Source organism: Marmota monax, unplaced genomic scaffold, assembly GCF_021218885.2.
Source record: "Marmota monax isolate L192 unplaced genomic scaffold, Marmota_monax_Labrador192_F-V1.1 WCK01_AAM20220418_F8-fsc00070, whole genome shotgun sequence".
NCBI lineage: Eukaryota > Metazoa > Chordata > Mammalia > Rodentia > Sciuridae > Marmota > Marmota monax.
Genome location: NW_026692116.1, coordinates 8,909,694 through 9,053,872, shown reverse-complemented (window position 1 = coordinate 9,053,872; position 144,179 = coordinate 8,909,694). Strand labels below are relative to the sequence as shown.

Genomic DNA, 144,179 nt, shown 5'->3' with positions numbered 1-144,179 from the left:
GAAAAGGGCAAGTTTTCAGGAGACTAATACAGATGGCTTTGTCTGTTGAAGTGAATCTCAATAATATTCATAGAAACTTACAAAACTTTTAAGAAATCTCTTTTGGTGCAAGTATTGTCATCATAGATTGAAAGGGTCTCAGATGGCACAAAATGAGAGAAAAGTGTGTCCTCCAAACTTTTACAAGTGGGAAACAGGCTGTCAAGTTTTGTCAACTGAAACCACAAACCTGCTCTTGTAAAAAATGAAGAACTCCATGGATAGAACCCCAAGATACTGAGAGCAATTCCCAGATAGTAGGGTCATCCCTAATCAAAGAAGGACAAAGTGTGTTCCACTGGATTTCAGAACTGCATAGAACCAGTGAATCTCATGCATCTAACACATACCTTATTTTTATGAACATGTCTGCTTCCTGTTCAAGAATTACATGTTGTTGGAGAGGAGCTGGTGGACAGATTTGTCTCTTTTTGTTCATGTCCTTAGACTGGGAGGAGCTGTACTGGAAGAGCGGTACTGAGGAACTGCACGTGAGAAGCCTGAGCCTGATCTAAATGATGAAATCTTGGACTTGGAGCTGATGATGTAAGGGCTTGAGACTTTGGAAGTCTTGGGGCAGGGTTGGATGTATTTTGCAATTGGAAGCAACATTACCAGAGGGTGGACTAGGGCAGATGGTATTTGTAAAGATGGCATCATCTATATCTCTTGCCCTAAGGTCTTACAAGGTGATCTTCACTCCTGTCAATGAGCGACAGTGTCTACCCCTCCTTGTGAATACAGGCTGGGCTTTGGAACCTCCGCCATACACCGAGTACTGTGGAAGTGACACTATGTGACTTCCAATTCTGGATGACAAAAATCTTCATAAAGAAAGAATGTGTGAAGAAAAGTGGAAATATCTTCATGAGTCATAGAGAAATGGAAAGCAGAGAATGCGTCTGGCAGTAGTTCTCCAAACTTGTTAAAGAAAACAGACATGAAATCCAACAAACACATGACTTACTCATTGGAGAAGTGGAGCCATTTGTGGAGCAGGAAAGATTCACAGGGATTCACTAGGAATCAGTAAAACCATTCCTCAAAGCTTTTTATTTCTCTTTCTTTGCTGCTGTGTCCATGAAGGAACATCCTAATTGCCAATTCAATAATCTCCCCTGTCATTGAATTGATTTTGGTGAAAAGATACCTGAATGACTAGAAATGCAAATCCCTGTGTTATTTAGTAAAGTAGCAATTGGGGTACTAAAACTTAGTTAATATGCTTTAGTCTTTTGGACCTATGAATTATACTTGTGTCATTATATTACTTAACCTTCAAAGGTGAGAAAGACACTTCAATGAGAAATAAAATTGGGAGGCCCAATTGAGGCTTTCTGATTTCCTTTTCATTTTCTCATCTGAGCACCATTTACTATCTATATACTCCGTGACCTGGTTTGTAGTATTTACAGAACAGCCTCAGTTAAGATGACTGGCAGGGGTTGATACTAGCCAATTAAAAGGCAACTATGATATTAGAGTTTTAAATAATGCCTCAAATATTTTCTCCAAAGGCCTGTTCAATAAAAACAATCACTTAAGTGTATAAAATATATTTTTTTTGGTCTGAACACATTCATCACCAAAAAACCTGTCACAAATTTATCATTCCAGCGTCCTTTTGGTTGGACATTTCCCACAGCCTTTGGCAAGTGAAAGTTGCCTTTGAACATCTGCTATGAAAAAAGAAGAATGAGACCCATATGGTCTAAAACCCCATGAGAAAAATTAAGATTTAGAGAACAGCACTCAGATCAAATGAATATATCCCTGTAATTTTTCTTTTATCTTTTTGTGAACCTACTCTCTCCTCTTTGCTTCATCTATCCTCTTAGACATTGGCAAAGCCAAACATTAGCAAATAGCAATTACATATCTTCAGAGAGAAAGATGGAGGGCTAGAGGGGCCTGACATGATTCCCTCCACAACAAAGGTTCAAAACATGAAAAAATAAGGGCCATGACTTACACAGGAGTGTTTAAGGGAAAGTGCCAGAGTACAATGGGGACACAGCAGAATCTTCTTGGAGCACGGAGACCCAGGATGGACTTACAAGAAGGAGAAGGACATTTGAGAGAAGAAAACCATGAGTTTGATCTATTGAGAAATGAGGGGTACATCTCAACATTGCCCCTGTCCCACCCTGTGCTTCCCAGTGCCTAGCACGCATTCACCAAGAGATCTCCTTTCTCATGAGGAACATGGGAATACCCTTGTGCTTCATAATCTGCCTGATAAACTTCTGCAGCTTAGTGTGACATTACTATCCTTCTAAAAGGAGATAATCTTAAACATATTTTGTGGGAAGCACTCATTTATAAGGTTAATACCTGTTTTTTTTTTCCTCATCTTCCAAGGTGAAACAACATAAGTGTTAATATTTAAAGAATTACTGATTATATTTTAAAACTCTTTTAAAGTGCTACAAAATCTATGAAGAAGTCATAATACCACTCTGTATGTTGGAAGATAAAAATGATTTCTTTTTTTATATAATCATAGTGCCCACTATAAAATCTCTTATCAGATTACTTATAATATTTCATTACTGTTTATTAATTCCTGGTGATACTTTGCAGCTTGAAAGGTCCTTGAAGGTATAGGCCATGTCTCATTGTCCTGTGTTTCAATGGCCTGCAATACAGTTAACATCATTAATATTTTATAGAGAAATGTAAATTGAAAGGACTAAGAACAAGAACATAGAGAGTAGAAAAGTAATTCCTTTATTCTGTACCCTATATCCTGTATTCTGACAACATAGAAGAAGAGTTGACTTAGAATTGCATCAGCCTTGGGTGAATACAAAAGACTAATAATACTTTATAAAAATAGCCATCAGGAATACTACATGATTTCCAGGGTCAGTCAGAATTATGTTTACTCCGAGTTAGTTCATTTTCAACCTCTAGTACTCTACACCTTCCAAAATGGGAATTTTCAATGGGTGTCTGATTTCAGGTAAAAATCATATGGTAAAAAATTCACTCATTTAGTAAATGATAATTGAGCATCTACGTGTATGAAACACTGTAATTGATATAGAACACAGATATAGAAGTTGATATAGAACACAGCAAATGAATCCCTGTCTCCTCATATTCTCGGGTGCAAAAATAATTGTTGCTTAGTGAGCACACTGAAAAAGTAAGGAAAGAACAAGTATCTCATGCTCCCTGTCCACTTAGCTCCAATAACTCCTCTGTAGAGAACTGGCACAATTAGCAAGATGGGTCACCTGTGTAAGAAGTTTGGAATAGTCAGACAAGAGTAAGACTTATGTATTTATAATCTAAGGTGTTGAAATTTCAGTTTATTTGAAAAAAAAACTGTTTACTATCTTTGAAGTGATAAAAATTACTCTTCAGCTTTCAAATAATATAAAACACAAATATTTTTGAAAGCCTTACAATGTATTACAAATCATGCTATGTTTTCTCATCAAATATGGTTTGTGAGCATTATATATAAGCAAAAAGCCCCAGATTATGATACACTACTAGAAAAGAATGTTCCGTAATTCACAAAAGTCTGTGAAGCCAAGTCTGTACTCAGGAAACTACAAAGTACTTACAGGTCAAGCCTCCATTTTCTACCTTCAGTGTTCCAGGGAATTTTCTTCTGAATGGTGAAGGACTGGCAATATCCTATTTAGCATCCTTAAGGCACACAGAAACAAACTCAAAAAAAAAGATTAAGATATCATTGTAAAAATCTGATATTTCAAAGAGTATTATGGTAGTCTTCCATGTATATTTGTGAGAGCATGGTACTGGGGATTGAACCCATGGATTCACACAAGCCAGGCAAGAAATTTACCACTGAGCCACACTCCTAGTCCTTGCCACGGGTATTTTAATGATTACTGTTGATTACTAACTCCGAGTTAGTTCATTTTCAACCTGTAGTACTCCACACTTTGACTTACTACTCTAAGGGCCTTCCTTTAGAACTCAGTCTCAGATCTTAAGCAGCAAAGAAAACAATCTCCTTCCATTGTTTATAAGGAGTGTCTTCTGCCACAGTCCGGCTGCAGCAAAATAACCGGGGGTGACGAACAACTTGTGTAGATTGATACAGCAGGAGTGGAAGCCATTTACTGCAGGACAGGAGCAGTATTTATACATTCCACACAGCTTATCTAATTAGCATAAACTAGATACATCAGTCAACCAATAAGGAATCTCCACACTTAATGGCTCGCTGGTGTTACTCCACAAACCACTCCCTCTGGCATTTTGCCAGGCACCATCCAGACTTGTTTACAGACTCTAACATTTCTCTGGCAAAATGCCAGGAGCCATCCTGACTTGTTTACAGACTCTAACATTTCCCCCTTTTGTTTAATTTAAATAACGACTATAGTGGTTTTTACACAAACACCATAAATAATCTGCTACAAGCAGAAGGGGAGGAAACAAAATGCCATAATACCAAGCCAATTGATGGCTCCATGCAAGAAGCCCTTGGAAAAATTATACCAGCAATGACACCATTTGTAAAGATATCGAGTTACAATTTGTTGTAGATTACAGTTTGTTGTCTCAGTCCAGGTAAAGCAGTGTCTCAATAGATTAACTCACAGTCCAGGTAAATCACAGTCCAGGTAAGTTCTGCAGGCAGCTAGCTTAAATCACAGTCCAGGTAAGTTCTGCAAGCAGCTAGCTTAAATCACAGTCCAGGTAAGTTCTGCAGGCAGCTAGCTTGATCCGAAGTTTCAGCCGTTTCTCAGCAACACTGGAAATTCTTCCACCTTGGTCTTTACCGGCACTGGGACGAAGGCAGGAACTCCGGATGGCTAAAGAAAATCCTGTAGCATTCTACTAAGAAAACAACCTTCTGAACAATTTAGTACATTATCTCAAGGTTTTTTACATTTGAAATAAGCATTAATAGTGCTATTACTCATTAGCCACTTACCCCGGAGTGTCCTGGGGCTCCCGGTACGGGCCACCATCTGCCACAGTCCGGCTGCAGCAAAATAACCGGGGGGGGGGGGGGGGGGGGTGATGAACAACTTGTGTAGATTGATACAGCAGGAGTGGAAGCCATTTATTGCAGGACAGGAGCAGTATTTATACATTCCACACAGCTTATCTAATTAGCATAAACTAGATACATCAGTCAACCAATAAGGAATCTCCACACTTAATGGCTCGCTGATGTTACTCCACAAACCACTCCCTCTGGCATTTTGCCAGGCACCATCCAGACTTGTTTACAGATGCTAACATTTCTCTGGCAAAATGCCAGAAGCCATCCTGACTTGTTTACAGACTCTAACAGTCTTTATAGACACATTTGGGGTTCCTGTCAAGCCTACTTCATCTTCTCAACCCCTTTCCCCCTTTATCATGAGTTGCCCTTAAAAAGGAACTCGGGCCCCAATCCTCCTTTCATCTGATCCATGTAGGGAATTTCAGTTTCTCTGCTCCCCACTCTATCTCAACCTGCCCTGGTAATCTTAAATTGGAGTACAGAAGTTCTAGTAATATTTGTAGATGATCGAAGCAGAGAACACATGTAATCTGGAGCCCACAGGGAAGATGGGGAACAGCCATGATAATTTTTCTCCAAGAAAAGAAAGGGAGTAAGGAAGTTGGGGGTTGGGGGGTGTGGTGGGAAAAGCCATGCAGAGATGGGAAAGGGAAACTCTGGGTACAGAAAGCAGAGCAGTGCAGAAATGCTGGGGTCCCTGGCCTTTCCTATTGTATTTCAGTATTTTGTGAGCTCTCATCACACCTTTTGCCTGTCTGCTTTGTGGAAAACTCCTTTTTTCTTGTGGTACATCTCCTTTTACTTAATGTTGCTTAGGCATATCAGGTCTCTTACAACCAAATGGTCTCTGATAAGGGCAGGATAAAAAAAAAATATGTGTTAAACACACAGTTCTGAGACTCATAAGAAATAAAGAACTATTGAAATTTTATTAACTATTTTCCTTCTTAATATTATCATAATATGGTTTTGTTTTCCTTCTGTTAGCTCATCTTTAAAACTAAAGTGGTAGAATTCTATTGCCTTTTTGTCTATTTTAATCATTTATTGGTACTACCTATCAAGAAAGGCATGTCCTTCAGGAAAGGGATGGTTTAAATGACCATGCTTTCTTTAAGAATAAGTATGTGAATATATAAATAAGAATACAAACCCATTACATATAAACACACACTTTCTTCTACTTTAGATCACGGCCAGAGTGCCCATGTAAGGGACTCTTGAGTATGACAATATAAAAAAAAATTATTCATACAGAAACACTTAAAAAGTTACTCATGGCTCTCTCTTTTGTTAAGCAGAACTTCACTTAGCCAGCAAAGAAAAATTTTCTGTTTAAAGAATAGAATTTCATAAAAATTTTAGTGGGTATCCAGAGAAGATGAGGCTATCATTTCTTTTTAAATTTCTTTTACTTATTTTTAAAATAGACCATAATTGTACACATTTATTGGTACAGTGTGATGTTTCCATATATGTATGTATGTATATATACATTATATATATATATATATATATATATATATATATATGAGTAATGATCAAATCAGAGTAATTAGCATATCCATCATGTCAAACATTTATCATTTCTTTGTGATGAGACCATTCAAAATCCTTTCTTCTATTTTGAAATACAGAACACATTGTTGATAACTTTCATCACCCTGCTGTACAATAACCATCAAAACTTATTCCTTCTACCTTATTGTAATTTTGTATCCACTGACCACCCTCCTATCATGCTTTATCCCTACTATCTTTCCCAGCCTCCAATAACCACTAAACTTTACTTCTAAGGAAATTGTTCCTTTCGATTCCATGTATGAGTGAGGCTGTCAAGTATATGTCCTTTTTCTTTCACTTATTTTATTTAATTAAACATTCCCTATCTATCCATGCTGTTGCAAATGACGATTTCATTTTATGGCTAAATACTATTCCATTGTATATACTAAATTTAAAAAATCTATTCCTCCATGGTACACTCTTAAGTTGATTCCATTTCTTGTCTATTCTATTATGAACAGGACTATGATGAACACAAGAGTGCACATGTTTCTTCAGCATATTGATTTTACTTTCTTTTCATATACCCACTTGTGGGATTGTTGGATCATATGAAAGTTGTATTTTTAATTTTTTAGGAACCTCTATGCTGTTTTCCATAATGGCTGTACTAATTTACATTTCTAATACCTACAGTATATAAGGTCTCCCTTTCTCTACGTCTTCCCCAGCCTTTGCCATGTTTTGTCCTTTTGGTAATGGTCATTCTAACTCAGGTCAGGTGATGTATCTCACACTCTACATCATGAGTCCAAAAGGTAGAGCACATACATTCCAAAAATAAGGTAAACAGATCCTGACTGGGACTTAAAAGAATACTGTAGGGGCAGAAGCATACGATGCTTCAGAGCTACTGCTAAACACTGGACAATCTTGATCTTGAATGCAGATCCTAGATGTTAGGATGTTTAAGGTCAGCACTCAGGACACTTTTTAGTTCATCAAATGTGTCCAGTACAGTCTGTTAGTAAGAGAGACTTAAATATTCTCTTCTATTTCCCTGAACATGCTAAACATGACATTAAAACTTCAGATTCTGATCCCTCTGTCATTTCAGTCTTGGACCAGTTTTCTGGGCTAAAACTTCTGCTACCTCTGAGTTACGGTGGTTTGTTTCCTTGTATTTAGAGAAGCTTTGCTGTGACAATACTTTGAGGCTTTCCTCCACAGAGAAAATTTATGTCTATCTCTGCAAGGTGTCTGGGGCATACCAACCAGACTTGGAGTCATTCTTTGCATTAGTGTATGGGGGTTAAAAAGGAACCCAGACTCTGAATCCAGGTTGTATTAAGAATTTTCAAGGGAATTTTTTTTCTGCCTCTTTTCTGATGCACCCAGATACCAAGTTCACTCCTGCCTTCAGATCTGGGAACCAGTCCTTTCCTTTGCTCTATATCTTCCTCTGTGATTCACCTTATCCTAGCTCAAATGTCGCCTCCTTAGAGAGGCAATTGTTCATCACCTGTTTGAATTTAGTTCTTCACTTGTCCCTCGATGAGTCCATAGCAGCCCACAATGTAAGCATTCATATCACATTTGTTTAATTAATTATACTGAATAAATAAAATTTTTGTCTGATCAGATCCCTCAAAAACAGAAGAAAAGATTTTTTTGCCAAATTTTAAAAACATGCTAAAGATGATGAATTAACATTTATAAAAACAATAAACCTTGTGGAATATACTGTTGCTAACATTTCTACTTAATTTTTTCTTTGTTTGCTATCCAGGATTAACTGTCAAAACCTGTGTTACTGGATATCTTAAGTAGTCTGTTTCTTAAACAGTTTAAGAAAAATTACAAAGGCAGCTTATCTAACTTCACAAGAGAATACCTTGAATCCCCTGCCAGGGAGTCACCAAGACGTACGGGTAAGATGAACTAGACAATAACTGCATGAACACTTAAATGACTATTTCAAAAATATCAGTCCAACAATCATTCATTTTTAAAAAATTGCTTTCTAATACCTCTTTCGTTGTATTTAAGAAAACTAAGCTACTTAGCCACCTGTATTGATATAATAAAGTATTGCCTTAATTTTGGACTCTTCTTTTCCTCACTTGTAGTTTACATGAATGAACAAATATAAAAGTAACTTAAAGGTTGTGTTACATTGTCCTGTACAAAGTATCATTGAAAACTCTTTTTTACCCTTCCCTTTATAGAAAAACATTAACACCTTCTTAGTAGTTTTTGTTTTCTTCACTTTTTGGTTTTCTTTGCAATTTTTTAAAATCAGAAAACACTTTGGCAGGTATCCTAAGGGGTTTAAAGTTTCGTGAGGGAATGTCCTGGATTCATGAAGCAACACTATCACATGTATTTTTCAATTTCAACTCTAACTGCTGATTTCAGGCAGCTGTCAACTGGCTGTGCTCCAACTGGTTGTCACCTGCTGGGAAAATCCTCAGCAGAGATCTTTCAAAGGTGGCAAGGAATGTTTTGTTTTAATTTTTACTTCAAATTTCACTTCAGTGTGGCAGAAGTCAAACTACGAGAGAAGCCAACTACAAAAGGAATTCTATGTAGAAGCCAGAATTGAATGGCAGTGAACCTTCAATGTACAGTAGTTGATTGAGAGCTCCCTTTACACAAATGGCCCAGGCTTCTTCCTGCTTGGCCCTGGAACATCAGTCCTTGCTCTTTTCCATCCACAATGGTCCATACATTTCCTTCTTAGCCTGTCAGACAGTGCCCTCGTGCTTGACTTCTTCAGAATCTAATTAATGCCTTTAGCTATTATTGGTTGTTTTCTATCCATAGTGAAAATATCAAAACATCCGTGATGAGTACAAGGGATATTAATTGACATCCCCATACTTAGTTGCTGCTAGGTTTGGAGGTGCAATCTCATGGGAAGGGAAATAAGAATGAGCAAAGGATATAGAGTCTAACCAGAGAGGAAAGAGAAAATGTCAGTCTAGGTGAAATTGCGGGCTCCTCTCTGATGAGAGAGATTCTAAGTTTTGGGGTGAAGTGACAATTTGACTTATGAATCCCTCTGCCCCAGCACCCTGCTTCCTCCAGCAGCCAGGTTTATTACCGAGGGCCACCTTATACTATTCACTCTGCTTTATTTGAATAAGTTTATTTTAAAATACATTATAAATTAGATATTTTTAATCACCATTACAAGAATAAGAAAACTAATGCTGAAAGATCTTCCCAAAATATAGCATATAGTTGGTCTTCAAATTCAGGGTTTTTTTTTTTTTTTCCTAAAAACCTAAGCTTTTGAAAACAAGAGAATGGAGATCGTATATTCTGAACCAATAGTCTATAATCTTAAAGTGACTGAGGTAGACTTATCAGAATCAAGGTTGCCTGTAGGCAGAGTGTGAGTTTCAATGGAAATGGGAAGACGCAATTATACTATGACAAAAAAAAAAACAAAACTCCTATAATTAGTGGTTTCTGAAATTTTGAAAATAAAACATAATTGAAAGCACAGCTTTTTAAACTAGATAAAGCATGACACTAATTAATAGCAAGGCTACCAAGCATTTATTGAGTGCCACTGTGTACCATATACTATTTGAAACACTGATATGAGTGATCGCTAATTTACAATCTTAGCAACAGCTACATGATAAAGGTATTATTGTTTTATCCACTGAAAGATCATAAAACTTGGTATAATAAGGTTAAATAAACTTACCAAGGTCACAGAGTTTCTAAGTGTCAGAACCAGAACACTAACCCAGGACCAAATGATGCTAGACTATGTGCTTCTAACAACTGGGCTAAAGTACTTCTAGAAGGGGAACCAAGGACCAACACCTGAGAGATCATTATGTAACTCAGCTGGGAGCCACACTTTAAAGAAGATGATTCCAGACACAAACCGAGCACCCAAAAATCAGACACTTCTGCTACTGCTGCCACTGTTACTACTATAAGTATATGTGTATATATGTTTGTATGTATGTAAGTATGTATATAATACATAAAATAATTAATGTTAATGTTGTACCAGACATTAAGCTAACTTCTTTACTTAGATTACCCAGATTATTTTCTTTTTCTTATTCACAACAAATCTAAGGGACAAGTACTAATATTACCCTTACTTCAAAGCTGATGCAACGGACCAAGAAATTCAGTATTTTGTCAGTAGCAATTAGACTCTGGGAGTCATACATTCTTAACCAGTGCACTCTATGTGCAGTCATATCTATACAGGCTAAAAGCTTTAATTCCATCTTTCATGATATTAACTCCTTAGTGCCCTAGTGCTTAAAATCTTGTGCTCTTACTTCTGGACCAGAGTCTTGGGGGAAGTTGAACAGAGGATGGAGTAGCCTCCGGCTCCTCCTAGTGGCTAGAGTTTCCTTTAACATTTACTGGAGATTTTTGAATGCTAGGAATTTTTGCAAACCAGAAAACATCAGCTTGTGGTTTGTCCAAAGGCCTGGCAGGCATTAAACACCTGCAATCGAGCCTGTCCTGCGCCTCGGAGGCCTCATTAAATGTCTGACATCTGGTATACACCAGGGTACTTTAGCAACTGGGGAAGAGCTTCATGCAGATTAAAATGATAAAATTACCCCCAAATTAGTTTGGCAGATGTGGAACAGAGACACCAGGAGTTTCGTTTTTCATTTTCTTCCTCACATTCCTCTACAATAAATACCAATGCTTGTTGTACCAGCTAATTACACAGTTCTCCAGCACAAAGGACACTCCATTTTCCTTTCATTTCTGACACACAGCATTTAGATACATCCCCTCTAATGACCTGCTTCCTCCTCTTTTAAGAACAGAGTGCTACAGCTATGCAGCTAGTAATTCAACACAAAAAAGCTATCCCATCTCCCAACTCTTATACTTTTTAGGGTTAATTTTTGAGGCATACCTTAATTATAGAAATTTACAGTCTTTTTTTAAAAAAAACAGCTATTTTCAGGTCTGTTTGTAAGACCACAATCTGAAACATCAGTCACAAACAACTTGAACTGATTGCATCCTCTCTGGAACGGAACATCCAGCAGCAGAACATCCATTTGTAGCTGGGCCATCTGCCCTGTAATTTAGGATGCATTACAGTCCTGCTCCTGACTTCCTGGTATAGAACAGTTGAGATCCCCTCCATGAGATACTAGACTATGTGCCACTGGAATTGTAACTCACTTGTTGGGTAACATTACCGGAGCAAATTTAGTGAGGAATTAAAACACCACAAATGTAGATGATATGGCAACATATATCCCAAAGTAGTGTTTGTAAAGTCTGTAATGATTGCCTTGCTGTCTCTCAGCTCCACTTTGAAAATCCTCTTCATGAAATCCATTCAAAGCTTAGCAAAAGAAGCATATTACTGTTGAATGAAAACAAAAATAATTATGTAGAGTAGTTCTGTATGGTGCACTTAAAATCTATAGAAACCAACCCTTCCAAATCACAAGAAAATTTTAAGTATGAGCTCCTTCTTGTGCCTTTATTTGCCAGGATGGATGATATAATGTTGAAAAAAACAAGAAATCAATGTGAAGATCAAGTGGGTCAATGATGAGAACAGTGTGGCCTGAAAGATTCAATGCCTGTTGTCTGATTAAAGTAAGTAACTCAAAAAATGAGAATATTGCTATCAGGAGCAAAACTTCATTTTTACCCCCTTCCTAATCCATGTTTTATGAAAGCAAAATCAGCAAGTGTTTCCATAGACTGATACTTTTCTACTATGTAACCATATCTTGCTAATGTACCTTTATGTGTGGTTTTTTTCCTTCAAAATTACAATAATTAAACAGACCTAAAGCATTCCTCAAAAACCAAGTAATATAATATCAGACTCACAAATAATTGCAGAGAACCTACCATGCTAAGTACTGTTTTGTTAAGTACTGTTTTGTGAAGACATGCATAGTGATATAGAAGATCTGGCCCCAAGTGCCTGCCCATTACTGTCTATTTTCAGGAAAATCACTCCTTTAAAATTCAGTACTTTTGCCTTCCCTTAGCTGACAGCCTCACAAAAATCATAGGGCCCACAGGCATCAAGATTTAGAATCAATTGTTGAAGCAGGACGGTGTGACCAAGAAGAGGCAGATAAAAGAGACCAACCCTGTACTAATACTCAGGAGCACGTTGTGCATGCACAAACATCCCAGCTTTCATGAGATCACCTGAAAAACCTCCCACTCAGAATATTCAGGAAATTTTTTCTTTTTCTCTAGCTTCCTCTTTTGAAAATTGTTTGAAGACTCTAGCTCCACCATCTAAATGCTTGTTGTTTTTTCCCAAACACAGAACCTGTGAATGAGCTGATTCCAAGTCAATAAAGACATACATAATTTATAAGGAGATTTTTAAAAAATCATGCTTTTGCAAACACAGTTGTTAAGGTTACAGAAAGTAATAAAAATGCAGAGAACATCTTGCAATAGAGACAGGCTTTGGGAACCCCCTACTGGTTTAGCCAGAGGAAAACGACCCCACTGGTTCACTTTAGCAACAGCTGTGGGATCCAGATTAAAAATTCCTCCCAAGACAACATAAATATGAGCTTGAAATATTCACCTCTCCTTCAAATACAAATTTGCTGGTGCATTGCTATCTCAACATTTTTATAAACCGAAACACCCCACCCCAAGAGCAGAGCAAGTGGGATAGCAAAATTTCAGAAAATAAAGTGTATGATGCTCAGAAGGCACAAGAGAGAAGACTTCCCTTTGGAATCTCAAAACCATTTGGCAGATGGTAGCAATACCAAATACAAGAGTTAAAATAAAAGTCTATTATTATTTTATGTTACTGCATCTCAAAAGGAAAACATATTTGTTGTTGGATTAATAGTTTCCATTGGGGAGCCATCTCTGATAAAATGCAAAAATATTATTACATAACTTAGAAGAATATCATTTGTGTTTATTTATAAACAGCACTAAAAATTTCCTTCAGACTATACTGTATAAAAGTCAAACTCACAGTGACTTAAAAATGCCTAATGTCGATGGACAGCAAAATTCTGAACCACTGACCTCACCTGAGACTTGTGATAAATGTGAAGTATGAGTTTAAAAATAGTATCAATTTTTTATTTTAATTTCAGTTCAATAGTATTGGGTACAATCCATATCCCTGATATTTCACTTAGTGCCTGAAATACAAAAATGAAAAATGCACACCCTGCCCCCGGGGAGACCAGTCTAAAGCGGAGATGTGAACGTGCAATTACTCAAAGCATCATTTGTCATGACAGACGAATATTTTTAGGTTTTCCCACTACCAAGAAAGAGCAAAAGGAAGGGAGGAAATATCTGATACGAGATCTTAGAAATTCGTTTTGAAAGTACAAAAACAAAATCCTGAGACTAGTCAAATTTAATTGAATTTGAGTAAAAAAGTTTTTGCAATTAGCATTCTAAGCTGAAGATGGTTCTATATACCCCTAGGAGCTGTGAATTGTATTTATAACCAGAAAAAAAAAAGAAGAAGAAGACAAACAGGAAAGGATGTATATATATTATCTTATTGGTGCAGTTGAATTTGCTTTATTTGGGCATAAATTAGCAATCTTCATAGTGGGATGGGCTGACGGCTCAGCTGCTCTAACTCTCTGAGGTTCAATTGCTTGGTTGCCACAATATAAACTTAAGGTCATGGGGTGGCTATCAAACTCGGTCATAGTTCACTATTTATGGAGGCCTCTTTGAGACAAATTTCATCACTCAACTACAAAGTCCACTTTAAGGTAGATTTGTTTTAGTTTACAATTCCCCCCCTTTTGGTCATCTTCTCAATTCTTGAGATCCAGCAAAAGTATGGGTAGTGATTCTGCCTTCTGTAACCATAGCAATAAATCAGCTTGGCTCCAGTAAATTTACAATTCCACAATGTCACACTTATTAGATGACTGTTAATTTTTATGCTTTTGTTCCAAACCTTCACAAGACTGTTTAATGTATAAAGGTGGCTGTATACAGGTTGCATAAACTTTGAGTACAACACACTACCTTGTCAAGAGAAGAAAAAGATAGAAATACATTTTTTTTAAACAGAAGACTCCAAGGGCAAATGAATCAAAATTAAACAACTCAATGCTTAGGCAGTAGAGGCAGTTCAATTGTATCTAAACACCAAAGACTTCTTTTGGAGTGTGATGGTAATCAGGGACCCTGAAAGTGCTGCAAAATGGTCTGACATAGAGAGGAATTCAGTTTCACAATTAGTCTGGTGACATGAGTCATGGTGAGTTAGAGAGTTAAGACAAATTACACTGAAAGATATATAAATATTAGAAATGCTTGGAACAGCCAGGCTTGCCCTCCAACATTCAGGATGTCTACAAACCAGCTAAGGGGTGTTCCCTGATCACATCAGGTGTTCCTTTCCCAAGTTTCTTTAATATGCTTGGTGGAAGTGTCTAGAGAAAGAGTAGTGTTAGCCAATTTTAAATTAAACTCTCTGTAGTATGATAATCAGAGGAAAGATAAGTGCAGGATTCAGTCATATTCAGCAACCGACACAGAGCTTCTTCTTGGACTAAGAGATCAAACCTCCATGAATCTCCATTAAGTGTTTTTGTTGGACATGAATGCTCCTATCCACTTGTGGAGAGTGGGCTCTACCCATCTTTAGTCCTGAATGTAAAAAGTTTTCCAATTTATTGACTTTACATTTTATACAATTGGCACTCCATTGCCAAAGGTGAGCACCCTGAAACCCACTGGTATTCTTCTTCAATGGAATTCAATTTGTCCTCATCTATTTGAAGATCAATACTAAATTTGATTATTGATTATTTTTCCATCTGGTCAGTGAAAGTACCTTGAAAGGTACAAATGAGCAAAGCCAAATGACAAGACATAAACCATCAAAGATACAGAACAGAATAAGTAAATTCTTCATGAACCTAATAGATGTTTTCAGGGGATGGAAAGATCATCTAGCAAGGTTTGAGCAAGGGTCAGTTACACCTATTTGCCCATAAATCATCACAACTACTGAACAAAATACATTGGGAAATTTCCTCTTAGCTGGTTACGGTCCCTTTATTGATGTTATAAGGCTACATAACCACATATTGTGGCAAGGACCCCTACTGGATTTAATCCAGTGACTTTATATAAGCAGTCATTCAAACTTTCATAGAAAATCTGGGTATGATATGAATATGAGTTACCTAGAAGCACCATGTATCTTATGCAGGTATCTTCCTGACAGATTTTCTATTCCTAGTAGCAATTAGGTTACCAATTAAAAGGTCAAGCCATTTGACAAAAGTAAAGAACATATATTGGAGAAATGACAACCTTTTAAATAAATGGTGCTGGGAAACTGATTATCTATATGTCGAAGAATGAGACTAGACTCTCAAGTTTAAAACTGCACAAAAATCAACTCAAAATGGAAAGTCATAGGAATTAGACCAGAAATTATGTATCTCCTAGTTGAAAACTTAGGACCAACACTCTAACATAAAGGCACAGGCAATGACTTTCTCAATCACACCCCTAAAGCTCAGGAAATAATGACAAGAGTTAATAAGTGGATGGCATAAAATTTTAAAAGTTTCTGTACAGCAGAGGAAACAATTAAGAACCCACAGAATGGAAGAAAATCTTTAATAGCCACTCTTCTGACAAAGGATTACTATCCAGTATATATAAAGAACCAAAAAAAAAACACTAATAAAAACCTGACCCAATTAATAAATGGACAAAAAACCTAAACAGACACTTCTTAAAAGAAGAAATACAAATGACTAAAAAGCATGTGAAAAACTTTAGCATCATTTGCCTTTAGGGAACAGCAAATCAAAACTACATGGAGATGTCATCTCACTTCAGCCAGACTGGCAGACATCAAGAATAGAAATAATAAATGCTGGAGAGGATGCAGAGAAAAAGAAATGCTTTCACACTGTTGGTGGGATTATAAATGAGTGCAAACATTATGGAAATCAGTATAGAAGTTCCTCAAAAGACTAGGAACAGAACCACCATATGACCCCTCTTTGGTATTTATCCAAAAGAATTAAAGTCATTATAGTATACTAATACAAGCATACCCATGTTTATAGCAGCACAATTCACAATAGCCAAACTACAGAACCAGCCCAAGTGTCCATCAGGAGATGAATGTATAAAAAAATTGCAGTATATATACAAAATGTAGTTTTATTTAGTCATAAAAGAAAACTGAAATTATAACATTTGAAGGAAAATTGATGGAACTTGAGAGATTATTTTAGGAAAAATAAGTCACACTCAGAATGTCGAGAGTCATAAATTTTCTCTCATATGTGAAAGCTAGTGAGGAAAAAGAAAAGAAAGGTAGGTATATCTCATGAAAATCAAAGGGAAATCAGTAGAGGAAATGAACCACGGAGTGGAAGAAGGCGAGGGAGAGAGAAGTGTTGGTAGTGATGTTGACAAATTATGTTATACGGTGACATGTATGAACATGTAAAAACCAATCCCATCATCATGAGCAACTATAATGCACCAATAAAAATATGGGGGTGGGGGGGAAGGTCAAATATCACTTCTAGAGAGTATGGGCAAGAAAATCGTGATGATGTTTAACACATCAATGATAAATTTCTACTTTGGGTTTTGGGAGAATAGGTTCCTGATATTTGGGGTATCATCCCATAGACCCAATTATTATTATGGCTTCTTACTAGAGTATCAACATAAGCTTTTACTAAAGTCATCTACCAATTATGGTTCCATGGATTCTTCTGTGTAGAAAGGGAAAGGATTAGTATGGCAGGAAATGGAAGAAAAAAGAGAAAAGATACATCCTTTAGGACAATGGAGAGTCGTTGATCCAAGATGTTGAGAAAGCTGACCACATCTTACAATGCCACCTACTTCTGAGGAAGAATTTCCCTTCTTAGCTTTAACTGAAATTTTCCAACAGGCATAGTTTCAGTATTCAAAGGGGCCCTCTTAAGTTGTGAGGTGTGGACAAAAGGTTCAAGATCCTGAAGCTATGCTGCTGTATGGGTGGTGAGAAGAATTTGGTAGAATAATTTTCAGTGCAATTCAAGGACCATCTTTCTCTAATATTATTTCCAAAAAGATCCAGACTCCAGGTTCTAGATATGAGAGGTCTGTTTGCCATCAGTTAGTAATTTAAGAAGAGCTTCATTTACCTGCTGTAAATCCTTCTGTCATAATGCATTAAAGTCTTATATTTTCCCAGTAAAACAAATTCCTCCATCACTAGAAATTTCTCTGGATATTCTCATAAAGAGAAAATATTTTCTAGTAACTTCCCAGGTACTGTCACATAGTATCAGCTTTTCTATAGGAAAAGTTCTATCTAAACACAAAACATACATACTAATATAAGAACATACTGATCCTCCATTGAAAGACGTCCACCTGTAAACATGCAAGTGGTCCATCAGATAGTAGACATACACCATCTGAAATTGTCCTTGTCTTCCCAGGACTGTGACTTGAATAGATCAAACATTGATTATAAATCAATGTTGTTGGGTTTGTGTTTTTTTTTTTTTTGTAATTTTAGAACAGTCACTCTACCAATATTTTCTAATAATTTGAATTTATTATTTGTTCCATAATGAATGTGAAATGTAAGACTTATAACAATGGAAGCTTTCAAGAGTGGGGGAAAACCAGATGGCTTTTCAAGCCTTCTGTGAGTCTTTGCTTACGATAGAATTTACATCCCTTCTGATACCAATTTTGCTTTTTTGAATTAGGTGGCACATTTCACCGACTATTAAATAGATCCTCACAGGAAGTTGGCTTGGTCCCATCTGTGGAATCCATTCAAAATGCATGTTCTTACTATTTCAGCACTGGCTGACTTGGCATAGAAGTTTGCCAATGCATCCCCCTTGATATTCAGGTTCAATTTTACCAGCATGGATTCAATAAAAGCAATGTCTAATGGGAACAGGATAGCAGAAAGGAGCTAATCTCTTTGATGTTTATTTTTAATAGAAATTTTACTAGATGTGAGAAACACTTTCTTCTTCAACATGCAAAAATAATGAATATCTCCAAAAGTGTATCTGCTATCTGTGTAAATATTTACTGATTGTCCTTTAGCTATATGACAAGCTCAGGTGAGAGCAAAAAGCTCTACAGGTTGAGCTGACTTAAATTCAGGAAGAGTTTCTTTCTCTATTAACTCAATTTGGGTTGTAACAGCATACCCTGCTTGAAATTCTCCTGATGAGTTATGGGGCATAAGATCAATCACAAAAACTATTAATTCAGAATTATCCAATGCAGTATCCCAATAATCAATATGAAAGGTCACTAAATCTGATGTACAATCCTTGCATAATTGTGGTCTTCACTATCATCCAGGAAAAATAGTAAAGTAGCAGGGTTAAGTTGTATTTTAGATAAAGATTGGAAAAAAAACTAGAATTTCATGATATTATTTTACTTCTTGAAAGATGCTGAGTTTGGCTGGACTTTAACAGAATTTTCAAATGTGGAATTTGCAAGAAATTTTCCCTAACCCTAATTCAGATGAGATTTCTTAATCTGGCTGCTCCCACTACTGCCTTTAAACAGTTAGGATATAACTTTGTTAGTGAATCTAACTGCACACCTTAATATGCATTGGGCCTATGTTCTCCCTCGGGTTCTTGGATAAGAACTCCTAGTGCCTGATTTTTATACTTATACATAAATATAGTGAATAGTATAATTTGAAGTCCTAGAACAAGAGACTTCATCCAGATAAAGGCTAAGACTGCCTCTCCAATGGAACCATCATTTGACCCAGCTATCCCTCTCCATGGTCTATACCAAAAGGACTTAAAAGCAGCATACTACAGGGACACAGTCACATCAATGTTTATAGCAGCACAATTTACAATAGCTAAACTGTGGAACCAACCTAGATGCCCTTCAGTAGATGAATGGATAAAAAATGTAGCATTTATACACAGTGGAATTTTACTCAGCAATAAAAGAGAATAAAATCATGGCATTTGCAGATAAATGAATGGAGCTGGAGAACATACTGCTAAGTGAAGTTAGCCAATTCCAAAAAACCAAATGCCGAATGTTTTCTCTGATATAAGGAGGCTGATTCATAGTGGGGTAGGGAGGGGGAGCATGGGAGGAATAGACAAACTCTAGATAGGGCAAAGGGGTGGGAGAGGAAGGGAGGGGGAATAGGATTAGAAAGGGTGGTGGAATGTGATGGACAACATTATCCAAAGTACATATATGAAGACATGAATTGGTGTTAATATATTTTGTATACAACCAGAGATATGAAAAATGGTGCTCTATATGTGTAATATGAATTGTTTTTTAATTGATTTTTTAAATAAATGACAGCAGAATGCATTACAATTCTTATTACACGTATACAGCACAATTTTTTATATCTCTTTTTGTATATAAAATATGTTGACACCAATTCATGTCTTCATACATGTACTTTGGATAATGTTGTCTATCACATTCCACCATCCTTGCTAATCCCCTGCCCCTCCCTTTCCCTCCCACCCCTCTGCCCTATCTAGAATTCATCTATTCTTCCCATGCTCCCCCTCCCTACCCCACTGAGTCAGCCTCCTTACATCAGAGAAAACATTCGGCATTTGGTTTTGGGGGATTGGCTAACTTCACTTAGCAGTATCTTCTCCAATGCCATCCATTTACCTGCAAATGCCATGATTTTATTCTCTTTTATTGCTGAATAAAATTGAATTGTGTATATATGCCACATTTTTTTTATCCATTCATCCACCGAAGGCCATCTAGGTTGGTTCCACAGTTTAATTATTGTGAATTATTCTGCCATAAACACTGATGTGGCTGTGTCCCTGAAGTATGCTATTTTAAGTCTTTTGGGTATAGAGCAAGAAGAGGGATAGCCAGGTCAAATGGTGGTTCCATTCCCAGATTTCCAAGGAATCCCCATACTACTTTCCATATTGCCTGCTGACAATATGATTCTATACCTAGAAGACCCAAAAAGCTCCACCAGAAAACTTCTAGAATTAGTAAATGAATTCAGCAGAGTAGCAAGATATAAAATCAATACCAATAAATCAAAGGCATTTCTGTATATCAATGACAAATCCTCTGAGAAGGAAATGAGGAAAACTATCCCATTTACAATAATCTCAAAAAAAAAAAAAAAGATACCTGGGAATCAACAAAAGAAAATTACAGAACCTTAAAAAAAGAAATCAAAGAAGACCCTAGAAGATGGAAAGATCTACCTTGCTCTTGGATAGGCAGAACTAATATTATCAAAATGACCATACTACCAAAAGCACTACACAGATTTAATGCAATTCTGATCAAAATCCCAATGGCATTCCTCATAGAAATAGAAGAAACAATCATGAAATTCATCTGTAATATGAATTGTAATGCATTCTGTATGTATATATACACACACACACACACACACACACACACACACACACACACACACACACAGAATATATACATATAGCCTTCCCAAGGAAAAGGCGCTGGCACAGCATTCTTAATGAACTCATATGATGGTTGACCACAAGAAAGTCTCTCAACTGACAATTGCAGGCTGGGAAAGATTTCAAATAGCTTTTATTTTATTCTCTCAAATAAAAGAGAAATTCCTTCAATAGATCATGTCCTAAATAGTGGACCTCTTTCCTTAAAAACTAATGCTCTTCCATTGAAACCTTATGACCTTACTGTGCAAGTTGGTATTAAGAGGCAAACATAAATTGAGCCAGTTTCAGAGCACTATTTAGTTGGGAGAGTATAGAACAGATCATCTACATGCTAAATACAGGTAGGATTCTTAGGGGACTACGGGGTTGCTACTTCTGAAGCAATACCCAGGAGATATTAATAAGGGTTTTCAGTAGATCCTTGCAACATTACTGTCCATGTGTACTGTTGATATTTCCAGGAAAGGCATACAAATACTGGTATCACTTCTCAAGTGGAATACTAAAAAAGGCTATTTTGAATCAGTGGGTGCATTGGACAATAAAGTATTTGGATTTAGAGCCATAGGAAACCTCATTATCACAATTTTATTGTTTATAGATCATTAATAAATAAAGGCAGTAGCCCTCATATTTTTGATTTCTTAACTGGTGATATTGAAGTGTTAACACAGTCTGGTGTATGGAATTGTCAGTCATTGTTTAAGTAAGATTTCTATAACCAGCGGGGGTCCTTGAATTGCTTAAGATTTCAATGGATATTGGTAATTTAGGTAAAGATTTAGAAAGATCTTATTTGGAATTTTATGGGCTCCACAATTTTAGTTTTTTTCTATGTCAGTAGAAGCAGCAGCCCACAAACATTAGGGTATATTGAAAAGATCAATGATATCACAGGTCTGAGCATTAACCATATCAATTTCTGCTTACAGGGAACACAACAGTTCTGGTCCAGGGGATTGAGAAAACTCTAAAGTCATTTCTTCCTCTGAAGACAACTTTATATGTCCCTTTAGTTTGAAAAATCTCATTCTAGCAGACTCATTGGTATAATATCACACTTTAAAAAGACACGCTATTTTGAAAATGGCCCTGATGTAAACTGGACATGTTCAGATAAGGGATTCAGAATTCCCACTACAGACATGATGTTTTACTCCAAGGAGTTTGCTGATTTATTAAAATGGGGTTTATGATAGATAGGGTGGCTATCGTATATCTACCAGGATAGTGCAGGATTCCCCACTTATCCTATCTTCTCTTGTCCCCATTTTATTCAAGGGTATTATGGGGAACATTTTACTGAAAACTCCCTCAAAGTCCCATCAATGGTAATTATATTCTTGTGGGCCCCCTCTAGTGAGAAAAGTCTAGGCCCAAAGAAAAACATTTATTTGCAGACAGTCATAAAAGCAGACAGTTTCTCCTCCAGTGTCTTAATTGTTTGCAACAAAGGCAGGCAACTGGAGGTATAGAATTTCTTCTCTCGTTCCTTTCATTTGTGGATTAAAATAAGGACAGGAAAGTTCTTTTGGTCTTCTGAGTCCCTGTGATTGTTGTAGTTAGAGAAACATAAGCATGTTAGCCTTTGGGGCGTCCCCTCCATCGCATTTTGAGTCCTCTCAAGATACTCAGTGAAAGCCACCAATTCAACCATTTCTGTAATCTGCCATACCAGTTTATGTTTTTTAATTAGACTGGTAAGTTCAGGACAAAATCCATTTACAAATAAAGCAGTTAATGTCATTTCAGTCCCCACAGGAAATATCCCTTGATATATTTCAGGCCCCAAATGCTTCACAGTGTAAGTGAGTTCTGTAATCTGAAACTGGTTCATTCTTCTTCTGCCTGCAAGACTAAATAATAGACCTATCAATCTTCTGTGGAGAACCTTAGGGATTGAATTTAAAAGGCTTTCAGCAATTTTCCTATCTCCCCTCAGTCCTTCCCTTAAAGAAACTTTGGAAAATGTCTTTACTATCCTCCTTAGGTTCCTACCATTCTGCTTCTGCCACCCATTTTTAAGCTTCACTGAGTTCCAATATCATGGGCATCAATAGGTAGAGATCAGGGAAATCCAGATCCTATGAATATTCTAAGTTACTCAGTGAGATTTTGAGGATTTTTGTTTGGATTTGGAAATTATTTTATGATGTCTCTAAGCTCTGTCTTAGACTACGTAAAAATGGATATGGCAAACGAGGTTGGACGGTCACATCTTACTTTATGAAGCATTGAACTTCCTCTTTTTCATCATTGTCAAGTGAATATGCAATTGGACAAATGTTAGTGGACTTAGAGTATTTAGTTCAAGATGGATAGAGAGAGGAAACAGTTGGGGTTAGTTCAAAATACAGTGCTCTTTCATCATGCTCTTAGTTTGTTGCTTAAGCTTTGTTTTGGCTTTTAAAGAGATTATGTTTTGAGGTGCTGAAGATCAAACCCATGACCTGATGCAGTCTAGGAAAGCGATATACCACTAAGCCACATCTCCAGCCCTAAGGTGACAATTTTTGATTCATTTCATCTTTTAGATACTTCCACATATATTTAAAAAACACATGCCACTGTTTTTGCAGGGGTTTTGATCCATGTATTTCTAATATGCCTCATAAATAAGTAGTAATTTCCAAATTAAAACTTCTCCATTGTGGTCATTGGTTTTTCAGCTGTTTCTCATTGGGTTGACCCATTTTCCCAAAAATGTGCATGTTCTGAGCTCAAAATTTTGATGGCATTGACCCTAACTGGTGTCTCAGATGGAGTTCTAGACTCCTTGGATTGTGATAACTACTTTATCAAGAATTTAAAACAGTGAGATGTTGACCAAATTATGTTGTTATATCCTTTGCAACTACAAATATGTGATAATGAATCCCACTATTATATGTAATTACAATGCACCAATAAAAAATATGGAAGAAAAAGAGATTTAAAAGGGGCCTGTCAATGTAGCTTAGTGGTTGAGTGTTTGCTCAGCCTGCCAGAGGCCCTGGGTTTGACTACCAGCACCACAAAACAAAAACAAAAACAAAACAATACAAAAAATACCTGAAAATCAAAAATATCTACCCAAGGTCCTTAACAGTATTCAATACAATGAATTATCAAATTTAATTTGACTCTGAATCTAGTTCAGATTCTGTCTAATCCAATTAGATACCTAAAACTCTTAACTGACTCCAATTTAGTAAAGTATGAAAAAAAAAAAGAAAAGAAGGAAAATAATAGTTCTTTAAATAAACTCAGAGAGCTTAGAACACAAAGCAAGTGGAGCACAGACTCAAGGTACCTTGAGCCTAGTGATCCCAGCTACTGTAAGGGATCACTAGGCTCAAGGTACCTTAGTAGATATCTTCATGATCACTTACTTGTCTTGGGGTTGCTGTAAATTCTCCTTCAGATCCTACTAACTACACTGATCATTGGTGATTGGCTGCCAGGATAAGGTGAAGGTTATTGTTGTTGGTAGACACCAAAAGCAAGTTAAATTTAACAAAGTTTATCTGAGCAAGAAAAAAATCTAGAACTGGCTGGCATTCTGAACAAAACACTATTCCGAATGCACCCAAGAGCAATGTACTGAGCAGTATTTGTAACCAACAAACAAAATGAAAGGAAATGACATACAGAGATCATCTGATTTGTGCAATTCAGTGTTTACCTTACTGGGGCCAAATCTGGAAATATTCATCATGGAATTGGTAAAGGGTTTGTCGGCTATGATTGATTGGCTGAAGCTCAGTTGCTTGGTTGCAATGTGCTTGCCCATCAAGCTAGGGTGCAGTTCACTACATACAGAAGCTACATGGAATAAATGTGACTGCTCAAATATGGAGGCCACTTTTAGGCAAAATTGATTTCATTTCAACATTAGGGATCATTTTGAGCAATGACCATAAAGACTACAACTCCAACAAAAATTCTGTATCCAGTAAGAACTTCTAGGTGATATACAAGGGACTTTAACCTATTATTTCTTTGTGACATTTTTATAACCATAGATAAACGAATCATCTTCCCGTGTAATAATGCTTAGCATTGTACTGAAAATTCACATAAACATAAACCATTTTATGTTACCTTTACAACAGTTCTATGAGAAAAGTAAAGAAAAGAAAGCTGAAGCATCAGTATATCTCACATTTGGCTATTATGTGTTAGAGCTTTGAAGTCCATCTGTTGGTTTTGGACACACAATGCTAAAAAAAAATCCAAGCTCATGTCAATTCCTAATAGGAAAGAGTACCACAATTGCTTGACAATGTTTGTGATGGCAAAAAGGAAAGGAAGTGGCCGCATGAGTGTCTTCTATTTTCTGACCTTTCCTAATCTAATTCACAGATCCTTTTAAAAGACTAATGATCCCAGGGTGCAGTGGTGCATGCCTGGAATCCCAGAGGCTCAAGAAGCTGAAGCAGGAAAATCATGAGTTCAAAGCCAGCTTCAGCAAAAGCGAGGTACTAAGCAACTCAGTGAGACCCTGTCTCTAATAAAAATACAAAATTGGGCTAGGGATGTGGCTCAGTCGTTGAGTGCACCTAAGTTCAATTCCTGGTGTCCCCATCCCCACACACACAAAAAAAGACTAATGACATCAGTGACCTTGTAGCACTTTCATGCTACATTCTGAATACTGAGTCATTAAGCATTCTTACTTCTCTCCATCTAGATAAGCATTTACTCCTGTTCAGCAGTGTAAGTTCCAGAATTTCCCAATTGCATCATGCCCTTGTCTAAATAATCATACATTATTTCACTAGGTCCATAGGGGTACCCTAATTCTATGAGATTTTTTTTAAGTATATGATCCTTTAAGCATTTTTAAACCAACAGTGCAAATACTTTTTCTTTATTTTTTGTTGATATCAATACATTATTACCAAAAATGTATTTTAATTCGCCTCTGACAACTCTTCTGCTCCCTCTTTTATCTTTTTTTTTTTTCAGAATTCTTACTTTTACAATTTTGGAAGATATTTTCAACAGCACATTGTTACTATAAAATAGTTTTAAATAAAATCTGGTTCTTTAGAAGAAAAATTTTCTATATACTTTAAGAATAAAAAGTACTGATGCCATTTTTTATTTTTCGATATCTTATTTTCTTTTAAATATACTATGTGGACATTTTCTTTGTATATTGATAGTAAGGAAGTCAAATTGTCAACTTGGTTTCACCCGAATAAACCCCCAAAAATCAGAAAAGTGGACATTTCTACCCAATCCATACCAACACATGGTTATTATTTAGCATATGAACATATGGTACAAGTTAAACTGATGTGGATCACTCTTCAGAAACCATTAACCTAGAACCTGGAAGATGCCTACAGGCAAACACAAACAACATTTCTTTCCACCTCTTCTCTCTGCTATTGGGCGAATATTCTCCATAGATTCAGGCATTAAATTCTTGGTTCTCAGCTCATGGCCCTATTAGGAGGTAGTATAACATTTTATAGGTGGGGCCAAGTGGGAAGTCTTAGGTCACAGGGACATGCCCTTGGAAAGGAATACACTAGTCTAATTTTTGTCACTGTGACAAAAATATCTGACAAGAACAATTTAGAAGGCTGGGGATGTTGCCCAGTAGTAGAGCACTTGCCTGGCATGTGTGATGCCCTGGGTTCAATCCCTAGCACTGGAAAGAAAGAAAGGAGGGAGGGAGGGAGGGAGGGAAGGAGAAGACTTAGGGGACAAAAAGTTTATTTTGGACTCCCAGTTTCAGAGGTTCAGTCCATGGTGGGGGGACCCTGTTGCTCTGAGACTGAGATGAGGCAGAACATGGAAGAAAGCTGCTCAGCTCATGGTAGTCAGAAAGCAGACAGACAGCAAGGCCTGAGGAACAAAATAGAAACCCCCAAGGCAGGCTCCCAGGAACCTACTTCCTCTATCTATGGCTCACCTACCTAGTTAACCACACGGTTATTACATTCAAATTATTAACCCATTAAATATATGTTAATCCATTGATCAGGTTACAGCTTTCATAATCTAATCATTTCACTCTGAATGTTCCTGTATTAACACAGGGGCTTTTGAAGGACACTCATATTCAAACCATAACAGGGGATCTTGGGACTCCAGCTCCTTCTGTCTCTTTGCTTCCAAGCACCATAATGTGAACAGTTTCATATGCCACGCCCCCGCAACTCCCCATCCCATGATGTGCTGCCTCACCACAGAACCTCTAAAACTTTAAGCCAAAATAAACCTTTCTTTTTCAAAAGTTGATTACCTCAGGTATTTTATCATACTGATGGAAAGTTAATATACTCCCAACATGATTGTCAATATTTTTAAAATACTATTTAAACCTTTCAAACTAAATTTAAACTATTCACCCTGAACTACTGTGGTCATTTCTCTCTCCTTTGAAGCCTCTGTAGAACTCAAGGTGTATATTTACATATCTATTTTTCTATTATACAGTATCTAGCACAGTAACTGCTCAGTATAACAATGAATACTTGAATTAGAAAGAGGAATTTTCAAGTTATAGATATGCTTAAGTACATTTCCTATTTGGAGAAACTTATCCAAGGTATTGCAATTATTTATGACTGAACTATTTAAAACCATGTAAATGTTTAACAACAGGAAACTAGTAAATATTTATGCTATGCCTAAAAACTTAAATTTATGATGGACATAAAAGACAATATTTAATAAAGAAAATTCTTTAACATCAAGTGAAAAAACAAGATACACAATTTAATATGATAATATTAAATCAAAATTCATAGAAAAATATAGGTAAATTATGTCAAGGGTTAGTTGTGTGAATGTTAGATTGATTTTGGCATTTTGAAATGTTTCTATAAGAAATGTTATTTGCTTTTTTTATGAGAAAACAATTATTTCCACAAAAGTTTTAAAACTTAAACTTAGAAATAATTTCTTCAGTGGACAGCATGACTTAAATGACACCAGTACGGAAGTATGAGTTCCACAATGAAATGTTTATGTAGGAGTCATTAATAAAAGTGAGTTTTTCTTCTAAGAGCTATATGAGCTGAGACCAAAAAGAGCCACAAATCTTGTTATTGGTAACACAGCAACCTCAACAGAAACACTGCATTAAAGAAGCTTTCCAAAATTACTAAAATATTTATGTACAGAGATGGTCTGTCATTTGTATCATTGGATAAAATAATAGTAGAATTCAAAGAAAATACACATTTCTTAAAAATTTGCCACTGTGAAACTTCATAGTTCATCTCCAAGAGAACATACTTTCCAAGTTAAGGTGTAAACAGAAATGGAGAGGGATACAAATTTCCATGCATTCCTAAGTGTATTTATTATCTAAAGTGACTTACTGATATAAAATAAACATACAATAAGCTACATATTTAAAATTACATATGTATATAGCTATGAAATCAATACTACAACCAAGGTAGTGAACATATTTATCACCCCCAGGCTTTTTGGTACCATTTTATAAATCCTCCTGCTTGCCTCTTGCAACTCCACCTACCTTTCTAACCACAAATTAGTTTATCACTATATATGTGTCTAACCTGTCACTATGGATTGGTTTGCATTTTCTACAATTTTACTGCTCTCTATTTTTACTTGATTCATTGACCCAGTATAATTATTGGGAGATTAATACATGCTGTAAAATACATTGATAATATACTCACTTTAGTTGTCAAGCAATATTCCATTATAAATATATACAATAATTTGATTATTCATTCACCTGTTGATAGATATTTGGATTATTTAGAGATTTTAGCTACTAAAAAATAAAAATTTTCATAATATTCTGTACAAATAATTATAAAGACAGAGGCTTTCTTTTTTCTTGAGTATGATAATATAGTAGATGGCCTAAGAGTAGAAAAGATAGACTACATGGTAGGACTAACATTTTAAGACACTGTCAACCAAAGTGATTGTACTACTTGATATTCTCACTAGCCATATATGAGGGCTGTAGTTCTTCCACATTCTTGCTGGCACTTGCAATACACAATCTTTTACATTTTAACATTCAAATGGGTAGATGGTAATATCCTGTTGTGCTTTTAATTTGTATTTCTTTTTAAATTTGTTTGGCATATTTAAAGATTTATCTATCTATCTATCTATCTATCTATCTATCTATCTATCTATTTATGGTATTGGGGATCGAACCCAGGGCACATTACCACTGAGCTACATCCCCAGTTCATTTTGATTTTTATTTTGAAATAAAGTCTTGCTGAGGCCTCAAATTTGCAATCTTTCTGCCTCAGCCTCCTAAATCCCTAGGATTATAGGCCTGTGCCACCACACCTGGCTTAATTTGCATTTCTTAATGCCTGAATGAAGGTGCTTATTATTTCATTTGCTTATTTTCCACTGGAGTATTTTTGTGTGTAAATTGTCTATTTAAATCTTTTGCTCACTTTCAATGAACACATTATTTTCTTTTATTGAGTTGTGGGGAAGAGATGATAGATGAAGTTCTTCATAATATAAATGATTAAATTTTTTTCTCTTTATTAGGGGTTTTAACAACAGGATTATGATGAACTATCATGTAGTTGTCTTCATGTTTCTTGTGCTTGAGGTTCATTGAGCTTCTTGGATCTGTAGATTTGCAGTTTTTGTCATATATGGAATTTTTTAAGCCTTTCTTTCATTATTTTTCCCTGTATCTATCCATCTGTTTTTGGCACTTAAGTTACAAGTATAATAGGCCACATGAAATTGTCCCTTATCTCAAATGCCCATTCATTTTTTTGTAAATCCTCCTTTATTTCTGTGTTTCATCTAGATATCTTCTATTTCCATGTTCACAAATTGACTGAACTTTACAGCTGCGATGTGTATTCTTCATGAATCCCATCCACTGTCTTGTTTACCTCACACATTTCAGTTTTTCTTCTGAAATTGTCTTTTTTATGTATTTCATGTCTAAACTGAATTTATGAACATATAGAATAGTGATATATCTACTTAAATCTTTTTTTTTTTTTGGTACTGGGGACTGAACTCAGGGGCTCTTAAACACTAAGCCACATCCCAGCACATTTTATGTTTTATTTAGAGACAGGGTCTTGCTAAGTTGCTCAGTGCCTAAGTTGCTAAGGCTGGCTTTGAACTCATAATCCTTCTGCCTCAGCCTCCTGAGCTGCTGAGATTACAGGCATGCACCATGATGACCAGCTATTTAAAGTTTCTATTTGCTAATTCTAACATCTCTGTCAGTTTTGACTTTCAATTGAGTCACATTTTTTTTCTAAAGTTTTGTGTGTTTGATAATTTTTTATTCTAAGTCTAGACATTCTGAACTTTATTTTGGTGCGAGGAGTTCTGAATATCTTTGGATTCTCATATATATTCTGGAGCTTTGTTCTTGGTATAGTAGTTCTGCCTTTCCCAAGAGGAATGTGCTCCAAGGTCTTCAGTGGATTCCTGGAACCATGTAGTTATAGACCCTGCAAATACAATGTTTTTTTTTTTTTTCTGTAAATCCATAACTATGAAAAAGTTTAATGTATCAATTAAGCACAGTAACCAGTTAAGAACAATAATTAGTAATAAAATAGAACAATTATAATGATCTGATAAAAGTTTTGTGCAAGTCTCTTTCCTCCAAATAGCTTAGCATGCTCTACTTGCCCTTCCCCTTTTTGTGATAATGTGGAATGACACAGTGTCTATGGGAAGAGATAAACTGAGGCCAATGATGCAGGCATTGGGTTACAGGGTAGGCTACTACCTTAGGATCATAGGAACACAAGCAATGGGATTCTGTAGACAGTCAATCTGGTACCCATTCAGCTACTAAATGATTAAGGGGCAAGTGTATAAGTTGGACATTCTTAGTGGGACTGAGCAAGATGCTTCATGATATCATCACCCTGCTCAGTATGGCATACAATTTAACATTATGAGTTGTTTATTTCAGGAATTTTTCATTTAATATTTTAAAATCATGATTGACCATGGATAACAGAAACTAGAGAAATAAAGGCATAGATTAGGGTAGACTACTGTACAGTATTCATTTACTTGGATCCTGTTTGATCTTACTTTCAAGATTTCTCAAGCAAGGCAGAAAAGATGATTCAAATTGATGATTTCCTACTGTTGATGAAGACATTCAGTGTGCTTTACCAGATATTCTATGAATTATGAGGCTTCCCAGTTTGGCTGGTAAGAAGATGTTTAGCCAAGAACCAGCACCTTTAATCTACTTAGGTAGTTATTTTCATCACCTTTTATAGTTTTCCTACACACATACACCTAACAAAATTCTGTTAAAGACATGAGGGGCTTGTGGGGCAGATCTCTGGAGTTCCCTTTCTGGGTTCTTCTCCAGCACACTGTACTACAAACCCTCAGCTCTGTCACTCCAACTCAGAAAGTTGAGCAGGCTCTGCCTGGTTTCTGTGTCTACACGCTGTTGCCTGGAAAATCTCTCAAGGAAGTGAGATGGGCAAACCACAGGGCTCACATCACTTTTACCCAGGGACCATGGTCCTACATAGTAGGATGCCAGTATCTTGATAACTCTTATTTCATATACTTTGTCCATAGGGTTATTTTTCTGGTTGGGGTGGTAATGCTGTTCCTTGTGACTTGTCTTGGTTGGGAGTGGATATTCCTAAATGTATTCATTTTCATTCTGATTGACACTGGAAAGCTTTAGGATTCTGAATGATGAATAAAATATTCCCACAGCAACTATTATGTCTATATAATCATGGAGACTCAAATGTTCCTTTGTAAAAACACTTCATATAAAAACAAATCAAAACAACAACAGAAGATGGCATAAATCAGAATTGTTTTTGTTATTTTTCAGAGGGATTTGTCTTGAGTACATAGTCCTCACTTTATCTTTCTAAAAAGGTATTTTTTTAAATTAACATTTTTAGACCATTCTTGAGTATCTGTCTTTGTTAAAGTGCCACATATGAGTTTTTATTTTCGTTGCCTTCCTAAAGCTTTTCTTAATAAAGATAAATCCAGAAATTACTCATTTTATCTTTCTTTGTTCAAAATGCAAGGTCTTTCCATTTAAACTAATTTTAAAGGAATATGTAGATTAAAGCGCAATCAAATAATAGAAAAGTTTAATAAAGAAAACATAGTTTTTATATGGATAAAACACATACCAATTTATAGAACTTCAAATCAATCACCGAGACTATACCAGTAGGCAAAATTAAGCTATTTGGCCTGAATGGACTGATGATTTCAAACTCCCTGGAAATTCAATTAAATCAGTTGTATCATTATAAATTTCTAACCTTGCAGGTTACTGAATGGTTCCCTACATCAATATAAATGGTTGAGCTGGCTGTGTATGGAGCCATAATAAAAATCTGGCAATAGTAATGTCAGGTTGGATGTTATAAGCTCTGCAGAGCAGTGAGAAAACATTGGTGAATCTTTATTTTCCTGTAACATTTTTTATCAAAGTACTTTGAAATTATAGTGACAATAAAGCTTCTTAGATTTAAGATATCTATATTGTTTGAGGAAAGATAGCTGCACTTGCAAATTGGTCAGATCATGTGTTCTATGCATAATGGTAAACAAGAAAGGAAATCACAACTAGACCTCAGAATTACCCCTTCTGCATTATAACTCAAACATTCATATTAGATAAATAAGAAACACACAAGAAACTAATCTAATAGTTATCCAGTGACCACTCTAATCTGAAATAGAAATATCAACTGGTATTCAATAAATAGATCAGTATATTCATGCCAGATTTACAAAGTATACATTGGCACTTGTTGTCTTTGATATATCAGTACACATTGCAGTACCAACATACCTGCTTAAATCTTAAAACAATGGAGGGTTTTGCCTAGAATATTATTCTGGGGTATCAAGAGACCTAGAAAAAGCTTAACTTAGAAGAACAGAACTATTTCCTCAAAGTCATGAGATTTAAAGAAACATTGACAGTTGCACATTCATTATTTTAGTTTCTTTCCTAACTATTTTTGCAAAGAAAGAAACAATGCAGGGTGGACTGAACATTAGAAAGGAAATATCAGGGTATAAATAGCAGGACAACATATGGGTGAGTGCAAAATACAAATGCAATAGCTATACACCTATGTAAGTTTAGTTAGAAAATATGTTAACAGTCAGTTGCTACATTCCCTAATTTTGCAAATACTGTAGGAAGAGGGTCAGAATAAAACACAATCCAAGCTGGTCTGTTAGTAGTTCTGAGAGTCCTACCTGACAGTTCACCACATCTGTTGACACTGATAGTTCCTTCTCTCTGCAGCTCTCCAGGTTCAACAGTGGGAGACACCAGCTGTTACTGGCAGCAAGCCATGCCTCCTCCTGTCTCCACATAGAAGGGCTGAAACTCTTGCCCTTTTCCAAGGGACTTGCTGGGAATGTTCCACTGCTCCCCACTACTGTGGCTCAACTATTACAGGGAAATGCAAAATGACTTACACTTCTTATAAACAAACAAAATTTCCTTGCATACTTCAATCAGGAGAGGTAACTCAGGGTAGTGCTTAAGAACAAAAACTAAGGTATGATCACATTGGTTTTATGTGAAATCAGACAAACTATTTCACTTCTCCAGACCTTACTTTCCTTCTCTGAGAACATGTAACAATTGTGCCTGTCTCATGGTACCCAGTGAGGACTAATCACAGGTAAGTGCTTGACAGTATCTGTTAAAAAAATAGTAACCATTGTTACTATAAAATAAAATAGGATTACCTGTCCACTATGCTTCTTTTCCCAGAACTGCTGTTTGGTAGCCTGTTATTTTACTCTAAATTCTCAGTGGGGGAAATGATATTTTTATAACTTACAGATTTATTAAGGCAACGATGGAAGAATTGTCACACAGCGTGAAGTATGGTAAACATGTCATATTGCAATCAAGACTACATTGTTAGCAAGTTATGGGCTTCTTAAAGGATCGTGGATTTGAAAAATATAGTATCAGTGGAGCTTTAATGCCAGTGTGGTGACGATGACAATGGCCCATAACTATCTGAACCTGGGTGATACGGCTTCTCCCAAAAACTCAGGACAGCAGTTGAATGGGTGATAATAAAGTGATAAGAGGGAAAAGTTTTGAGAATCACTGGATCAATTCAATGTCAAATGTCTCTTTGCCTCTGTACCTAGAGCCAGAGGCAATGTATGCTGGCATAGCATATAAATAAATTATTTCCTTATTTATTTTTAAATATCTTTGGTGAATGGATTATTAAATAGATGAATGAAGGTGAAGAAGATGGAAACAAATTTATTCTTCCCCATAAGACTTGTTTGGACATGCTGCAAAATGCATGGCTCTCAGCCTTCAGAAAGAGCGCTCCCTGTGCAGTGTGCCTCTCTTCTACTGCTGTGCTACATGTGACACAAAATACAATTAGCCTTTCAGTTGGGCTTTGCATTTTTCTGATCTTCTAACAACTGGGTGTCAGATATCTCAATGTATAACCACCCACTCACAACAAGATTATACATTAGACTCTTTGTTATCTAGTTTTATGAAAGATTTCTGAATGCTAAAAGGAATAAATTAACTCTGCCAAATCTGTAAAAAAAAAAAAAGTTTCTGTCTCTCTGATTGTTAATATTGTCTTTATTATGCAATCATCTCCACCAAGGACAAAACCATTTACATTATCCAAAAAGAAGAACACTCCAAGTTATATAACATACTTTTGATTCCTGGAGCTTTATAGTCACCCTTGCTCTAGATTTAATATAATCATGCCCAAAAGCAAGCTGTAAAATAACCCTTCCTGAATGTAGTGTATTTGCAAACCAGAACTGTAAAAGCAAATATAACCATTTTCTTTAAATTTTTCAGATTTTAATGATCTGACACCTAAGTTTTCCTCTAAGTACTATTTTAGTGCTCACATTCCTGTTCCCATGCTTCGTACAAGTGTGTTGGCTGGTGACGGCTTGTGAACAGATATGTCCCTCTTTCCACCATTAACTGCCATCGATGAGAATGTCTGGCACAGATACATACTCAAAAGACACTTGCCTATTATTGAATAAAATAGTACATAAATCAGAAACTGTGAAATGTGGAGACTAATGTATATCTTAAATAAAAATAATAGCCATGATTTTTGGAGTAGTCTCAACGTGACAGGCTGCTTCAATATATATCTTCCCAAAGTCAAAAATATGTGATAGCATGTTTTTATGATCACTTTGAGGATAAGAGACTTTCAAAGCGTCTTTTAATTCTAAATCTCCAATTTAAAAATAATTCTGCTTAATATAATTTGTGTAGAAAAGCAGAGGCTGCATCAGATGATGTGTTACCTGCCACCAGTCTTAAGTCCCCAGCCTGCCCCCTGTGTGGTGCTGCATACAAATTGTCTTTCTCATTACTCCTGAAAATATCAATTGCAAGTTTGGGCTCAGAGCATTTGTGTTAATGATCAGTTCTTCTCCTGGGATGTTCCTTTCCCTGTACCTACAAGGTATTCTTCCTTACTCTATCAGATCTCTACTCATATACCCATCTTACCAACGAGATAGTTGTGTGTCAGACAGCTACCCCAAAGTCTTGGATGATGTTCATTCTTGCAAACATCTTTTCCTTGATGTCCTATAACTTAACACTATGACAAAAAATAATAATATTTAAATACTATGATATTATATTTTAAATTATACTTATCAAATAATAATTCTCATTACTAAGTATAGCAGAACATTAATATTAAAATATTAACTTTTTTTACATTTACCTGAATGTAGTCACATTATTAAAATATATCGTAAAAACTAGAAGGGGACTGTTAGTCACTTAGTTTTTCTAGATATACATCACAATGAAAAGTATATTTGGGCTCTTCTTTTCTTTTCCTACATTCATACTTCTATTTTTTTCTTTTTGTCATACTGCACTTATTTGAACTTGCAATTCACTGTTAAAATGTAGGGTGTGTCTTTATTTTTTTAAAATTTAAATATTATGGTATTTTATTTGTTAAAAAATAAATAAATAAATACTATGATATAAAACCATTGTCTTATGATACATGATATGAAGTTTACAGGGAAGAAAAATATTATATATTATCATATTTATCATATATTATACAAAATTGATTATAGACATATGTGTGTGTGTGTGTGTGTGTGTGTATTCACACAAATCCACACAGACATATTAACAAAATAATGAAGAAATACTCATGGCAATTTGTGAGCTGACCATGTGGTTGTAGTTAATATTTATTATTACCTTCTTCTACCTATTCTGTGTTCCTTTTGCTTCAGGTAGCCTTTGCAGCTGGTTGTGGTCCTCTTGTTGGTAGGGTGGCCCAAACCTTCATTCCTGAAGTTTCTAGGCCATTAATGGTCCTTCTTGGATTAGTTGTAGTTTTCCATTGCTCTTAATCACAGCGATGATAATAGTGAAAGGGAACTTCTAAATTCCAGACATTCCCTTCCTTATGTACCTATGGAGCAGCTGCCCCCTTTCCTCTTGGTAGTCAGGATCAATTGCACTGGTCAGCATAGTAGTACCCTTGGTTCCCTACTGATTTAGAGTCATGAGAAGCTGAAAGTGGATGGATATCAGTCTTAACATCTGGTTCAACTAAACCATTGTTATGTGTCCTCATGGAAGCATTTTCCTATCTGGAACTAAGACTTCTAGGCAGTGGAGAATAAGATCACAGGGACAGAAGTGAAAATTCTGCTGATTTCTCACTAGGAGTGCCATTCCCATTTCTATCGCTTGACTCCTGGGCCAATGAATCCTAGATATGAGAAACAGCACTTTGTACTGGACCCTAATTCAGAGAATATATAGTCTTCTGGAGAACCTTGACCTAGCCCTGCAAGGCACTGCCACTTAGATGGTGCTGTAGCTTGAGTCTTCCATTTCACTCTCTGTCAAACCAGTTGCTTGAGATTAGAAGAGAACAGGCAACCATGTGAAAATGCAGTGAAAGGTAGTTATCCTAGAGGCCATGCTGAGGGGCCTTGAATAATGCAAACCTGCTGACACCCAATCTTGGACTTCCAGCCCCCAGAATTGTATATTCTATAATGGCATCCATAGTAAAATAAGAAATTATTTTTATAGAAAAGAAAAAATAATGACTCAAAAAACCCTACATGTCAGAGAAGTTCTGGACAAGTTCACACAGATAATATATGACTGACTTGAATCCAGGTGTTAACTCCAGAGTCCTCCATTCTGAACCATAACATAACACAGCACCTGGTTATCCTATCTGCATAACTAGATACTAAGTATTTTTTTCTAGTTTTTGATAAACAATCAATAACAAATTTATTGATCAATCTACTCAGAGATTGTTCAACAAATTAACATCTTAGAGGTACTAGGCCTTTGAGATAATTTTAGTTCTGTATTTAAAAAAGGAAGAATGATATGGAGCAATCATTTCTTAAATGACAAAAAAAAAAAAAAAACATGAGATCAACTTTGAGAAAATTTTTATGAGAAAATTCTGAGAACTTCCAGTTACATAGCAGCCCAAACTGTTCTGTGTGCTGAGGTTCACCTGCTGGTCACTAAAACAAAAAGCAAGCATAGAATCTGAAAGTGGTGCTAAACAAGTTCAGTACAGTGGGGTTCAGAGTTCTCACCTTAAGTCAGGGAAACTTCACACTTTGGTCCCTCTGAGAAAAGGATTCTATTCAGAAGATTCAACAAATGTATCCTTGGAAAATTCTTCAGTATAGGAATCACAGGGACTGCAATTTACTTGAAATGGACAGAGAGCAGCTAAATAAGAAGAAAAGCATCTTTATTCAGAATGTGAGATATAAAACACAATAAATATAGAATGGAAAGGAGGGAACATTTATATAAGAAAAAAATAATATTTTTCCTGAAGTATTACATATATATTATATTAATACTATAAATAAGGCTAAAGTTGTGGCTCACTGGTAAAGGGCTTTCCTGGCATATGTGAGGCCCTGGGTTCTATCCTCAGCACTGCACATAAATAAATAAATAAATAAATAAATAAATGATCCTTTGACAATTAAAAAATTAAAAAATACTATTATATATATATATATATATATATATATATATATATATATAAATGTGTGTGTGTGTGTGTGTGTGTATATATATATATATATATATATATATATATATCTTTGAATATTTGAAGACTTTCAAACTTTTTATTGTTTCTCTCTCCTCATTTTATATATGAAGATCAAGGTGATAAGTCAAAACTGTTTCTAAAATTATAAAAATATTAACCACTTAAAAAAAACCCAAGCTTCATATTTACTGTCAAGCTCATTGTCCTTAACTTCTAAATATTTTGTTTTGCTTGGATGAGTATTTTTGCACTGAACTTGTGCTAAGGGTCAAGGGCCAAAGGTGCCCACGCATGATGCCTCCTGTGTACACCAAAGAACTGTCATGCAAGCACTGTGGGTCAGTCACTTACTTGAGGTAACTAAAGATAGTGGCATTTGATGTGGGCACAATACCTGTGGTAGAGGCAGCAAGATGCTGTATGTTAGAAAGGAAGCTACCAAAATAATTCATTTAAAATCATCATGGCTAAGCATATAAGAGGGGAAGACAGGGGAAAATAGCTCTAATTCAGACTCTGTTTTAAATATCTGAGACCAGGAGCCATTGCATAATTTGTGGAGCTCAGTACAAAATGAAAACATGAGGCCCTTTGTTGGAAAATAATTAGAATTTCCAAGATGGCAACAGTAGAGCATTAAACCAAGCACATCCCCCATCCCCCCGCTTTTTTGTATTAGAAATTAAACCCAGGGACACTTACCCCTGAACCACATCCCCATCCCTTTTTATTTTTTTATTTTGAGACAGGGTCCCACTAAGTTGCTTACAGCCTGGCTAATTTGCTGAGGCTAGCCTTGAACTTGCCATCCTCCTGCCTCAGCCTCCTGAGCCAATGGGCTTACAGGCATGTGCCACCACACTCAGCTACATTGGGCCCTTTTAGGAGTAGTGTCTTATATGACCACACAGTTTGCATGCTGGGAAGACTATCCAAAGACCCTAGCAAACAATTTCTTGAAAATTAAGGGACTCAGCTATAAGCTAAATTTATCTCCATGATTCCATAGAGAATTTTGAACTCTGAGTCATGACTTTAATACCTTATCTTTCTCTCAGATGAAAAAGATTATAATGTTCACTTGTTATAGCAGCATTTTATCATTTTTTTTCCTCCTAAAGGTAAATGACTCACCAAAATATCTTCCAGTATTTATAACATCCTTGCCTTAGAGGAGAAAAATACTAACTTCCTAAATGAGATTCTTGACGATCTCGATCACATAGTTTCAAAGGAACATTTGACTAATAGAACCTGATAGAGAGAAAGGATCTGCAGAACACTTTTTGTGGAAAGATAATAAAATGCAGCTATTACATATTTTCAGTCTTAAAGTTTAGAATTGAATAATTACAGTTCTTTGGTTGCATTTTCTATTATATCATTTTACAGCTCACCCAAGGATGCCAATTATGCCATCAAGCCATCTTGAGTTCTTTATGCTTTGGTGATATAATTAAACAACAACAACAAAATTCTCTCCAAAAAAGTATTGATTTTAGTACAATTCTCTCTTTCTTGACATGTCGGAATCTGAATTCCCTAAGGTGGAATGCATTGCAACAGGACAAAATGTACAAAAGCTATAGAGGCATGATGGCACACAGCTGTAACCCAGTGGCTCTAGAGGGTTAGGCAAGAGGATCTTAAGTTCAAGTACAGTGAGACCTTGTCTCAAAAAATAAAAAAGGGCTTGGGATGTATATCAGTGATAAAGCACCCCTGGGTTCAACCCCCAGTACCAGAAAGAGAAAACACAGGAAAAGAGGGCGGGGAGGGAGGGGGGGAGGGAGAAACAGGAGAGAACACTAAAAGAAAGCATGAGTATAAGATAGAAAATAAAGGGGGAAGAGGAAGAGGAAGAAAGAAAGAAAATAATACTTACTGTGACGTTCCTCTAAGTAATATTCATATTTATATTAAGAAACACAGAAGCAACATTAAGTGACTGCAATGACAATTTAAATGAAACAAAAAAACCTTTAAGCCCTTCAAGAGGAGTCCTTGGAAAAGCACAAAACCTGGGCTCTGGCAAAAGATGCCACACAAGGCTTAGTCCTTGGGTTTGGTGTCTACTGCAGCTGACTCACAGTGGTGAGAAGTGGAATTTTATGCCATCTATCACAATTATAGATAGACTGCAGATATTGCTAGTTATCTAGCTCATACCTAGACTTCACTTTTCCTTAGTAAAAGAGATTTGATATTATTTGTTGGAAGCTGTGTGTACAAATATTTAATTCTCCAGTCTGCCTTGAAGATAAGTGTAGTATATGAACAGTCATTGAGTTGTGGTAAATTCTGGTCATTGAATTACAAACAAAACAATTTATTATGATAAGTTTCCTAATTGTCAAGCTCAGTAGGTCCACTTTTTATATGTTCTCTCTGAAGTAATTCACTTTACTTTATTTTCCATTTACCCTGAAACTCTTTATGTTTACAAGATGAAATTTTTATATTTTCCCCTTCAAACTTTAACCTCTCCTTCAAAATATTTCCTGTTGTTCATTTAGTGAAGATCTTATTGACCTCTAATCTGGGCTACAGCAATAAATTCTTAATTAATTTCCCAGACTCTGCTTCAAATGTAGCTTTTCAGTTTGTTCTACACTGAATATTTTCATATTTTCTCTAATAGCTTTGCACTAGCACAGTTCGAGACTGTGAATATGAGGCTGAATATTAGAAAGTAATTATTATTCCAGTGATGGTATTATTCCCTAGATAATTTCAGTAAGCAAACTTCAGGAACAATGGGTCATGCTGCAATAAATAAACCTAGCTATTATATGCCACGGGAGGATGAGGGAAGAGTGCCTCTTCAAGTAGGAAAATGCATCAGAATTGGGTGACACTAGGTGAGCCTTAAAGGATGAGCAGGAGTTTAAAAGTCAGGAGGGAAGAACTCATCAATACAAGGCAAAACAAGCAAAATGACAGAAGAATGAAAATGTGCCAAGTGTCTGAAGAATGTCGCGTTCCATGTGATTGGAATTTAGAGTGGACAAAGAGAGAAGCATATGTGACAGCCATCTTTGAACAAGCCTGGGAGTCAAGAGAAATATCTCCAAGAAGTACTCTGGTTTGGGTAGTCTTTTTGGTGATCAATTTCAAGATACTAAATTCCTAAATACATTCTTTTCTAAAAGGGAATATCTTTGCTTTCTAGGAGCCATGGCCTAATTTCCTTCTCACCTTCCTTTTCTTTCTTTGAAAAAAAGGTAGCTGGAATTCAGCTACAGCTAAAATTGCTTAGAGGTGCAAATGTACTAGCCACTAACTAAAAATACTATTGAAATGTTCTGCAAATACATCATGTGTGTATGTATAATTACAGTCTGCTGTATTCTTAACACTTAAAATTATTCAAAATAATTTTATTTAATTTTTATTGAATGATCTCATCTATCTCTGGATGATTACCAAAAAATGCATGGCTCTAATGACTGTGTGTCAGTAGAACAAAATAGACCTATTGCAAGAAATATTAAAGGTCTTTATTTTATCCCAATGACACACAGCACCTCTGTCTCCTATCTTCACACCTGTAAAGCCTAAAGCCTTCCCTAGCTCCTCTCCTCCTTATTACTCACAGATATCCTGATCTATTTGCCAACACATGTGCCCCTCTTCCCATCTATCACCTACCTCTCCACATAACTACGTATCTTAAAACTCAGGGATGAGATGATTCTTCCAAAAGCTCAGATTTCATGTTTATTTAAATTTAAAAATAATGTCTGATTTACAACAAGGTCTGGTCTTGCCAATTAGATTATATGGTAGACATTTTCTACCAATTGAATGAGCTGTCTCCTTCTATTTTTAAGAATAGGAAGGCTCTCTAAATACATTTTTCTCAAAAACTCCAAAGTTTTGACCAAAATATATTTAAAATATGAAGATTAAAGTACTGTATCAGAACTTGTTGTAATGGCAAAATTCATTAAAATTAGCAATGCATACATGTTCCTACATCTTTCTAACATGTTAAGCTTCTATGTGAAAGAATAGAAAAATTGGTAATTGTGGTTGAAGTTTTGATGAAATCTACTTTCTGAACTTTCTGGAAACTGAGAAGAGAGGACAGACTGACATGCCCCAGGCAGCAGCTAGGCCTACAGCTTAGCTCCCTTTCAAAGAGGAAACACTAGTATGGCAACATGTAAATCAATGGATGTGTAACTGATATGATTCTGCAATCTGTATACGGGGTAAAAATGGGAGTTCATAACCCACTTGAATCAAAGTGTGAAATATGATATATCAAGAACTATGTAATGTTTTGAACAACCAACAATAAAAAATTAAAAAAAAAAAAAGAGGAAACATGTGGTGTGAAGCATGGTCAGTGGGCACCTGCAGCTGCCTGCTGTGCAGACCCACCCATCACAATGTCCTTACAGATGTCATTTCCTCAGGCTGCTCAGAGCTGAGCTGGTGGAGCTACTAGACCTGGGCCATCTTTGCCCACCTGGGATTCTTATAACAGAAAATGCTTATCCTGGACTCCCTTCTGACCCAAGATCTTCTAAGAACTATGCTGTCTTCCACAGTCCTTCAAACCCAGTGTTGTCTCTTTGTGCCTCTCTCTCCTAGCTTCACACCTGTACTGCAGCCTGAAGCCTTCCCCAGATCCTCTCCTCTTTATTACTCACAGGAATCCTATACAAATCTTTGATGTTTCTAATTTTGTCTTGGAGTGTGCATCCTTATCTAAGACACTAATACTAGAGCATCAAATCCTTCTCTGATTTTGTGCTTTCAACAAAATTGAAAAATAACCTAATGAAATTTTCCAGTGCTAAATGATAAAAAAAGATAATAAATCCAGGAGTGGACTAAATGGAATGCGTAATCTCATTCAGCTTGCTTGGGACTGGCTTAGAAGCTTGGGTCTGAGCCAACTGCTGTGTGACAAAGAATCACAAGAATTGGTTCAAGGTGTGGGTAGATTTTAATTTGGAGACAAGGCACACAAGGAGAATTTTGCTAGGTATTGTAGGAGACAGACCTACTCTTGAAGCATAGAGAATCATTGGAGGAGACAATTTTTTGCTTTCTCTGATAATGTGTATACAGATATGAAACCTAGAGCTACGAGCTTATTCCTTACAGTCAGGAAAGAAAGCAGAGAAAAGCAAGCCAAGAAGCAAAATGCTGGCAGCAGCCACTACAGAGAGACAGGAGGTAGAGCACCCAGATGAAGCTAATCTTGAAATCACCCTACCTGTGGACTTCCTGGCTAAATGAGGAGGAAGCATTTCCTCCATCTTTAAACCTTTCCAAATGCATCTCACTTTGACAGTGTTAGCTTCTCTTTCCTGTGCTAACATTGGAACCTGTCCAGCATCCAACTGGGACCAGTTCTCCCCCACAGGACTGGATCTTGCCCCCCATCTCTCAGCTGCTCTCCTGGAACAGGCATGCAGTTATTTCTCTGAGCTTCAGGCATTGCCTGTGCTTGGATCTTTCCTTTTGCCACTTTTTCTGTGGAAAGGGACCAGTTTGGATACAAGCATCAGCCTGAATCAAGGCCAACTTGATTGTTGGACTTTCTGTTTTTAAGTTCACTTCCCCAGCTACATGCCGGTCTCTAGCCTCCACACCTCCCTATCAACCAATGCTTTTGATTCTCAGTGGATGGTGAAGATTTCAGACATTATGACTAAGGCAAATATTAAAATAATCAACTTTTAAACTTATTCTGCTAGTTAATTACAAATAAGTGCATGCAGATGAACACATTTGCATACATGTAATTGTACACATGTACATGGTATATGTACATAAATGCTAGCAATAGAGCTGAAGCAGGGGTCTCCTGGGCTCACAATCATGAGATGTTCTCAAATTTGAAACTTAAGGGCTAAGAAAGGTTCCAGGAGATGGGCCAGTGAGGTGATTGGAAGACTCCATTATTTTTAATTAATATGAAATTTAAATGTTTTAGTGACAGTAGGGCTGCACTAGTAGAAACCTTTATGACAGCTTAAGAGTTCTGCTAGCACTCATTCATTCTTCAGCCCTCTCCCTGCTCTTCTGCTGTTCCTAGCTTGCTTATTTCCTCCCAAGTTTCTGCCCTTCTCACTTATTATTAAGGAAGTAATAAAACCATAGTACTTGGGTCCTTTGTAAGTTTATACTATCCTCAGCTAAGTTCTGGTAATTTTGCAACATTCCTTTAAAAAAAAAATTCCAGTTAGTTTAAGCAACTCATCTTGGGGCCCGTCTCTCACCTTCACAATGCTCCAGACACTCTGGATTTCTTCTATTTCCTTCTACACATCAAACTTTTTCTTACCTCAGGGCTTTTGAATATGCTGTTTTTCTCAGCCCTAATCTTTGCCCTTTTGCTTGTTTTGTTGGTTATTATTTTCCAGGTCTTCAGTAATCCTTCCCTGTCTACTCAATTTAAAAAGTTGTTCCAGCCTGGTGTGCTGGCACATTCCTGTAATCCCAGCAACTTGGGAGGCTGAAGCAGGAGAATGGCAAGTTTGAGGCCAGCCTCAGCAACTTAATGAGACCCTAAGCAAATTATCAAGACCCTGTCTCAAAATAAAAAATAAAAAGGGATGAAGATATGGCTCAGTGGTAAAGCATTCCTGGGTTACATCCCCAGTACCAAAATCATCATCATCATCATCACCATCACAATACAGATGTCCATGTTATTCTCTCACTAATGATACTTCCTCTGGATTATGTCATGGCACTTGCCATACATTATTTGTAATTATGCACTGTTATGAACTATGTCACCTTTCAACATAGGCATAGTAAGTCCTAACCCACGAAAACTCAGGATGTGAACTTATTTCAATGTTAGCCATTTAGAGATAACCAAGTTCAAATGAGGTCATTAAGGTGGGCCTTAATCCAATATGACTAGGATCCTTGTTAAAAAGGGAAATTAGACACAGAGACACCTGCAGAGGGAAGAAAATTTGAAGACACACAGGGAGAGAAGGCAAGGAACACCGAGGATTGTCAGCCAACAACAGAAGCTAGAAGAGGCAGGGAGAGGTTCTCTCCTAGAGCCACTGAGGCAGACAGAGCCCTGCAGGCACTTTGATTTCATGCTTCTAGCCTCAAACTGTAAGGCAGTAGGTTTCTGTTGTTTTAAGCCACTCAAAGTTTGGTCCTTTTAAAAGGCAGCCTTAGGAGCTAATAAATGAGATTTATTATTACTTATTGCATGTCTGTTTCCTCATTAGACTGTTGATTATATAAGGGTGGGGTACGTCTGTTTTATTTATCATTATTGTTTACAACAGCACAGATGATGCTTTCTGACACTTATTAGTAGTGGAATATCTGTAGAACTAATGAATTATTGAATGAGTGGGTGCATGGGTGATGATATTTTAATGTGAACTGCTTCAAGACATTTGGAATATTAGATTGTTCAAATAAATAATAATTTAATTTTAAAGTCAATAATAATATGATTTCGAGTAAGGAGAATATTTTTGATGCACATTTTTCAAATGCCTATTTAACTATCTTTGATTAGTTATTAAATCGAATGTTCTGGGATGATCCCCCTTAAAATGAGAAAGCATTGTTCTTCTGATCTCACCAAAAGAGTTCATTGTCATATTTTAGAATAAAAACCACAAACAATCTCTTCAATCTCTATGACTTACATTAAGAGAAACATAAACAGGAACTGTGGAAGTTCAAATTTTCTCTTTTGAACATATTTAATTATACTCTTAAATAATTATACAAGTGAAAGTCAACAAACAGATAAGTAGCTGCCTTGTTTTAAAGGATCTTTTCATTCCTTAATAACCTTATGAGCATGGACATAAATGCATTTTCAAACCTGAGGGAATTTTGGTACCTGAAAAGAGGAGAGGGAAATAAGCAAGAGTATGCATGCTTCCTGCTCCATGGATTTATAACTCATGTATCTCTAGAAATTACTATATACATTCATATACCACCATGCACACATTCTGCTATGCCATGTGAATAAATATGAGCTTCAATATGTGCTGTATATCTATGCACCTCACAAACAAGTATCACATTCTCAATTTTGCCTCAGGATTCAACTCATGGAGGGATTGGAAGATTCAAGTATTTAGTAGGTAACAAAGGGAAGTTGGTGCAAATCTTAAAACTTTTTTTTTTCCTTAGTAAAGTAAGTAGTCAAAGTCAGCTGTGTGTAATTTATTCTTATACTTCCCAATAATGTGGATCTGGCAGAATAATTTCCCTTTTTCACAGATGGGGGAATTGGGGCCTAGAATAGTTAACTCAAGAGCTCAGAATTTAATTCTAATGCTAAAATGCCTGTTTTTTTTTTCTTTTTAACAGTATGTTCGGAATTTAATTCTAGCTCTATCAACTCTCCAAGTTTATCCAAGGCCATTATTAGACACACACGAACATTATTTCTACATTTATAGGCTACATACCAGAATGGTTTACCAGAGAGACCACTTCCAGAAAGACTTTATCTCTCTCTGCACGTAGGCTACCCAAGGCCCAGGGTACTGTCACTCTGCACATGATTACAAATGGAAGGACTTGGAAAAATTTTTCTTGATCAGTTTATTACCAAAGAGTTTATCAGTAGCTAACAGTTGCGTGTTTCCTATTTTCCCACTCTGGAAGAATCCTATGCTACATGGTAGATCTTTTATGAGAACAATTAGATCCTCTTATGTTCCTGTATTTTTATGGGTAGCCTGTACTGTTAATATATACAGACATTTTCACACATATTTTATGCAATAATCCTATTAATTAAGTACTATTAGTTGCCTTTTTTAAAATAGGACTGGTGAAAGAAAATTAAATGATTTTCCTAGAGTCACAGAACTAAAGTGAAAGAGCCAAAACACAAACCAAAATGTGACTCTACCACTCAAGTAAACAGGATTTTATCTCTGTCATTTACTACATTCTCATGGGGTCTACCATCTCAATAATGAATCACATTGCTAATTGACAAGTCAGCTTTGGAGTGGAAGCATTGGCATTCCCTGGAAGCTTTTTGGAAATGCAGAACCTCAGACCCTACCCAGACCTACTGAATCAGTCTGCGTGTTAGCAAGATGCTCATGTGATACAGGTGCATGCTGAAGACTCAGAAGTGGGGGTACAGGCAAGAGACTGTACTACTTGTTGGAAAGAGAGCTCCATTACCCTTGACACATTATTTCCTAATTTCGTGAGCTTAGGCAAAATAACTTTTGTTAAGTTTTAGTTTCCTTAGAAATGACAGAGATAATTGTGCCTCTGTTTCTGTGTTGCTAGAAATTTGAAGTGAGAACATGCAAGAAAAAAACAACCAGCAGGAATGGCACATCAAAAGGACTCAGTAATTGAGAAATATGATTGCAGAAATTAAGTGCTATCTAGAAATATTGTGAATTTATGTATCTGAGCAGCTTAGAATATCTGACAAGGACTAATCTCTCTTTTAAAAATAATCTTTTTTGGTGATAAGACTTAAACTACAAATCAAAATAATCCTTTTACCTATATTCTTTAGCCTCTTCTCACCCTTCATTCAGAGGTTAGAGGCACTGATAGCCTCATGAGGGAGACTGTACAGTAGGCAGGAAGACAAAGCCCTGAGTTTGACAAGCTAAAGCCCTCAGGGGCTTAATGCAGAAAAATAGACTTAGAGAAATAGAATCAGATTGATGAAGCAGAGTGGTGAAGAGTTCAGATTCTGAACTTTGGAATTTCACAACAAGTCTAGTTCCTAAAGAAATATGGGGAGACAAATGATGATGTATTGATTAGTGTTCTTTAGAGAAACAGAGGACTAGGGGAGAGAGAAAGGGGTTTATTGTGAGGAACAGGTTCATAGGATCATGGAGGCTGACACATCCCATGATCTGCAATCAGCAAATTCAAGACCTAGGAGAGCCAATGGGGTAGGTCCAGTCTAATGGCTAACAGGCTTGAGACCCAAGAACAGCTGATGACTTGAGTTCAAAATCAGGAAAGAAGACAAAGTCCCAGCTCAGAGGGAGACAAGAAGGCAGGATTTGCTCTTATCCTTTTGAATTTATTCAGCATTCAACTAACTAGATAAAACTCACTCAAATTAGGGAAGGCCAACTGTTTTACTCCGTACATGAATTTAAATGTTAAATTCATCTCAAAACACCATTATGAAAACACCCATAATATCTCACCAAACTTCTGGGCACCCTGTAGCCTAATCACATCTACCCATGAAATTAACCATCATAAATGGTTTTCTTTTTGTTTTGCCAGGTAAGAACATGGTAAGTATCATTATACCACAAAAGAAGCATATTAACTTTAAAATAGATTTAAAAACAACTTGAATTTGGCTATACGAAAACTATAGCACATTGTCCTTAACTATCTATTATACTGTGGATAAAAGAAAACTCTGAGGATGAAACAAGTCAGAAAATTGTGGTTTGAAGATGACTGAAATAGATGTCAGAGAGCCTGCTATGAGAGCTATATACTGAGAGGCCTCTGCTGCAAAGGAGGGAAGATGTGAGCCAGACCTGGCTTTGGGGGTGATGTGAGAGAGTGTGTGAAAGCAATAATGAAACAGAAAGGGCAACCATGGTGAGCCCCTGTGCTCCTGTGAGCTTTTCTTATATGGTAAAGGTTGACTGAAATAAGATGAGGGTCTGGCTCTCAAACACCATGATCTAAGAATGTTCACACTAAGCATATCTGTGAGATGACAGAGCAGAGCAAATCTTTAAGAGCTTTAGCCTCAAGTGCCTGGTAAACAAGAGTAACGTGGACAGAAAATTTGGAAGTTGTACCAGTGTGGCCCTTGTCTTTATAGTTGTAAGAATTCTACGATGCCCCTTTTATTTTGAGAAGAGAAAGAAATGTTTAGTCCTATTTAAAAATAGAATAAAATAAAATAAAATGCTAAGTCCATTGCAAAATACCTGTACATAAGGAAATGAATAGATACAATGTTACTGCTTTAGCTGTGAGAGGTTTTTATACACTAATATTTGTGAAAATTTTGTCTGAGATATTATGAAAAATTAGCTGCTTATAAAACAACAATAATAATATAACTCTATCCCAGATTGCCAGAATTAAGAGGTGTGCTGCTAGAGGGAGTCAAAACCTAAGATGGTAGAGGAGTCCAGCAACGGACTGATTAATTACAAGATCAATTTCAGGTGCATAGTACTTAAATTGAAGACATTTAAATGCCATTTTCAGGAACTAACCTGGCTTAAGAGACCTAGAAAAGGAATGTCCACATAATAGATGAATTTCATTATTCTTAACTTTCAAATCTTCCTGCATTAGTGCAATGAACTTGATCTTTAGTAATATTTGGTGTGTCAGTCCCTCATTACTTCATTTATGATAAGATAATCTGTAGTTGAACATATTTGTAAAAGAAAGGGTCACTGCTGATAGGCAGAATCACAGCCTTTGGGACAGGAGTCCCCTGTCTTTCTCCTTTGCTAGCAAAGCAATAAAATCTCTTTTCCCTTTCTCTCAAATATAAATAAATAAATAAAAGGATCACATCTTTGTTATTCAATGCATTCCACATATCAGAGTGTTTGGATGGAATCTCAATTCAGTATTTCAGCACAGGAATACATTTTATATATTGCACTACACATTCAATCAAACCTAAAGGTATTTTTAATACAGATGAGTGCACTAACAACTAATTTCACAGTCCTGTGATATTTCTTAGCCAACAAAATTATGATTGACTTTCTATGCAATTATATGTGCTGGACTGATTATTTACACTTATAATCTCTAATACATGTCCTTTGAAGAGTTATTTTTACATTAGTCCTTGCTTATTGAAGAATTTTAGGCATAAGAATAGTATTAATTATATAACTGTATAGTGATAATAATACTCAATGGATAAAATGCATATTCATTTAAAATTATAGTTGTGAACATGTAAGGTATTACTTTCTCTTGCCTGGGTAAAGCAGTCCTTTCTGTTTGAACAGTAATATCTAACAGGTGATCTGAATTAAGGCTGCCGTCTTTCTTTGGCCATAACCTCCCTGCCTGCTATAATCTGGAAGAACTAACTGTAACTCTTATCCACAAAGATTGACTTGGGACAGAAATGAGGGGTAAGGATGAATGGGGGCTTGATTGTATATAAAGTCAGTTTTTCCTAGATTTTCAACTGAATTGAATCTGAAAGAGACAATTTCTTTCCCTTTCTGTAGCAAGGAAGGACATAAAGCTGGCACTTGTGAGCCAGGAGCTACTAATGCACATTAACCCAATATTTTTCATCCTTAGCAGTATTAACATTTCAGTCAGATAATTCTTTATTATCAGGGGCTGCCATGTGCATCATGGGACATTTAATAGTATCTCTGGCTTTGATCTACTAGATACCAATAGTACCCTACTTCTCCTAGTATGACAACCCAAGATACTTCTAGCCCCTGCTAAATATCCTTTGGGGATCAAAATGACACCAGTTGAATCACAGATCTAGCTTCATGGAAAGAAAGGAAGAGAAGGAATGGAGGCAACCTATTCAAGAGAAATAGGAAACAGAGAGAAGGAGGACCAGCTGTGCCCAAATATTTCTGCTTCATTTTTGTTATATAAGCTGATCCACTGCCTTTTTTCTTATGTAATTTGATTTGTTCATTTATCAAGTGCAATAACCACCCACAAAGTTAACCCACAAAGTTAACATGAAATCATTCTATCCAATCAATATCACAATGAGAATTTTGAAGCAAAATTCAAAAAAAGACAGATGGGGAAACTGGGCCTATGAGCAGTAGGGAAAAAAAGTTCGATCAATCGGGCTTGATCAAAGCATAGATCTGACTGTGAGTTTCGAAAAATTACAAAAGAACTACTTATAGCAGAACAGATGAAGGAATTAACAAAATTAATTATGAAATAGATGCTCAACAGCATAAGTTGAAACCCAGAGAGATATAAAATTATCCTGGAAGTAATCTTAGAATGAGGCATAGGAAGGAGGCAAAAAAAATTAAAAAATAAAAAAAGAGGCCCAGATTTTGTGTTTTTGTGTCTTCTTGAGAGCATACAAATATCAAGAAATGATATCCTGTTCAAAGTGTGTGTCTGTTTGTGTTTTTCTACTTCTTGAGAAATGGGGCAAATAATAACTTCTGCTGAATCGACTGCCAGAAATTTTTTTTAAAAAGAGATGGGCTGGGGATGTGGCTCAAGCTGTAGCGTGCTCGCCTGGCATGCATGTGGCCCGGGTTTGATCCTTAGCACCACATAACAGACAAAGATGTTGTGTCCGCCGAAAACTAAAAAATAAATATTAAAAAATTCTCTCTCTCTCTCTCTCTCTCTCTCTCTCTCTCCCTTAAAAAAAAAGAGAGAGAGAAAGAAAATTTTAAGTTTGAACAGGAACTTCGGCATCTGTGAACCAGTTGAGTTAAGTCAGATGCCCAGGCTAGGCCTGTAGCTCCATGGTTCACAGAAGGCATGCTCTCTGGTGAAGTCTTCCATGCAAGCACAATCTCACTTCCCAGAGACATAGAAAATGTTTCTTTCTCTCTTGGATTTCAAGTCAAACAACTAAGAAATTAATCATCAAAGCTCTGGTTTGAAAATCAGTTAAGGTAATAATGTTGTTATTTACCCTCCAGGTAACTGGAATTAAAGGAGGCAGTAGAATCCTTAGGAAGAACAGAAATGCGTGGCCCCAAACAGTTACACAAGTACTCATCTTTTCACAGCCAATAACTGTCAAAATGTACTAAGTACATGGTGTCCAAATATCAGCTACTGGAATGTCCCTTTTAACATCATTGAATTCGTCTTTTTTTTTTTTTTTTTTTTGGTAAGGCTATACACTTGTAGAAAAAGTAACTGAACAGCAAGATGCTTGTGTTTGAGGAAGTATTTATTTACTCAAATGTTGAATGAAAAGTACATGTAAACATTAGGGTGGACTTTTAAGTAAAAGTCTTTTAAGTAAAAAGCTGTTTATGATGAGGTATTCAGTAACCACACTTACAGATTACTAACAACCACACACAATACACATCAGAACAAGTTCAGGAAAGCTATGCCAGGAATTCCACTAGTAAGTAGCAGGACAGAGAGACAAGACCTGTAGACATGGAACTCAGTGTGAAAACTCTTAAGACAATGTCTCTCAACAAACAAAGGCATACCACAGGTAAGGAATGAAACTGGCACCTTTCCTCATACCATATACAAAAGTTAACACAAAATGGACCAAACCTATAAATCTAAGAGTTAAAACTCAGGAGGAAACATAGGAGTATATCTGTGTAACTATAGGCTTGGCAATGGATTCTCAGACGTGACTCGAAAAGTAGAAGCAACAAAACAAAAAATAGTTACATTGGATTTCATCAAAATTAAAAGCTCCTTTAGATTAAAGGGTATAATCAAGAAAATGAAAAAAAAAATCACACTCTGATAGGGATTTGAATCTAGAATATATAAAGAAGACTTACAACTCAACAGTAAAAGACAACCTAATTTTCAAAGTGGAAAAATATATGAATGGACATTTTTTCCAAAGAATATTTACATATGGCAAATAAACACATGAAAAATATATTATGAAAATGCAAATCAAAACAATAATGAGGTACCACTTCATACCATTAGGATGGCTACAGTCAAAAGAAATCAGATATTAACAAGTATCAGTGATGTTGTGAAGAAACTGAAATTCTCATACACTGCTGGGGGCATGGGGGATGTAAAACGGTGCAGCCAATTTGGAAAACAGTCTGGTAGCTTCTGAAATGGTTACATTTAGATATGACATGACCCAGAAATTTCACTTGCAGGTATAAGAAAATTCACACCCACAAAGTTAACATGAAATCACTCTATACAATCAATATAACAGAATCTAAGCCTTAAGAGTAAGTGGTTCTTTTCCACCACTCTGAACCACAAGCACCTACAACAACACCTTGCAAAGGGGAGACACTTAATAAATGAATAGGAGAATAAGCCCTGTCTACCTTAAAAAGTCAAGGCTAGATATGAGTTGTGAAGAGTATGTAAAATATGGCAAAAGAAATAGAATATATTTACAGGTAGGAATAAGACTGTATCAAGATTTCTAACTGAGACCTCAAATAATAATTGAAATTTACTTTTTGAAAACTAATCTTTTAAGTGTAGGAAAAAAACTGGTTAACTTGTAACAAATCAATTCTTTTAAGAGCTATTATTAATTTTTCATGTTAAGTAATTTTTGATATTTACTTCAAATTCTTAATATAAAAGTAAATAGTATTTGAGAGAAAATTATAATTAAAATGAATGCACAGCATACCTGTTAACATAGCTGAATTCATATTAGAATATGTTTCAGAGTCTTGAGCTATCCATTGAAAAAGAACACACCACAGCCATTCATTTCATATTAAACCTTTTATTAAAACTCAGTCTTTACAACATATTTAAAATGAAACATTCCACATCAAACATTTAAGAAAAAAATCTCTATATGCAATTATTGGCACATAAATTTAAGAACATAATTAAAATTAAGCTAAATCTATCTATGTAGATATACAGATGTATCTATATATCTATATAGATAGATTTCTCTATATATACATCCAAATTCATGTCAATGACCTGGAATACCTGAGTTTTCAAATCGGTTTTCCAGATAGTGTGAAACATTTTCATCCACTTTATACAGGGCACAGCCAATCCTTACAGAATAACTTTGGTTGATAGATGCGGTCTCCCAAACACCAAACAGAAGTTCTTATGGGATTAAAGTTTATCTTCAGAGTCTTCTTCCAAGTGGAGGTCAGTCTGTGATGTAAGGAATGACTCCCACGTAGCAAGGCACTGAATAACGGAAACACAGATGAGGAGACCAACAGAAGTTCACTTTCAGAGTGCAAAGAATTTATAAACCCTGCCTCATCTGTCCCTACAGCAATCTTCTCTACTCCTCTCTCCCATCAGCCTACCAGAATCTATGTCATTTCCCACATATTTTCAATCTTAACCGGGATGCTATTGCTAAACCAGAGGAAAACATATTAGATTTAAAAGATAAGCATGGGTTACTTTGTTTAAATAATGCACTGCTACCCCATTGTCAAGAGAGAAAACAGAGCTCAAAGTTACAGATGAAAAGATGAACCCACTTGGAAGTGAGGAGGCATTAGGCAGGTGAACAGAACAGAAAGGATGCATGAATGCCCTGTGCAGGCAAATCCCACCACATCACGGAAGAACTTAGGAAAGCTGATTAACTTTTATTATCATTTCTTTAACTATAAATCAGATTAAAAACAGTACTTACTGATAAGGCAATTGTGAAAACTAAATTATATAATCTGTATAAATCTCTTTGCAGAATGCCAAGCACAAAGAGTTCAAAACGTTAGCAAATATATTATAATATTCTTATTATAATATAAATTATATTATGATGATCTGCTGGGACTGGGTGGTAAGATTTGGTCATTAATATGCTTGGCTATCTTACTACTAAAATAATTAAACAAGAGTTATGCCTAATATACCAACAGAATGAATTCATATTAGAATATGAATTAAGCCAAAATAAGGCAGAAATTGGAAAATGGGAACAATGAACAGATGGGACCCCCCAAAAAAAGTGTGTGTGTGTGTGTGTGTGTGTAAATGCACACACATAACAGCAAGATAAAAGACTCAAACATAATCATATCAATAATCAATCAATTAAATCAACCAGATACCCAATAAAAGATACACATGGTCTACTGAATGAAAAAATACCCACATTAATTTTGTTTAAATTGCTAACATTTTAAATAAAAGGACACAAATAGATTAAAATTAAAAGGATGAAAAATATATATCATGTAACACATGTCAAAAGAAAAGCTAGAATGGCTATATTAATGTCAGAAAAGTAGATTTTAGAGCAAAGATAATTATCAAAGGTAAAAATGATAATTTCACAATGATAAAGGGGCTAATTTATCTAGAGGACACAATTCAAATGTTTACACACAAAATGAGAAAGTTTGAAAATCTGTGAAACAAAATTGACAGAAATACAAGGAGAAAGGCAAATAATTATTATTGATTTTCATACCCGTCTTATGTTTGATAGAATATGCTGAGGAAAAAAGCAATAAAATAGATTTCAATCACATTTTCAATCAAGTTGACTTAACTGGTATCAATAGAACAAAAACAGAACACACATTTTTCTTTAATGTACACATACAACATTTAGCAAGATAGTCCATATTCTGAATCATATTAGGAATCTCAATGAATTTAAAAAGATTCAAGCAGTATGAATTATGTTCTTTGAATATAATGGATTTAAATTAGAAATTGGTAATAACTATATGAAAAACACCAAATATTTAAAATCCAAGTGGGACAATTATAAATAATCCCGTGTCAACATATCAAAAATTGTAATAGTTCAAAAAGGTAGTACATATAGAAACAGCACTAGTCACCTACATTAGAAAAGAAGAAAGGTCTTAAACTAATGACTCTGATTTCTACTTTGAAAATTCAAAACACACACCAAAAAAACCCCAAATCAAAACAACAACAGAAAACCCCAGAAAAGATCAGTGGAAATCAATGAAGGATAAAAGAAAAATATTAGAGAAAAAAATAAAGAAACTAAATATTGGATGTTTTGAGAAGATTAATATAATTGATAAATTTTTAGCCATACTGATCATAAAAATAGGTGGTATGAATTATCAATGGTGAGGAATGAAAGGCATAATGTCAGCTCAGATTCTACTGAGGGAAAAAAGGAAATATTGTGAAGAACTTCATGTCCACACTTTTGAAAACATAGATGAAATGGACCCATTGCTCAATAGATACAGACTACCATACTCATTCCATAAGATACAGATAGCCCACATGAATTTAGATTTGCAGTAAATATCTTTCCACAAAGACAACTTCAGGCTCAGAACTCTTCTTTGGTGAATTCTATAACTCCCTTAAGGAAGAAAGCATACTAATCCTACACAAACTCTTCCAGAAAACCAAAATATAGGAGAGCTTTTCAACTGGAACAAAACCAAAGCCATTACAAGAAAAGAAAATGAGCAACCAACTTTATTCATAATCATAGATGCAAAAAAATCCCAAGATTTTAGCAAATCAAATCCCTCAATCTGTCTAAAGAATTACACATCACAACCAAATGGGTGCTTTCCTCAAAATATAAGGTTGGACTAATCATCAACTACCAACCAATATAATTGACTATATTAAATTCGATATCATCTCAGCATAGGCAGGAAAAACATTTCCAAATTCCAATATCTATTCCTGATTTTTTTTAAAAGTTTCTCAACAAATTAGAAATAGAAATTCCATATGCTGAGGAAGAACATCTATAAAATTCCTACAGTTAATATTAGGTGCAGACATGCAATAAATATTAACCGTTGTTAGTATTTTATTTATTTTCAATGCCAAGAAAAAAAAGAAATTAAAACCTCAGCTTTACAAATAAAAATCTCCTTTACCAAACTTCCAGTATAAAGTATGAAGTAAATGCAAAGATACCAAACTAACTTTTAAAAAATCTATCTAGGACTGGGGATGTGGCTCAAGTGGTAACACACTCGCCTGGCATGTGCGGGGCACTGGGTTCGATCCTCAGCACCACATAAAAATAAAATAAAGATGTTGTGTCCACCGAAAACTGAAAAAAAAATATTAAAAAAAATTATCTCTCTCTCTCTAAACAAAAAAATCTATCTAGAAGCTTACAAAACAAAGAAAACTATTAAATGGGTTGACAGGGATGATAGACAGCAGAGTCATAATTCCCATCTGGGGAACCCCTTCACCTTCTTTCTGATGCAGCTTTCTGGTCTCTCTGCAAATGCACACATGATCTAGCAGCTAGTAACCCTGCAAGGCAGCCTAAAGCAATCACTGCTCAGAAGATCTCATATCTTTTCGATAACTGTCAAACATTTAAACAAACTTATAAATGTCCCTGAAGTAAAATTCAAAATAAATTCTGAGACCTCTGTTCTCTTTAGGATTCCTGTCAAATAAGCAATCCAAATTTCACCAAAGATGGCACTACTCATCAAGGGAACATACTTCCATCATCATCAGATTCTGGCTCAACTATGTTAACTTCATTAGCCATCCAACTCTACTAGTGTTGTGAATGAGCATTTTCATTTCTAAAGTAAGTACTGAAAAGGATAGTGATACCTCGTAAAAGAGACAAAGTTGGTACTGAACTATTATTCCCTTACCATATTCCATACTAGAGTTAGAAAGATTTATGTATTTTGAAATACTAAATGGATAGAACCACTAATATGTAATAACAACAGAAATAACATTACAACTACCTTATATTGATATGAATACTTGGTCAAGCATTATAACGGTTAATTTACATACTACTTTCTTAAATATGATAATAACTATTATGAATCTTATTTTACAGATAAGAAAGCCAAGGCTCAAATGGGTGAAGTAGTACAATTATGATGTTAAGTACAAATATATAGGATAGTCAATGTTTATTGTCACCAAATGGGAAGTAACCGATTGCCTGAATTATCATTGGGATACACTTACAAAGTCACTGGCAAGCAAGACAAGATCTCTCTCTCTTTTACATAGTGGAAAAAGAACAATTTTGGAAGAGGAGGTAAGAAAATGTTTGACTACAGAGGCAATAGGCTGATCAAATTTTAGGAAAGAGTATATACAAAGGTTGTGTATATTGATTCTCTATACATTTTTTAGAAATTATTTCTTTCTTGAAGACAACTACGTTAACACATAGCAGGTTATGTGGCAGGTGCTCAGTAAATGAAATCATATGACAACAGAGAAGGAATGTATTGAATGACTGATGCTTAAATGCTGGTCATCACAAAAACTGTATTCTACCTGAACACTAATGAACTGACATCCTGATTTCTATTGGTCTCTAAACTTATTAATGATAAGTTTTGCCAAACAAGCCTGATCTACACTCAGGATGCTGACCGAAGAAGATCTGGGCCTGCAAAATGAGGATCTGACCCTGAACTATGTCACTCCTGATGTTACTAGATCAAGATTTTGGAATCTTAGAAGATTTTTTACTAAATAAAAAATTGTATTTTTCAACTGCCCCTTCCAACCAATGTTCAATAATCAGCTGAGTTACCTGGTATATTTCTTGCACATGTGTAAAGTTTATACACATCTTTTAGAAACAACAAACAGTGAATTCTAAACTCTCTTTATTCTGTCTTCTTATGCTCAGTTCAGTGAGTACCTATTACTGTGCTTGCCTTTGTGATCATTGAAGGATTTAAATAATCATTAAATCAACAACAACAAAAAATCTTGAAACTGAGTGTAAGACTAGCCTTCATTTCCAAGTTACAGTTTTTAAAGAGTTGTTTCTAATAATGTGGCTTTGCCTTTATTCCCATTTTAAAATCATTACAATCTATGAGGCTAGTTAACATCAGTCAAAATCAGAGTGACAAGTGAAAATATCCAGCATTGGTGCTAGCCTGACCTTTACTAGTTTACCAGTCAGCTCATTCTAGTTGAGATTCTCATATTGTTATAGGAAAAATTAACAAAAGGCGCTCCACTTTCATTTGAATAAAGTGTTCTCATTTTCCATTCATATTATTCCATTTGATGTAACAATGCTCTGATGAAATCAGGTCATCCCAATTTTAGTTAAGAAAACTCATTCTAGAGTACAGTATTATGCTCACCCCATACACCCCTACCCACCTTTCCCCATATAAAACCATGGGGAATGCTCCTCCTCAGTTCCAGGTAAAGATAGTGGCTAAACATGCCATGCATGCTGCTATCCAGGATGTAGGAAGACTAAAAACAAGTTTATTTCAAATGCCCCTTAAGTGAAAATCCAGTGCTTATTTTTCCCAGATGGCTCCAGTAGTCAAAGGTTAATGTTGAAACTTCTCTGGAAGGAGAGAATCCAAAGAGAACCAGCAGGCCAGAAGGGCTAGGGACACACATCCTTGGGAAGCAAAACCTTAAGCTCCTATACATGTTTAAAACCATCTCAAACACAAAGATGGAACACTTAGAAAATGAACCTTTAATTCCAAGACAAACTTAGTTTTGAAAACAAATCTCTTCATTTCAGCAGAGGTACTGATGACTTTTCACCATAAGAAGGGGTAAAAGTCTCTTCAGTTTTTATAAGCAGGTAGTGGTCCCACAAAATGATTGAATTTTCTTAAGAATAAACAGTGACATTAACGTTGTTACTCTAGATACAATACAACTTCCCATGGGAGTGTCCACATATAAGAATTAATACTGATATTATCTTCTCAGGCTCATGGGGTATGAGGACGTTCTATCCCATAGTGTGACTGTAGGCAAATCTCTATATTTCTAGGCCTATTTGCCTACTCGCAGAAAAGGGGTTTAGACTATGTGTGTCCATTAAGTTTCTTCCCAGAACTAAACTTAAAAGTTTCCAGAGCTTACCTGTGGTCAACAGGAAGGCAACAAATGAGATCCCATACAATGTATTAATAGGCTTCTATAGGATTAGTGCTACGGTTTGGATCTGAAATGTCCCCAAAGGCTCATGCTCTGAAAGCATGGTCCTCAATCCAACTAGGTTCAGAGATAGGGCTTTTGGACAATGGTTAGACTCTAACCTCATCAGTGGACTGATCCCTTTGATAGATTATTCCATTGATAGCTGAATAAACTACTAGGACTGATATAGAGGAAGTAGGTCAGGAGAGGCATGCATTGGAGGGTTTATCTTCCCTGGCCCCTTCATTATTTCTCTGTGCCCTATGTGCCATGAGCTGAGAAATCTTCTTCTGCCAGGCCCCTCCACCATGATATTCCTGCCTTTGAGCCAGCCAACCATAGTCCCTCTAAGTTAGGATTTTAATCACAGAAACAAAAAGCTGAATAACATACATAGTTTGACTCAGTATGGAATGTGGCAAGCATTAAGTTGTACCTCCCCTTTATAACTATTTGTAAAATAATTATCATTATAAATAGTTTCTAAAGATAAGTATGATAAATATGATAAATATTCTCAATCACCATTATAGCTTTATTACTATACTAACCTACATTTACTGAATGCTTATTATGTACAAGATACTGAGTGAGAAATGCTTTTCATTCATTCATTTAGCAACTTTAAAACCTATTTTATATATTGGCAATTACAGGCTCACATAAAATTAGTGGCTTGAGATGTATGCTAGCTGAAACTCCTGGAAAGATATTAATAAACAAGAAAGTTTAAAAACAACTTACATTTTATGACTCACTGGGAATATTAAACTTTGCTTCTAAAACTTTTCTTTCATCTTCACATATCCCATTGCACACACATATGTACAAGTATATTTTAATACCCAATAAATCTATGATGAGGTAGGTACTTCTAAGTTCACTTTATAGAAGAGGATACTGAGGATAACTAAAGAAGATGAAATAGAATCACTGAAAGGTCACTGTGCTCAAAGTCACAAGTTATGCCCATCCAAAACCCATGCTCTTAGCCACCATAGGCAAATGCCACAGGTAAAGCTCACCTCTTCATGGAAATAGCTACTGGAAAACTTAGTTCCATCCAAATTATCACATAAGTCAAAATTAGTAAAGTATGACCTATGTACGACTTCATTAATAAAATAACTAGAAATTTGCCTAAAATAATAACAATGATACTTATCATTGTAAAATGATAAAAAGCCAAACCTTACTATATATTTCCATTAAAACCATTTTAAGTCAAAAGTTGCTGTGTTTCTATTTTTCTCCACTAATTTAGAGAGTACCATGATAATTGCATCATTCTCAACAAACTAACAATATGAAATATAATTCAGTGTCCCTAAGTATTTTAATGTTGATTTAAATGAACTTGGGAACAGATGATATCACCTACATTTAAGGGAACAGTGAAGTTCTAATTCATAATTATTTTTACAATAGGTCACTATCATTGCAAAGTTATTTAGTACAAATAAAAATTATAGATCATATAATAAGGGTAATAGATGTATAACATCTTAATAATACCTTTTATCACCTAAACCTAAGATGTGAAATACTAGTGAAAACTTTCAGGAGCCGCATATTTTGAAATTCTGAACTATAATAAGCCTGGAAAAAAAGCAAAGATGATTCTGATAGAGAAAAGAAATTTCTATTATTTGCAATAGCTCAAATTATCCACTGAATTTCATTTTTGGAAAAGCCTAAATTCAACTTCTAAGAATCATTTGCCAATTTATAATTTTAGAAGTATCTGTAACCTTAAAATCATAATTTGCATATTTTCCTAAAATTACTTTTATACATCTCTCAGGAATGTGAGTGATAAGTTTGCATTTGAAGACACTACAATAATACTCAAAATGACGGCAACAGAGATTGCAGAGGACTCATTAGCTACAAACGCCATCTTGTGGTCCATTTATTTATTATTCTGTAGTATTGCTCTGAAGATGTCTACCCTAATAGAAAGATCCCTAGATGTAATTTATTCCATTTCCTCTCATTTTTACACATGGGATACATTTGTGCTCCAAAAGATCTAAAATATGGAAAATTTTATAGGAGGGATTCATATAAAAGCCTAAATTTGAATTCATATCTTTTCAACTCATGCTTTCTATATATCCTAGCATCACTAATTTTGACTTAAAACAAGTCAGTTGCATGAAATTTGTCCTGTTAAATAATGAATACTTCAAGTATCGGGTGTACATGTTTTTATTTAACCATTCACTGAAATACAACAAACTGTAAGAGAGCACATTTATCTTTAGATTACTGGTAAATTTATCAAGGTACAACTCTGGTGTTGAAGCACATTATTTTAAAGCATTATGTGTTCTAATTTCAGTCTCCTAAAGATTTGTGAAGGGTGTGTATATGAATGGGGCAAGGTGAGGGATAAAGAAAAAAGTGTCAAAACCTTTGTCAGATTCAAATGGGCAGAGAAGACATGGTTAAGATATATGATTAGCTAGTGGCATCATGATACACAACTCCAGTATTTTTCACTAGTAAATTCACTCTCATTATCAAGGTGTTGTATCATGCATTGCATCATGAACATGTGTGTTAAACCATTTCTTTTTCTAATCCCCTTCCATTCAAATCTCTGATTAATTTAACTTCACAAAACATGCATTTAGTCCAAAGGATGGGTCACTGCTATGGTGTAAATGTGCATTTCACACCTAAGCTTAATTTCATTTGTGCAGATAACTGAGATATAATTATATTATAGAATATAGGGGAGTGGTAAGAATATTTTAATAGAAGTTTTTAAGAAAGTAGAAACTTAACAAAACAAAAATCTTCCAGATTTATATGCAACGTAATAAAAGAGTTCCACAGGTAGGTAGAGCTGTAGCTATGACTTTTGGATATCTAATTAAGAACAGAAATCATCATCTAATCTTAATTGCAGATGCCTTTGAGTTCAGATTATAATTCTTGCTTCTTCACTTATCCAAAATTCCTAGTAACAATCTGTCAAACTGAAAAGGCAGTTTTGTGTTCTCTGAGGTGGCTAGTCTCCAAAGATACCTCCTCCCCACCAACAGTCAGCCAGTAACAGATGACCACAAGAGCCTATTATGAGCAGTCCAAAAACGTTTAAAATAAAAAATCATCCATTGATGATTCTGGATACACGGTCAATGGTGAAGTCTCTCCTCAGTAAGAATATAAAATTTCAAAGTTCTAAGGCCGTATGAGGCTATTTCATCTCTCATTCTGGTGGTCTGCTCATTTTTATCATAAACTTCTAGATTCTATTTGAAATAAGACTGGCTTGCTTGATAATAAAATGATGTCTATAATACAAGATGGTAAAAAGGAGGACAAGACGATTACGGTTGATTTCTTTAGAAGAAACACAAGGAGAAAGTGCCTAGCTATCAGTGGATTGCTATTTAATGGCATTAAGATGATGAAAAGTGGATATTTCCCTGTTGATGAAGGCAACAATACCTGAATGAAATGGGTGGTCCATAGAGAAATAGTGTGACACAGCCTGAATCTCCTAACGCAGGCATTCAGGCTTCTAGTAAGTGCCTCCAACGGAGAAGACTAACTAATATGAGTTCAAGGAGGTAACAGATTGGAAAACTTGTAAGCCTCTGAGCCTCTCAAGCAGGTATGTTTGCTTTGCAGGAAACCTAACCCACACATGATTGGGCTCTGAGATTCCAGGATGTATAACGTAGTTATCAAACGTTCTTCATACAAAGATACTGACTGTTCTTTTGTGAAGGAGTGTTTTTAGCATCATCAGGAAATTTCTGTTGCCGGGTCCAAGGGTTTAAGTTAAGCTTTTGTAACTGTTAGGTAAAATAAAAAGCACCCTGATATGGATTGAAAAATCCATGTCCTAGATAATTCTGGACTATCCCAACTCTAGTTAACCTTGGTTGTATAAGGAAAGGAAGTTTAACGAAGGTATCCCTTTAAACAGATTTAACCTAAGAGAGCCAATATAAAAAAATAATGATTTAATACAGGCTATCTATTATGCCACTTTTCCAAAATATTTAAAGAAAACCTAGATACTACCTGTCATTCCTTTGGCTCAAAACTAAACAACTCTATCTGGATATAACCTTTGCCACTTCCATCCTCTCTCTCCAAGACAGGCTGCTCACAAAGAGTTGAGTATTATCAGGTGATTGTGTACAGCACGCATCACAAATTACAGAGGAAGTCAGCTACTCTGGAAACAGGTGTCATTGTTCCAGTATTCCCACCATTCTGCAGCCATATTTAGTATTAACTTAGGAGAGAAACTTGGCCTGCTACGTGGAGGCCTGTCAAGCTTCCCTCCAGGAGTCAGTGTAGAATGAAGGGCTTCAACTGGGGCTCTGTAAGCACTGCTTTCCAGACAGTAAAGGAAGGATTATTATACAACCCACTGAAAAAAATAAATAAACAATATACCCAGCCTTCTCTTTTTGTGGAAATGTATAGTTTTTGTTTTATCTCTTCAAACATACTAGGTTTTACTTACCTCTTTTTTGTGTGTTTGCTGAACCCTATCAATACATACTTGCATTCCTCTTTATGGAGAAAGAAGGAGTGGAATAGACATGAGGCAACTCCGTTTGCTCAGTTTCCATAAGGGACTCGTTTTATTAATTTTGTTACAGTTATTATAGACGTTTTTTGCTTCCAAAGGGTTACTCACAACCACTCTGATTTGACTCTGGTACTGTTGGGAAGTTTTCCACTATTTCCCTCCAAACCTCACTTCCTCCTGAACTGCCCTCCCTGACACTTCCTGTTCTTTTCCGTATTCATCTGAGACTGCACCCCCTCTTTCATCTTCACAGTCACAGTCCATGGTCCACGGGTGTAATCAGAGCTCATTCTTTATCTGCCTCACTCTTCACTTTTCAGAACTGCTCACTCCTCTTAAGTCATGTTCTCTTTTAAAGTCGATGACTTTGAAAGTATAACTAGCTTTTCTATAATTTTTAAAGCCACTTTACTAAATTCTAGGGAATATGACTGAGAATGGCCAAGGTTTCTTTCCATTGCTTTCCCTCTTAGATTTTGGAAAACAAAACAAAAGGGACTTTCTCCCTAGGTTAATGGCATGGCAAGGTAACAGTTCTACTTTGATAGTTAGAATTAACTAACAAATTAACTAGACTAGAGGCTGATCTGCTAATCACCCCTTTCAAAAAGTTAATTTTCTGATTTCCTACATCCAAAAGATTGACATTTCTGACAAAATCTAAATGCTACCCATCAGAATCTTCCTTAGGTAACAATTTTATAATTATTATTGATATAGATTAACCTCATATAATCAAAATGTTTCTTTTCTAGTAAATGTTCACAAAACCCCCAAAATGTTTAAAATATGTAGGATGACAATGAATTTAAAACAAACTACCTCTTCACTAAAATTTACTATTTTACCAAAATAATACAGAATAAATTTTGAAATAAATACAACTATACTTGAAGAAACTTTTGGATACTCAATGCCCATCCACTACTTAGTTGAAGGACTGCAATGAGATATACTTTTTAAAAATTTCTGTAATTTTAAATGACCCATCAATAACTGGACTTGGATTTTAGAGAAGTATTAGTCCATTTTTCTTCTAGAGAATATACTTCACTGTAATTGATTTTCTGCCTCCTAGATGTCCATGTAAATATTTTTGCCATCCACTAAGGACAAATCCATTATAATTCAAGCAAATAAATTCAAATATTTTTCCATTAAAATAGTTAACACATTATAAATTGTATTATTCAAGTGAAAATATATATTATTCTTTCCTAATAAACTTTAACCTACTATAGGCAAGATAGAAGCTTGAATTTGGATACTCCATAGTGCTTTGATGATAATCAAATCTTAAATAAAGAATTTTGCATGAAGTAAATTACATTTTTAAATAAGACTGGTAACATTTGAAATGTAATACCCATTGATGGAGTTATTTCTTGAAATTCTTGCCAAGCATGCCAAGCAAGTTTTTAAAAAGCTAATATTAATAGTTATATGTAATCTTTTTTTTTTGAGATGGGGGTCTTACTATGTTGCTCAGGCTGGTCTTGGACTTGTGGCTCAAATGATCCTCCTGCCTCAGCCTCCTGAGTATCTGGGACTACAGGCCCCGTCATCACACCTAGCTTACTAGTATTACTTACAACGTCTCACTATTTGTAATTACCTAAGCAAATGAAAATATAGTAAGACAATGTATCATGTGAAGATTGTAACCATGTGAAAAAAGTATGCAAAAAGATTAGAAAACATGAAAGTCAAAATAATCTATTCACTTTAATCATCATGACAGAAAATTAATGTGTTTATATCAACATATAAACACATTTAGAAATGACCATGCAGAAAAGTTTAAATTAATATTTAATTTCAAATAGTAATTTTTGTAGTTATATTTAAATACCACTCTCCAAGAGATAGGCTTATAAGCATTTAGTATTTCTTCTTTATTCATTAGTATACCTACTTAATTTTTGCTGTTGTTATTTGTTTTGGTGAGCATGTATGAATTTTATGACCAGAAAAATAGGCTATAAAACAAGGACTCCCACATATTTACTAATAATTTAAAATAAGCTATGTAAAGGACTAAGCTATTATCCTTCATTAAATTCACTTAGGTACAAACTGCTTGATTTGTCAAAAATTATCACTAAAATGTTTATATTACTTGAAAATTGGGTGAGATGGGGTGAGGCTGGGGCTTAGAAAGTTAAGTGAGATGCTGTGTGTGATACACAGGGCAGGGATAATCATACTAGCTACTTAGAAATGGTAAATTAGCAGACATGTGTTAAGAATCTGAGCCAGGTGTAGCAGCAGCCTCTTCTAAATTCCAAATATTCAAGAGGCTCAGGGAGGAGGAGTATAAGCTCAAGTCCAACTGTGGCAACTAAGCAAGACTGTGTCTCAAAAATAAAAAATAAAAACAGGCTGGGGAATACCTTAGTGGTAGAGCACCCTTGGGTTTAATTCCCAGCACTATTAAAACAAACAAAAAAAATCTTCCATGTGTTAAAGAAGTGCTGGATCATAGTTCCCTTTACCACAACTTTGAGCTACCTCTGTGAATTCCTTACTCTTTATTAATATCAAGCTGTCCTTGAAGCGTCAGAGATGAAGAAAACAAAAACATTAAGATAGTTGAGAAGCCTTAAACAAGAATGTAAAAGAGATCAGAGCTATTCGTTATCTCCTTAATAGCAAAGGTGATGCCACTGGATTGATAGATAGTTTCCTGTTTTTTTGGACCAATCTCGCTAAACCCAGCAGTAGTCTAGAGCAATTCCTAATCAGCTGCACTTTCTTGCTGAAATCCCAAATAACCATTCAACATCCATTTGTAAGAGGACACAGGATAGTTTAGAAAATTCCATGACATTAAAGTTGAGCTTTCATAAGAACACACTCTTCTAATTCATTTTATCTGCTAAGGATCACATCCTCTGAAACCTTCTTCATTTTTAGCATAATCACACCTACAGCAACAACAAATTCTCTTTTGTACCCATGGGGGAACAATTAAAAATATCCTTGTACTTTATCCAATGTGTCTTATTTTATTGTTTCACTATTCCTTTCACATTAGCAGGAAATCATTTTCTTTGGCTATCTGGGTGCCGTTGTACAATCAAATGTCACACAATGTTCCAATCAATGATAGACCTCATAGAATCGTGGCTCCACAGAATTATAGTGTCTAGTGATATCACAGTCATCTAAGTTGGTGTAAGTACACTCTATGATGTTTGCATAGCTATGAAATTACCTAAGGACATATTTCTCAGAATGACTCCCTACTCCTAAATGCCCCATGGCCATACATTGAAATTACTCACCCTGTTGAATTGGATTTTGGGTTTCACTGTGTTGTTATTCTTGTTTTTCTACACTCTCAATAAATTCATTCTTAATTATTAGTCATATAGAATAGAATGAGAATAACACTTGACCTATTCAAAGTTTAGTCCAAGACACCACTTCTGTATTTGCAGTCAATTATCTACTAATAAATCCATATGTTTAAGTACAACATTTCAATACGACAATAATTGGAATTTCATATAGATCCTTGCCTCATAGTTGTAAATCTGATTTTCATTTTTCCCTTGATATAGAAATTTTAAGTTGTAAACAAGCTGTGATCATTTTACTTCACACAAGTAAATCCCAAGGCAAATGCTTACGCCCCACTTATCTATCATACTAAAAGCAGACCCCTTTGGGGACTTATCTAAGTAAATATAGATGAAAAAGGAAGTACTTCCATTAGAATATGACTAAATTAAGCAAGGAATAGCATGATGTGAAACATTTCACTTCCCTGCATATCTGACACATTCTGAAGTTAATAGATAACAGCAGATTGTCACTGTTTAGGCCTCATATTCTTTCTGCTAATTAAGAATCATCGATTATTTAAGGACTCCAACTTCCCTTACTATGCATTAGTGGATGGATGTGCCAAACATGTTAAAATTTTTTCACTCATGAAAAAAAACCAACAATAAATAACTGAAGAAGTAGGGATCTTTTGAAGTTACACTAAATAAAATCAGTGATACCTCCAAATTTATATATCCAAGATGCTATGCAGTTGATAAATTTTTAGTTACATTCGGAAGTATAATTCACTTGGGGAAATGTTAAGAACTGTAAACTGCTATAAAGAATAAAATTTGCAACATGACACAGTGATGCTAAGTTAATTGTTTCTAAGAAAACAGTGTTTTATATAAACTGAATTTAATCTATGAGAATGACAAAATGCATACTTATATAAGAAGTATAGTCAAAACCCAAACATTTTAGTCAGAGTTTGATGAATCTGAACATTTAAAAAAAAAAAAAAGGTCCAAATTTGAAAATTCTGGCAGACATTATCATTTAAAGAAAAATACATTGTTTTTATATATCATGCAATTTTTCAACCTTAATATACTTATATTTTATAATAATAATCATGTATAATATATTGCATACTCTAATTTTGAAGACTTTTTAAAATAAATTATCTTGCTGATTGTCATTTAATTTGGAAATATAAGTATATGCAGGTTTTACCATAAAAGAGAGGTAGTTACTACTGAGGATTTAAACAGGTGATAACAAAACCCTATGTTGATAAAAAGGGAAATATTTTTAAATCACTCAAAAATCAGAGATTTATGGGAATTCCTTTAGATACTTAAATTTAATGCAGAATACAAAACTAAAAAAAAAGATTGAAAATTAACTTTCCAATTCTACCCACGAAAAAAAAATCCCTTGACACTGTTCACTAACATCTTGTGCACTACCATGAAACCCCAGGTCAGCTCACATCTCTGCCTGGGATGCTGCAGCAGCCTCCTTCAAACAGGCTCAGCACAGCCAGTGTTGCTCCACCCTGATTCACATACAACCAGAGTGATCCCTGGACAAGGCAAGTCCTGCCTCCTGGAAACTCTTTAATGGTTCCCATTTCCCTTAGAATGAATGACAAAAGACTAAAAATTCATGATGCCATCTTCAGCCTAATCTTTCAATTGAACACTACATTTCCTTCCTCCAGAAATAAGCCTCAGTTACATGAACGTAAGTCTCTCACACTTCTGTGCTTTGGTCTGTATTTCTTTTCCGCTCTGCAGTGCTCTTTCACACATCTCTCTGTCTTGCAACCTGTTACTCATCATTTGGGTATCAGTTTAAACATTCTGCGAGGCAACTTCCTTATTCCTTTTACATTAGGTGAGATGCCTCTGCAATGACTTTCTACACTGAAATTTATACTACTGTAACATGATCTCTTTTTTTCATTAACTCTTTCCATATTTGACTACAACTACATGAGAAACAATTGCAATTGTGTTTGCCTTGTATATTCCAGGTGCCCACCCAGGTGGGCAGGAGGGGATAGGAAGTACCCAGTTAACTCTTCTTGTTGATATGAAAATATCAGTTAATCTTTCAAAATTAACATTTCAATTTAAACTACCCTCTACTGACAATCATTCCAGACTAAAATATGATTTCCTTAATTTATCAATTTCATGTATTTATTAATTTACCAAGAAATAAGGTTAAAGACATATATTTAAAATAAGAATATTTAAAGATGAATGTTTAGAATATTCTGGATAGAGAAAAGCAACAATATTATAAAATTCATTTGAGAAAGACATTTGAGAAATAGTTATATAATGAAAATAATTGTTTGAAAATAAAAATGATAAGAATTTTAAAATGATGACTTAAGAATTTAAAAGAATTTAAATTGGTTATTTCAACACAGGATAGTAGAGAGTAGAAGAGAATATAATGCTTTAAAAACAAAGTAGCATGGAAAAAAAAAAAAACAAAATAAAACAGTATGAAGTATCACCACTTACCTAGGCTCTTTTCTGAACCCCCTCAACCCCTCAAAAACTGTTTCTTTTTCACTAATAGAATAGTACACTCCTTTGTGGTTGAGTTTTGAGCAGCTATCTAAGCTGGAGATAGCAGGGATATAGGGTTAAAGGTATAGGCCCTGAATCAATTTTCTGCTTATCCAACCTCTGTCCTTTTCCTTCTGCACTTTACAATACAGGAAAGAGAAAGAGAAAGGGAGGAGAATGAGACAGGTGAATCACCAGGAAGCATTACCAAATATTTTCAAAGATTTCAAATCCTTCCAATGTAAGAAACCAAGGGAAAAAATACACAAAACAAAATGGTAACTAACAACTCCACTGGAACTGAGTTGCCAAAGGAGTTTTTCAATGGGACAACCGGTTCTTAAAATTGATTCTTTCAACATAGGATAGTAGTGAGTGAAAGAGAATATAACGCTTTAAAAACAAAGCAGCATGGAAAAAAAAAGCAGTATGAAGTAGCACCACTTACCTGTTCATAATAGTGGATATTCTCCTCAGCCATATCTGTAAATGCTGACTTGATATCATTTTGCATATTTAGTTTCCATCTTTCCCAATCTGCTTTCAGGGCATTATTAGCACATTCTACTTTATCTTCAAGTTTTCCAATCTCTTCTGTAAGCTGAAGTAAGCCACAAAGAGAGAGAAATTGATCTATGTAGTCTTGCTATGAGGTGAATTCATCGAATTTAAGTAGAACATGATATCAAAACAGCTTGAGAATAACATTTTAAAAAGCTACCAGTATTTATCACATGTACTAGTTAAAGTAAAAAGAACATTGAATTTGGTCAGGGCCATTGAACAGAGTTCTAAGGTCTGCCACCAAGTAGCACTTAACCTTGGTAAATCTTTCAACCCTGGGCTTCAGTTTCACTATTCACGAAAAGAAGGAAATTGAACAACAATTATCTCAAAATTCTTTTATACTAACACTCTCATTAGGGTGACAATAATTATTATTATTGTGACAATAATTATTTGTTAAAAGATGTAGTTTCATTCATTTATCTTCCCAGTCTTCAACTGCTTTTAAGAAAGCTCAATTAACTGACATGTTATAGCATTCACATAGATTATGTTGTCCAGCCTGAAGGCCCAGGGATTAACTTGAACAGTTTTACTCAGATAACTGGAAACAGAGACAGGTTTATATCTCAAGATGCTAGACCCCAAATCTAAGGTCCATTAGGAACGTTTAGGGTGGTATTACACCCCTCCCTATCTTACCCACCAAACTAAGCATGCAGTCCACTGACTTATTCTTTATATGTGGCAGACTAATATATTTTACACTTATATATTTTATTCATATTGTTTATATATATATGTGTATATATATATATATATGTGTGTGTGTGCGTGTGTGTGTGTGTGTGTGTGTGTGTGAATGTGACTGTGTATATATGTATAGCTTCCTGACTGAACCAAGCATTCATCTAGGACCTGGAAAATGGAAAATGTCTGAAGATAATAGACAAAAATTCCTGCTTTAGTAGAGCTTATACTTTGCTGGGGAGAGAGAATCTATAAGCAATATAAAATATTAACTATCAGCCAGTAATAAAAGCTAAAGAGATAAATGAAACAAAAAAAGTTGATAGAAAATGTTATAATGCTCAAACTTCAGATAAGGTGACCAAAGAAAACCAAAATAAGAAATCATCATTTGAATAAATTTCTAAGGAGACATGTGAGTGAACCATGGCATTCTAAATGGGAAAAAGATCCTGGCAGAGGAATCAAGAAGGCAGTTGACCTCAAGTGGAAGCATGACTGGCTCTTCTAGAACAAGGCGACCAGCACAGCTTCAGCACAGTTAGAAGGAACAGGGGAGACTCAAGATGGGTCAGACAGGTGGTGGGTGATTGGATCACAATGAGCCGTGTAGTCTGTGGGACAGCTCTGGGTTTTACTGCATGAGATCCAAAGCCATGGAGATTTAAGAAGAAATGACTTCTTCCCTCCTAAGTTTTAAATGGGATATTATGCATCACCACCATTTCATAACTGTGTATATTTGTAATAGGTCCCTGAGTAAGAAGAATTTCTATTTCAAACATGTTACAATGTGAAAATATCTTAGAATCAATAAAATGTGTTGTTTCTGAGATATATATATAGTACGGGAAATCTATTTCAATGGTAACATTGAGTTTCATTGGGGGGGAGTATGTGTGTGTGAGAGAGAGTTTTAAATTTCTTGTTCTGTTGTTTTGGAGGGAGAACCATATCAATGAGGCCATTTAGTACTTTATGGGTATGTGTATTCTTTGGGGCAATGATTTTGCTAACTCTTAGAGAACCTGTCTAACGGGATATTAATTGAATAACTAATAATGACAGGCTGTAGGTGCTAAGGGATAAGCTAAAAGTAAAATTGTTAAAGGTCAAACTCATTTAACATCTATGTCCAATAGACAAAGCTTCAGGGCTGTTAGAAGCCTCACTTCTCTGAGTTGTTAGATGGGGTTTTATCATCCAAATATTAAGTAGTAACTCAATGTTTCTCCTCCTCCACCTAGGGTCAAAAAGCACACATAGCAGTTGTAACCACACTGTTATTCTCTAGTTAGGCTTTGTGGTCTAAAGTTGCAATCTATTGGAATGAGATTGCTGAAAGAGGTGGCCCCCCAGGAATTGGCTTTAGGAAACACAGCATCAGAATCATATATTTTCTCTTCCTCCCTTTCCTATTGAAGCTTATAATAGGGTTACTGTAATAACAGATTTATAGCAAAGGGTTTTCCCTTGTCAATCTGTAAATCCCCTTCATTGAAGACTCCAGGTCAGGTTGGTGATGGTTTCTTCACTCCCTAGAGAAAAGGTTTTGTAAGACTCACTCTCACCTCCAGAGAGGACTGAGATGAAGAGGACTGGCTATGGGTTAGGTCAACATCAGCTTAAGTCCTGCTTCTTTCATAAGCTATGTGACATTGGATAAGACTCCCTGTCGAAGCAGTAGTTTATTCGTCTAGAAAATATAAAAATGATAATACTCGCTTCATAGGGATTTTTAAGAAAACTGCACAAAATTAAAAAAAAAAAAAAAACACTGTTTCACATCCTGCCTGACAATTTGCCTACTATATGCTCTCTATGCCCATCACCATTATCATCATCAGTATTAGCTAGCAAAACTGACACTGATCCTCTCTCTTTTGGTATTTTGGTCTCTGGCAACATGTCATTCTCCTGCCAGACCTGGGTCTAACTTGATTTCCATTGCTATTTCTTTCTTTATTATTTCAACTGGGAAGGGAGAAACAAGACAGGAATTTCCTCACACTGAATAATCTTCCATAATTTCAAATTGGAAAAACACTAATTGATAATGACCATGATCATGTTATTCAAAGAATGATCTGGACAACATCTTGCCTAACAATTTATAAATGCATAATATAATTAGATGTCTTTCTCTTCGATTTACTTCAATTTTAGCCATTTCTTTGATGCACGGATTATGTATTCTGACTCCACTACCTGTCCAGGTTCTGAAAGAGCACACCAAAAGTTAACCAAAGTGGGAGAATAAGATGTATTAAGATACCTTCCAGGACAAAGGAGCCCCTCTCTTGCTCCAGTGCCTCCTCCAACACCACAAAGCAGGGTTCAATAGTTCTAACCATGGGAAATCCAATTCATAGATTCTACTGAAAAATGGCATGGGGAAAGTTGGGATAAGGAGGATTTAAAGTTTGCATAATTCTTTTCACAGATGCTGGCGGCAATTGGGCCCTCTGTTGGAAAAACTGAAGAAGCAAGCAATGCTTTTTGTCCACAAAATGTCGCAATACCAGAATTAAGTAACAATAAAAGATTGTAAGATAATAAAAAAGGGTTTATGTTTAACAACAAGGCTAATGGGTAATTTCTAGCTACAGTTACTCAATTAAATGAAAGTCATTAATACTAAGAACTCAAACAAAACAATATCATTCTCCAATATTCCATATCAATAGAAGGGGAATAGAAGTAATAAGAATGGGGTAAAAATGGGAGCTCATAACCCACTTGAATCAAAGTGTGAAATATGATATATCAAGAACTATGTAATGTTTTGAACAACCAACAATAAAAAATTTAAAAAAAAAGAATAATTTATTGCATTTCTGCCACGGGTCATTTTTTTAAGCTATATATTTATATTATTTAATCTAATTTGCATAAGCATGTTGTAAATTGGATATTATCATCTTCCTATTATAAGCCGGGAAACTGGGAGAAAGAACTAATGGAGATTACAGTTGTTTGTGGCATTTCAGCAATTCAAATCAAGGTCTGCCAAATATATGTTCCATCTATAACCATTGGATCGGACCAGGAACAGAGCTGGCTTGCCTGTGATTTTCAAGGTTGAACTAATTCAGCTCCTATCTCAATGAGTTTGTAATCTATTAAAATAAAGACATGCAAAAGTAAAGCAAAAACCAAAAGCTATAATAAAAAGTAAATATTCATGCAGGAAAAAATAAAGATACAGAATGGAAAATTAATTCTAAATTCTGATTATGGAATATTTTGACTGTTAATTCACATGGCAGTGACTGGGACAAAGAAATACCTGGGTGCAAGAATGGTATGAACACAACCAGAGAGGTGATATGCTATAGTATGGGATAAAAGAGCAGAGAGAGCTTAGTTTAAAGTCTGGAGTGGGCAAGGAAAAACCTGAGAAATCCAAGTGGAAAGGTAGATTGAAGATTGACCACTAGAGGGTGGAAATGATATGGAGCATGAAATGGATTCTGCAGGAAATGTAAGCCACTGAGGGTTTCGACCAAGACAGAATCAGATAGATTCCTTAGACAGAGGTGTGTAGGGTGGTTAAAGGAGGGGGGAAGTGTGGAAGGAAGGAAACCTTTTAGATTAAATTGGCACCAAGAAGATAACCAGGAACACCAATCAGGATCTGATTTGTTCCCACTCACTCAACTCACCCTGCAGCATTTGCTCAGCATCCATCTAAGAGGCTCTGTTAAAAACTAAAATAGAGGGTGAAGAAATGGATTTTGCCCTTATGAACTCCTGCAGACATGGAGAAATATAAATGCAACAGGATAAAGAACATGCAAGGTATTTCATGCAAATCAAAGGACAGGTGTAAATGCACAGAGGCATGTTTACTTTTGAGTTTCCAAAGAGTTGCAGGTGGCTCATTAGGATTGGTAGTACTCAGAGAATGAAAAGGGGGAACAGTGAACGATGAAGACAGACAGGCAGGTGACTGTCAGGTCCTAGAGGAGTTTTTCCTGCAGTCATTTGGATTTAGAAGATGATAAATGGAGCCCTGAAGGAGTTTAAGAAAAGGGACTGGGGGCAGTAACAACAATCAGATTCCTGATACCAGATGAGATAAAATGCTGGGAGGCAGAATCAGGAGAGTCTGGTGCCTGGCTAGCTGTGGGTACTGGGAGAAAGGACTGTGTTGCTGATAAGGTGAACTGGAGAACAGGTGGGGTAGGAGTTGAAAGCCTGAAGACAACAGCAGTAAAACAAGCACTTCTTGTCCCAAATTGTCCTGTCTTGCCTGCTGAGACTCGGTGTTATACAAACATTAAAACCCATTCAGTTACATATGACATCAAACTTCAATTCTGGGATAACTGCAGGAGCCAGGGTTACATTTATACTTTGAAACTTCCAAAATGATTTTGCTATACTGATTTAGGTGCTTTGGACAAGTTGGAAGTGAGACAGATCTACCAATTGACATACCAATTACACCCAAGAAAAACTGAATATTTTTAATTACAAAGTAGAGCTATATGTCTAAGGAAGAGAAATAAAACTTTAAGGAAATCTCAGCACAGCTGATGTGCAAAGCTGAAGATCCTTTTTGGGAGGGACTTTTCCACATTATCAAGGTGCTATAGTTTGCATCTCAGATGTCCCCCAAAGGCCTATGTCAAAGGCTTGGTTTCTGGCCTGTTGCACTACTGGTATGTGGTGGAACCCTTAGAAGGTGGGGTCTAGTGGAAGGTGGTTATGTTGTTGGGGTGTGCTCTTGAAACAGATACTGGTGTCCCTGCTCCTCCTCTCTTTCATTTTGCTTCCTGGTTGCTACAAGGTAAACTGGCCCCTCCATCATGCCATAATGTACTATGCTGTTTTAGGGCCAAAGCAACAGGGCAAAGTGACCATGGACTGAAACCTCTAAAACTGTGAGTCAAAATGTTTGATCCCCTCAGGTATTTGGTCATAGTGACAGAAAACTAATATGTAATGTTTTTAACTTGATACATTAGTGCATAAATTGCTTTGGAATTTTTTCCAGAATTAAGAATAAAACAAAACAAACAAACAACTACAAAATGATTCTATAAAATTAATGATCCACTTCAGTAAAATACACACAGATACAAGCCTGGTCTATTTGTTACTTGTGACTTTTTTTAATTGAATCACTCATTTTGAAGTGCTAAGTTTTAGGAGTTATGTGAAAACTATAAAATATTTTACAAGTTCTAAGTAATTTGAATGTCATTCACATTCAAATAGTAGCTTTAAGTATGATGCACCTATAGTAGAATCAAGTCATAAAAAGAAATGTAAACAAATTCAAGAAAGTTGATATGTATCATGATTGGATTCTAGGAAATCTGATCTGAAATGTAACTGAAAATTTTTCTACTAAAAGCTCAAAGAAAAAAAGGCAGCTTAGAGAATTTAGAAGCAGCACCTGCTTATCAAGAAAACCAATTTAGGATTACTGTATCCTGAAAAGATAATAGACTTTATTTCCTTAGTTAGTGAATGTTTATTCCTGTCTACAGTGGGCAAGGCATATGGCAGACCAAAGACAGACAACCTAATAAACATATAGTTTCTTCATGCACTTGGGGCTAAATTAGTGTTGTTACAAAACAAAACAAACAAAACAGGATTCTTAAACTTTGGAGTTCACCTTTATTCTAGAAAAAAAGGTGAGATTAAACTTTTATTGTTGTTGTTGCTGTTTAAACTATTGTTCCTGAAAGAAGAACATGATCAAACTTTGGTAAGCTTGTAACATATGTCACTAAAAACCCCTATTATTGAATAAGAGAAAAACTAAGTGAGAACAAAATTTGTTGAAGCCCCCAAAAGTAAAAAGTCTTAGAGAAAGAAATTAAAGGAAATAATGAAGCAAACAAATGAAATAATAACAACAACAACAAAAACACCCCAAATAAATCTACTATATTAAATTTTAAACGTAATATTAATATTTAGTTACTATATTTCATTATTTTCCATCCATGGAAAGTGCACTCCAAGAAGTGGGGTGTCAAACAGAAGAACAAAAGATCCACAAGCTTTGTTTTATATCCCATCAACTGGAGGTGTCCCAGGCCATCAGAAGGGGGTCCATTCCTGCTTGTCAGATTGGACTTGTTTTGTTTCTTTGATTATGTTCAAGGAGAATCATCCTGTAACTAAAAAGCCCAAGAGCAGATGCACAGGTCCCATAAATACCAGATACAACTCAGAATCCTGGCCTTCATATTGTCAATGTCTGTAGGTCACATGGGGAAATTAATGTGGGTGAATCCAAGCAGATCATTCACTATTACTAGAAAATGAAAGCTACCTTCTGGTTGCATGGCCTTGTGGGAACATTTTCATCACTGTAAGCCATTGTGCTATTTTAAACCGTATTTAATTTTGAAGCACATATGGCTGCTAATAACACCATAGGTGCACACAATCTCTCAAGCCCATTCAGTCACACTGCAGTTTTCTTCCTTACAAACCCTCAACACTGGCTTGAGATGAAACCGATCCAAAACTCTGCAGGATTCTGATAATTTTCATAAATAGCTTATAGAAATTTTAATTTTCTGTTACTTTTATAACTTTAAATTTGCCAGAACATATTTTCACATAAATCCAACCATCAGAAATAGATCCCATATTAGAGAAGAGTTACATAAATATAAGCAAATGATTAATTTATTGGCTTTTTAACCAAATTAACTCAAATACGAAAAGTAAAAAAAATATTTTTCCCGGCAGAGTATATAAGAACAGTCTCTACCAATTTATAAAAAGGTTAAGGGGATAAAACACTTTAGAATCTTTTAAGAGAATTTTTTTTCCTGACAAAATGTTATCTTTGAAATTATATCACAAATATCTATTTATTTATATTTAAAATTTACAGACGTGAATTGTATTATCACAAGATTAAGGTAGCAAATACAGTATAGAAAAAAGACTTTTAAAATTGTTTAAAACCATGTGCTCCAAAAATACAAATCGCTGAAAATGGTTTATAACAAATTTTGGAGACAAATGTTGTAAAATTGAATTACTTGTATACTCATAACTGAAGAAGAGATAAATCCAATGTAGACAGTGTGCATATATTTGATTTAACATTACACACTTGAAATAACTAGAATTTTCTTCATGGAGGTTAAAATGTCCTTAAAACAATTAAGTAAGTCTTCTGTTCTTAAAACTTTTAAATTTGACCTTTTTGCTGCCATTTCTAAGCAGTGTTTCCATTTAGAGGCAAGGAATTCCACATTTATCAATAAAAATAACACTTATTTTAATTCACTAAGCTATCTTTCAGGTGGACCTGGAGAGATTATTTGGATTTTCTAGCAGAATGTACAACTATTTTATAATTTAGAAGAGCTCTGGATTTAGCAAGGAAAGAGAGGGATGAGCTTTTGGAGGGACATGTCCAAAAAAAAAAAAAAAAAAAAAAAACGAGGAAACATCTACCCAGTTAGATGAATGATATTGCCTTTGTTATCAAGAAAACAAACTGCCCTGATCAACTTTACATTCTTGCTTGAAGGCTTTTTGATCATCCTAATATCTTTGTTTTCTCTGTCTCTAACACCTCAAAGACAGCTTGATAGTAATAGTAATAAGGAGTAGGGAATTCATAAGAGATGTCTGGAGGTTATGGCGAAGGGTAGAGTTAGCTCAGGGAGCTATGATCCAGCACGTTTGTAGCACACAGCAGATTCTTAACATATGCCTGCTAAGTTACCGTTTCTGAGAAACTATTATGATCAGTCCTGCCCTGTGAGTCACATATGGTATCTCACTCAACTGTCTCTGTAACTCTTTCCCCTCAATCCAGCTGGCCCAACTTTCAGTAACACAAAAGTAAGATCTGGCATGAGATACAGGTCCCTCCCTGTAACTACACTTCCACTGTAGGCTAGTTCTCAACAATGTTTTTCTTCTTCCAAATTGTTTGGCAAGCTCAATCTCAGGATTATTTTCCATATGAAACTTTTAATTTTACTTATTCATGCTCTATCACAATCTATTCTCCAACCAAAATGTAGACTTCTATTACCTTCAATAAGGAAGAAAAAATATATTTCATGAAAAATATTAATTTGGTTAATTAATCTATTTTGAAGTGCCTATTGTGAGCCAGGCCTTGACCCAGGCATATGACTAAGGGCACAGGGATAAACAGAGAAGGGAAGACTCTTCCACTGGGAGCTTATAGGCTGGCAGGGTCTTAGGATCCACATTGCTTTGAGAGTTTTCCCTTATTTCACATGAGGATTAGAGTGGTTCCAGGTGGTTATGAGAGGATATTGTTAGGATATCAGAAATGTCCTGACAGAATCTGCCCTTTCATTCACTTATTCTGTTGTGGAACCCCTAAAGAGGACCTGCATAAGAAGGGAACAACAGTCACAGTGAACACAATATACTACCTTATTAAAAGCTCAGAAAGCTCCCTTAAAGCCCCAATATGCCTGAGGATGTTGGTAGCTTAGCTGGATAATACTGTAGGCCCAAAAATCTAAGTAAGGATAGTCCATAAGTCCCTTCTACAAATCAGTTCCAGATATAAAGAACTGAATAGCCATTTCACCTTAATAAATCATTCCTCTCTAATCCAAGAAGCATTAATATCATGCAAATTACAAATGATAAAGCCCTCAGACAAAATATGCAAATGAACACTTTTCCTGATTCAGCAAGTTATTTTATATTTCTTAGTAACTAAAAATTCCTGTCTAGCAAAGTTGGAAAAATAGAAGCAAGGACCCTCCATACTTCCAAACATATCTGTCAGCCTTTAGCTTTTCTTGTTTACCACAGCTCAGTTTTTAGAAAACATATTAATTCATCCAACAACTATCTGTTGAATACTTACTATATGCCAAGTACCATGCTAGGCACAGTGCCCCTGTGTGAAGTGTTTTCTTTCCTTTCTCGTTCAATTTCTGAAACACTTCCTTCATAGAGACATATCTTTACTTAACATCAAAAAGTCCTCCCAATGCCGAGAGCTTCACAAATGAGACCAATATGGAAGGCTTCAACGTGCGTTTCTCAAATTGGGATTCCTATTCCCACATCAATACTCAGCGATGGCTCAGAGGATCAGCAAATCCATGAATAAACATGGCATAATCTTGTCAATATTTTACAGAGAGAGAGAAAAATACTTTTAAATTAACATGTTCGAGAGTAGTCGTACTCACATAAAACTTTAAAAGATCTTAAAGATATTTTAAACTTGAATTATTGGGTCTAACATTTATCACGTGCATGTATTCCAACTTCCCCATACTCTAGAAAATAAACTCTTTCAGAAAAAAAGTTTGAACTACATACCACATTAAAATATGTATTAGGGCCAGGTGAGGTGGTACACACCTGTAATCCCAGCATCTTGGGAGACTAAGACAGGAGGATCCCAAGTTCAAAACCAGCCTCAGCAAAATCAAGGCGCTAAGCAACTCAGTGAGATCCTGTCTCCAAATAAAATACAAAATATGGCTGGGTACCCCAGCCCCTGAAAAAAAAATGTGTTAGGAGTAAATTTGCCTGACTGCTAAACTACATATATAATAAATAATTAACATACTTTGGCATGGTAAGTCTAGAGGCATCAACTGCCATGATTACTGTTATGGTTTAGGTATGAGTTGTCCTATGTGAGAAAATGCAACAAAGTTTAGAGGTGAAATGATTGGGTTATGGGAGCCTTAACCTAATCAGAACATTAATTCCCTGACAGGGTAGAAACTTTAGGCAAGTAGGACATGGCTAGAGGAGGTGGCTCCCTGGGCCGTGCCTTCTGGGTATACATTTTGTCCTTGTTAGTCTCTCTCTCTCTCTCTCTCTCTCTCTCTCTCTCTCTCTCTCTCTCTCTCTCTCTCTCTCTCTCTCCTAGGGCCATGTTCCCAGATGCTTTCCTCCTCAACACTCTTCCACCATGATCTCCTGCCTCACCTTAAGCTATGAACTGAGACCTCTGAAATAGTGAGCCCCCAAATAAACTTTTCCTCCTCTTAAAATTGTTCTTGTCAGGTATTTTTGGTGACAGCAGCAAAAAAAAGCTGATTAAAATAAGTACCAATGGTTTTGTCAAGGTACCAAATATAAAAAGTATGGATACAGAAAGAAGTTTCTCTATAGTTTATTTCTCTAGGAACAGTTGCCAGGTGACAGAGGAAAATGTCCAATCAAATTTTTTTTTCAATCCCTGTGATCTGTCACTACTAAAAAGCAATCTAGGGGGAATTTAACCTATCACTCTTAGAATCACCTTTGCTGAATATTCAATCATCAATCCTGCATCCTTTATTCCTGATATTAAAATCTAGAACCAGTAGCAAATAAAAAAAACCTTTATCCTAACCTTAGGAGATCTTTATTCCCAAGTACATTTATAAGGGCTTATGGCAGCACAATTAATATTTAGGATTTCTCCAATGTTATTACTGATTCCCTAATGTATAAACAGTTTGAGAGCTATTCCTAATGTAGAGTCATGAGCTATCTCTTCATTAACAATAATGACAATCTCACACAAATTAATCTACAGTATAGATATTCATGAGACCAGAATAACCTTAATATAAATATTGGCATTTCTGGTACAAAAAAAAACAGTAATTAAAATCATTTATTCAAACATGTAAATTCAAAATTCCTAGGGAAAAAAAAGTGATCAAGCCAAATCCAGCAGTGACCAGTTTGGGTGTCACCCAGGCATCAAAGTATGGCTAAAATGGGAAATTCATTTAGGTTAAATCAGCACAATAAGAGAATAACAGAGAAAATAAAAATTACCTGGGTAAGTGCCAAAAGGCACTCAATAAAATTAAATACCCACTTATGTAAATCAACCTCTAGTCAAGTAAGAGTGATAAGAAATATCCTACCCTGACTAAAATACTGTGTGTGTGTGTGCGCGCGCGTGTGTGTATGTGTGTGTGTATATATATACACACATACTAAAACACACATCATTACTAATGGAAAGAATATTGAAAGCATTTACTCTAGAATTAGGAGTAATACAAGGATTTTCCATACTGGTAACATTGTCACCTCTTCTTTCACTAGCTTAACGACAAATGAAAAAAAAAATCACAAAGGTATAATTATTGAATAAATTAGACAAATTATTCATGTGCACTCACATTAGGATTGTCTACAGATAAAACCAGACTCTATAAACAAAGTATTAAAATTTAAAATAATTTAGATCCCAGACTTGATGGCACATCCTGTAATACTAGCTACTCAGAAGGCTGGGGCAGGAGGATCTCAAGTTCAAGGCAAACCTAGGTAATTTTCAAAATAAAGCAAAAAGGCTTGGAGATAAAGCTTGGTGGCAGAATTCTTGCCTAGCATGTATAAGGCCCTGAGTTCAATCTCCAGTACAAAAATGATAACAATAATTATCATGTATATAATTACATATAATGGTATATGTAATATATAATTATTATTATTATTTAGAAAGTTGCCAAATATAAGATAAATAAGAAAAAGTCAGTTACATTTCTATAATTTAACCAAAAAAAAGTTAGGCAATAAAATGTATTCACATATAAAATTTATAGTAAATACAAATCAAAAAGTAAGTTACTTAAAAATAAATAAAACAAGATATAGAAGATCTTATAGGGAAAAAATTAAATCTTCACTGAGAGATATTAAAGGGCATTTAATGGGGAAATATTTAAGCAATTATTCTACTTTAAATCTATTTTACTTATTTTTTAATTTTTTTTTTTTTGGATTGTAGATGGGCACAATACCTTTATTTTATTTTTATGTGGTGCTGAGGATCTAACCCAGTGCCTTCCACATGCGAGGGGAGAACTCTACCACTGAGCTACAACCCCAGCCCTTTAAATCAATTTTAAATTGAGACATTGCGGTATATATACACAATGGAGTTTCACTCAGCCATAAAGACAAATGAAATTATTGCATTTGCTGGTAAATTAATGAAAATAAAAAAAACATCATGCTAAGAAAAATAAGCCACACTCAGAAAATCAAGGGTCAAATGTTTTTTTCTCATATATGGAAGCTACAGCAAAATAAAGAAAAAGAAAAGGGAGGATTTAAGATCATAAAGATATAGGGAATATCCATAGAGTAGAAGATCTACTCTCTGAAGGGAGAAAGGAGGGATGCGAAAGGGGAGTAATTGAGGAATAAATTGAAAAAAATCATTCTATGTGCATATATAAATATGCCACACAGAATTTCACCTGTATATATAAGTAGAAAGAATCAATCAAAAATTTAAAAAAAAATAGATGAATGTAAGAAAGACTAGTAAAGTAGAGGAAGGAAAATGGGGGGAAGGAGGAGAGAAGGGAAATATGAACTAAAATCGAATTCCAAGCATGTATGATTTTGTTGGGATGAACCCAAGTGCTATATAACAAGAATGCTCTGATTAAAAAATAAATCTTCTTGCTAGTTCTCTTTTGTTTGTTATTTATTTATTTTAGAGACACAGATATTTAATTAGGAAATCAGATATTGATTCATGGGAGAATGTAGTCTATCTGGAGAGAGAGATGTCGTTTGGAGTAAAGTAAGAAATACACACTCAAAGGAATACAGGTCGTATGCAGAGGGACACACAGCAACATTTGTTATGGGTGTTCATATTTATAGAGGTACAGTAGTCAGGGGCAGGAGGAGAGGTGAAGCCAGGGCTGAGTAACAGTTTCATACAGTTTTTCCAGCACTTGAAGACTGCCTTCAAGTTACTTTTTGCAGGCAAGGGCATGCGTGAAGGGTGTGGGCCAAGGACTCTTTCTTTTATTCAGCTTAAATAAGAGTCCTCAGATAACCCTACCGAGAACAACATTTATCCTACAAAATGAGTTTTTCCCTTTTTTGTTGGTTATATCCTATCTCAGTCCATTGTTTATTTCCTTAACATTCATTACAAATAGCAATTACTTTGTTTTATACTTTCCCGTTGGAAGGTAAGCTCTGCCATGAGGGACCACATGCCTATCTTTTCAACACTATCTCCAGTGTTTATGGGGATTTGATAAATACTTGTAGGCTGAACAAACAATATTAGGAAAATAAAATGTTACTGATGAATATAGACTTGTTCTACTAGTTTTTCAAGAATTATTTCTTTACATTTGTAAATACCACAAAACAATTTAACTGTGCAGATAGGTACCTACCCATAAAGGTATATACCAGCAAAATTTATGAGAAAAATAGTACAACTTGAGGATGATAGTTATTCTTACTTAAAATTATCATTATTGTTTTCCTTTTTTAATGGCTTCTCTATTATTTCCTTTTATGGAAAAAAACCCTTTAACCATTCAATCTATTTATTCAAATGCTAAAAAATTCTCTTCACAATCAGAAAAGCTAGGAAATTATCATTTTGAAAAGTTCTTGAAAATAACATACCTAAATAAAAAGATTTAGATTGCCATTCCATCAGAAGACTATAGAAAATTCAAAAATTCAATTTTAATCTGACAGCTACCTCTTCTTAACAAGCATTAATTAAATTGCAGGGGAGAGATAAGAGGGCTCTTAACAATAAAATTGTATTATTTTCTGATTCGTGAGAGAGGTAAGATGTGTCTGAGGAAATCAGATGCTTGATTATACAATGCTGTTCAGGCATACATGTGATTACTAAATAGTACCTTCTTTATATGCTTTATAATACACACTTTTCTCAAAAAGTGGAAACCTCTCTCCCTGAAACCCATTGCCAATTTTGTTATCCAAATGTAACTTGTTCAGTAAAACACAAAAGCAATTGCTAAAAATGACACATTGAGTCATAAAACACCCACAAATGTAGTTGACGCATCACCTTTCAAGCCAGCCCCTTCAACAGCATTAACATTTCACAAATGATAATTATGATTTCTTGTTATACTGAAGGCACAGAAAGCCAGTTATTTAAATGGTAGCATTCTAGGAAATGAAGAGCTCTCCTTTGAATCTTCTGCACAAGTGAAGCACACTAAGTATACATTGGAATAAAGAGGATCCATTTCTTTCTGGGTGCTTCTAGGAGTCCCATTAATTAAAAAAAAAAAAAAAAAAAAAACTTTTATAAAAAATGATGTGGCTCCTCAAAAATAAAACAATAAGAACCACAAAATTCAAGGTCTTTTACGCCTTTTGACATGATAATTTTCTGTATTTCTTTCTGAAGAACATACTTTAGTCATAAAAAAGTAATGTGCTATTTTAAGTTATAATTATATGTCATATTATCATTAGGTTTCCTGCGGTCATATATTATTCTGGAGCCAAAATCTAAAACTTATTTATTACCAAGGCCTTTAAGTCATACTTTTTGTTTTTTGTGTTTTTTTTTTTTTTTTGCAGTACTGAAAACTGAACCCAGAAGCACTTTACCACTCAGCTATATCCTCAATTATTCTTCTTGTTTAATTTTGAGACAGAGTCTTCCTAAGTTGCCCAGCCTGGCCTTGAACAAGCAAAAGTCTCCTGCTTCAGCCTACTTAGTAGCTGAAATTAAGGCTTGTGTCACCATACCTGGCTCAGGCCATACAATTTTATGTCATGAAATATGTTTATTTCACTCACTACAAAACCAAATAATATCTCACATATTAGTATATTTAATTTTCAATATACCCCTATAAGGTAAATATTATTTTCCCAGTTTTTTGACAATGCGTATTGAGATTGAAGTGACTTATTTGGAAACTTCTGCCTACAGTCCAGGTTCTCTAATTTGTGATACAAACCCCAACCTACTACAAAACTCTCAAATAGAACAGAAGAACTTCAGGGTATGCCTAAGATAGCCAACAGTGCTGCCTAAAGAAAATTCCATTTATATTGAACTCTTATTCAGATATTTTAGTACCTACTTATATGCATAATTTGTAATACAGATAAAATACATGAATATACTAGTTTAAGTAAAATAAGTATTATAATAAGTATTTACTTATAACAATTATAATAATTTAATATGTATAATAATTTAGTAAGTAGTATAAGTAAGTCATTTACAAAGAGAAAAATGTTTATATATTGGGAGATAGGCTTAAAAGTATTTAGGTGATACATATATGCTATAGTTTCGATAAGATTCCCCCAAAGGCCACTGTGTTAAAGGATGGTTCCCAGCCCACAGCACTATCGGAAGGTGGTAGTGGATGTCAGGCCTAGTGGGAGATACTACATCACTGGGACAGGCCCTAGAAGGGAATTGTGAACTGCTGCTCTTTCCTCTCTTTATTTGCTTCCAGTCACCATGAGGTGAGCGGCTTGCTCTGTCACATCCTTCTACCATAATGTAATGCCTTATGGCAGACCTCAAAGCAACTGGGCTAACCAACCATGGACTGAAACCTTCAAAACTGAGCCAAAATAATCCTTTCAGGTATTTCATCACAGTGACAATTAGCTGACACAATATGAGATCAAAAAAGTCTAGTGACTACCATGTTACCTTTGCAATAGTACATTATACTTTTAATCAGGTAAATCTTCCTGTTGTTTCTTTCATTTATTTTCTATTTGAATCCCTACCAGAGCTAAAACTTCCACAAGAAACAACCTCTCCTCTTTGGTTCAATCAACCAAACTATCATACAGCAAAAACAGCTCTTTCACTTGCAGCAGTACAGTTCTAGAAAGTTGACATCACAGGCATGCAATAGCACCTGTGCTCTAGTACATGAGTTTGTAGCTGTCCCTTTACCTAAGTTGCTTTTATTTTATTTATTGCTTTTATTCATTTTCATAGAAAATTTCTAATATTATTGAGTACTATTGCAATTACTTCATCCTGAAAAAAAACAGTATTTTGGAAGAAATAAGCAAACTCAATAGTGTTTTCATATATATATATATATATATATATATATATATATATATATATTTCTACTGGTGGAATTAGATGTGATTTTTTTTATAAGAAACAAACAGTAATTATTTATGAAAATTACTTTATAATCAAAGGTTTTATTAGCTTTATAAATATTTCAATGTTTACTTCTAAAAGCACTGTAAACAGACAAAGAAGAAGAGCAATGAGCAGGGGTAGACAAATCTTCCTGCCTGTATAAACATATTCTAAAACCTCAACAGTATGGTCCTGGAGCATTTCCCAACAGTCAGAAGAAGGGAACATATGGAAAGTCTTAAAATAGGTATGTATGAAAAAACAAAAGTCGTGTATATTTAAAAGGTAGCATCAAAAATCACTATGGAAAATGTCATTATTCAATGACTAGGTTTGGCAAACACCTTTAAATATATATTATAGTTAAATTGAAGCCTCATATTTATAGCTAGAATTAACTCCCAATAAGTCAAATTTTCAAATATGAAAAAGGAAGCCCAAAAAGTTAATATAAGAAATCATGAAACAATTCTTCTCTCACATGAAGTAGAAAGAAGACTTCTATCTACTTGCTAACTCGGTCTTAAAACAAAATCCTTAAGATGAATCTGACTTTATAAAATTTAGGAATCTGCATAGCAAAAATCAGTATAAAAAATTAAAATATGAGTGACAAAGAAAATCTAATTTCCCTAAGAAGAAGCCCTTGAAATCAAAGAAAGAGCAAGAATTAGTAGGATTTCATGATCAAAAAAACAATCACAAAATGAGAAATGCAAGTTTTACTTAGGCATAAAAAACAATGCTTATGCTACTCTTTATAAGGGACACACAAATGAAACCTACAATGGAATAACATTTTTCACTTTTTGGATGGTAACAAATCTACAGTTGGATAACACTGACAAGGGTGGGGGCTGAGGGTGCAGAAATAGGCAAGCACTGGAGAATGTAAATAGCTCTGCCTTTGGAGAACAATTTGGTAGTAACAACAGTTAATTATTTTAGCCCTTTCCATGTGCCAAGCACTATTCCAGGCACCTCATATGGGTTAACATTCAAGCTAGGTAATATTATTTCTATTTCACAAATAAAGAAATCCAGTAATTGAGAAGTTAGTTAACTTGCCCAAGATCATACATCTAGTAAAAGTGCTACTGCAATTAAATGTATCCTTGGACTCAAAAATTTCATTTCCAGGCATTTATTTTTTCAGACCTACTGGTACACGTTTGCATTTATAATTTATGTACAAGATTGGTTCTTTGCTGAAGCATTGTTTATAAAAGAAAAGATCAGAAATAACAAATATTTACTAGCAGGGGTCAGGATAAATAAATTCTAGAACATCCACATAATTAAATATCATGTAGACTATAAAAGGCCAATAAATAGGATGAACTCCAAGATATGTTATCATATTTAAAAAACCACATGCAAAAATTATTTTAGCATATTACCACATGCATAGGACAAAAGAATCAGAAAGTGCATTTATACTTGCTTTATATCTGCAAAGAAGCCTGGAAGGCTGACAGAAGTGACTAACAATGTGCTTGAGGCATGAGCAGAGCAGGCTATGGAGGTGGGAAGGAAATAACACCAGCTTAATTTTTTTTTTAATTTAAGAATTCTCAACCATGTGACTATATTACCTATTCAAATAAATTGTTCTGCTTTTTTTAAAACCCACAAATAATACCGATTAGTTATGTTAGAGAGCAAGAGAAAATATCTCATGGGACAAATGAAATGCTGAAGTTCCTAATATTGTGTAAATGAGTAGTGGTAGCTAGGGGTAAACCTCTAGGGACACATTATACCTGGATTCAAAAAAGGAGGTACAGAAACAAAGACTCTGAGTTCCTTTTTTCCTGACTGTTGAAATGCATATGTATAATTTCCTCTTCTAATATAAGAAAATGTTAGATGACCCCAAAGAAGTGTTGAGAATACACATGAATTGAAAAAGATGATATTTCTACACTAATATATTTAATGTATGTTAAATAGTGATGCATTCATATGCGTAATCTTAAATATGTATAAATAAGCTAATAAAAATACTACAACTAAAAATCGGAGGTTGGATAAAGCTTTCACCTTTTGACATAGAATCGTCTATGGAAAATGTATCAGGGAAGCCTTGTATTTATACTTTTATGTATGATAGGTGATTATCACACCTATCACCTTTCTTGTCATCTATATTATGCATATGCCCCTTTCATTCCCTCATTTACAAAATACTCATAATATGTACAAGATTTTTCTGTTGCAAGAATCTGCCACAGGTTTTTTTACTGTTGAAATTTTATTAAGTGCATCTCCTTGATGTCTCTTGTCTACTTGCTAACTAATTTTAGATTAAAAGCTTCTAGAACAGAATCTGGGTTAGTTTGTATATTTTGAAAATATCTCTTACCCTTTCCCCAGACACACTGTTTATGAGAACCACTGATACATCAAGAGAAAAATACTGGGTCTCCTAAACTCATTTCCAACCCTCTTTTTGATTGAGATAAAGAAGGCGGGTCAATTTCATCTAATAAATATAGTCACCCTATCTTATCCAAGAGTCCTGTGTCTATGAGTTCAACCAATGAAGGACTGAAAATACTTAAGAAAAAAAAATGGGATCCATATTAAATATGTACAGACATTTCTTTGCCACTACTTCCTAAGCAATATAGTATAACCACTATTCACATAACATTTACATTATATTAGAAATTTTAGAGATGATTTAAAATACATGGGAGGAGACTTTAGGTTATTAGAAAATGCTATGCTGTTTTATATAATGAACCTGAGCATCTGCAAATTTTGGTATCTGCAGGGTCCTTGAACCAATCCCCATGGACACTAAGGACAATTATTAAAAATGCCATTGTGTTTTGAGAGAATATATGAGGTAACCAATAATGCTCTCCAACAAGAATGGCAAGCAGACTTTATCAAATATGCAAATGCTAATAAATCAGCATCAGTCATCTGAAGAATGTGGATAAATATTTTTGAGGATTTTTCTGGGCTGTTATAAAATGCCATGATGGATCAGTGGTTTCTGCTATGGGTAAAAGGGCAGCAGGCTATTCAAAGGAGTTGAGGTGGACTGTAATTTTCAAATACAGTTAACCGCACAATTTTTGGAGCCCTGCTTTAGTAATTCCTACAAGTGCAATGCTGAGCCAGTAACTATTTCTCTGTGCCTCAAGTATCACATTTATAAAATAAAAATAATAGTGCTTATACTCCATTATATTTTATAAGATGTAAATGACCCAATACATTTAGATTCAAATTTTTCTTGCCACATAATAATTATTTAGAAATGTTAGCTATTATTATTCGTTTTAGCATGATTTGTTGACCTATTTAGAATACAGCTCTTATGATAATTTCTTGAGGGAGTACTTTGGACCAGTTTTGTCCTGAGTGCTACCCAATTCATAAACCTTTTCCTACTCAATTAAACTATTTAATTTAAAGTAATAATAATTCCTTGAAAGAAGAAAAACAGGATTTCCACTTTCTGAGGTCATTATAACTCTATATGTTCCAAAGTATTTTCAAGTTGTAATTTCCAATTGATTATGAATTCCAGGTTTTTCTCTTTTGGGGGATTGGAAGGACAAAAGAAGAAAGCATCAAATACTTAAAATTTTCTTTTTTGTTTTGATTTTAGTAGGAGGTAATTATCACTTGTCTTCAATTCTTCTGGTCCCTCTACTTCAAACCACCCATCAAAGGAAAAGAATGTATTTACAAGTGATCAGGGAAAAGAAGGTTAAGGTATAGTTCTAGGTTTGCTATTTAACTAGCTATATAACCAGGCAATGCACTTAATGTTTCTTCTGAAAATCTCTACTACCACCCACTAAGTTTGAGCCAGTATCACGTCCTTCCCATTGCATTGGTCTCTGAACTCGACTTTCTGTTTCTCATGCAAGAAACTCACTGAGCATTTGAAAACAAGTATCAGCTCTTCCTTTTCCCTTTCTGAACAACTTGGTCCGAACACAATTCAGGGGTGCAGAGCAAGGCTGGTGTCCATGCTAGTGAAGAAGGAAGACAAAGTTGTAATGGCCTAAAGCAGGAAGCAAAGCAATGATAACGGAGGCAGTACCTACAGAAAGGGCCCCGGGAGGGAACAGGGAGCAACAGCTCAAGCCAGGTGAGGAGGGCACTTCATGGGGGAGGCAGCGACACCTTACTAGAGTAGTAAGGTGGAGGCTCTCAGTTCAGGGTGAAAAAGCCCAAGTAGAATGAAGAGTGTCTTTACTTAGGAAAGGAGACGACACAGGACACATTCTAGGGGAATGATGAGATAAGCAGATACATAAAGGAAAACGGAACCCTACTTCTCAATCAGGAAGGGAACTACAAACGGAAAAGAAATCTAGAGTGAATCCTAATAACTGGATTAAAACAGAAAGCGTTGGTTCAAACTCCCTTTTTAAAAATACACCCAGTCCCCTGTATCCATGGAGTTCTATGACCTTGAATTCAACCAAGCACAGATCAAAAATATTTGTAAAGGAAAACTGTATCTGTCATGAATATGTACAGACATTTTTATTGTCGTTGACATTTTTATTGTGATTATTCCTCAAACAATACAGTGTAACAACTAGTTACATATTATTTATATTGTATTAGGTATTATAAGTAATCTAGAGATGATTCTAATGATACAGGAGGATGTCTATAGCTTATATTAAAATATTATGCCATTTTATAGTAGGAACTTGAGCATTTGCAGATTTGGGTAACCAAGGAGGATCCTGGAACCAATGCCCTCAAGACACAAGGGATAAGTGTGCATAAACAGAAAAAACAAACATAGATATAACAATAGGGAAACAATGACTACATGTACAGATATTTCCTGGCTCTGTGTACTCAGGTCTTGGATAGTGATATCTCAATAGCAATGAACACGTCTAATGCCAAGATATTATATTCTAAATGTAATGTTTTCACTGAAAGGAACCAAGGCTCATTAGAGAATGGTTGATCTCAAGGCTAATGCAAGTAAAATACGAGAGCCCACAATATTTAATTGCATCAGAAGCAAAGAAGGTTTTAAAATGCTGAAACATGTCAAAGGTCCTAGAAGCCAAAATAAAGATGGTCCCACCACGCACACTGGGGGGCAATTCATGTATGCAGATAATTAATGATAATAACGAACTAAACTCTACTTACTGAATGAAATAAGAAAGAACAAATATACACAAACACACAAATAAATTGGAAGCTTAAAAGTATATGGAATAGTTGCCTGGTCTCGAAGTTCCCCACAGAAACTTTGCTAACAACAAAAGAAAGGAATGATTTTATGACAGAGAAGTTTGGCAGACATCACCTTGATCAGTGATCAAAGAGCACCATCAAAGAGACACCATCATTCCTGGGGCAATTAAACACCATGGTCTATCTTAACAGGAATCAATGAAAAGATTCAAGCATTGCTTAACAGATACCCCAGTCAAAGATTGACAATTTAAATCTAATCACGAGGAAATATCAAACAAATTAAAACTGGTGGCACTGTAGAAAATACTCCGCCTCTAATCTTCAAAGTTGTAATGTTCATGAAAATCAAGGAAAGACAAAGGAACTGGTCTAGACTGAAGTGGACATCTAACTAAAAGCAGTCGAGAACATTATAGAATCCTGGCAAAAGCTGATTGGAATCTGAGTATTAGATTTAGAAATAGATTGATGGTAACTTTCTGATGTTGATGACTGTATTATGGTTACAGAGAAGAATGTCCTTGTTCATGGAGAAATGCACACTATTCGGGAGTCACAAGCATAAGGTTTAAAACCATCCCCAGTGATTCAAGGAAAAAAAAAATCTTTGAGCTGTACTTGAAGTCTGTCACTTCAAGAAGAAATTTAAAAGCATATAACATCAAATCGTAACTTTCCCTATTTAAAACTGCTCAGGCACTTTCCACTGCAACCAGCACCAAACCAAAGACTTACATGTCCTTCCCCTGCTTAACCCCTCTGTCTATATTCTAGCCTCACAGGACATAACCAGGCTCCTGGAACAGGTGGTGCTCATTCTTGTTTCTCTCATGGATCCTTCATCTTTTCCAGAACTGCTCCAGAATCTGCATCAGCTGCCCCTTATGGTCACTGGCTCTCCTTTCAATGTCACCACCTACAGAGGCTTCTCTGATCACTTTAGCTAAAGTTCTCCTCCCCTCCTGGTACTCTCCATCACCTTATCCTGTCTTATCTTCTTTGTAGCACTAGTCACTATCTAAAATTATATTTTTTTAATATTTTTTTCTGCCCATTTTCAGTCTCTTCCCACTGGACTGTGAGCTCTGTAGTGACAGGGGTTTAATCAGTCATGCTCACTGTGACTTCCCTCCACCCAGTGCTTGGACATTAAAGGAACCAACAACTATCCATTGATTGACTTGCTAGACTTTAATTTCTCATCTATAAAAATAGGCCTAAGTTACTATCTACCTCATATTACTGGAGGGTAATAGGCAGATGATCAGCACACTCCTGGCAAGAGTTAAAGGATGTTAAATGTGGTCACAGAAGGAAAGCACTAGTTTGAGCCTAGAATTACTTTGAAAGTTGAATGGTAATATGATTGACGCATTTTCCTCCTACTAAATTGACTCCCCAATTGGCAAAGACTCAATAGAGAGAGACAGCTGAGACTTCAAGGCCGAGAAATCTACAATGAATCAAAATGTACTTAATGTAGTGATATTGCACTATGCTAGCAAAAAAACTAAATAAGACTACTGGTTCTATTTTTCACAGAATTACAATTTTTTTAAAATTTTTCAATACTATTTAAACTGTTCATATTTTAAAATTATATTTTAGGTTGCCATTATGTATTGTCTAATATTTTACATTTTCATACATGAACATACTAAAATTATCAGTAACACAAGTTCTAGATTGAAAAACATCTTCGAAAAACTTTCTTCAAGCATTATTCCCACAAGTTCATGGACTAAGTATAACTAATGTCTGATTAAGGTCACAAGTTAAATAAAAGTGAATCAAAGGGCTAGGGATATGGCTCAAGTGGTAATGCGCTCGCCTGGCATGTGTGGGGCGCTGGGTTCGATCCTCAGCACCACATAAAAAATAAAATAAAGATGTTGTGTCCACCGAAAACTGAAAAATAAATATTAAAAAAATTCTCTCTCTCCCTCTTTTCTTTAAAAAAAAAAAGAAAAAGAAAAGCGAATCAGTGCCCTCTCTTCAAGTTTCTCGCTTCCAATGTGTTCTTGCTCTAAACATAATCAAATATTTATTGAGTGCCCAGGCAGGGCCCAGTGTGAAAAAGATATGTAAGACACACCCTCAGGACACGTTTCTTACTAACAAAATGTTTGAATTACAAAGAAATTGAATCTGTTTTGATTTCTACATAGGACAGCTGTTGAAACTAATATTAATGGGGGGCAAACCCCACAAAGCAAACCATAAATCCAAAGGACACAAGAAGTAGCATTTCTTGAAATCCAGAGAAAGAATGATTGGAATTCTAAACTACTCCTTTTACTTATCTCTGTGTTTCTTGTTCTTTTACAGTGAAGACAATAAAGAAAAAATAATAATGTACCTAGGGAAAGACACAGAGCTTACAATCTTTCTTGGAATATTATCTACAACAATGTTACAATGCCTCTTTCCACATTCATTGCTCCTCTTCTCTCTTCTTCCATGCTTTCCAACCATAACACACAGGTTATATTCAAGACCGTAAGGTGATGTGGTCTTTTTCTTAATGCATACCTTAATCAGCAGAACCTTCTCTAAGCAGACTGCATGAGTTAAATTGTGAAAGGAGTACAATCACCCTCAAATATCTGCTCACTAGTTTTCTGGGTAACAGTTGCAGGAGCCATTCAGCCCCCGGGTCTATGTTCACAACAGACGAGTCATGTTTGTGGATTCCAAAAGAAATAACCAAAATTTCATTTTATTTTTTGTCACAAATATGCATAAAAATGAGTTAGTCTTTTGAGATAATTTGGAATACTATTACCTCTAATTCTTACTTATTGTTTCTGACTTGTTCCATATTAGATTTAGGATGACTTCCAAAATTGTACTCTCCTGGTTTAAAAACAATTAATAGGAAAGGACATGAGTACAAAGAGAAAATAGGGGTAGAGAAAGCCAGTGGTATGAAGACCACAAAGGATACAGCTGACAGGCAGATTTGAACCAGAATGGATATGAGGAGTGGCTACACAGTGGGATTGGATTGGGTGTCAAACCTAGATATGAACAAGGTGAGAACCCAACGCACTACTCAGGAGAGAGGAACTCTCTTGCTGGTGTTGAGACGTAAACAAGACCTTCCTCATGAGTCCTCATAATGGAAAAGTATGAAGCATTCAGTGCTGCTGATGCTTTTCATAAATGGATTTATGGTTCTCCTTAAAATGTCCTTCATTGTATATCAATGATACAATACCATGCATAATCCAGCTTAAATAATTTCACAGGAGCCCAAAACACAATGTTTTGATAGTCTGTATAAATTCAGATACATTACGGATCTATTCAATGGCCTAGAGACAGGAGAGGAGTAAGCTGGATGGACACCATTCAGCTCAAGGAAATTGCTCCCTCCCTTCTTTTCTCCTCCTCTCCCTTCTGCCCTCCTTTCCTTCTTTTCCTTCTTCACTCCCTCTTACCCTGTCTTGTTTTCCTTTTCCTAAAACAATATGAAGTTCTAAAACAGAAGACTTCAGCTACCACTTTCCAAATTTTGATCTGGAAGAAGAAAATGCATAACATAAACTCCAAAGAAAGTTCCTCTAAGATTGGTTAAAAATTACTTGTGACCTAACTCTGGTGAAACACACTGGGCTGAGAGTTTGAATATGCTGGTTTAACAACACTCTAGAAAGATATTACCCACCTCTTTTATAGCTGAGGAAACTAAAGTAGACTTTAACTTGCCCAAAACTACAAAGGTAGTATTGAACTTTCTGACTCATACTGCTATGGTTGAAGTCATGCAAAATCCTGTAATTGGAATTAAGACCTCACATTAAATACCTTTTTCGAGGACTGCTCTACTTGGAAATGCCCTAGCAGAAAAAAACAACAGACAAATAGAAAAATCCAAAATACTGAAATTCCAGCTAGAGATTCCTGGCTCAACAGATTCTTGCTTATTGGGTAGACAGGGCTTTTTCACTATTTTATCAAGCACTTATTAACTTTTTTAAAAATTAAATTTTTAAAAATTTATATGACTAGGAACACATGGATTATCCCCATCATACAAGTCCTGAAGGCCTGAATGACAGGCTACTGAGAGAAGGTACAGATGGGGGAAAATTCTAGCACTCCCTGGTACTTTCCCCTGGGGAAATAAGGCTGCTAAATCTTCTGGATTACAGAATCACTCATCCACCCAGCCTACATTCCCATCCAGCTGTGTGCATGTGGATCCAACATACTAGTACACTTTGGGGGCGGGGGGATTTGTTTTTTGTTTTGTTTTAAATTCAGAATCTATCATCCACTCCCCTTCTTACTTTCTGAAGGTAAAGTTGTTTGTTGTTTGTTTGTTTGTTTTTAGGTATCTGAAACTTGGGGTGTATTATAGCTAACCTCACTCAATTCTAATGGTCACATTACCACTCCAAGGACTGACTTGATCATGACTTTTCATAATCCTGACCCGAGACCTGAAAAAAAGTTTTCTGCCTGCTCCCTAGGTTAACCTGATGAAAGAAAATAGACAAGAAAAAAGCCTCCTCTCCTTCCAGAGGAAATGTCATATTCTTCACTGCCATGTGAGCATATGTATGTTTACATGTATACATGGCCATGTATGTGTGTGAGACACATACACATGCATATAGATAAAAAGAGAAGAAAACAGACCATATGAGAAAATGAGGCATATAGAAAAACATAACTTCATAAAAAGGTCAGGGAAGAGAACTGAGCCAGCAAATATCTAAGAGGAGATAACCTATACTTCCTACCATGGTAAAGCTTCCTATATCAATATTATCCTTTTTAAAACTTCCTAGACTTAGAAAGAAAGCAATCTTGTTCTGCACAGCATTTAGTATACTACCAAGATCATTTGAAAATTAATAACCACCATTTGTGGCTGAGAGTAAAACACTGATTCAAAAATAGCAAATCACACAGAGAGAGCAAGGACCAGCCTGAATAAATTTGGTATCTGCTTGCATCTACTGAATGTGGCTATATGCAAATCCACATTATAATGATCTTATGAAAATGCATTTTTTGCTCACATAAATATACTGCTAAACAGCTATAGAATTATATCTAGATCCAAATTTCAGAGTCTATGCACATATTGCTAAATGTCAGATGTATTCATATTCATTTATATTTGAATGCTGCTTTGAGTAGGAAATTATAAATCATCCATTCAAAAATAAAAATAAAAATAAAATGGATATGCAGCATTATTTAGCACCACAGATGAACCTTATTTATTTTACAGTTAAGTAGTGAAGTGAATAAGCATTTTCAAACAGAAGCTCTGACTGGAAACCTACAACCACACTGCAAAACCCACAAGTTCCTCCAAATATCTAAGTTTTCCTCATAATCTCAGTTGTTGTTATACCTTTATTGCAAGTGAGAAATTCTCTTATTTTCAATGAACAACATCTATGTCATTGACTATCTTTTTCTTTACTAGTTTATCATTACATAATACAACTCTTGAAATTTCTGGAAATATTTTATCTATATTCATACCAATTATTCTGCATTAATTTTTTTTTACAAATGCTTTATAAATAGATAAGTAAAATACTGAATTACCCTAATTAGATTTGTTTAATTCACCTTACTGGCCCAATTACTTGCCAGTAGTCACAGCTATATAAATTTCCTTTCCTTCTCATCAGCCTCTCCTCTGATTCTTCCATTACTCTGAGCTGCTTAATGGTGGAATATGCCTACAAGTCTGCAACTTCTTTCTTCTCTCTTTTCTCTTCCTTTACTGACCTCAACTAATCTCACAACTCTAAACACCATCCATTCCTAACAACATCCAAATGTACCTCTCTAGCTGGATCCTGCCCCCATCCCATGGGTTTTACATATAATCCCTACTTAAAGTCTCCATCTGGGTATCTGGTAGGCACATCAATTTTACACATCCAAATCTCCATGTTTATCACCATATAACAATATACTACAGATTTTAGTTAATTATTTATTCTGTTTGGTTTTTGTTCCATATCAAAAGGATCTACTGTCTTGAAAACTGTTACCCCAAGGCTAGAACGGTGATTCTTATGCTAAGCATTCAAAATATGTTCTAAAATTTTTGTTGAAAACTTCTACATTAAATGTCATATTATGATGACATGAAGTTGCATATCTCCAAATTTTTTCTTCCTTTCTTGTTCTATAGTTCAGTTTAGAGCAGCCACTATTTGCCACCTTCCTAACTAGAAATGTCAGTCACTAGTGCTGCCTCTCATTCTCTAAGAGACAGAAGTTGATATCTTCCACCTACTCCTCTCTCAAACTTCGTCTCACATGTACCCTGTTCTCCATACACCAATCTTTTTGCCCCAATTTAACATGCTTTCTGAGCTTCTACTACTTTTAATAATATCCATTTTCCTAAAATATCTTCTCCCCTCTTCAATTAACAATTCTTAATCATCTTACAAGACTCATCTCAAATACCAGTTTTATATAGTCATCAAAATACAGCAGCTAACAACTACTGAGTGCTTATTATAATTCAAGCAATTTACTTGCATCCTATCACATAATCCTTAAAAAAGCTTATTAGGAAGGAACTGATAACTTGCCCAAATGGTACATGATAATAAAAAAGGCTAAAAGAAGTAAGGAAACTTTTCCTGGGTCACAGAGTTAATAAGTAGATAAGCCAGGATTTGATCCTAGGTCCATCTAAATCTAAAGCCTAAATAAAACTATAAACAGCTGAACTGACCTTCAAATAAGTATTTTAAATGTCTCGACTGAGTATAGGTCATTTGGAAATCATTAATTTTATGTTATGAGATAAGAACTATAAACCACAAACTCTTAAGAAGCAGATACTTCTAGCCAGGTAAAGAATCAAGAACTCATTACTGAACATCATTTTTTGTAAAAGAACACGTAACATCTGTGGTCAGATTTGTGTGATGAGTAAAAGTAACCATAATACCATCATTGCTCATTTATGGAATATGCAGAGTTGCAGGCAAGAAAAAAGACCAGAGCCTTGTATTTGCATACCATGAAACCCACATAAAGGTCACCTGAAACATCCAACATAACCTCTGGAATGTTATGTCCCTACTATCATTCTACCCAATAATTATAGCCTTCCTAATCTTTGTCCCTCTGGGTAGAGCTTCATTTCACTTTTCCATTCGGACTTGCTTTACTGGCTTTGCACACAGCATCACACCCAAAGGTTACACTGATGGAGCTTCTGAAGGCAGCCCTGGCAGGTCTCCATAGAAATGGCCTCAGGGTTGTCTCCAAAGTGGCCCTGTCTGAGTTGCCATGGTAAACAACCAAGCAGATTGCTATATTCAGTTCTCTGCCAGGGTCGCCATGGTGACTGCAAAGGACTGCTCCTTGGAAGGACCTCACAAGGGCGGGTTTCCATGGTGACCCTATCCTGCATATTTCTAAGCAACTTCCCTTTGGTTGTTCTGCGACCATTCATGGCAGGTTCATTTTTAGATTAACTCTGGAAGGTTTCTCCCAAAGAAACCATCATATCACAGAGGGATTTGGAAGTGAGGAGGCTTGTAAACAAATTAACTATTTGAAAATGTAAATGGTGACATTCACAAATCATGAAATCAGTCTCTGTATGTTTTAGGAAGGATCTGTTTTGATGGGTAACAAAAAGTAATTGTAATGATTCTGTTAAATGTGTCTGCTTCAAATCCTTAATGAATTAAAAGTTATCTTGTAGAATATAAAGCAGAGAATCAAGTTTCAAACTTCCATTCTTACAAAATTTAGCAGCTACATATTGAACACCTCTACCTTAAATGTCATGTTATCATGACAATAGCTATTAAGATATTAAATACAGTGGACATAACAGGCACACACAAAGTAATACAGAGTTATCAGTAGGCTATAATGAGATATCAAGGAAAATTTATAAGCAAAAAAAACTCTTTGCAAGTCAAATAAAAAAAATATATGTATTTGTTTTGTTTTGTTTTAATTGAGTGGGGAAATCCTATATACATGTGGACCTAAGATATTTTTCCTGTGCTTTTCTTGTTGGAACAATCCAAATTAATTTTCCTTTCATTTAAAAACTATGAACACAAGCCATTTTGAATAGGTGATTGGTTTTTAAGTCATGTTATTATTCTTCTGAAATTTTACAATACTTTCTCTAGTATTTAGTTAGTAGGAAATTTTTATCTAAACACTGATTTCAAATTCTTTAAAATTTTTTAACAAAAACAAATCTGAAAGTTTAAAACATTCATTTTCCTTCTAGCTGATTAAATTTTAAAAAAACCCACCATATACTTCTATAAGTTTCCTCTTGGATGAAAAAAGTTAATCATTATTACTGTCCCTCTTTTCTCATCTTAAGGTAAAAATAAATGTTGATTTTTTTTTTCCTCAAGTACTACTTCCTCCAGTGGTCGGTTATCTGCTTCTCTCTGTCACAAATTCCTCTGTCTCACTGTTTGTTTATAGCTGCCCACCATTCCCCACTCAACATTCCACTCAGCAGAATAGAATCTCACTTTAGAAAACATAAGAAACAAGAGTATAATTCATAGTCATATTTTAGTGAAGTCTCAGTGCTTTGCACAAAGTTGGTTTTGCCGAAACATCTTACTTCAAGCCTTCGGTATGTTCTCCTGCACCACAGGAGTCACTGCAATTTTCATTTCTTCACTAAGGGCCTAGCAAGTGATCACTACACGTCAGGCAGTGATCTAGGAGCTGGGGACACTTCAATGAACAAATCAATGATTGCTCTGCTAAGGTGTTTAGATCAGAGAGAGAAAGAGAAATGTAAAGAAAATCGATTAGGAAATCATATATTATAAAGTGATTAAAGTTACGGAGAAAATTAAGGCAGGAAGGATGAAAATCTCTGAGCAGGTCAGGGTGACAGAGGCTACAATAATACAGGTGAATGAAGGGGTGTAGGGTTTAAGGACTCCCCACTCACCTAATGTAAGCATACGTAATGCTAATCTAAATCCTTAAGAAAAATGTAAAAAGCATCCTTCAGAGAGCTAACAGAAGTTAAGTAGACTGACAGATAACTCTTGCACCTCTACACTTGCTATATAAGAAGAAGCAGGGTCTGAGGCAGCCAAGAGACACCAACACCTCCAGTCCTACACATATGTCTCAAGGGTGATGTGGAGTTTGGCAAATTTCTCCACTCCCCATGTCTCTTCCTCAACTTCAAATTGAAAATCAAATCCAATCTGATAGTGTTACTCTGAAAAATATGCACAAATAGTAAGACATAAACATTAAATGCTGTGGGTAAAACAAAGTTATGTTTGGAATTTGCTTTAAAATACTTCAGTAAAAAGTAAATAAAATAAAATAAAAATGGGAAAAGAACATATGAAAAGTTGGGTAAAACACTGAGAATTAATGATGCCCTGTGATGGATATGAGAACTCATTATATTATTCAATCTCATTTTATATTTGAAAACCTCCATATCAAAGAATTTTGAGGAAGAGATTACATTTGAAAAAAAAGCTTCCTTTGTAAAGATTTTTATAATAACTAGAAAAAAGTATATAGCAACATTAACTTGTTTTGAATAACAACCTTTATAAAACAAAAAGGGAAATGTGAATTTATTTACTGAATACCTCCTAACCTAGAATAAAGATGGGTACTTTTCACCCCTTCTTCTAACACATCATGTCCTTCTTAAAACATTAACTTCATACTTCCTTCAGAGTATGAGTCAAAATTAGTCAGAAAGGCAGAAAAGCATCCTTGTTAAGCTTGATGACTCACAGGTACTTACTGTATAACAAAGTTGGAAGAAATTTTAGTACATTTGTTGAATACTTAGAAACAATCATGTAATGAAGTTGTACATCACAAATAAAAATATAGACAATGAATTCCACATGAGTATATCAAGAAATTTAAAAACATACCAGATCAGTATCTCCCTTTTTATAGGTCAAAGCTTCAACTTTGGAATCGAGTTCTGCTTGTATTTGGTCTCTTCTCTTCATAACACCCTTCATATTGAAACATAAGGACACAAATAACTTGTACTTTGTTTTAATAATCTTTTATACAACAGTAGTATATAATTCAGAATATAAGTAGCCCTTAGGAATTTATTCCCCATGCCAACATTCATTTAAAAATTGTTTTCTTTAATGTTTAACGTCTCAACTACAAGCAAATATTTAAGAAAATTATTTTATTATAATTCCTTTATTAGTTTTCCCAATATACAATCTACAAATTTAAGTATGATATGTATATCTAACATTTGATGGAGCACTCTTCAAAAAGAGCAAATATTAAAAAAAAAAAAATCAGTGGATATACCAAGTATAGCTGGGAGTCACATGGACCATTCACCTGGAAATACTTAGAACCAATGGAAGCCTCTTATCTGACCCCAAAGGGGCAGTTAACAAGACAGAAAATCATAGTGGGAATCAGAAAACTGAAGGGTACATTCCTATCTTAAGCATTTCATTGTAGCTCAAAGTGTATAAATATTCACTCATTAATAAAACTTCTGATGAGAAATCATGGCCTCTATGTTGATAGGTCCATCTTGTCTTCTTGAATAAACACAATTCCATGTTTCAGTGTTTTTACTTAAGTGTTTAAGAGACCATTAATGTCAAGAAACTATTTCCTTTTTGTAATCAAAATGACCTATACTGTAATTTAATTCCGTATATTTAAAGTCTGTTTCTATGCAGTACTGGGCTTCCTATATACAGATATGTTGTAAGAGGTTGCTTCACAAGACAACTAGTGAAAGTATTAATAACTTTAATCATTTTATCAAGGCATTACTATTCATTATGTAAGCTCAGAGTTAAGGAAACATTTCAACATAAAACAGAATCAGAAATGCAAAATAAAAGATACTGATTACATCATTGTTGTCTATAATATAATGCAATTAATTGAAGACCTATACAATAACTCTTTATAGTTACTATGATGATTTTCTACACCTTTAATAAAATAAGATTTCACTTGCATAATTCCCATCTTGACATAGTATAGGAGAGGAAGACTAATTAAGGAAAGTGACTACACAAATCAGTTCTCTCTTCAGAGCCACAAAAGGAATGATCAATAATGAAGTAAAAACAGATGTGGCCAAGAAAATTGACTCAGAGAAGCAGGAGACTCCTCAGCAGGGAAGCATCAGAGGCCTTTGGGAAGCCAGGTTTGTTTACAGGAAGAGCCCAGTAAAGTCAGATAACAGCAGAAGCCTGGAATGCCCATGCAATAGCTAATAACTCTCTCAAAGGAAGCCTAAATATGATAACAGGGAAAAGCAATTTCATGCTGAAAGGCTAAAATACCTTCTCTGATCAAGACAGAGTCAAAGCTAAAAGTCCTAGCAAAGCTAAGAGTCCTAGCAATCAAAGGTACACAACACCAGAAACCAGACATGGTTCCAATAATAAATGGCAGAAGGGACCATATCTGAATATAAGAGGACTCCTTCCTCTACCATCACCCAAAAAGCCAGAGACCAGACAATGCCAGTTTGACTGCCAAGTACCTTAGGCACAGTATAATACTAGATGAAAAAACATAGCTTTGAACAGAACACTTAAATTCCAAATATCTAGTAAAATTAACTTGAATCAAGGAGGTAAAATGCAAAACTTAATAGGAATAAATTTTTTTACAAATAGTAGAAGAAAACCATTTTAACTTGAAGGATTTTTTTTAGAAGCAACCAGAGGCAGTAGAAAACATCAAGATCCTATTCACGTACTTTCTATATAATAGTGCTGAATAATGTTAAAATGAATGTACCCAGAAGTGGGTAACCAACTCTCATGAAAAGAAATCCCCAACACACTGAAAAATTTTTAAAGTAAAATTTTAAAGAGGTTAGGAAAAAAATCATTTTTCATAGTGAATTTTTCATAGTTGGGGATGTTTTGAATCTCATTAATCTTCTAAATGGCTGGTGTTGCTATTGAGTAGTCCTGTCTTCAAAAAGTTTTTCCATTCATCTATTCATGTTCACAGTGAACAGATACTTATTAGCAGAATCTACATGCAAAACATCCTGCCAGGACAGGGAAAAAAAGTAGTGAAAAACAGAAACAGAAATTGCCATATACAGAGCGTAGAATCAGGTAAGGGACTGTGGTGAAACTATAATTAGGTGTTCTTACCATTAACATTTCACTATAAAGCACATATTCATGTACAACAGGAAGCAAGACCTCAGAAAGTCCAGACATGCGCTTTTCAGTGGCTTTGCAACATTTGTCAATGCAGCTGGCAACACCTCTCAAAGTATCAACCAGATCTTCTTCTGAAGCCGACCACAGAATATGAATTGGGCCATATTCTTTCATTTCATCAAAATAGTCTAAAAAATAACATAATTCTTGAATTTACATTTTCAAGGTCTCTATATCAGACATAGTGTGGAAGGACTTGATTTCCTTCATTGTTCACATGTTCTGACATATGACTATAAAAGGGATGTCATCTTTCACTCAATTGACCAGTATGCCCATGTTGGTTTCTGAAAGACTACTAAGTATAGTCAATATCAGCATCTTTTTTACCTTCAAAAGTGTCCTGCTTATAAATAAAATTATATGATCCTCATATATGCTTTTCATGAACTTCTGCCTACCACCCACCACATCTGAGTGCCTCATAAACAACAGGTTCTAAACAAAACTTGTCTTGAAGTTCTCTATATCAAATCATCTTACTTCTCATCATAATTCACTGAAATCTATTATATTGGTCAAAATTAAACTACTGGGACTTCAAAATTCTGTATAATCAAGTAAAATTAAGAAAGTTAAATTTTAAAATAATAGAAATTCTAGTTGTTACCTAATGAAAATATAAGAATTAATGTCCTCTAAAAATTTTCCTGATCCTGCTCTCCTGAGTTTAGGGCTATCTTTTATGTTAATGATCACACTAAACTAGTACTTCTAGAAAATTTTCTGCATTTCTTTTCTCAATTTGTGTCTATGTCAATGTGCGTCATTAAATGGGTAAATATTTCTATATACAGAGCTTCCATAAAATTGCATAGCACTCAAATCACATCTATATGCAAACATTTAATGAGCTGCACTGTAATACGCTGTCAATACATCCATTTCCCAACTATAATATCAGCTCAAGGATACATAACATCTTAATTCCTCCTTTAATCTCCAGCACAGAGAAGCAATACAGCATAAGGTCAATATGATTCAGTTGACTAAAGAGGGAAAAACAAACATATCAAAAGAAAAAATTGAGTACAAAAAAAAAAAAAAAAGCTCAAAGAGAAACCACGAGTTATGGTTACCAAATTCTTGATAATATCAGTGTGAATGAATCACCCTACAGATTAGATGCCCAAATCTACAAAAGAAAGTGTTTCATTATTGTGCATGGAACCTTTATGAGCAGGCTTCACATTCTAAAGACCCATAAACTCCTCAAGTTTGGGACTATAACGCTCCTGAAAATGCAAGTTCAGATTTATAAATCTATCAAAATCTAACTTTCTCTCTAAACATTTCAAAAGCACTGGAGTCCTATCAAAGATTTTAAAACTATTTCCTGGCACTAGCAAATACAAAATATATTGATATCCCATAAAGCTCTTAACTGTCAGTAAGTTTCCTGAGGTTTCTTTGAATTGCTATTCAACCTAACTGCATCCAGCATCTGGTTAACAGAATTGGAATCACAGAGCCTAGTTAAAAGAATTAGCTTTTTGAGATTTAAAAAACTGGCAAATAGTAAAAACAAGAACAAACCAAGATGGATGAAAATAAATTATTAACATGCATTCAGTCACCACAACAATCTCATCAAGTGTCAGTGCATCAAAAGAAGAAAACAAAGGGCAAAGTACATTTAGCTATATAAGAACTTTTTCTGTATTTCTTTTAACAGCCAATCAAATCATCTTCTCCCGCCAGTATTATGGATTTAAATCAGGGGTATTTTAACACTAAGTTACATCTATAGGCCCTTTTATTTTTCATTTTTTTTATTTTGAGACAGTCCTGCTAAGCTGCTGAGGCTGGCCTTGAACTTGCTATCCTCCTTTCTCCGTCTTTCAAGCTGCTGAGATTACAGGCTTACACCACTGTGCCTGGTTTCTCCAACCAATTTTGGATAAAGCAAATTTTCCCGCCACTATTCTAATCCTATACTCAGTTATTTATTTTCAAACACTGAGAAAATTTTAATTAACTGAGCATGCATTATGTGCTGGGTACTACCTAGACATTAGATACTAAAAAAAAAAAAATATATTTTCCCTGCTTATCCTAATAGATATAAAAACTTAATGACAGACACAATTAATAAATAAGCCTTCAATATAAGGACTTTTGTTTATCTGTAAACAGTTTGTCATCTCTAAAAATCAACTTATGTTAGGAAGTAAGTTTGCTGGGTTGGCCATTTATTTTTAATGTACATAAATTCAATTAGAAAATTGAAAAAAATTCATTCTGGAATTACAGAAGATCATCATATAGTCAAGCCTAATTTATAAAATAAAAAAGTAGAAAATAGGAAAAGGAACAGTGATAGAAAAAAGGGGAAAAAGACCTACTTTACATTTTATAACTCTTTAAAAAATACTTAGATAGGCCTAATATATAATGTTAATAACCATCACCAAAAAAGTAACTTAAGTGTGAACATACTTTATATACAGAGATATGAAAAATTGTGTTCTATATGTGTCATAAGAATTGTGATGCACTCCTCTGTCATGTATTTAAAAAATAAAAGCAATTAAAAATAAAAGTAACTAAAAAACATAAAGGGAACTAAAAACACCTATTATCTGAAACATCACTTCTTTGATTTTAAGGTATGGTGCATGATGAATATTTGGTGCCAACTTCAGACAGCCACACCCAAAATCTTAAGCTTTTTTTTTTCTTTTTAAAGAGAGAGTGAGAGAGGGAGAGAGAGAAAGAATTTTAATATTTATTGTTTAGTTATCAGCGGATACAACATCTTTGTATGTGGTGCTGAGGATCAAACCCGGGCCGCACGCATGCCAGGCAAGCGCGCTACCGCTTGAGCCACATCCCAGCCCCAAAAATCTTAAGCTTAATGCTCATTTTACCACTATTATGTATAAGGGGGAATGGAATGGCCAGTGATTGATAAAGCAAATGGGGACTTGCCATGAGTATCTCCAAAATCTTTTAGGAACTAGAATTTTCCCTACATTGCTGTGCATAAGCCACACTTTGAAGGTGACAACAATATCTAATCTAATAATATTGCCCTACGACATCAGCAAATGTGAAGATCCAAAAGAAAGTAAACAATTTTGAAATCACAATGCAGTGATTCTACATACCCCTTTCTTCCTTGTAAATCCTCTGAGATATTTTATCTATTAAATTAATTTTCTGGCTAAATATTTCAATAAAGTTATTCATTTCCATGAATTCCTCTGGGCGATTTTTAACTCCTCTCATGGAGGATGCAACAGCTCTGACTGTTTGGCCCATTCTGCTCAGCAATCCAGGCCCTTGCTTCTTATGAGAAGAAAGTTCCTAGAACAAAGAAATAAAATAAAATAAAAAGAAATATTTGTGGTGAAACAAGTAACAACATTCCAAGACTCAATAAAAAAGAAAACCCAATTAGCAGAATGAGATAAAGATGATAAAACTCTTTCTTACACATCTTTTTTTGTTTTTAAACGTTACTTTGAAGCAGATGAGTTTCATTATGGTACACTTTTTCCTCTAAGTCTTAGTCCCCTAGATAATAGATAATATTCCTTTTCTAAGAACTCATGTGAAACATGTGTATAGTCTTTCTTCAAAGCATAAATCTTTAAAGGAACAAAATGTAACAGAAAACAGTGCTCAAGGAGATACCAGAGAAGAAAACAGGATGATATGATATGCTATTTGTGTTTTATAATACATACTTAATAGAAAAATGATTGAGAGAAGATTTCTCAGGACCTACATTACTCTCTGGAAAAAAAATTTAGAAAAATTGCTTAATTCTTTTGGTATAATAAGAGCTAACATTTTTGAGCTTAATATGTTCTAGGCACTATACTCATATTTGTATACACATACTCACAATACACCTACAAAGCAGTTTCTATTTTTGTCTTTTTACAGAAGATAACAGAAACATAGGAAGTGTCATTAAGTTACTCAACATTTCAGAGCAATGAAGTGGTACAGCAAGGATTGGAAGACTGGGGATTGGACCACAGAGGCATCACTGTTAAGCTGACCAACCTACTTTGCCTCTGTAAAGTCCCCAGAATAGTTTGTAAACAGATACTACCTAAAATAACTCTTCATCCAACTGAAATGGGTAAGTTGTGACACTACGTCCACTGGCTGGTTCTCTGTACAGAAAGATTTTCAATTAAGATATGTAACCATCTATTTCAGAGTTAACCTAGCAGGGACAGCAACAAACTTGCAATACAGAAGAAATGCTATAAAGCAATTATAGTATACTTAAATGCATTCCTTGAGAAATATGGCATATTTGAAAAGAACAACAAAAAAGAGGACAAGGATTCTTATGATGGCTGTAGCATTTGTTGAAACACAGATTTCTAAAGATCAAATACATGAAGAGTAACACAGACGAAATAAATCCATAAATAATAATACTGACTACCTAATTCACACACTAAAACCTATGTATTATGTACCAAAATAATGAATAACATTATCCATCTTTCTCCAGGTTTTCTTAAAGTCTTACAGAAAACTACACATATAAATAAACTTGTTTGTTTTCAAGTCAGTATATTTTGTGTACAAATAATAATGGGAGTCATCATTGACCCCGTGATACATTCATCCAGAGGTGCTACAGCACCATTTGATACAGTAAGTCATTAGAGACAGCCCAAATTACAACTGGAAAACTGTTATTCCAACTGTTGCCTGTAGAGGATATTTCTAAGGACTTCCATAGCTTGCAGTCAGGCCACACATTTATTACACCTAAGTTGCAATGGGCTTCCAGAGAGCAGGACTGTCAAGATTGAGATGAACCACTTTTTAGTTTCTACCACTTTGGCAACAACCGAGAGACAGAAAACTAAACATTGATTAATAATTGTTTAATAATGACCCTTTTTCCTATTGTCCTATTATCTTTCTTGCTGAGAGCTTCATAGAAAATAAAAAGAAATAAAATATGTAGGATTTCTATATTAAAAATTAGGTTCCCCCCAAGTAGTATTTGAAATAAAAGAGAGTGTTTATCTATGAATTTAATAATAATTTTATCCTAACTTGAAAAGTCTTAACCCATTATTGCTCAAAATAGTGTCAAAAAATACATTCCTATATATTCAGTATTAACTATATGTACAATGAACACATTGACATTTGAAAATAAGGCCAACAACCAAATGAAATAACAGTGAGTTCATGTAAGGAAGATACAAGGTCTCTGCAATGTTCACATGTAGATTAGACACAGAGTTATACTTCATTCAAGCATATCCCTCAAGTGATTTTAAGAAACTCCATCTCAATGCAAGGATACTAGTGCTGAATATATAAAGGTAAACAAGAGAAAGCATTCAAATACCAAATGCTTATATACGAGTAGAAATCAAAATTTTTACCCAAGCTTGTGCAGTGAGAAAAATCTTGAAGTCTTCATTAAATGTTAAAGTTGGATGATCAGCAATTCTATTCAAAAATTTATGCAATGCTTTCCTGCGGGTCTCAATGAAGTCATCGTTAAAGCGGTCCACCATTCCTTTCACTATGAACTTTTCTGGCAATGGCTAAGACCAAAAAAAGGAAAAGCAGAAACAAAAGCAATCTGAGAATTTGTGGCAAAGGTTTATAAGGAATTCTGTATATATATTTTTTCTTTTTTGAAATATTAGTTCAATATCTGATTCTTATAAAAATAATTTTTAAAAATTCCAATGCTAAAACCAAAACATGCAAAACAATAGTTTTTTTTAAATCTATACTCAGATTCAAAACTTTAGAAATAAATGTTTCTAAGATAAATAAATTGCAATGAATGTAAAGATCTGGTGTTAGGTTGTAAGCATTCTAAAAGACTCAAGAAAAAAATAGTAGCATGAAAAAACTTGCAAACTTACTGGAATAATCAGAGTGGGGTGTACTTCTTCAAGTTTTCCCTTCAACCAAAGGAAATCTTGATAACGTCTCCTAACTTCAAATTCACTGGAGTCAAATTCCCCACGAGACGTCTGAGCAAAGTAGGAGAAAATAACAGCACATGCAAGAGAAGCCAGGAGACATTTGCCTAATGTGATTTCAGACATTCTGAAATAAATGGGTCTCTAAGAAAAATTAACAAATCCTAATTATTCAGTGTTTGTCAGCCTGTATTTTTTTTAAGTCATCTATTCATGTAGCAGATGAAATAAAGCAAACTTTCCGGTATTTCCAAAAAGAAAGCAAACATCATGCTTAAATTTAAAGTCCAAACTGAAAAATCTGTCTTACAACAACCATCTGCCTTCCACAAGATTTTAACTACTATTATCTTTGGCATGACTTTCTCGCTTAAGAAGAAAGTGTGTTGTGAATTTAGGTTTCAAATATATTTCTTTTTTCAAGATGACTATAATTCAGAATTTGAGGAAAGTCCTATTTTTGTAATTTGGAAAATAACCTGAATATAACTGAGAAAAATGTTTTCTTGGAATTTGTTCAAATGAATTGCTTTGCTAAAATTTGCTTTTAGTATATAAAAATTCTAACATTTTACAGAGTGATTTTTACCACTGTTTTAAGAAAATGTAATTAATGGGTATTTGCAATGAAAAGAAAATCTTTCTGTCATTTCTCAAGGAGTTTTATTTTGAATTACATGCCTGAACTCCTGAAAATTAAGCAAATACATTAAAAGATCTGTTCCCAGTAAACCAAAAATCTATGCCAACACATATGACAAGAGGAACATGAGTCCAGTTTTAACCTCACATCCAGTGCTTGAATTCCAGGCCAAAATAAAATCTGTGGCTTCCAAAGGCATACTCACCTTTCATAAGTAAACAGTCACTTTCACTGATACCTTATTTAACTAAATTTTACATGTTAAAAATTAAATGCAGTAATATTTAGGTTGAAATTTTCTGGAGGAGTAAAGATGAAATAACATATTTCACATATATTACACTCTCACTAGAAATATTAGTCACCTACTCAGATGATCCAATTGTAGATATAGCAGTTTAATAAGATGCAATTTTAATTGTCATAAAATAAACCCTGTGAAAGTTATGCTTTCCAAAGATTATTCTTTTAAAATGAATGTTTAGAATATCATACACTATATCTTGGTAAAATACTCCCTTTTTTAAAAAGAGGGGGTAAATGAGATGCAGAAGTCTAAGAAATTAAATGTTCAAGAAACCCTAAAAAATCTTAACTATTTTGCAAAATGGTGGAAAATATAAAAATGGTAAAAATAGGAAAACTAAATCTAGTAGAAACACACTTTAACAGTGTATACATACTAGTTGGTATGTGTGCATACATATGCAAATACACATACATGCAAACATACATACATATGCACACAAACATAGTCCAGAGTCACTCATTAAGAAACACTTAATGAGAATGAGCACCTTTCTGTGCCAGGTGTATGCATACAGGTTCATTAAATTACCATAAATAACAATAAATGCACTCTAAAAATGGGCAGTCAAAATAAGATTCAGTTGTGGTTAAGAGTTTCCAACTCTTTACTCAACATAAAACAATTTGGTATAAATTCCAACAAGCAGAAGATGCAATAATCAAGTTAAATAACTGGTTGATTCTGTCTTCATCACTTTGTCTTTGACTTGAATTCTCTAACAAAATACAATAACAGAGGAAGAAAAGAGAGCAAGTATCAAGAAGAGTATGATTTTTCTTCCTAATTTAAGACATAGTTCCACTCCAGAAGGGAACATGACAAGACAAACAGCTCATATGAATATTATTAAATTGGTACACACTGTTAAACTCTTAACTCATGGTTAATTTTTTATGAGTGACCAGTTATTCCTGAGTGAAGTTTTAGCTCAAAAATATGAAATTTAGTACCAATATTCTCATGTAGCTGATACCCAAATTGCATCCATTCAACTAACACTGAGCTTTGGTCAAGTGTCAACAGTTATTCTAAGCTCCGAAAATTTAGAAAACTGTTTTTGAGATTAAATGATCCTAACAATCAATGTCACCCATCAATAACATAATTTAACCTCTCTGTATACTATAGACTTTTCTGGGTTTGTCTTCATGATAAGGATGTGGGAGAAAATCAATTGTTGATTCTCTTAGTCCTTCCTTCTACAAGTTCTAAGGGAAAGCAATCTCTAGATTTTCTAAAAGAGAAAGTATTCCTTGAGAGCAGTCACCTCAAATATGCTATGAGAGAAGAAGAGGTAATTTCCCATAATAACTAATGCCAAGGATTAAACCTGGTGCTCATTATGAACAGTAAGTTCATAAGCATTCCTAAGCAGGAGATTATCAGTGCACATATGTATATATGTACATGTGCATTTATCCTTTTTACCTTAGAGTCTATGAATGTAAGTACTTATAAAATTAAAACTTCCTCAGGGAAGCTATCTCTAATGCTTATTAGATGGGGGTACTCAATACACATATCTTGTATTTTTCCTTCATAACACAACTATAATTAAATAAGTATCTAATTATTTAATATCACACCCTTGCCCCCATCCATCTTCCTAATTGAAATATCCATGGAAGACAGAGGCTCTTTCTGCCAGGTCTCTCCTGATCATTGATGTAGTCTTTTTTTTAAGAACAATATTTATTTTTTAGTTGTAGGTAGATACAATATCTTTTTTATTTCATTTATTATGTGGTGCTGAGGATCGAACCCAGTGCCTCACACGTGCTAGGCAAGCACTCTACCACTGAGCCACAACTCCAGCCCCTGATGTAGTCTTAATATACAAACACAGTAACTTGGGACACAACTGGCTCTCATTAAACTTTATGGAATAAATTATTAAATAAAAAAATAAAGACAAGTAAAAAACAAAGAAGAGATTATTTGATAACATAACATATCCATTAGACATTTATAATTTGTATCTATAAAGTATGTTTTAGTGTATTATATTAAGATGTTGGTAAAAGTAACAGGAAATAAAGAAATTTAGTTTGTAATAGTTTCAATGAAAAGTTGTCATATCCATATACAGATACACAAAAATGTAATAGAAAAAAATGTATATTATGAAAGTAAACTGAGTTTAAATCCAGCTCAGCTAATTACTATGATGTATAATCTTTGGCAAATTACTGAGTTTTGGTGCCCTTAGGAATGAAATGAAGGTAAATCATAATATCTAAGACCTAGAACTCTTACAAATTTAAGTAAGTTAACATTTAGAAAGTGGTTTGAGTGTTGTTTGACACAAGTAGTCACAAATCCTATCAGCTGGTTTATATGTTTTAATACTAGTATTATTAGTGCTGCTACAAAACCAGTCCATTTAAAGTGTGATACAAATATGAATAACTCATTGTATGCCTATGATCATAATGAAATCCACTAGACAGCTTATGAAGAGCATCTTTCCAAGAGATGTGAATGATAGGTAAACAATTGTTTCACAAATTCTCTGCTTGGAAGGATGATGAAAACCAAAGCTTACAAGAGTAGTAACCAGAGAACCCTGCCTCTACTCCTGGCAGTATTCCTATATTAACATATTTGATTTTCATAAAGACCCCATGAAATAATTAGAACTATGACCCTATTAACAAATGATGATACTAATAAATAGAGGTTACCTGAATTGTCCAAGACACATAATAAGGGGAGAAATCAAGATTTAATTCCATCATATCTTGTTCTATCACCTCTTGATATTAACTAAGATATTATAAACTCATTCACTCATTCACCAAAAAATTTAATTGCTTACTTACTATGACCTAAAAATTGTGTTTGCAATTACTAACAACTTTAGATGTAGTCAACACCCTTGAGAAGCTTACAGACTCAAGTTTGTATTAGGAGACAGGATCATTAGGAATGCAGCTCAGAACATTTTCAGCTAAAAAAAGAGATGAATCTTTTATATTTATGAACCACACAACTCCAGGGTGAGGCTTTATAAACAAGATATTTAACTTATAAATAGAATTATCAAAGACTGCTCTAAATAAAGTACTTAATAAAATTCAGATATACTATTTGGTTGAGGTAAACTGTCTTTTTGCAGAGGATAAAGGAGTCTTGGGTTTTGAATCTACTTCTGCCTTTGCATTATTAAAGAACTAATGGTAAATCATATATAAAGTGGCCATCTTCTCCTGAAAAACAACAGTATTACATTTTATAATCTTTAGAAGAATTGTAAATACAAAATATTATGTCATGTTTTTAATCATTTACTATCTTCATTAGAAACCTTTGGCTTTTCTTTTCCAAAGGCATTTACTTATTTTTTTACAGTAAAAATCTAAATGCTTTTATTCTAATAGTTATAACTAAATTCATTACTAGTTATTAAGTCAATTCAAATTTTAAACTTCAAACAGAACAAGTAAATGGCAGATAAGATACAACATCTTACCCAAAATGATTGAAAAGTAAAAGTCAATTTGAATAATATTCTGCATATTAAGAGATATAATGACCAAGAAGCACTTCCAAAATATGCAAAGAGAGCAGTGATGTGCAAGAAAATGTTCATTCAATGTTTACCTTAGTTATAATCCTGTAAGTAATAAAAGTTTCAATCGTAGTAACATGGCTTTCAGGTGCATCAACTGTAATGAAGAGATCCTTTAAATCTGTCTCATCTTCAAACTTGATTTGGTTTATCATCGATAGAGGGGATGTTGGCATCATCGGGCTGAAGGAGTTCATGTCCATCAATGAAGCATCCTAAGGAACAAAACATACAAAAATGAGTATCAAAAGAAAAAAAAATAGTTAAAACTCTCTATTTCTTAGATATAGCCAATATTACCCAAATATGTTAAGAACAAAAAGGCTATTGAAGATCTGATTGCACATGGTATGTTAAACACTTATTTTTATTTCTGCACCCTATAAACTCCCACCCAAACCAAAGGATAAGAACAAATAAAAGGCAAACACCCTTAAGGATCCCTAAGGTTTAAATGTTTGTGTTTCCTCCAAAATTCAAGTAGAAATTTAATGATCAATGCAATGGTATTAAAAGGTAGGGTCTTCCCAAGGTGATCAAATCACAACCATGAAGACTTCATAAATGGGCAGAAACTAGCCATTTTTTGCCCTTCTGCTTTCCACCATGTGAGGACACAGCAACAAGGCTCCATCTTGAAACCAGAGAGTAGCCCTCACCAGACACCAAACCTGTCGGTGGCACCTTGCTCTTGAACTTTTCAGCCTCTAGAACAATAAGAAATAAACTCCTGTTATATGTAAATTACCCATCCTCGAGTATATTTCATAAAAGCCCAAAAAGGCCAAGAAAAGGATTAAAAGAAAAAACTACAGCAAGCAAGATATATCAACCACTTTTTAGAAATTGGGAACCTGATCAGTCAGTGAGAACCTGATCAGTCAGTGGGCACTGAAATCCCAGTACAAAGATGAAAAGTGACCTAGAAAACAAAGGTAAACTAGAACGATGCAAACATATTGACGAAGCAGAATTCCAGAAGGGCTCAGGGACGGGGACCATTGGAAGTTCATGGACACTGTGATGGTGGTAAAGTTAAAATGAGAACCATTGGTCTAAAATCAAATCAAACAAACAAGAACTTCAGATTTCCTCTCCTGCCCCATGTAATCAGGTCACTTCCTAACCTTATTTTGCAGAACTACTTTATGGAAGGTTCTAATTCCAGGGTATCAGTATAAGGGAAGAGGCCCATGAAAATACAGATATGAAGTGAAAGTCCTGCATACCAGATGAAAGACATCCGACCTCCTTTCTTTACTTGGCCCCATGGATATTGGCAGGAAAGTGTGAAACCCCACTATTTTAACCCATTTGGGCTGCTTTGTTCCAAGACTCTGATTTTTTTTTAATAAAATAAAATATGGGGGCTGGGATTGTGGCTCAGCGATAGAGCGCTCGCCTAGCACGGGCGGGACCCAGGTTCGATTCTTAGCACCACATAAAAATAAAATAAAAAGGCATTGTGTTGTATCCATCTACAAAAAAAAAAATTATTCTCTCTCTCACTTTCTCTCTCTCTCTCTCTCTCTCTCTCTCTCTCTTTCAAAAAAAATATGAGTAATAAATGCATAAGATACCCCCACACACATTTCCTTTAGATATGGATCTATAGATAAATAGAAAAAGAAGTGAAATTCCAAGAGTTCATCTTCAAACTTGATACCTCTAATTCTAAGATGATACCACGTGGCTTATTCTTCCTTACCTATTTGTAACTCTTTTCTCCAGCAGTAAGCCTGGCTCCCAGCATCCTGAATATACTTATTTGCTCAGTACCTCTATACCACCCCCACAACATACACACACACACACACACACACACACACACACACTCCAGTTGCCCCTCAGCTATAACCACACATGCCAAGTTAGCCTCATTTTCAACCCCAACATTGTTGGATGCCTCCTTTACCACAGTCCCAATTGGTCACACTGGTCTTCTGTTTATTTGCCTTCAACTGTTTTATTTAAATATAGGAATTTGGTGCCAACATACCTTATATACAATCAGAGATATGATAAATTGTGGTATAGAGGTGTATTAAGAATTGTAATGCAGAAAAATAATAAGAGCACTCATGTAAAATGAAAAAAATGTTTAGTTTGGTTTTGGCACTATACACTTTTAGTCCATGAAATTCTAGTTGTGTAAAAAAAATAATAATAAAAAATAAGAATAATATGTGGCAAAAATAAATAAATAAATAAATAAATATAGGAAAGGGCAGGAATGGGTAAAGAAAGGCTACAGGTTATGTTTTATGAAAAAAATTTTAAATGTACTATACAATCAATCTTAAATTCAAATAATGCCTCATTCATATGCAAAAAATAAAGCCAACTCTCAACAGGACACCTGAATTATTTCTGCAATAGCAATAATGACTTCTTCTTAAACTCTATCCTATTACATACATTTGCTCCAAAAGTAAGGATATAGATGTTAGAAATAAAAGTTTTGCATACTTTTATAAAAAAAAAAAAAAACTAAAGTTATCTAATAAAACTAGAGATTAAATCTGCAACCCAGCCACTAGTTTAACAACTAATCTGGCCAATCCTGAGTAAAGAGGCCAAAAATTGCTGCTAATCCTGTCTCTGTTGTTGACTAAGTAGGTAATCTTGAACCATTAATGCAGCCTTTCTAAGTTACATTACATTAAGGAGTTGGACTTGATCTCTAAAATTTCTCATAGCCCAAATGCACTAAAGTAGTAAAATGTAATAAATTTTGGTAATTGAAGAAAAGGCACTTTTGTAGAACTGTGAGTGGAAGAAACAGGATAAAGTCAGAATATATCAAACCAAATCAATAAAAATGCTTTTGAGGCATCAGTAACATCCAGAGCGCTGTTCTAAAGACTCTTGCAACAAAAAGTTGAGCTATGCAAACTCCAATGTGGTGAATTAGGAAACCCTTTGATGGGATAACAGAAGATATATAATATGGGATACTAAAGACACAAGACTAATAGTGGCCCTAAGAATAAGAGGGTTCATCTAGGCATGACTTGGGCCAAGGAGTAGAGGACAAATTTCAGTTGGGTTAATCAAACACACAAAAATAGAGAGGCAACAAATGGCTTATAACTAGAGTTTGGGAAATATATCATTTTATATTCAGATGACGGGATACAATAAATTCTACCTATATGTTGTTTTTTGTTGTTGTTGTTTGGGGGAGAACTGGAGATTGAACCCAGGGGCACCTAACCACTGAGCCATATCCCCAGCCCTTTTTAGTTTTTATTTTGAGACAGGATCTCAGTAAGTTGCTTAAGGCCTCACTAAGTTGCTGAGGCAGGCCTCGAACTTGTGATCCCTCTGTCTCAGTCTCCTGAATTGCTGGAATTACAGAAATGTTCCACCTCACTTGGCTGATAGTATGCTATTAAACAATAACATGTTATAAATCCATGCACAACCAGGTTTCACTATATATTAGTAGGTGTATGACTGGGAGAAAGAAGAAAGAAGAGGGAGGGAAAGAAGGGGAGAACTTACAAGCTATTCAGCAAAAAAATAAAATAAAATAAAATAAAATAAAATATATATATATATATATATAAACAGAAGTTATTCCAAATGCTGGGACTGCTGTTGATTTTCATATTTTTCTATGTGACTTTTTGCATTCTCCAAATATTCTTAAACAAACATATATTATTTCATAATCAGAAAAAATGTGAAATCTGTTAGAGTCAACATTGTCCATGATATGTTCAGAGATAGGAAATCATGGTGATAGAAGAGTTGAATGGGGCAGAAGACTTCAGATTACATTTGATCATTTTTCCTTAACTCATCAAGGTTGCACAGTTAAATAAAAAAAATATGCAAAAATACATCAGAACCAATGAAAATAAGACTGTCCCAATGCAAGTATGGGATGCTAACACAAAGGAAAACTAAGCAACCATTAACAGAATTCAGAACTTACAAATAAATGTGCAATCAGCATGTACAAAAATCTCTCTCAAAAACTATTTCATATAAACAGGAGTTTTTTAAGCAGACATATTTCAATATGACAGGCACATGTACTTTCAATTTCACTGATGCTGCCATGTGCTCTGGCATCTTTCATATTCACCCTCCCAACTCACCACAACCCACTTCTTTTACCTACTACATAATTTAGCATTCCATTTCTTCAGCTTAAAATGCACCCTTTTGTAGAGTGGGAAAGATCTGCATGAATTTTCAAAGGCTCACGATTCCAGTGAGTGTAGTGTGTGGTGTCACAAAAATACGTTTCGATATCTGGCAAAGGAGGAAAATTACAGGCTGAAATTTAGCAACATCTAAGATTTCAGCAGAAGGATTTAAATTACTATGAATCACTCAAACATTCCTAAAACCTCAATAAAACTGACTATCCAAAGTGTTTTATATTCACGCTGAAAAAAAAGGGGGGGGGGGATGGGGGAAGAAAATACACAGACACAGACAATACTTTTAAAATTTACATTTGGACATGAATAACTAAAGAAAATAAGTGTGTGAAAAGAAGCAAAGAAGCAATTAACCAAAAAGAGCTGCATTTAACCTTTTGTGGTAGATGCTTTTCAGGAGAAATGGATCATCAAAATTTGTTCTTTCTAAACAGAGGTCTCACCTCCACAATCACTCTCTGTCTCTCTTATCCTCTACCGCCTCCAACATTTGGATACATGCCCATTATCTTAGTCTTTTAAATGATGAAAACACAACTTTTCATTTTTCCTTCAAGAAATCAGTACAAAAGGGAAATTATCTGTATGACAAATTTCTGCTTTTTAAATCACATTTAGTACTGTTCCAACAGCTACCATAGTGAAATGCACACACACAAAACCAAGAAAACCTTGAGTTGCTTTCAGGCTGAGATCTGAATGTGCAAAATAGAGAAAAAAAAGCTCTGTATATTGTGAGAATTCATTGTATTTTATCCTTACTCCGAAACAATACATCCATTGTAAGGAAAACCATTTCAGTAACTTTACTGAAATGAGTGGATTAGAACAGTGTTAGCATGAGATTGGAATGTATTGCCAAAATGATTTACAAATTAAGTGTAAGTTTTCCTGTTGTTACTCTTGGTTTATTATAAGCATTTGTTACAGACCAAATTGTGTTCCCTTAGAATTCATGTTTAAGTCCTATAATCAACTGTACCTCAGAATGTAACCTTATTTGGAAATAAGGTCTTTATAGATGTGATTAAGTTAAAATGAGGTCTCATTAAAGTGGTCTGTAGTTATTTTTATAACTGGTATCTTTGCAAAAAGGGGAAATTTGGACACAGAAACATGCTCAGAGGAAAGAGAATGCAAAGAAAACCAGGGAGAAGACAGCTGTTTTCATACCAGCCAAGCTGAGAGGCCTAGAACAGATAGGAGGAAGCAACCCTGCCAACATCCTGATCTTGGACTTCCATTCTCCAGAACTGAAAGTCAACTAATTTCTGTTGTTTAAGATACTCTGTCTCTGGTACTTTGTTACAGCAGCCCTAGCAAACTAAAATAGCATATCTGCAGCTAGAGTTGTGCACGATAAAAACCTGAAGTTGGAGGTAAGGGTAGAAAGGAAGAGAGATACCACACCTCAAATATTTCATCTTTACTCTAATCATTCATTTATTTTTAAAGACTAATAACAACTCTAGTAATTTCTGAAAAAGGGTTATTGCCACCCCTGCTTTATGCTATTAGATGTTTCCATAGTTTTACTCCTGAAATAAATAAAACACAGCTGAAATTTAAAATAAATGACATTTAGTCGATATCTGAACACTCGGGAGATAAACATCAAATGAAACCAGTTACAAGGTGAGATATGACCTCTACCAGATATGTTCTTCCTTAACATCCCTCACTAAAATGCTACTGAGGAACATCTCATAAATATAACATGAATTACTCTGATAATACTAAATTGCATCCACCATCTGTGCACAAACAGCTATTTTCTTTTTACAAGTAGAAGGAAGAAAAAAATCAATGTGAGAAGTGTGATAAATCAGAATACTGGCATGAAAAGGCCATGCAAATAAAATTGCTGATGCACAAGAAACATGCACACCAAGAGACATCTGGAAAAACAGCAACTTAAAGTGGAAGGAGTTTGAGAAACCATGTTGGGAAGAGGGACACTCATCTTGATAGGCCTAAATTTAGACCTACCAGCTGTGTTTTGGTTTACAAATCCTTCCAATCTGCCTGCTTATAATAATAATAATAAATGAGAAAGGCCTTCTGCAGAACACTGCTGAAAATGTGATTGGGGGAAAAGCCAGCCTGTCATGTTCTATAAAGGGGCATACAACACTCTAATCTTGTTTGACATAATTTCCATTGCCATGTAGCAGAGACACCCTTGCATGCACATACCACAGTTCCTTTATCCATTCGTTCTTATTTCTTCAACTTTTGAACAGTGCTAACTCAAATACACTTGTGCTTTCTTTGGTTTCATGCACTAGGGAGCCACGCACTGACCAAAGAAATTTTGCACATAATTTTTCCTTCTGACAAAATAAATTAATTAAATAAAATAAAAACCGTCATGCTATGGTTTGACTATGCTTTGTTCCCACCAAAAGTCATGTTAACAGTTAATTGCCAATATAATAGTATTGAGTGGTGGTGGGTCCTTTAAAAAGTGATTAGGTCATGAAGGAACTGCCCCCATGAAAGGTCTTTGTGTAATTATCTCAGGACTAAGTTACTTCTCTCCATAGCAGATTGTTGTAAAGCAGGTCAGCTCCTGGTATCCTCTTCTTTCTTTGAATATGCCCTCTTGTCCTGCCCCTCTCCACTATGAGTCAAAGCATCAAAAAGGTCTTCACCAGATATGGTCACTCAGTGTTGGATTTTCCAACCTCCAGAACCATGAATCAAAATAAATCTCTTCTCTTTATAAATTGGCCAGTATAATTGGTATCCTACAATAGCAACAGAAAACAAAGTAAGGAATGATATCTTTAATTAAAAAAAAAAAGAGTTAACCTTAATCCAAGCTTAGATTATATACCAGTTGTGTGAACTTGGCCAAGTCACTTTTCTGAGTTTCAGTTTCACACTTTCAACTCCTTAGAAAGGTCATACTTCACCTTGGATTAAGGAAGATTGAAATGAGCACAAAAATGGTAATGAAAGTGATGTGCACAATGCCTTCTTAAAAGCTTTATATGAATTATGTTAACCTCACCACAATCCCAGGGAATATATTTTCCCCTTTTTCCTTTTCTTTATTCTTCATCCCCCTGTCTCTTGATACTACCGATTGAAACCAGGGCACTCTGCCCTGAGCTACATTTCCAGCCCTTTTTATTTTTTTAATTTTTATTTTGAGAGAGGGTCTTATTGCCTTGCCAAAGCTCACCTCAAATTTGAGATCCTCCTATCTCAGCCTCCTGAGTAGCTTAAATTACAGGTGTTTACTTCCACACTCAGCATTATTCTCCCTTCTTAACTAGCTAGAAATACTGTTGGCAAGAACTCTTTGACTCCTGGTTTTCTGATGAGGAAATAGGTTAAATTCCATTTTCAAATTCTAACTGCTATTAAGTGGAGAAACCGGGATTTGACCTTCTAACTGCCAATAAATCAAACTTATATCAAAATATGATACTGATCCCCGGAAGTCATCAGTGAATTTACTCTTTTCAGTTTCTCATGAAATTAAATATTAATCTAAAGCAAGTAAATAAATGTCTATGATTAATATATACCTATATAGAACACAAAACCTGAGGAAGTACAAGTACATTCAAGGCAGCACTGTTGGAAACTAGAAAAAAAGTTCTAGAAACAAAAGAATGGATATATAAATTGTGGCATATGCATACAAGGGTATGTGTACTACACAGCAATGAAAATTAACTACAACCTTGTGCAATGACACGGAGTAATCCCATGAACTAAGTATTAGGAGAAAAGAATAGTAAATCATAAAAGATTTCACACAGGAGTGTAGAGTTTTTAAAAGTCCTAAAACATGCAAAGTCCAAAAGAACACAAATCTTTAAAATATACTGCTTCAAAATATATACAATAACAAATCAATGGCAAATATGGATTTCAGACTACTTGGGGTTTTTTGTTTTGTTTTTGTTGTTTTTTAACTAAATAGAATCATTTGGGGAGGTAGTACAGTTATGTTAAAATATTTGAATTTTCTATTTCTTCTGCTGGGGATTGGTTCATGGATGTCAATTTTATTCTTCTATTACCAGGAGTCTGCAAACATTATCTGTAAGGAACAAAATAAACAGCAAATATTTGGGGCTTCCAGGGCCATATGGTCTGTCTTAAAATTTTTCAATTTGGTCACTGTGGTGTGACAGGTCAGAGACAATACATAAAAGAATGGATGTGGGGCTGGGTGAGTTGGCCCAAGCCTGTAATCTCAGGGCCTCTGGAGGCTGAGAAAAGAGGATCTCAAGTTCAAGGCCAGCCTCAGCAACTTAGTGAGACCCTAAACAACTTTGTGAGACTGTCTCAAAAGATTTTAGAAAAGGGGGTAGGGATGTTGCTCAAGTAAATTGGCCCTAGATTAAGACCCGGGTACCTAAAATAAAATTTAAAAGGATGGGTGTGGCTATATGCTTATAAAATGTTTAAAATGTTGTTTACAAAACCACATTTGGTCCACAGGCTGCTGCCCTTGCTTTACACTATAGATGTTCTATAAATAACAATAAAATATGTATATAGATATTTATATACTATTATATGCATCAGAATATTCCATAAGAATTATTTTAAAAGTTTTTAAAAAGTATGTTTAAGTAGAACAATAATAATAATTTTTTCTTGTTTGCAGTACTGGGTACTGATCCCAGGGATACTCTACCACTGAATTACCCCCTCAGCCCTTTTTTATTTGGGACAGAGTCTCCCTAAGTTGTCCCTCAAACTTGCAATCCTCTTGCCTCAGTCTCAAGTAGCTAGAGTCATAGGTGTGCAGCAACACACCAGCAACGATATGGTCTTGATTACGGGGAAAGTATGCATTAATTTTCTTTGCCCAGGTTTCTCATGGAACTTAGAAACAAAAGTAAAGTCCTTTTAATGCCTGGCAAATTGGCAGAAGGTAAATTTCAAACTTTCAGCATTTGCATTTCTGTTAAGCGTTTTTCTTTCTTTGTTTCTTTCTTTCTTAACACTTAGACACACATGAGCACACAAACACACACATTCAGAAATCAATGTTTTTATTCACCTCAATAAAGACTACTGCACATATAAGAAAGACAAAGAACAACTAAAAGGTTAGGGGGTTAGGGCTGAAAGTTATATTAAGGTCCCTCACTAAGTGTGTATTCAAACACGCTGATGCACTCACATGTGTGCCTCAATAGTCACATTGCTGCCAATCAAAGATCCTTCAAACCATAAATGCTGAGTCTACCAAGGAAAGAGGGTGTATGGAACCTTTCTTAAAGCAAGCCCAAGGTACTGGATACACACAGGAAATGTAGAATCAGCCAACAGTGGATCCAGAGACCACAGACTGGAGCAGAATGAGCCAGGAAAAAATATTCTAACCAGAACTGCTAAGGAGGCTGAAGGCTTGTGCTGTACACAGATAACACAACAGACTCAACCCAGGAGTGTGTCCAGAAAGGGTTCCTAAGGGGCGCAGCCAGCCAGCTGTGCACTTACTAGGTGTGGCTAAAATCAATCCTGGCCTGCATTAAACTAAAAGTAGTCCCTTCAACCAAAAGGTGGCTTTTATAGACATTCCCCAGGAAAAGGTTGAACTGTGTCAATATCTATCTCCAGTAACAAATGTACTAGGCATTCCTGAAGAGTCTTAATGTGTACTTACTCATTTCACACATATATTAGAAAAACCAGTTTGGGATTAAAAGAGATGCACCAAATACTCTTATCCCCGGGTAATTCTAAATTGACAAGCAGATAGTACAGGTAATGACTCACCCAAGAAGGAATTACACACGTACATTTAAGAAGCAATTACCAGAATTTTGGCATTACTCTCAAAAATGGAAAAACATGCTCTGATTACTTCAATAAAAAGTAAGAATCCTCCTAAATTTTATCCCAATGGTGCCTTCTCTGACTACCTGAAAGGATTTTTTTATATATATTTTCTGCATGTATCTAAGAAGCTGAAATATATAGCTCCATCAAGATCATCCATATAGTACCATAATGTCTTGCATTAAACAAATACAAGCCCTGTAAAGATAGAAACAAGTATATGTTTGTGATTCTCTGAAGATCTCATTACAAATCAAAGTGGGAGTTTACCTAAGTCAAAACCATTCATCTTACTCAACGTGTAAGTGAATACTCAGTTTCCTAAGTACCAACAATTGTGCCTTTGCAACAGTTAATATGTCCATTAATTTATTTAATCCTCTGAACAACTTGATGAAAGTAAGTATTATTTTATATCCATATTTTATAATTAAATAAGCTTCTGGCTTAGGAATTCTAATAATTTTTACAAAACCACGTATCTCTTAATTTCATTGAGTTAAACACATGCACAAAGCACCTAAAATAGTAATTTTATTTCCTTTAGCAAATGTTCACTAAAGGCCAGCTATGTCAAAGGCCCTGGGCAGAGAACAAAACCATGGTCAAGTATGGCAGGGGTCCTGTTTTTGTGAAGCTTATACTTTGAGTTGGTTGAAAAGAATGTTACAGTTTGGATATGGGTATCCCCCCAAAGCTTCTGTGTTAATGAAGAAAGTGAAATAATTAGATTATGAGAGAGATAACTTCATCAGTGGATTAATTTATTTGATGGGTTAAAAATTTGAATGGATTACTGCATGGAAACAACAGACAGATGAGGCACGGCTGGAGGAAATGGGTCACTAGGGCATGTCTTAGGCATTATGTATTTTGATCTCTGGTTCCAGCTTTCTCTCTGCTTCCTGGCTACCATGAGGTGAGCAGCTTCCCTCTGCCATGCCCTTCTGCCATGAAGCTTCACCTCATCTCAGGCCTAGAGTGATAGAGTCAGCCAATCATGAACTGGCATCTCAGAAACTGTGAACCAAAATGAACTTTTCCTCTTCTAAATTGTTCATGTCAGGTATTATAGTCACAGGGATGAAAAGCTAACACAAAGGAGGTACAGACAAGAAACAAATCAACACCTCAATAAATTAGATAATTCCAGATAAAAACAAGACTAGAGACTAAGCATTGATATATAGGGAGTAAGAGCAGGAAGAATGCTGTTGGTAGCTGCATTCAGGGAGGCTTTCAGGAGGTAAGGTGAAAAGCAGCCAGCTATGTAAAATACTGAGGGATGAGAAGTCTAGTCCAAGACCAGCAAGCCCATGGCAGAAAAGGGTTGAAATACTCAAGGACAAAAAAAGGACATGCCAGACTCCAACATGGGCTTTAATGAGGGAATAACCAACAAAGCTTAATTGTCACATTTACTCTGTCAGAATTTCAAGTATTCATGTCTTTATCTTGTAAGTCTTTAAAACAGTGAGGGGAGGGGGGATAGTAGAGGATAGGAAAGGCAGCAGAACACAACAGACACTAGTATGGCAATATGTAAATCAATGGATGTGTAACTGATGTGATTCTGCAATCTGTATATGGGGTAAAAATGGGAGTTCATAACCCACTTGAATCAAAGTATGAAATATGATATGTCAAGAACTATGTAATGTTTTGAACAACCAACAATAAAAAATTAAAAAAAAAACAGCGAGGGAAGAACTCCATGATGAATGTTGTACCTGAAAATCCAAAAGAAGACATTTCTTATCCAGCTAGAGCTTGCTCAGCATCTCTATGGTCTTATTCAGACTATTTATTAGCATTAGTCTGTTAGAGGTTACTCATCATAACTAATGCAATACTGCTTATCTCAATTTCGCTTGGATAATCTCTTAACTAATGGAAAATTTCCTTTTTTTATGTTTAACGCTCTATTAGAAATTTGGTTTTCTTTATGCTGAAAGGTCTAACCAGCTATTTGCCTATAACTTGGCCACAAAACCATTGTTGGAGATAGCATGATTATTCTTCCTTTGAGAGGATTATACCTGCTGGCTAATTGCTGGGCAATTTTCAGTAATTCTCCTACTCCAATAGGTTTGGTCAGTGACTTGCTCTAGACAATGAACACATCTGGGCAGAAGATGTGAGAGCTGCTGCCTCTTTCCACCAGCACATGCATTCTTTTCCCTCTGCCACAGGAATGGTGTCCCAGTTAGAAGTCACTCCTTAGTCTGCCTCCTGAAATGCACATGACTAAGGGGAACAGACTCAAAGTCTACAACAGAATCACAGCTGAGTCCCCTAAAAGATATACAACTAAGAAGCAAATGTTTATTGTAGGTAAGCCACTAGATATTCAGGTGTTATACTGCAGCATAACTTAGAGCTGATGAAGGTAATATTTAATGTTCAAACAGGTTAAAAAGATTTCTCAGAAATAGTAGAATAGAACAAATTTGGAATTTTTTTCTTCCAATTTTCAACATTCATATGACAAGAATTTACCATGTATTTTTGTCACACACAGTAAGGTTTTCAACTTAATTCTAAACAGACTTTGTTATTCTTCATATTTCATTTTTAATGAAGCTATTTTTCATTTTTGAACAAGAACTCTTGAGGATGGGGACACAGCTCAATGGTAGAGCAACTACCTAGCATGTTCAGGGCCCCAGGTTCAATCCCCAATATTAAAAAACAACAACAAGAAAAACTCTTGCTTCTTATACCAAAAAATTTAAAATTATGATAAAAATTACCACAAAAGTGAACCTCAAAAATGTAATGCTAACTGAAAGAAAGCAGACATTAAGGCCGCATATTAAATAATTCTATTTATATGAAATGACGTGAGGAAGAAAATCTAAGTAGATTGATGAAAAATAGCAAATGGGTATCTATGGTTGGGTGGGAAAACAGGGATTAATTATAGAGGGCAATGATGGATTTCATTACTGATATGAGAATGTTTTAAAACAGGGTTACAGGGATGGCTGTACAACTTGATTAGCTTACTTGAAAAAAACTCATTCACCCAAACAGGTGGATTTTATGCTACGTAAAATATACCTCCACAAAGTTATCTTCAAAAAGAAACCAAGAGAAAACATGCCACATAAAATATTTCTCAAAGTAAAAATAGTAATAGTAAAATTATTTGTTTTAATTTTAAACACTACTGGCTTCACCATCTAAGTGGACTTTCATGATTTTATGTCAATATTTGCTAGTGATTTTCATTGTCCTTTTTACCAATACTATAGGTAACTGTCATGAAGTATGACTGATATATACACTTCCAGAGTTAATCAAACATTCCATTTAAAATAAATAAAACTTTTTAATCACATAATTCTTCACTTACTTATAAGGAAAACCTTAAAAATATATACGTGAGGTGGTTAACTGTGAATATTTAAGTTTTACTTCTTCTTTAGAAAGTATGGAATGGAAATAAATAAGCACATGAATGAAATTAATTTTGAGAACCATAATTTCATTAACTACCAAATGTGTTTCTTTTACTAGGTTTTTATAAAACTATAGAAGGCTATTAAGAGTTGTGCTTGGATCCTCAAAGATATAAACATGAAACTCCACTTTTAAAGCTCATAGGATAAAATATTATATGTAGAGTACATTATATTTAAATCTGGAGTGGTTTGACCTCATTTTCCCAAAATATTCATAATAATTTCCTCCACGGCCCCTAATAAACATAAAAAACAAATAAAACACCATTGTTTCTGCAGGAAAGCACTGTAGTTCCCTTTCTGCACCTGCATTTCCAACCTTTTGATCTAGTCTATGAGCTGCCTAATGTCAATTCACTCCTTTCCTGCCAGAGTTGGTTTCTGTGGCTTGGAACCAAATCCTGAGTCAGGTGCTATTAGCTTAAAGCAATTTATTTTTCTAAGTAAAAGATATTCCTGAATGATTTCCCTGGGTTTCACATGTTTTGTATTTATTTCTTCTCATACAAACTAAGCAGGAGATCTTGTCCAGAGAGCTGTGCACCAATCTAGCAATAATATCACTCACCACTGATTAAGAATTTAATTCTATTCAGTAGAGTATCCTGCTAGGAAAGACCAATACAATACAAACTGAATTTTCTGAAAGATCATCAACAAATTACTATTATAACTGGATCTATAAAATCTAAAAAAACAAAGCCAGAGGCCATGTCATTCATTAATGTAAGTATGTGATTAATATGCAATCTAAATATCCCATGATTATGTAATGTCCCCACATTCCTACCTTCAAGAAGTTTAGTCTATTGGAACTAGACAATCATGGTTTTACTGAAGAGAAATAAACATCTATTTAAAAGGCAAAATGTATTAAGCATTGTGATATTCAAACATCATTCTGGAAAGCACAAAATGGAAAGAAATTAATTCTATCTGGGGAGAGAAGAAGGCTTTAAAGGAAAAGGTAGTTTTACACTGGGCCATAAAAAATCAGAAAGGATTTCATTTTGTTGAGGCAGCAATAATTATAAAAGTAAACAAATACAGAATAAGCTCATGCAGTGGCAAGCAAATCAAACTAGATCAGAACTTCTGGACCAATGCTGGGCAAAATGTAAGATGAAAATAAACCACCCACCAGGGAATCCTGCTCAGACACTGATTCTGATTTACTGGGTCTGGAGCGAGTTCTGAGACTGCATTCTAACGAGCTCCTAAGTAACATAGTTGATTCATGGTACACTCTGTAATGAGTGAGGCTCTAGAAGAGGGAAAGAGAGTAGTGAGGGAGAAGGAAGAAAAGCCAGGGTGTGGTCTGATCACCAAGAGCCTTGAAGAGCAATCTAAGTAGAGCTCTGAAAGCACATGAGATACACCAGAGAGAGGCAAGATATGAGGAGGAGAATGAAGACCATTAGGCCATATTAATGGTTCTCAGAAGTAACCATATAAGTGCTCTGATTGCAGCTGTAGGCATTTGTAAAGACGGCACCAATTCCAGAGACATCAAGAAGGTAAAACTGATGGAACATTTCATATATATGGGCAGACATGGAGAGTCAGTGAGTAGGATGAATAAAAGGTAAACGTTAAGCATTTTATCCTTGGTACCTAAGGAATTATGACATCATTAACAGAAAATTAAATGGAAAGGACAACAGGATTGGGACGGGAAATATTAGGAATTGGGAAATGGTGGAATAGAGTTCAGTTTGGGAATTAAGTTGAAGGGATAAGTAGGATCATCCAATTAAGATTTTTCCACTGCTCTTGCAGTTAAATTTAGTAAGCTAGAATTCCATTGTAACTACTTCTTAATTATGGAAAAGGACAGTCAACTGTCACATCATCTTCTCCTCTGGGACAATTAGTCATCCAGCTTGTATTAGCCATTTTTAGTGACATAATTCATGACTGCATGAGGCAATCTTTTTCGTTTTGGAAATTTCAGTTAGAAAGCCTCTCTTTAAATTGATTTGAAACTTCTCCCTATACTTTTTACCCAGTAGACTGAGAGTTCAGCCCAGTGGTAGAGCTCCTACCTAGCATGCACAAGACCATGGGTTCCATCCCCAGCCCTAGGAAAAAAGAAATATTTTAACCCAGTGGTCTTAGTTTTCCCCTTCTGCCTTTCAAAAACTACAAACATTTAATCCACCTCAATCACAATGACTCCTCATAAAGAGTCATTAAAAGAATTAATACAAGTCTTTTCTAAGCTAAACCACTTTGGTTCTTCCCCAGACTTTCTTCAAAGGCCATGGTACCAAAACCAGAGAAATCCTTTATTTTTCTTCATGGATAGGAAATGTGTGACAAAATGGTTACTCTTTCTGTGGCAATCGAAGGCACTGCTAATGGATTCAAGATCCTCCCAGATAGCATCTCAGGTTCCATCAATGTTCCAAAGAATCAATAACAAAGCATTGGCATCTCAAGATGAGTTATTTCTTTGCTATTTCTGACAGACACTCAACTCCCCTTTTCAAAACAGAGGGTGGAATGGATCTTTAGAAGTCGCATGGACAGGTTAGATTACAGTACAATTAATATACCATGTGACCTTGAAAACAATAGTGTTTGTTTAGATTCAACATCATGTATTTATACATGTTAATTTTTCATGTACTAAAAAACCACAAGGAATATTTAAACATAATATGATCATGACCCTATGAAGGGTCTTCTCAAACTTATTCTGAATTTTCCTTATGTTTTAATTTTTATCATTGATTACATATGCTAATTCAAAGAGAAAATCTGAGGATTTTTTTATCTTTTCTCTATTTCATTAAGAAAGAAATATAAGAGTACCTAATACTAAGAGAACTATGATGGCAGTGAGTGGAATTTCCAGAAGAGGTATAATATAAATAGTCCTAGATCCGCCTTATTTTGTTTTATTGGTTTCTCCCCCAACCATTTTAAACCATCAAAATGGTAAAAGCCACTGAGCCAGAATCAAAATGTAAATTTCAGGGAAAAGGGAACACATCTGGTAAGTCATTCAATCCTCATATTTACTGTTTATCCTCATTTTACAAATGATAAATATGAGGCATTCGCATGAAATAATTTGCCTAAAAAATAAAGCTAACAAGCAGTGGAGCCAGGATTTCAAATATTGGCAATATAGCTACAGAATCTCTGCTCCTAACCACTAAGCTTATATCTTTGTTATATTTTTATTTATAATGAGTAACAGATTTCTTCTTCAGAAGTTAACATTTATCCCAATTAAATTTCAGTCTTCCCCTGAACCCACTATTCTAAATTACAAAAAGATTTGGAAGGCTGACTATGTTATACAGACTACTAGCTATTATTATAGTTATTACTGCTACATAGCAAACCATCCCTAAACATAGTGGTAGAAAACAACTTCGGTGTTTTATATTTTATTACAATTCCTGGTTTTCTGAATTCTGGTAGCACACAACAGAAATGGCTTGTTTCTTCTTCACCGCATGTGAGGCCTCAACTGTGAAGATTTGATGGCTGAGGGTACCTGGATGCTGAGGGCTGTAATCATGAACATCTGCCAGATTTCAAGTTAATGACAGACAGGGACTAGGACTTTGGATGGGGCTGCTGGTAGAGCATTTACACATGATCTCAAGGTAACTTCACAGCACGGAGGGCTTAGGTTGCATTTCTCAAGTGGCAGCTTCAGAAAGCAGTGTCCTACTGAACAAAGTGAATTCTCTGTTTTCTTTTAGGATCTAGGCTTAGAAGCTGCACAACATCACTGCCCAAAGGCTCCACCCCACCCCAGATTCAAGGAGAGAAGCACAGATCTTACCTCTTGATAGAAGGAGGTCACATTACGGAAGAGCATGTGGCCATCCCTTTGCTATAGTGTTCTAAACTAGTTATGCTTTGTTTTAACCATCGGCCTCCACTTATCCAGGAGTCTGATCCTTGAGGAAGATATATCTTTAGCAGCTCAACCAGTGCAGGGCACAGACAGCAGGAAGGAGGGCAGGAGCAGAGAACATGCTTCCTATTCCCTCAAGGCTTCAACACCACATCTCTCTGTAAATATGGTTCCTGAAGAAGTGGCCTCTTCCCTACCACTCTAGATCCTGTTGAGTTCCAGCAACAGTATTTCCATTCTTTGTCCCTTTAGAGCTAGGGGTCCTAATGGCTTTTTGTTACTACAAGACTGTAAGTGCCTCAATACCCCTTATTTGTTCTCAACTCTGCCCATAACTCTATAAGTAGACCCTGGATTAAAACCTCATTTACATTCTCTCATTGGAAAAAATTCTGTTTATCAGAGTGATGACCAATACAGGTATGTCATAGAAATGAAACACTGAGAAATCAAATGTGAAAAATTAATCTGTAGGTTTCTCATATCTTCTTCAAAGTACTTGACAGAATTTTTGAATAACATAGTTAGGTCCCTCTACTAGTATGGTTTGGATCTACGGTCAAGTAAGATATAAGATTTTCCTCCAAGGGTTCACATGTCCAATAGTGATAGGTGGTGAATCATTAAGAGTTGGCCCAAGTGGGAGGTTCTTAAGACACTAGGGGTACTATCCTCAAAAGGGATTAAGTGTTTTCATGGGACACTGAGTTAGGTCTTGCTAGAAGGCTGTTATTAAAAAGCAAAACTGGCCATTCTTCAGCCTCTCTGGCTTCCTTCTTCCCTCCCCCATAAGACCTTCAAAGTTCGGCTGATGCGAGAACCCTGTCCTTAAACTACTAGAAATGTTACAGTAAAAGGAAAACTGAATGTCCCAATAATGATAACCTACTATTCTTTCAAAAGTATCCTTTCCTGTAAAAATATGAATTATTTTCAAAACCTTGCTCAAAGAGTCTGATTTACCAGAATAATCTTAAATTTTACATTATTCTTATAAAACGTTAGCCTCTAGTGAGACCTCTTTCTTTTCAATGTATTTATTAAAACACTAAATTCACTTTATGGCTTAGTTGGGGATTGGAATTAAGCCTACTAGTCTATTCCTTTCAACATCCCCACCCCTCGTGCTAGGGATCAACCTCAGGGCCTCACACATGCTAGACAAGTGCTCTACCACTGAGCTATATTCACAAACAATCTAAGGGAACAGGATGACTACAGATGTGATTGCAGCCAGTCTTAAGATATTAAAGGGCAATGATAGTCTGCTTCATAAGTAATTGGGAGATACTATCCTAGGGTAGGCTAGACAATGGCTAGACAACTCTGCAGAGAATAGGTTAACAGAGGATTAAAGAGTAAGAAAAATGTCAGAAGCTTTCTTAAATTTGCTTGTCTAATTATAACTAGTGTTTAAAATTTTTAACTTTATGATATAATACAGTGGCTAATTTCAAATTTTTCCAAATATGGATTCTTTTTAGACTTTAACCAATATTATATCTTTACTTTTATCTATATGGCCAGTTTCTATAAGAAGTGGTTGGTTCTTAACATTGTCTAAGTGCTCAGCAAATGCAATTATACAACCCTAATAAACAGTGGATCCAGGTGCAGAGAACTGAAGGTTACACAATTTATAAGGATACCTTATTTTATTTATTTTTGTACTGGGGATTAAACCCAGGGGCACTTTAACACTGATCCTTTATTTATTTACTTATTTATTTAGAGACAGAGTCTCACTTAAGTTGCTGAGGCTGGCCTCCAACTTCAATGCTCCTTTCCTCATCCTCCCAAGTCCCTGAGATTACAAACATACACCACCATACTCAGCTTGGAAAGATACCTTAATAAGAAAATACAAAATTACTAATAAAAATTATGAGGAAAAATACATTTTTATTTAGAATGACAAAAAAATCTCAAAAAATAATTGGAGCCATGGATATATTTTCTGAGAGTGCATCAGATAATTTACCAGGAATGATTCCTTTAAAATGCTTCAGGTTGCAACCTGTCAATTCCTTCCCACCCAATATCTACAACTTCAGCCATTCCCTATATTCCCACAGGCCTCACAAATGAACAGCTCTGCATCTTAAATTTCATCAGTTTCACCTTAGATCCACATCTGACAATAGTGCTCCAATAAAACTGGTCCTGAAAAGCTGGCTGGAATCCTGAGAATCTGGGGAAAGAGATACTACCTGACAAGTTTTAAAAACAGTTCCAGGTGATTCTGATACACAGTTGCCAATCCCAACATTCCCCTTCCCAATATTGGAAGTAAAACAATGTATAAGCATAGACTAATATTCATAGACTTAAAAAGCAATGTAAAAAAGGAAGGTTAAAAATAAATCAACCAATTGGCCAACTGTCATTGATTTGAACATAAAGTATGTGAGTAATATAAAAAGACAATATTAACCTTTTACAACTAAACATAATTCCGTTGTTTTGCAATTTAAATAGAACAGAGCACAAAACTGTGACTGTGTCCAAATATCTAGAATGCAACTGGGCCTACAATTCCATTTAACACCAAGAAAAAACTGAGTTTTTCATATTCCTCTTTGGAGCCAGACTAGGCTGGTTCACTTTCTAGCTACTGTTCTCTCTTCCAGAATAAAGACAATGGTTAAGTAGGTTAGTTGCTTTAACTAACATCTCAGGGTAACAATTATCTATTGCTTCTCAGTCATTAGTACATTGTTCTGATCTGAACTCAAGTCTTCTATTAGCAACTTGAGAAACCAGAATGTCTTTCAATCACTCTAAAAGAAAGTTATTTTTCTTTCCCAAAACCTTTAAGAAATATCAAGTACTAGTCTACACGCACCAAAAGTCTACCACTAACCCCCACAAGACTTTCCTCCAATTACAAGTTAGGAAAAGCCTTTAGCCCTACAATTTCCTCCAGCGGGAAGAGGAAGGGGAAAACGAAAGCTGCCGGCTGTGGGTTGGATGGCAGTACTTGTCTCTGAAATACCCTTAGCACCGCAGCTGAGGAGCTTCCTGTTAGACACACGACCGTTTTCTCCTGTTGAGATATCCTCGCACCTACTCCCACTGGATTCCAGACTCAGTTTGGGTGTCACTCAACTCTCAAATCCAAAAACAACACCACTAAAAAAAAAATAATTTCCCTAAACTCAGGTGATCTCCCTCCCCGAGTTCAGAGCTGGCCGCGCCCGAAAAGCAGCTGGCAGGAGCGGGGACAGTTTCAAGCTACCCGCCTCCCGGGTTCAGACAACTGTCTGGAGGAGATGTCCCTGGCAGACAAATATCAAAAAAGCGTGGGTGGGGATCACAACTTTGTTCAGACTCCGTGAAGCCAAGGCCCTACCCAGTGGAAGGTCAAAGTGCAGAAGAGGGAGCGGCTACGGTTCGGAACCCCGCCAGGGCACAGCCCTGAGAGCCGGGACCGCTGCAGCCGGGGTCTGGCGGTTTAAGGAGACCTCCCCCACCTCCAGCTCCGAGGCTCTGCCGGGAGAGGCCAGGCGCGTTCCAGGTGGCCGCCGGATCAACGGTGGCAACTCCCAGAGTTGCTTTGGAACTTTCCCGGGACGCGCCGCCGCCGCGCCCTCACCTTACTGAACACCTCCAGGTCGTCCTCGTCCTCCTCCAAATCGAGCACGTCGGCCTGCAGCAAGGTGGAGGATCCGCTGCTGCCCGCGAAGGGGGCGCCGCCCCCAGGGCTCTCCGCGCCCCCGCCCCCGGACGGGAGGTCCGAGGAGCGCGCCTGAGATGCCCGGTGCTCGCCCTCCATCCCGAGAGTGCGCGCCCGACGGGCCGCCGCCGCCTGCCCGGCTCCCCCGAGCGTGCCCATTGGCTCCCGCGCATCCTGCGCCTCCCCGGCCGGCCCCGCTCCAGCCCCTCGCCCGCTGCGCAGACGCGGAACTGTCGGGACGAGCGCGGGGACGGGAAGGGCCGCCGCGGCCTGGGGTGCATCCCCACCTGGCCTGGGGTCGCCTGGAGGAGCGAGAGTGGGGGGCCCGGAACCCGGCGAGGGTGGGAGAAGGACGGCTGCCCTCTGAAGAAGGGGGACTGGAGAGTTGCGGGCGGGCACTGACGCAGCTCAGAGACCGCGGAGGAAAGGTTTCTGAGGTGACAGGGTCTGGGAAGCAGCCTTAGAGGGAACAGTCGGGTTCCCGGGATCCACAGCGGGCTGGAAGGCAGCCGACCCAGCCCGCCAAAAGACAAAAACCAATATTGTATTTCCTGTCCTTAATGGTTGCCTTTCTCCTTGGTTGTGGTTTTGGAGTCCATCATTACTAAAGGCTGATGCAAAAATAGAAGACTTGAAAACCTCCCCTGTTCTTGTCATTGATTTTTGACCCAGTAACTGAACTTAGTGGTTATTTCACGGTCAGGCCAGGGAAGTTGAGATTTCAGATCTATTTTCAGCCGCTTCCCAATGTATCTTTACTCCTGGAAGTCTTCCTGAAGTTAATGAGCAAGAATATTAGTGCCAAGGACAACTAGCAGGACTAGAAAGAAATTATCTGCAGTCCTTGCGTTGCCAGTGCAAGGCTGTGATTATTTAGCTGCTAGTTCACTGTTTATTATATTTAAAAATTACAAAAATCATGGAAAACTGAAAGCAAATTGCTTTGATAAGTTTTTGAATGATCTTCAGATTTTATTCTTTATTCCCCCTAAGCCTGGCCTCTTCTGTAGGCCTTATTTAAATTTTTAAGTAAACCACAAAGATATATGTAAGCATTTTCTATTTATAGAAATAGAGAATATTTTTTTATTTTGGATTTTTGTTTCTCATTATATTCCTTCTTATCCAGTCAAATGTACCTCCCACTGATTTTGGACAGGTTGGTCATTGTCAGTTAAGTTTTCTGAGCTTTATGATTCCTTTACCCAAAATGCTATCTCCTGCTTATCTTTCAGGAATTAACTATAGTCCCATCTCTTTCAGACTTTCCAAATGACAGTCTCTTTTAATTTACTGCACTATATAGATTGTGTTTGCTTCATTCATGTGTTTTATATTCTTTAGAAAACAATAACATTTTTAGAATAGAGATCATGATATGCCTGTTCAGATATACTCACTCAAAAAGGCTCTCTGCTGAAGTCTACAGAAGTATAAGACTTTATTTGTCCCTCTCTAAGCTCATTGTGGTTAGTGAGGAAAATTTAACATTTCCTAATTGCAATCTCTGAACCAGGAAATTCTTAATGATACTGTGACTCACCATAATTGCCCAGGGAGCATAGAGAACAGGCTTAGAAAATAGGCAGAACAAACGAAGGCCACACAGTTCAGATCACAGTCAAAACCATGCTCAGGACCGCTCCTGCAAGACACTGTTGCCATCACTACCTGATACTAAATGCCATACCACTTCACATAGTGCCGCTGACCCTGATATCACTAGAGTCCAGTGATATCCCTGACAACAGGACTACACTGCTTCTGAGAACTCCCATTTTATTACTGTCATAAAAAAAAAAAAATGTGCCCATAGTTCTTTCTCTGTGTTGATAATCCTAGTTTTAAAACCCTAGAGGTTTTAAAGACTTGGCCCAGTTGGCCAGGTACCAATAAGATTTCTAAGGCACAGAATTTTGTAAACAGTGAAGGCATATTGATGCTGGTCAGTTAAGAGGAATTGCAGGGGAAGGGAGAGGAAGAAAGGGGGAAGGGCAAAGGAGAGGAGAAGGAGAGAAAAAAATTCCTACTTATAATTCACCCATTTGGCAATCTAACCTTTCTTCACATACCTCTCCCTGTCTTGCCACTCCCTATACATGTAGTATGGTTAAACCTCAATCATCTGGGTGCACAGACCACAGCTCCCTAAAGGAAGAAAACCCCAAACCTATTCATTATTGGTACAACTCCAACTCTAATATGCATAACTCCTATAATCTTAACTTCACATTAATTAGGACTATCACTGGAAGAATGGAAGAATTCTTGTTTGGATACTAAATTTTATAAATAGGCAAGGTCCAAAACGTCAAATGCAGGTATAATACTAAAAGGTGCTATACCCAGCCCTTTCCCTTGTTTCCTGGACTCTAATTCTGACCATTATTCTTCACCATATGCTAGTACCATCTGAAGGTAAGCAGTTGCAGCACCACAGCTCCAATCAAGGGTAGACCTGAAGGATAGTGGTGAAAGAAATTTCTTTCAGTACCCAGAATTTTCAACATGCCATTTGGTTATACACCGTATACACCATATATATTAGTCAGCTTTTTATCACTGTTAACAAAATGCCTGACGAAAGTGACTTAGAAGAGAAAAAGGTTTTGGGGGTTCATGTTTTCAGGGATTCAGTCCATTCTCAGCTGACTCCATTGTTCTAGGACAGAGATGAGACAGAACATCATGGAGGAAGGACATGATAAAGTTGCTCAGCTTATGGCAACAAGGAAGCAAAGAGTGAAAGAGGCCAGGCATGGTGGCGCAGCCTGTAGTCCCAGTAGCTTGGGAGGCTGAGTCAGGAGGATTGCCAAGTTCAAAGCCAGCCTCAGCAAAAGTGAGGTGCTAAGCAACTCAGTGAGACCTAGTCTCTAAATAAAATACAAAATGGGGCTGGGAATGTACCTCGGGAATCAAGTGCCCCTGAGTTCGATCCCCAATACCAAAAAAAAAAAAAGTGAAAAAAAGAAGTCAGAGACAAGATATAGTCCTCAAAGGCATGCCTCCAGTGACCTACTTCTCCAGTCACATTCCAACTGCCTATAAGTTACCAACAAGTAGTTTTTTTTTTAATTCAAATTATCAATCCTCCAAATGTATGCATCTCCTCAAGAGAGTACAGCTCTCATCATTGCCTAAAAGACCCATCTCTGAATCTTCCTGCACTTGGTATCATGCTTTCAAAATATGAGCTTTTCAGGAGACATTTCTTTCTTTTTTATTTTTTTAATTTGTTCTCATTAGTTATACATGACAGTAGACTGCATTTTGACACAATACATAAATGGAGTATAACTTCTCATTCTTCATGTCTGAAAAGAAATGGCCCAAAATACAGATTTGTATTAATTAATGAGTAGTTGCATATGGTTGGGTTGGATGGTCAAGGACTTGGAAGGAACAGTATTAGGTAACTGGTGGAAAGGGAACTGATAGAAGTATATGGATGGATTTTTCATAATGATAACAGATGTTTATAAATGTGAAATACCCACCATAGGACCAATACTGCAGTGGTGACTCTTAATGATCAGGTAAGTAGGCAGAATTATGCACTGTATTAGTCAACCTTTTTGCTGTTGTGACTAAAAAACCCGATAAGAGCAATTTTAGGGGAGGAAAAGTTTTTGTGGAAGAGTGTGGTGGAGGGAAGCAGAGAGACTCCACTCACCAAATACAACATATGTTCTCCAAAGGCATGCCCCCAATGACCCACCTCTTCCAGCCACACCCTACCTGCCTTCAGTGACCACTCAGTTAATCTCGTCAAGGGAATAATTCACTTATTGGGTTAAGACTCTTATAACCCAATCATTTGTTCTCTAAACCCTCTTACATTGTCTCACACATGAGCTTTTGGGGACACCTCATATCCAAACCATAATACGCACTTTCTCCTTACCCATCAAATTCATTGCTTACTGGACTCATTAACTAAGTGGTTGTGATGACACGAATGGAGTCTAGGCTTTGGCTCAATAACATGGATATTCTTTCACCAAAGCTGACTTGGCTAGTCATCCTTTTGTGGACCTAATCTACCAATAGCACAGAACAACAATGAACACTCAATATAGTAATATTCCTGGTGTATAAGAGGCAAGCTAAGCATCTGATGGCAGGCCAATTACATTAAACCTCCGTCCTCAAGGACTAGGTAGCTTCCTCTTCACTGAAATGCAAGTATTCTGGATATGAATTTACCTTTCCTGCCAACACCACCATCAGTGTATTCACAGAATGTCTTATTCACCATCATGAAATTCCTTAGCATTACATCTAATCATAGTTTGCAACAAAGAAAGTCATTGTGGGCTTACATGCATCAATAAACTGTTCTTACCAAACATTAATAATCTGGAAATAACTGGCTTAACTGAAATATGGACTGGCTTACTGAAGGTTGTCATAGTGCCATTTGATAGAAAATATCCTGAAATAATGGGGCTCAGTCTCAGAATCCATTATATTGTTTGCCTCCCCCATAAGTAGAAAACGTTCCAGGAATCAAGGAGTGGAAGTGAGGTGACACCTCTTACTGTTACCCCTAATAATCCACTTGCAAAATTTTTACTTTCTATCCCATCTCTCTGGCCCAGAAGTGACTCATTTGTTTTTGTTTTTGTTTTGTTTTATGTTTATTTTTTTTCTTAACTGTTTGGCCAGAATAGATCATGTTGTTCCACTCAACCTAAAGGGTGTCATGTCGAATGGATAAAAAAAATGTGGCATCTATACACAATGGAGTATTACTCTGCATTAAAAAATGACAAAATCATAGAATTTACAGGGAAATGGATGGCATTAGAGCAGATTATGCTAAGTGAAGCTAGCCAATCCCTAAAAAATAAATGCCAAATGTCTTCTTTGATATAAGGAGAGTAACTAAGAACAGAGTAGGGATGAAGAGCAGGAGAAGAAGATTAACATTTAACAGGGATGAGAGGTGGGAGGGAAAGGGAGAGTGAAGGGAAATTGCATGGTAATGGAAGGAGACCCTCAGGGTTATACAGTGGAGGAGGTAGAGAGAGAGGAGGGGAGGGGAGGGGAGAGATGGGGAGGGGGGAGAGTGGAGGATGGGAAAGGCAGCGGAGCACAACAGACACTAGTATGGCAATTTGTAAATCAATGGATGTGTAACCGATGTGATTCTGCAATCTGTGTATGGGGTGAAGGTGGGAGTTCATAACCCACTTGAATCAAAGTGTGGAATATGATATGTCAAGAAATTTGTAATGTTTTGAACAACCCACAATAAAAAATTAAAAATTAAAAAAAATAAAAAATAAAAAAATAAAGGGTGTCATGAGGCAAAAATCATACAGTATATTTGGTAGACAGAGGGTCAAAAGTACTTGAATAGCGCAAATGACAGTTGTAACCTTTAAACAGTTAATTCTAGGTGATTAACATGAAGCAAAGATGAGCTAATGGAAGGGCCATAACCTCAAGCCTGTGATTAATACCCAATTATCTGCAAGTGTACAGTTTTTTTAACATGAAATTTCTTTCTAGCTTTGAGAACTCAGGCATGTCTTTCAAATTATTAACTTCAATTTTCTCATCAACAAAGTTGGGGTAATTAATAGCAGATACTTCAAAGGTTATGAGGATCAAAGAAAGCAATACACATGAACTCCTTTGTGAACTAAATAGCTATATAAATCTTAATTATTTTATTACTATGACTGTTAATATTAGTAATTTAAGTTAAATTATGTTTGCTGTATTTGTCCATAATTTCATTCAGACTCCCAACAGCAACGATGGGGTTAGTTCTTGTAATGAAATGTGATGTTTGCAGTTTTAACTAAAATATATGTTCTTAAAAACTTTCCCTCACTATTATGGGACACTGGTAATGTCAAGTCTTCTGATATTTATTGTATAAATAAATAAATATGTTAAAATAATAAGACAACATGATTTTCAGCAAAACCCAAAGGACAGAGACTATTCATGAAATTCCATGAGCTAAAAAGTTAGAAGGACTCTTACAGAAAAAAAAATATAAGGAATGAAGCCAATATGATATATTAGTATGGACTGGCCACCTCAATGGAAGCTAGATATGATTCATTAAGACGATAATGAGATTAGTTGGTAATTTAAACAGAAGTAGGGACCTGTTCTTCAAAACAATGGTAGAAAACCCTGAAGCCATTTTAGAGATCACAAGGGGCTGGACCCCCTACATCAGGCCAGAGTTTAAGAGCCTGATGAGGGGCCATACTATTGTAAAAGAGGGATCCCCACTACTGGTGCTACCACACAGGGAAAGCATTCTGTAGCCTCACTCTGCAGTCCCTCTAGGGGCAGCTCTGGCAGGATAAATGCAGAGTGCTTGTGCCCAAGAAAGCTGTGGAAGTTGGCTACTTTTATCAAAATTTCAAAGGATGCCTCCAAGAGCCATGGACCCTTTACAGAGAACCACCAGGAGGAGAGGTTCACTACAGAAGACCCCAATTGAAGAAAGTCAAGTGGAGCCTTGAAAGCATGACCAACTTCATGATCCCAAACTGGTATAGCTCCTAGCCTGTGACTACATCTTGAAAGAAAAGCAGACACCCAACTAAAACTAGCGAGAGCTGTGGTGTGGGCAGAGCCATGGGAGTGGGGCTGTCCAAAGTTGTGGGACCTGGTGGGCAGAGCATTAAGGTGAAACATTAGCAGTTAATGCTGTTTGCCCTACTGGATTTTCTACTTGCTTGAGGCCTTTCACTCCTTTCTTCTTTCATATTTTACCCTCTTGGAGTGGGAAAGTCTGTCATGTTCTCTTTCTGTCTCACCATTTTATTTTAGAAGCACACAATTTGTAAGGCTTCACAGGCTCACCACTGGAGGGAACTTTGCCTCAGAATGAATTGCACTGTGAGTCTCCCCTGCACCTGATTTATGGGAGACTTTGGACTTCAGATTTTGAGTCAGTGCTAGAACAAGTTAAGACTTTAGGGGCTAGGGGGGTGGAATTAACGCATGCTTTTCATATAAGAAAAACATAAATTTTGGGAGACAGGTGTTGAAATGCTGTGGTTTGAGTGCTTGTGTCTCCCCATATGAAATATAGAAAAACTTGTCAATTTCTAAAATAAAAGTCTGAGATTTGGGTAGGGATTTCATTGACTCTTTTGATTAATTTTGGGGGAAAAACCTTAATAAAATGAATTTTTTTCATATAAAGATATGGATATCTTTATATTTATTTAGGTCTTCTTCAATTTCTTTTAAAAATTTCTAGTGGTTTTCAGCATATAAATTTTCATTTATTAAATTCATTCTGAGACATTGTATTCTTTCTGAGGCTACTATAAATAGTTGTATTATTAATTTTACCTTCAAATTGTTGATAATGTATAGAAATATGATTTTTAAAATATTGATCTTGTATCCTCTAGACTTGCTTACCTGGAATATTATTTCTAATTGTATTTTTAAGATTCTTTAAAATTTTAAATATATAAAAATCAACTAATTTAAAAACAAAAATAGTTTCCTATCTTCTAATGTAAGTGGTTTCTATTTTATTTTTTTGCTATTTTAATTTTAGTGAGTGTTCTTTGAAGAAATAGAGTCTATCTACCTATGTATACAGATTATTTTAAGACATAGAGTTCACAAGATTATAGAAACTATACAAGTCCCAATATTGACAAGTTAGAGACATAGGAATCAAGAGTATCATCCCAGTCTGATGGACTGCAGTATCTTGGCTCAGTTACACTTGACATTTCTGTTTGAATCCAAAGACAGGAAAAAAATGAAAAACAATGTTCAAAGGCAGAAAGTGTTCTCTCTTTGTAGGAGCCTTTGGTTTTATCTGGTTTTCAACTCATTGGACAAGACCACAACAAAGAAAGCAAATTCAATTTAATTTACTCAGACTACGAATTCAAACGTTATACTTATCCAGAGAAACCCCTACAAACATGACTAGTATAACTGACGAAGTGTGTGGGTGCTTTGTGTCTCTGTAAAATTGATACATATAATTAACCATCACAAGACCAACTCTTGTCAACTTGATACCCATGATATTGTAATATAAAAATAAATGTAGCCAGGT

General features: G+C 35.5%; 1 protein-coding gene across 2 annotated transcripts; it reads right to left on the bottom strand.

The window, feature by feature from the left end:
• Positions 1–53,480: 53,480 nt before the first annotated feature.
• Positions 53,481–136,246, bottom strand: Snx7 (sorting nexin 7). Of its 2 annotated transcripts, none has more exons than XM_046462347.1 (9): positions 136,034–136,246; positions 115,129–115,311; positions 110,513–110,623; positions 110,018–110,182; positions 107,753–107,951; positions 104,571–104,770; positions 102,330–102,416; positions 70,510–70,662; positions 53,481–53,927 (listed from the first exon to the last, which is right to left on the bottom strand). In XM_046462347.1, exons 1-9 carry the CDS (start codon positions 136,211–136,213, stop codon positions 53,850–53,852), a joined length of 1,356 nt encoding a protein of 451 aa, XP_046318303.1. In that variant the 5' UTR covers positions 136,214–136,246; the 3' UTR covers positions 53,481–53,849. The 2 variants fall into 2 exon arrangements, with proteins under 2 accessions (XP_046318303.1, XP_058441418.1); XM_058585435.1 differs by lacking the exon at positions 136,034–136,246 and adding an exon at positions 115,528–115,735.
• Positions 136,247–144,179: the final 7,933 nt, after the last annotated feature.

Bases quoted from the DNA above. Each gene is read 5' to 3' on its own strand.
- Snx7 (XM_046462347.1), bottom strand. From the start codon at position 136,213: ATGGAGGGCGAGCACCGGGCATCTCAGGCGCGCTCCTCGGACCTCCCG. The intron at 115,312-136,033 runs GTGAGGGCGCGG...TTTGTTCCTTAG, and splicing joins ACCTGGAGGTGTTCAGTAAG to GATGCTTCATTGATGGACAT. The intron at 110,624-115,128 runs GTAAACATTGAA...TACTTTGCTCAG, and splicing joins CTTACAGGATTATAACTAAG to ACGTCTCGTGGGGAATTTGA.